Here is a 144,179-nt window from a genome sequence, read left to right on the forward strand (position 1 = left end):
GGGTCTCGGTGGCTTTCTGACTCCTCTCCTCTTAACCTTTGACCCCTGCCATCAGACACTGTTTTTGTTCGCCTCAGGATCCACATCTTGCCAACTGGCTCTGAGCTGAGAGGCTGCAGTGCCAGCCTGTGGGCATTGGCACCTGACCCTTAATGCAATTAGCCGGCAAATGGACCAATGTGGAGTTAAACTAAGCAGAACCTGTCTGTTTGTTCCCAGCAGCCGGAAGCTTAATTTCAGAGACAGGTGTGGGAACAGCTAAGCCACCGCTGTCAGTGGAGCTTTGCAGAAGGCCTTGTTCTTCTTCTTTCTTTCTTTTAAAGCAGACTGCTTACTACAGCCTTCTACTCCCCTTATTATTTTTCTCTTTATTCAGGCAGAAGATAGCAGTAGCCCATTGAGGACATATATTCACATTTTATTTTATTTACGCCGTTTTCCGTTTTAATTTTCTTTGTTTTCTCGAGATAGAGTTATTTATGTAATTATCTTGAGATAACACATTTTGAGAAAATTATCCTGAGATCTCGGGACAACAAAAAGAGATAATTTTCTGCTTGGAACTGACATCCTAAAGAAAACCATATCATTCAAAACCCAAATGTCACAGTTAGTGTTCAGGGTATCTTCAGTCAGTCAGCGTGTGATGCACCGGAGATCGAAATCTCGAGGAACAATATTAGTTGTTAATATTAGTTAATAATAGTAATTCAGTATCTTGGGAAAACAATGCTTTGTTTTCTTGAGATAATGAGATAATTACTCTATGCCCATTACTTTGTTATTTAGAGATAATGAGATAATTTTCGTGTTATCTTGGGAAAACAAAATCTCAAGATAATGACAAAAATAACTCGATATCTCAAGAAAACAAAGTTAAATCAACTCATTATCATGGGTGTAAATAAAATGTATGAATACATGTCCTGAATGGGCGTCCGTACAATAGGGAGACAAAGTATGGAAGACACAGGAGAGAAAGCTCTGGTAGGAACTGATCCCAGGCCAGAAGTGTGCATGTGGTTGGTTTAAATCAGTGGTTTTTAATCATGTGCCGTCGAGACCCGAGAGTCTGCAGGTTTCCATTCCAACCAAACACTACAGCAGCTGGTTTCACTGATTACTACACCTTTAATTGGATAAGAGGAACCATTCAGTGAAATCAGCTGCTGTTGTGTTCGGTTGGAATGAGAACCTGCAGACTTACATACAGGCTTTGATGGCACATGGTTGAAAACCACTGGTCTAAATCACTGCACTATCTATGAGCAAGGCCTTGTACTTGTCTGTCTAATAGAGGAGATTAAGTGACTTATGCTCAAGTGCCTGTACGGTAAATCCAGGCATTTTGGACACCAAGATAAGCCGTAAGCAAAAGCCTCCTTGACGCATATAAGGCATGTAAAGATTTAACATTTTATTTGCTTTCCCAAACATGCCATTGTTTAATAAATGCAGTTTGTAACACTCAAGAGGCCGCAAACATCCACAAGTCACCAGCAAAACATCATGCATCACCTACACAGAGCTTGGAACATGGCAGCCGTACGTCAAACACTACACAGCGGCAGAGGAGCAGGGGGATTTGCTCTCCTCGCTGCTTCAACTTCACGCTTCCCATCTCGGCTTTACGCTGCAGTTTCTGTTTCTCTCTCTCTCTCTCTCTCTCTCTCTCTCTCTCTCTCTCTCTCTCTCTCTCTCTCTCTCCCAAAGGGCCTCGCTCACATGTCCAGCGTATACGCAGCTCAGGGAATTGCTTGTGCGTGATACGCGGTGGTTGTTCGGACACCCACCATTTCATCCCTTATCTCCCACCCTTTCATCCAGCACATGGGGAATAGATGAGGAAATATCAGAACAGCTCTTGTATGAGAAGTCTCTGCAAGAATCCACATGCCTTAAGGCTAGGCCAAAGCTTGGTAGGATCCACCCATCCGCCATGTTGTGCTTCTGTGAGATTGTGTGCTGTGCTCAAATTGTTGCCTTACCTGTTATCTTTTTTTGTTGTGTTTTTTTTTTTTTGGCAGTTGTAAATTATAATATACCGAAAACACAGGTGGAAAGAAATACAAATTTGTGATGAATAAATGCCAAGGAGCTTAAAAGAAAAATAATACCAACGAAATTCAATCAAGCATGACAAGCAAAGACACAGCCAAATTGGTTAAAAGAAAGAAAATTACAACAAAACAAAAAATTATATAATGACAACATGCAAAAAGTGAGGGACATTCAATTCAATTCAATTCAATTCAATTACCAGTTTGCCCAATGCATGCTGTGATCGGCTCCAGCCCCCCATGACCCCGAATAGGAATAAGCGTGTAAAGGAATGAATGAATGAAATATCCCTGATGCATAAAATTAAATCACAGGGGAATAAGAATTGACGAAGGGCTTCTGGTAACAGGAATTAGGCTGCTTGAATGTGTTTTTGTTTTCTTTCTTGTCTGGTGCCCAGTGATGAAATGCAGAAACTATCGAATGTGACTTCTGAACGTTGGAATATTCGAGGCTCCTGTTGTGGGAAGCAGAGCGTCTGGTAGGAACAGAAAAACCTTTTGCTGATGAAAGATAGGAGCCACACTTGTTCTTAAAGGAAGTCAAGGCACTCTCACCGTACCAAAAAAGGCATTTTAACTTTTGCGCATAATGTCCAATCACTATAATAAATACACAGGGCATTGGTGGTACTGGTACAGAGGTTTATTGATGACTAATATAGTAACATACACTGAAAAACATTCCATCTTAACAAGTCATTTAGTCATTTATTTTTCTTAAACCAAGAGAAAAATCTGCCAATGAGGTGAGATAATTCCATTTGTTTCCAATGCAGTTCCACTTTAAGGAATTTTCTAGAAGTGTCAATATCTTGAAACAAATCAGAATAAGACAGATTAATGCACTACTACCAGGAAAATGACACTTGTTTTTACAAAATTCTTAAGTGAAATTATCTCTCGCCATTGGCAGATTTTTTCACTTATTTTAAGAAAATTATGATTTTAGGACTCAATAATAGACTAAATGACTTGTTAAGATGGACATATTTTGCAGAACCCATGGTACAGGGTCGAGAGGAAAGCACAGGACATACAATAGACATATTACACATACATATCGCTTTTTATACTGTAATATATACATTCAGCAGTCAGTCACTATGTAAACTCAGACAGCATGGTACAGTATAGCTGCAGCTATAGAGACAGATGATGAGTGTCCTGCAGTGCTGAGGAACAGTGTGTCATGATATATTGTAGTTCTACTGAATAGGGTGAGGAAATCTAATGCTGGCACTGCGACAATTATCCATCTATACAAGTCATTTAATCTTTTATTGAGTATTAAATTGTACTAAGAAAGAGAAAAACATTGGCCACTGGAGTGAGATAATCTGACTTGTTTTCAGTGCAGATTCACATTATCAACATGAGACGAGTGACAGTATCTTGAAATAAGGCAGATCATGCCACTTTTTAAAGACAACACAGTCATAAAATTTTGTGAAATGAGCGCAAATACGTTAATATACGAATGATATGAAGGTTACGTTCCTCCACCACGAAAGGATTGTGTGACAATCCCGCGCATCGGACACGCCATTTTCACCTGTTCTCCGTGTGAAAAGGTTAGCTAACGGTTTCACATCTTCAGTTAAGGTTAGGTTAAGAAAAACTTCACTCAAAGGAGAAAACGTCTTGGTAGTAGTTGGGATTTGAACCCAGTTGAGTTGAACGTAAAAGTATCCGCCCATCCACCGCACTATTTCAGTGTCAACCTACTGCCTGGTTCTGCTCATGTCTCCTCCATGTAATCCTCTCATGGTGGGAAAACAAATTTCTCTCACTTTTGCTATGATGAAGACATCGTGCTCATTTCACAAAATTTCGAGAGACGAGGCTCATTGAAGAAACTTCACAAAACAAGCTGATTTGCATTGGAACCGAGTGTTATCTCTCTCCTTTGGCAGTCTTGTTTTAGGAAGTATTAGATTTACGACTCAACACAAGATCAAATGACTTGTTGTGATAGCAGTTTTATTGCAGTCTGCCTTCAAGACCGGTTCCAGCTGTTAGACAGCGGCTGGGAGCTGCAGTGTTAATCCTGCCGGTTAATCACAGAGTTTCTGACAGTCTGATACCTCAGGCCATCCGTCTGTTTCAGAGCCACAGCGCTCAGCCTCCTGCGCCTCATGCATATTTGGTTGGTCTTTTATTGGGAGCATTTTAAGGTGTTTTGTCACTTTAAAGTGTTTTGGCACTTCAAAGTAATAATCCATAATGTTTCGCAACTCTCTATCACTAATTGATAGAACACAGTGATTCAACCTGTAGCCAGTTCATTAAAGCTTTTACATCTGCTGTTCTAAACAGCCGGTCTCTGGTAGCTCTTTCCCAGGAAAAATCCTCTGCCACACAGGAAGTGATGCGTTTTATGTTCCCAGTTTGTTTGAAATATATAGAAGAAGAACTGGGTAGTTAGCATGAGCAGTGATAGCCACCATGGCTGAACAGACAGAGAAAAGAGCGCCACCTACAGAAACTCAAACTGCATCAACAGAAAAATCCAAGCTCCACCCACACTGTTTGATTGACAGGTGATCTCTGGGAAGTGCAGTGCAGAAAAAACAGCGATTAGCGCTGAGCAACAAAAAAATAGAAACAAAAACATGAATCTCGCAGATTACGTCTTTGACATTTTACAGACCCAAAGGTCTGCACGTGACTCATAACTTTAACAGTAAACAGTAATCTGCTTTTCTTCCATGACAGCTGTCATTTTGTCAGAGGAGGTGTTGATATTTTCTCCTGGTGGAATGAATCTCTTGTTTCTCTTCAGGCTGTCATGACAGACAGGATCAGGATTCCTGTAATTTTGAGGCATTGGAATGTAAATGTAATGCAGATTAATGATGGAATGTAGATTATGTTGACTATGGACTGTCGCCTGCCGCACTTCTTTCACCATAATAGGCATTTTTGATTGGCTGTAATTGGCTTCTCCCATTGACAGTAACAGTCCATCTACTTCTTTTCAGTGTGTGTGTGTGTGTGCGCCAAAGGAAACACAATTTTTCTATTCTATAATTAGAATCAGGCCTTTTTAGGTAGAACTGCATTTTTTTCCACATACTATAAATATCTCAGGTTTGTATAATTCAAGATATGCCAAACAGTCACTTTACAGGAATATAGCAGAATCTATTTTCCAACTTGTTTCATACATTACATTACATTGTTGCATTAGATAGTGGTTTTCAGCCCACTGGAGTGGAATGCAGGCTGTTTACAGCTTTATAAAAACAACATTAACAAACCAGGAAGGAAGTACATTTTCAGGTCATGGAAGCACTCTGGCTTTGTTATGGAACGTCATGAAAAAGTCATGGAATTTTATATCGGGGTCACTGCAATGGTTTATTGGACACTTTAGTTTGGTTTAGCTGCACAGTGCTAAAATATTGAAGTGATGTGATAAAAATATAAAAACACAGAGAAAAGAAAACACATCTCAGAATGAAGAAATTCCCGCAGTACATAATTATTTTATTTACTGTTTCAGTCCACATTGATCTTCATGACAGTATGGACATTTTGGAAATGACAATGTATCCACTATAAATAGAACACACACACACCTACACTTATGTATTACTAATGCGTTATTAATGTAAGAGATGTGCACAATGTAATAATAATATGATAAAGGGTGAATTTATTTAGTCATCCTCATTCAGTTGTCCTATCAATGATATTGTCCCCCGTTCCACTTCTGTTATATATACAGTATATATGATCAAATGTCCATGTGGTTTGATGTATGTTGGGAAAACTAGAGAATTAATGAACATAAAAGTTCATCTAGGAGAAATGATAGTAATTATGAAAGATGTCTTTGGCAATCCTTGTCTGTATTTGTATTTGTTTAGTGATTCCAGTTGGTTTTTAAAATCAAATTTAAATGATATAACCTTTTATATAGTGGATTATTAGATTATGACAATTTTTCTCTCATGTTTGTTCATCTCATGTTTGTATTTATAGGCCCTATAGACGGTTTGTTTAGCCAAGCTCATATCATCATATTCTGTACATTTACCATGTTTATTTTCACCTGCTATTGTTTTTCCAGGATGTTCATGGAAAGCACTGCAGACACCCCTTCACCAACAGACTGCTGCCCATCGTCACTGATACAATGGTGGATATGGAGCTAGGAACGGGTAACAACTCTTACAAAAAAAATCACGTAAAAAACCACATGTGAATTCACTGCACATGTGCTTTTTGGACACATGTCGGTTTTTTTACCTGTGAACATTTTTACCTGTGAATTGTCTCTTTGCGTGTAAAATTCAGTTTTCACATGTGAAATGTTGTTGAGATACTTGTACTTGAGTATTTCCATTTGGTGCTACTTTATACTTCCACTCCACTACATTTCAGAGGGAAATATTGTACTTTCTACTCCACTACATTTATTTGACAGCTTTAGTTACTTTTCAGATGGAGATTTGACACAATGGATAATATAACAAGCTTTTAAAATACAACACATTGTTAAAGATGAAACCAGTGGTTTCCAACCTTTTTGGCTTTTGACGTCTTACAAAAAGCAGTGTGTAGTCGGGTCACATTTCAGATGTCTATGAGTTGTTAACAGCTCCACCAAATAGTGATTTTTCCCTCTAAACCTCACATGTTTCATTTCAATAAATGTTCAAATGATCCAATATTTCATCAAAAATCAAAGATTAGAGAAAAAGTCCAAAAACTGAAAACAGATTTGTGTATCAGAACTTTGTTTTTTCTTCTTTCCTCTCCCATTAATCATCTCAGGACCCCTCAGATTTATCCGGTGACCCTTTGGAGGGGCCCGACCCCTAGGTTGGGGACCACTGGACTAAACTAGCTAACTGTATGTAAAGTAGTTCAAACTAGCTCCACCTCCAGCAGCTACAACAGTAACATGCTGCTTACACACTGATGCTTCAGTATTAATAATCTAATGATGTCATATATAATAAAATATCAGTCAGAGGGACCAAACCACTACTTTTACTTTAATACTTTAACTACATTTTGTTGCTAATACTTATGTACTTTTACTGAAGTAGGATTTTTCATGCAGGACTTTTACTTGTAATGGAGTATTTTTACATTGCTGTACTGGTACTTATACTTAAGTAAAGGATCAGAGTACTGCTTCCACCACTGGTTATATGTAATGGCAGGTGAAAATGTGAGAAAAACAATTTTCACATGTGAAAAATAAACAAAAGCACCTTTAACCTTTAACCTGTTAACCTATTAAAATGTTCACATCTGAAGTAAAAACTGCCATATGGGATGTCAGAGTACAACATGAGAAAAACTGAATTCACATGTAACTTTTTTGTTAGGGAAAAGCAGATTTGTATGATATTAACATTGTAGTAGGTTATGTAGATAATGAACAAATCTATGCAAAGGATATGTTGGTGGTTTAGTGTTCTTTGCACTGTTGAAGCTTCCATATCCTCTGAGCTGGATGCCTTCATGAATGTTCCTCTCTGTATATGTTCTAGGTGCGGTGAAGGTGACTCCGGCCCACGACCACACTGACTTCCTGCTGTCCCAGAGACACTCGCTTCCACGGCTCACTGTGATCGCGGGAGACGGGACAATGACGCCTCTCTGTGGACAGTGGCTGCAGGTGCATGGACATCACTGTCACTGTCTGATAGGGTTAGACCATAGCAGAGGTGGAAAGTAACTAAGTACATTTACTCCAGTACTGTACTTAAGTACAATTTTTAGGTACTTGTACTTTACTTGAGTATTTCCATTTTCTGCTACTTTATACTTCTACTCCACTACATTTCAGAGGGAAATATTGTACTTTTTACTCCACTACCTTTATTTGATAACTTAAGTTACTAGTTACTTTGCAGATTCAGATTATTAATAGAAAATATAATCAACTAATAAATTGTGATGTATTATTATAGATTACTGTAAGCTACCCAGCAGTATATAAAGTAGTGGAAATCAGCCCCACCTTTTCCAGCTGCTACATTAAAGTGATGCTTACACATTAATGCATCAATAATTATAATTCAGTAATATAATATATACTGTATTATTCTGAAATGGGCCATTCTGCATAATGAGTACTTTTACTTTTGTTGCTTTAAGTACATTTTGATGCTAATACTTTTGTACTTTTACTTAAGTAACATTTTGAATGCAGGACTTTTACTTGTAACAGAGTATTTTTATACTGTGGTATTTCTACTTTTACTTAAGTAAAAGATCTGAGTACTTCTTCCACCACTGGACCATAGACTGTAAAAAAGACTCATATATATTGGCTGAGATTGGGCTTTTATTAAGACTGGTATCGGCCAGTCATCCACCTCTGATATGGTGGAGCTTCCTCCCACGGCTAGTGAATATGTTTGGTTTATTTTTATTTTTTTTTTATATCAGATGTCTGACCAGTGAGATCATTCCAGTGTGATGTGGGAGGATTTTACTAAACAGTATGTAAAACTGGCAATGAAACTCTGCCTTAAGGAGCTGCTGACCCACTTAGCAGAATTTCATTAGTCTTGCTTTCAGTGGAGAGTTTTAGTTTCCCATGATGGTCTAAATGCTGTTTCAGAGGCTTTTTCCGCTGAATACTTCAATTATTACTTAAAGATGACTATCCGCTATCTCCAGCTTCAACTAAAAAATATCAGTATTGGCCTCCCAAAACCCATATCGGTGGTCCCCTAGTCTCTTTTACCCTTTTCACAGTTCTTCCTATGTCTGTGTGTGTGTCCTTCCTCTGTCTGTTTGAAGGGGGTGAAGCGTTTCGAGGCCAGGCAGCGAGTCGTGGACGCCCTGGCCGACAAGAAGCTGTTCAGGGGAAAGAAGGATCACGCCATGGCTCTACCCATCTGCAGGTAAAGGAAGACACAGACAGTCAGTCAAACCAGGCTGACTCTGGCTGTCTCTGTGTGCATTCTTCTCTCTGTTCCTGTTCATAAAGGGTTTTTTTGGTTTTTTTTCTCACTTAAGTTTTTATTGAGTTTTCACAAAGATATAGACAGAGCAGCACATCAGCATCAACACAAAAAATAGTACAATAAAATACACAAAACAAATAAAAATCAAAATAACAATGAATAGTTGTCCGGAAATATTTCAATATTCATACAAATCTATTTTATTTAGGCATTCATTTAGTCGGTGTCATGTCTCATATAAATGTTCCATTTTTCCCAGTTCTTTTTAAATGTAATCTCTTTGACTCTCAAAAGGTATGTCAACTTTTCCATAACAAAAATGTCTTGGACAATTTCCAGCCACTGTTCCTGTTTTTGGAGTGTTTACATTAAGCCAATTTCTGGTCTCTTTTTTACTTGCTGCAAGTAAAACTTTAGTCAAGTAGAGATCTTCTCTCATCACAACATCTTCAGTGTTCCCAATGATACATCACAGGGCAGGTATTTAGAATTTCATATCCCAAAATATTTTTGAACAACCGCATTGACATTTTTCTCAATATAGCCTTATCTTTGTACAGTTCCAGAAAATATGCGAGTGGTCAGCCTCCATGCTCCCACACAGCCTCCAACACTGTTGCCTGCTTTTTATTTTGGGTGTTATGAAAAAGCGAGTGAAATTCTTCCAGCAGAATTCCCTCCATACTAGTGAGTCTGTGGATGTACATTGTGTCTCACACATTTGATACCGTTCTTCCTCTGTTATTTGAATCTTTAACTCTGCTTCCCATTTTGCTTTTATGTAGAGCGTTGTTCCCCCCCAAAGCTTGGTAGAAGGCAGAGATGACCCGAGTCCCCTTCTGTTTGTATGCACCCACAATCACCCCAATCACATTATTTGAAGTTTCATCTGGTTCCCGACCTTATCTCTTTTGTAAAGTAGTCTCTTAACTGCAAGTATCTAAAAAAGTCTTTGTTTTCGACACCATATTTGCCTTTAAATCTTGGAAGCTCATAAAGTCACCATTTTCTGAAAGCGTACACATTATGCCTTTTTATGCCCATTCTTTGAATATTGGGTCATACACCCCTGGTTTAAACTTTGAGTCATACGCAAACCACCTCAGTATGTGAACCCCTCTCTTTAATTTGTATTTTTCTACTATGACGTTCCGTATTTTTAGCGTAAATGCTGCTATTGGATCCGTAACATGTCTCAAAGCCCCTATCAAATATTTGTCTCCCACCAAGATCTGGGTCTGGTAACCCTGGATCTCATAAAGGGTTTTTTTTTTAACGGTCATGTCCGAAGCTGCACTAGGCAACCAGCGTGAAGTAGCATAACTATTTGACAAATTTGATCTTCCAATGGCCAGAATTCCTCTAAGGTGACGTCAGTGAACTGCACACAGCATGCTCATGTTTACCAACCCGGCCGGTGTTGTGCCAAAATTTGTATCCCCTAAAAACTGTACAAATATTAGCACAACACCTGCCTGTGATCGCTTTACACCAAAGAATACCAAAGGGGACGAATGAATGAAATGAAGATGTTAGTTCCCTTCCCAGGCTGTCCGTGGGTCCTTAAAAGAGTGTCTTAAAATGTATTATAATGTTAAATGTTATTTGAGGTCTTATGTATTTCATATAATTCCTTTGTGCTGCATGTCCCCTCTTAGATTAATACAGAACAGGGTTAATAGTATGTGCGATCTGCTTCACTAAACCCAGTTGGACTTCATGTTTCTTTCCTTTTCATTTCCTGGCGTCCTTTTTCTTATTCTGCCCATTTATAGTTTCATAACCTCCATTAGACATGTTAAATCAGAAACAGTCTGCTTTTCCTTGCTTTTAGTTGTTAAAATTGGTCTTAAATTCAATTCTAGGTAGCATTAAAAAGGCAGATAGCCTGCAGGTAGCCTGAAGTAAATCCCTTATTTAGACTAATGAGCATTTCCAGCAGGTAAAAACAGGTTACATCATAGTTCATTTAGAAAGCCCTTAAGGCGTTTCCAGTGATGTGACATGAAATTTAATCACAGGCCATCTTCTTGCTTGTATTTCACTTGCCTTCACCTTCCTGATACCAGACAATAGCAGCTACACAACACCACTGTAAATGTGTCTTTTATGTCTACTTTTTTTCTTTTTCTCTCTTCCCTCCCTCCCTCTCTCCACCTCAGCCGCTCAGGGGATGTCATCGAGCCTCTGTTAAAGAAGCAGTGGTTCGTGCGCTGTGACGAGATGGCCAACAGAGCCATACAGGTAATTGGAGTGGAGGGTTGTGCCGTTTTGCTTTCTAGGTCAGCCATTTGTGCATGGGGGTTTGCAGTTACACCACAAATCCCCTATGAACCACGTCTGAATCCATCATGGAGTGGAGAATTGGCTGTTAGTTAATGTCTAAATATATAACAAGCAAGCTAGAAAAAGAGAGATACCTGAAAAACATTGTTGTGGTGTGGCTGCAGGTCCATTCAGTAATGTTAGTCATAAAAGTGAATAGTCTAAGGTGGATTTGTTTCCAAATGTAGGTTACTGTGACACAGTAAACTGTCTTGTCTTTAGCTCTAGTCTCTACTCCAAAACACTGTATAGAGTATCTTTGGTTGTAGCTTGAGAAGAGTCAGCTAATTAACCTGAACAAACAGCTGGTTTTTGGCTTTGTTAGCTAGCTAACTAGCCAGCAGGCTAATTTACCAAAGCATATACCAGTCACTGCCAACATTAGCTTCTACTAGATACATTCGCTAGTGTACAAATCAGATGTGTTAACACAAAACAGTTTGCTTACTAGATACTATTAATTGGATCCAGAACCTCAATTCCGTGACCATTCTCTGGCTAAGATGTTTTGATGATTGATTTGACTTCTATGGACCTTTTTATAAAAAAAAAATTGCCCCCAGGTCCCTTCCAAAAATCTCAGGATTTTTTGCCAGAGGGCCAAATCCAAGATGGCCGCTGGCGCCATCTTGAAAAATTAACTTTTTCAAACCAGAGCACCTACAATCATGTATGAAGACACTTTTACGTGTAAGTCGACCACGAGGATTCCGATTCTGACATCAGTTTGACGTTATGACATCATTTTGACCCAGAAATGCAAGATGGCCGCCATCCAGTAGTGTGAAAACGTAACTTTTGAACGGGAAGGTAATATATATCGTTAGCTAACTAACAAGCTGACATTATCAAAACACAAAATTGATACGATTTATTAGCGATGAAATGACCCAATACGGCACAGACATTAACCATGTCTATTCAGTACTGTTCGAACAGCCAAGTTGTACATTTTAAAACCACATTCAGCTGTTGCCCAAGAGCTAAAGACCTCCAATATGGCTGCCAGAGGTGTGTGTTGCATCACCTGACAGCCCTCCATATCCTTTGACGTCATTTCCGAACGGCATTTATACAATACTCAACCGTGACTCTTTCTCTCTCAGGCTGTGGAAGATGGACAGTTGGAAATCATCCCTCACTTCTACACCAAAACATGGAAAAACTGGCTGTCCAACATCAGGTAGCCTGTCTTTCACCTGGAAAAAGTTAATGTATTTGATAATTGCCACTGGACAATGGTGCGAGGTGGAACAACACTGGTTTGTGTCGTCAATACTGGTCTGACATCAGGGTGAGGTGACACCACTAGGCTTATGTGATTTGGGAACACAGCCATTGGTTATCACTGCCCTGTTCTCTAGTATAGAGATGAGATAAAAGAGTCCTTGTTTCAACATATGGGTTGTCAACAATGTGCTTTCTGTTTGCTTTCCCTTCACAGTGATTGGTGCATTTCCAGGCAGCTTTGGTGGGGTCATCAGATCCCTGCTTATCGGGTGGAGCTTCTCAATTCTCCTAACAAACAGGAGGTTGGTATATTTCCAGAATGATACTGTCATGTATTGTTATGTTCATACATCCCAAAAATTATTATTATTATTATTATTAAAAGTATTAAGTGTTCCCCCGGAATTTTATTCTTGCATTTACACCAACACAACCACCCCATTGAAAGTCACACTTAAATTAAATTAAATTATTTTATGTTGGTTAGCAGCTCCCACACTTCTCTGTAATGATTTATCTGGTCAGATATCTGATATGAAATAACAATAACAATGAAAACATATTCACTAGCTGTGGTCAAGGACGAACCTCATAGGGAAGGACATTGACTGGCCTATATCCAATATTTAATAAAAATGCTTATATCGACCCTGTATATGGATCTAACCCTGTTCCAGACAGTCTTTACAGTGGTGTGAGCTGCTGTTGTGTATGTCCTCTCTGGTAGGAGCAGTGGGTTTGGGGAAGGAGCGAGGACGAGGCCAGACAGAGAGCTGCTGTCAAATATGGAGTGAAGCCGGAGTCCATCACTTTGACTCAGGGTGACTCACCTCCATCAGGACCCATCACATATCATCTGATCAGAACATTATATTAACCTTTGCATTCACTAACTGCAGCTCATTTATCCACTGATCAACCACATGTTTGCTACTACTACTACTACTACTACTACTACTACTACTACTGACCACTACTACTACTACTACTACTACTACTGCCATTACTACTACTACTACTGCCATTACTACTACTACTAGTGCCACTACTACTACTACTACTACTACTACTACTGCCACTACTACTACTGCTACTACTACTACTACTACTACTACTGCCACTACTACTACTACTACTGCCACTACTACTACTACTACTACTACTGCCATTACTACTACTACTACTGCCACTACTACTACTACTACTACTACTACTACTGCTACTACTACTACTACTACTTCTTCTTATATCATGCAATAATCGTAACACTACTGCTACTAATAATTTTATTTGAAAGGTTTTTACCTACATAGTGCTTTACAGACATTAAGGCAATAAGATAAATGCTCAGGACCTACTGCTACTACTACTACTACTACTACTACTTCCTCCTAAATCATACAATAATAGTAAAGACTACTGCTACTACCAATATAATACTACTAATAATAATAATAATTTTATTTGAAAGGTTTCTACCAACAAAGACAATAAGGCAATAAGATAAAAACAAACAGGCAAATCCAACAGGAAGAAACAGGTTCAAAAACAATTACTTAAAAGCATGTCTATACATTCATATTTTGATCAAAGTAGTGTGTATTAACACTGACATTTATATAGGTATTTTGTTTTTTTGTTGTTGACATGTGCATGCTCCCTGTTTCAGACACTGATGTTCTGGACACTTGGTTCTCCTCTGGGCTCTTTCCATTCGCCATGCTGGGCTGGCCTCAGCAGGTACTGGATTTCCTCCACCGACAATAACTCCTGAGACACCCACCCGTGCACACCCTGTCACCTTGCATTATAATTACACTCTCATTTCCCATAGACCAGCGACCTTCAGCGGTACTACCCCAACTCCATTTTGGAGACAGGGAGTGACCTCATCTTCTTCTGGGTGGCCAGGATGGTGATGCTGGGCACGGAGCTGACGGGCCAGCTGCCCTTTAAACAGGTAATCCATTAACAGCAAACATCTATTCAGAAACGAATAGATGTAAATCGTCCACGTAAAGAGACACTTTATGTTTGGTCTCCTAATGCTTGAGAATGAAGAGTTGGCCTTTAGAGCAATTGATAAAGGCTCAATGGTAAGAGCAAAAAGGAGGGGAGAGAGCGGGCAGCCTTGGCATGTGCCTCATGTTACTGGAAAAAAACTTGAGCTAGATGAATTTGCGCATACGCACACTTGGAGCGAGGTATAGAGCATTTGTATAGATCGTTTTGGAAAATGAAAAATTTCCCCAAACCCAAATTGTTTTAACGTGAAGAGCGCACAGCCTCCACTCCACCCGATTAAATGCTTTCTCTGCATCGAGAGAAATCACTACTTCGGGTTTAGAAAAAGGAAGATGGGGAGAAAATGATACCAAGAAAGAAGCCTTTGTTTGTTTGAGAACATGTATCTGTTCCTTATGAACTCTGTGTAGGTCAAATCATTTCATGGATGAATCGCTCATTCAGCCTGTCCTCTTCTTTTTCTCTCTCTCTCTTTTCTGTTCCGGGTTATGGCTCTCAGGTTCTGCTTCACTCTCTGGTGAGGGATAAACATGGCAGGAAGATGAGCAAATCTCTGGGAAACGTCATCGACCCGTTAGATGTTATATCTGGCATCTCTCTGGAGGTAGGTGGCATGTGGGCTCGGCCCCTGGAGACATATTACTGTTTACGACTTGCTGTTCATTTCATGGAAGGGTCAGGATTGTGACGGTGCCTTAAAGTGCTGTCAGAAATATCGTACTTACGAGCGCTCGCCAGTGGCTCAGCTAAGTGGTAAATACAACTGAGAAAGTGGGAATTTTCTGCCTGTGCTGTTTAGGAGGCAGAGAGCATGGAGGCCTAAAAGTGATGTATTTTATTATTTATTATTTTATTTTATTATTTATAATGTTTTCGGGTTGTCCGTCCATACGTCCATATGTCCGTCCCATTCTCAGGAACGCCTTGAGGGAATTTCTTCAAATTTGGCACAAACGCCCACTTGGACTCAAGGATGAACTGATTAGATTTTGGTGGTCAAAGGTCAAAGGTCAAGGTCACTGCGATCTCACAAAAGACGTTTTTGGCCATAACTCAAGAATTCATACGATAATTATGACAAAATTTCACACAAATGTCTAATAGGATAAAATGATGAAGTGATGACATTTTATATCCAAAAGTTCAAAGGTCAACTTCACTGTGACATCATAATGTTTCGCTTACCACTGTAGCTGAGAAAACGATCTTGGGTCATTCTACAAAAACGGTGGAAGTGCTGTCACTTACTTTTGCAGACACCAAAATCCTTTAAGTTGACCTAATAATCACATTAATTATATATGTTCAATAAATAAAGACTGTCCTTGCGATGATAAAACAAAGTTTATTGGCGGAGGCATACAACCGCGAGGTGGTTATTTCTAGTTATTATATGTTATTGTTTGGAATTTATTGTAAATCAGTAGTAAATAATTGTCCTATTTTTCTAGTTTCACTCTTTAACTTCCATTCCCGCGCTGCAGCACAAAGAAGCTCTGTGGTGCTGGATTTCTAAAATAAAACAACAGCCACCGAAAAACGACTTTTGTTTCAGGCTCCATCTTGCAATTATTTAGGAACTAAAGCACCGGAATACACGACAAGTCACGACTTCCACACTCGGAAGTAGGCGCTTATGATGAACACTCGAAGGCAGTATTTATCCTCTGGGATGTAGGAAGGACACGACTGTCACAGAATTGAAAAGTGTGTTCTGGTTGTGAATAACAGCAGAGAAGAGGCATGCGATGCTGCAGTGAACTTTACAATAAAGCTGACAGTTGCGCTTGTTAAACAGCCCCCGTCTATTCTAATCCGCTCAGCTGGATTCAAACATAATGTCATTTTGTCGTCAAATTCCTCTCATTTTTCTTTCTCCTCCCAGAGGCTTCAAGAGAAAGTGAAGGATGGAAACCTTGACCCCAGAGAAAGGATGGTTGCCATGGAAGCACAGGTCAGCCTGCCGCATTGTTTTTTTTTTTTTCTGGCTGACTGAGCACACTCATTACATCCCCTCTCATCGCTCTCCGCTCTATCTCCTTCCCTACAGAGAAAAGACTTCCCCAAGGGGATCCCTGAGTGTGGCACCGATGCTCTGCGATTCGCCCTTTGCTCTTACAAGATACAGGGTGAGTGACTCTCATCACTGTTCACTTTATCTGACAAAGAAGACCATTTGTCAAAGCCACTCACCTCTTGTCTATTCTCTGTAGCTTTACTCTTGGTAGAAGCCTGGGGGGATAACGCGGGGGATTGTGGGTGCTCTATTGTCAGAGAGTCAAGTGAAATCACTTCATGGTATTTTCAAGAGAAACCTAGCAGTAAACGTCCATTCTTTTGAGAATGTACTAAGATAGCATGAAGCTTTAATGATCCCTGTGGGGAAATTGGGTCGTTGCGGCAGCAGCAAATAATAATAGGATACAGCCGAGAAAATAGAATATAAATAAGAATATTATAGGGGTTACGTAAACGTACACAACTGACGATTTCAACACTAAAACGTAGAAATGTACAAATGGAAAAGACGGAGAAAATTTGGATGTGAAAAATAACAGCGGTAGAACTTATAAGACTTAAGAAATAACGTATTTACCGTTTGAAAATATATTATAATATGCATATATAATATAATATATAAGACTGTGGTTATACTGGGCAGCTCCCAGTGTGAATGTGGTGAACTGTGTGAATGTGAAGCAGGGTGTTGCTGGAAAAGAGGATGGAGCTCAGTTGACTTTACCTGGATAAATAAAGGTTAAAAAAATAGGATATGAAAATATGGCAAGAGCAGTATGTGAATTTACAGCATATATACTACGGATGGGAAGATATGCTCATCTCAAGATACAAGTTGATGCAATGTAATAAATAAAAGTTCAATGACAAATGAATGAATGTAATGTAGAAACATGTAATGTAATGTAAACAACAATTTAAAAATCTCATTACAAAGTGTAAATAATCTAATTTGGATGGAGAGCTTGTGAAATTGTGATGGTCAAGTGTCTCATTAGTGATTACTACAGCAGAATAAAATGGAGCTAATATCGCGATTCATTTTTCTGCCCCACGATACGTATCGTCACATTTTTGTATCGCGATATATTGAATTTCGATATATCGTCCCATCCCTAATATATGTACATAGTAGCCACAGGCCCTACATTTGTATAAAAAATGTCTAGGTCTGTAGACATGCTTTGTAAAAAACTATTCACCATATGTATTTACCTCACTACTTGTTGACTGTCTGTCTGTCTGTCTGTCTGTCTGTCAGGAGAGGACATCAGCCTGTCTGTCTCTCAGGTCCTGAGCTGCAGACACTTCTGTAACAAAATGTGGCAGACAGTGAGATTCACACTGGGAGTGTTGGGAGATGGAGGAACACAACTGGGAACACTGGAGGAGGTAATGGAGACACAGCACAAAGAACCAGTCTGTCTGTCTGTCTGCTGTGCCGCCTCTTATTCTCACTACTGAAGACTTTTTGACAAATAAGCTCAACTTGGACTGGCAGCAGTTCCTGTTTAGTGTGGTATGGCACTTTTCAGATATCAATAAATCATTACCACATTAGTTTTGAGACATTAGCATAATTGCTATAAACAGATGAGACCAGATGAGAATATTGGCAGCCTCTACATTGCATGTTACGTTGTGGGTCACTGCCTTTGTGCAAAACAGGAAGAAGGCGTTGTGCTTCCTGCACGCACCAAGCCCAAACTTTCACTTTCTGGCCATGGCAGATGGTGGAAGGGGGTGAAAGGCTGACAAGAATATCACATCCAACACTGGGGGGGGGAAGGGGGGGGCAGGAAATAGCCAGGCTTATGGGAAATGGAGTGTTGATTTTGAGAAACACTTGTGAGATAGAGGCTACCAATCTACCTACAGCATCTCAATTAGGGGGAGGAGAGGATACTGTCCCACTTTGAGACAGATGAAAATTCACATCTAGTTCTAAGTAATGAATTGAATATATTATATCTGTTGTCTCTCGTCTCTAAACTAAGGACTTACATTTCCTTTTTTTTACAACTTTCAGACCGCTCCTCTGAGCAGCATGGACCGCTGGGTGTGCTCCAGGCTCTACAGCACGGTCCTGCAGTGTGAACAGGGCTTCGAAGCCTGTGAGCTGTACACGGTCACGTCCGCCCTGTATTCCTTCTGGGTGCACAGTCTGTGTGACGTCTATATGGTGAGGAACAGCTCACCGCCTCACTGGGTCTTATAGCTCTGTCCTGTGTTTTTGCCAAACTGAAATCCAGCTTAGTCAATTAGTCACTTCGCTCCTCTATATGCTATATAAGCTATATGCTATTAAACTACATTACTCCTCTACATCTGTATACTATCATTACATCACGGTTTGGTAAAAAAGTATTTACAAATCTGTTATTGGTAACACTTTACAATAAGGGTCACTAAGTTAAGGGTTAGTTAATGCTTAATAAGTATTAACTAACCCTTAATTAACAGTTAACTAATGTGTCTGGTAATCATTTACTAATGGTGTTCATGTTAACTAAGGTATTCATTTATACATTATTTAATAGTCATCTTTATAAACTATTAAATAATGTATAAATTAATACCTTAGTTAACATGAACACCATTAGTAAATTACACATTAGTTAACTGTTAATTAAGGGTTAGTTAATGCTTATTAAGCATTAACTAACCCTTAACTTAGTGACCCTTATTGTGAAGTGTTACCCTGTTATTTCTTGAGCAGTACTTAAATAATAAATAGAAGTTGTATTACTATAAAACATAACTTTAACAATAAATCTTCACATCTTAGCTGCAATTTTTACACAACCCCCACAATCCTTTTCTTGCATGCAAATAATTTAAATGATGTCACACGATAGGAGAACATACTTCTGGGTTTTTCCTCAATTATTTTGGCAACACTTTACAATAAGGGTCACTAAGTTAAGGCTATTATTGAAAAGTCATCTTTATAAACTATTAAATAATGTATAAATTAATACCTTAGTTAACATGAACACCATTAGTTAATTAAGTTAGTGTACCCTTATTGTAAAGTGTTACCGGGTTATGGGTACATTTTGATGTCAACAAAAAACATTGTATAGATAAGAATTAGGATCATCATTTGTTTCCCCTGTATTAGAAGTAAGCTGCTATCGCTCAGTCAAACAGAGAGGGGGAATATTCTGTTAACTGGTTTATTCCTGACAACAGTTAGACTCAATCACAGTGTATCAAAGGTCCATGGAAACAGATTAACCTGAATAAGGCCTTAACCAGAGTACGGGCAGTGTGGCCGTCCCTCTGGCATGGAAATCGCTCGTTTTTCATCGCTGCTCTCTTTCTCTTTCTCTCTCTCTTTCTGCCTGTGTGTGTGTGTGTGTGTGTGTGGCAGGAGAGCGTGAAGCCGGCTCTGGGCCAGCAGGACCGGAGGGCGGCGGGCCAGCTCCACACAGAGCACAGTGGCCGAGCGAGGCAGGTGGCCAGCGGCGGCGTCCTCTATCACTGCGTGTCTGTGTGCCTCGCCCTCCTCTCCCCCTTCATGCCCTTCCTCACCGAGGAGCTGTGGCAGAGGCTGCAGCCATTCAGGCCCGCCGCCACTACCACCGCCACCGCCACCGCCACCGCCGGGGCCAGCCTGTGCCTCCAGCCTTACCCGCGCTCCTCTCAACTGGTATGACAAGCAACTGTGAAGCGTACTGACGTTGGGATAAAATGTTATCCGTCACCGGTCAAAAGTTTGGACCCGCCTGATTGAATGTTCTATGTTTTTCATTCTCTTAAAGCCATTTTGATCTAAAGGCTTCCGCTTAAATGCTTGAAATGACTTTCTTAGACAAATATAAATAGTGAAGTTGATCCTAGGGTTGAATGATTTTGAAAAAATATCTAATTGCGATTATTTTGTCTGATATTGCAATTGCGATATGATTCGCGATATTAGAGGGAATGATCATTTTTACATCATTATTCTCATTTTCATTGAAAAACGTATTAAAATGATTATGGTGTGATTTTTGCGGGGATCTGTACCAAACAAAGATGTTTTCTTAAGTCTGTAGAATATGATGTGTAGGCCAGGACATCTCTGCAGCACCACAATATTTACTTTAAAATGCTATTTTGACACATTTCACCTTTAACAAATATTGCGCCTCCTGCGATTTGAAAATTGCAGGAGGCCATATTGCGATTTCGATAAAATTTCGATTAATTGTTGGTCCTAGTTGATCCTATGTGTGAATTTCTTTCCAAAGTCTTTGCCTTTCCGTCAAGGCAAAGGGCGGCTACTTTAAAGAATCTAAAATATAAGATAGTTCACTGCATAATTCCATTTATGTTATTTCATCGTTTTGATGTCTTTACTATTATTCTAAAATCTGGAAAATAGTAAAAATAAAGAAAAATCTGGTGTACCCAAACTTTTCCCTGGTAGTGTAATAATAATAATAATAATAATAATAATGATAATAATAACTTTATTTGTATAGCACTTTTCTAAAAACAATGTTTACAAAGTGCTTTACATACAATAAAACCCAAAAGCAGTGATGTGAAACTACCACAATGAATGATAGAAAAAAAAAAAAATAATAAAAAAATATATCTATAATAGAAAATAGGAATAAAAGGTCATATATGAGGTAAACAGGTACAACTAAATACACACAAACAAACAGAGATACAATTAAAAACAGATCGAACGTTACATAAAAGTGTGTGCTGAAAAAAAAAAAAGAAAAATAGGAATAAAAAGTAATACAAGCAACTAAAGAAAAAATAGTGTAAGGCAAGGCAAGTTTATTTATATAGCACATTTCAGCAACAAGGCAATTCAAAGTGCTTTACATAAAACATTAAAAGCATCGAGACAAAATGAAAAGGATAAAATTCAAATAAAAGACCAAGAAAAATAAAGTGTAGGTATATTATATGCTGTAGGCTGTTCTGGGAGAAAAATATATATATAATTCAGTTCAATTGACATCAATGTTTGGATGAGATTAGTAGATAAAATACAGGATTTCATTCAGTCAGTTGTATTTTACCATGCTGCTTTGACATATCTCATATTGGGAAAACTACAAACCTCCAAAACAAAGGCAGTGTTTCCCCTCCAGAATGGTGACAATATTAATAATATTAATGAAACCATGAATCCCATCACGATATCACGTTAGAATCAGTCCAGGTTAAGGTCTTCCTATAGACAACCAGTGTAGTATTGATCAATTCTACAATAAATATGTAATGTGTAAACTGCATCATATCCATCATATCAGGACCGGACCAGGTCTGATTTTTTTTATAAAAATCCAATATCAGCCCTATATATTTGTCTAATCCTAATCTATAATTCTGACATTATTTTCTCTTAAATGTGTTACATTACATTGTTTGTTTTGATTTCCCACTCTCCCTGTGTTTTCTTTGACCTGGGTTTTAACCTCTCCATCCTGCCAGGCACACTGGCATTTCCCTGAAGAGGAAAGAGATTTCCCTCTGGTCCAGGAAGTGGTCAGAGTGGCCCGCTCCCTCCGGGCCCAGTGTGGCGTGACCAAAGAAAAGCCTGCCAGTAAGTCATATTACAGTTCAAAACCGCCGAGAACATAACTCACAAATGTCCATATACACGATCTAGATAAATGCTCAAAGAGTGCTTCTTTGGATGTTACACAAGCTCCGTTTCCATCCAGCTGTGAGGCAGATTTTATGCAAACGTATGAAATGTTGCAAAAAATAAAGTGTGAATTAGGTGTACTTGCATTTGATGGTTGAAGAGAATAAATAGACTTGCTGAATATCAAAAACACATCCACCAGAGAAATGGAGTCTTTCAATAATTGATGATGTTAATAAAATAATAAAATAATTGATAATGCTTTCATCTGAAGATGAAAAGAAAGAAATGCACTTGTTGATATTCTAATGTACAAACTAATGGCCATACAACCATGATGGAGACTTCTACATGTTGGAACACATTTCTGGGAGGTCATATTGGACAGATGTTTTCAGACATTTCAGAACGTCCAAAGCCAATTTTGAACTGTTCTACAATGAGACTGAACCATTCGTCATAACTGATTATTCTAAGCCTACATCATTATTTTTTTGAAAAATGTATTTCCAGCATCATTTATTGCAAAATTTCTTTATCAACAAAAAAATGATGAGTTTCGCTTGAAGCAAAATGCATTTCCCTTTTATTTTATAGCCCCATATAGTTGGTGATTGCAGTAACTACACCTCATTTTGAATTTAGTTGAACTACAGTAAAATGTAGTTTTGTCCAAGGATATATTTATTGGTATTTTAATTTCAATCAACAAAACTAGGCCACATAATTCAATAACCATCAACATCAGCTACACAAAGTAGTAGTAGTCAATTATTGTCCACAAATTCTATAAACTATCTCCAGATTTTTGAAAAGATCTCTGACTAATTACATGTAGTAAAACTAATTACATGGAGTGAAACTAGTTTAGTTACATGGAGTGAAACTAATTACATGTAGTGAAACTGACTTAATTACATGTAGTAAAACTAATTACATGGAGTGAAACTGACTTAATTACATGTAGTAAAACTAATTACATGTAGTGAAACTGGCTTAATTACATGTAGTGAAACTGGCTTAATTACATGTAGTGAAACTAATTACATGGAGTGAAACTGGCTTAATTACATGGAGTGAAACTAATTGCATGGAGTGAAACTGGCTTAATTACATGGAGTGAAATTGGCTTAATTACATGGAGTGAAACTGGCTTAATTACATGGAGTGAAATTGGCTTAATTACATGGAGTGAAACTGACTTAATTACATGGAGTGAAATTGGCTTAATTACATGGAGTGAAATTGGCTTAATTACATGTAGTGAATCTAATTACATGTAGTGAAACTGGCTTAATTACATGTAGTGAAATTGGCTTAATTACATGTAGTGAAATTGGCTTAATTACATGGAATGAAACTAATAACATGGAGTGAAACTGGCTTAATTACATGTAGTGAAATTGGCTTAATTACATGGAATGAAACTAATAACATGGAGTGAAACTGGCTTAATTACATGTAGTGAAACTGACTTAATTACATGTAGTGAATCTAATTACATGTAGTGAAACTGGCTTAATTACATGTAGTGAAATTGGCTTAATTACATGGAATGAAACTAATAACATGGAGTGAAACTGGCTTAATTACATGTAGTGAAACTGACTTAATTACATGTAGTGAATCTAATTACATGTAGTGAAACTGGCTTAATTACATGTAGTGAAATTGGCTTAATTACATGGAATGAAACTAATTACATGTAGTGAAACTGACTTAATTACATGTAGTGAATCTAATTACATGTAGTGAAACTGACTTAATTACATGTAGTGAATCTAATTACATGTAGTGAAACTGACTTAATTACATGTAGTGAAACTAATTACATGTAGTGAATCTAATTACATGTAGTGAAACTGACTTAATTACATGTAGTGAATCTAATTACATGTAGTGAAACTGACTTAATTACATGTAGTGAAACTGACTTAATTACATGTAGTGAAACTGACTTAATTACATGTAGTGAAACTGGCTTAATTACATGAAGTGACTTTTGAATAGGTTCAGATGTGGCTTCTCACAGACTGTGATGTCTCTCTTGTTCCTCTGCTCTGTGTCAGTGTGGGCAGTGTGTTCTCCCGGCCAGGCCCAGACCCTCCTTCACTTCGGTCCAGCTGTCGAGACTTTAAGCCGGATCTCCGGCCTCCACATCTACTGTCCTCAGGGAGACGACGGCCTCCTCTCCCTCCCCTCCGCTCCTCCTCCTCCTAAAGGAAGCCTTGTGGGTGTGGTGGACCACTCCTGTCAGCTCCACCTTCATGTTCAGGTAACCATCATCAGCTTCTGTCTTCTGCTGCCTTCAGGTGCTCCTCGTAAGCTCCTTCTTCTTTTTCGGTGGCTGTCGTTTTCCTTCAGAAATCAAGTCACACAGATCTGTTTTGTATAATAATATAATTTATGTTTTAATCAATTTATTAGCCAAAGGTTTACTGTATATTTGTAAATCCAAGAAGACAATTCTTTTTATTATTTAAAGTTTATTGCCATTTTTCAATTTTTAACATACAAAACACTCAGCACTGAACAATACTGAAAAACAATAACTAATATAATAGAAATAAATAATGATGATAATAATAATAGATATGATAAGAGGAAAAATAGAAAAAAAAACTTGAGAAATAAATAATGAAACAAACATTATATATTAAAATCCACACCAAGGGCACTTAGGATAGCATAAGATATTGAAGGTAAACATACAGATATTGAATACAACATTATTTATCCTTAGAGATATAGTTCTGGTATTTTCCCCATTTTAAAAAATAATCTTCCCATCTGTCAGTCTTTCTGTAGAACAGTTCATATGAGGCCACCTTTCCCAGTTCTATGAACCACTCCCACCAAGAGGGAGCTTCTGCTTTTTCCAACCGCTCAATAAAGTCTGTCTGCCCACCATTATGGCAGTTTGGATCAGTTCTGCATTTCCACAGTCTTTCACAGCTAATGGGGTCACCCAGCACATATAACCAGGGGGAGAATTCAAAGTCATTGCTAGTGGTCTCCTTTATACAATTGTGGACTTGTTCCCAAAAGTCCTGAATCTTAGGGCATTGCCAGAGAGCATGGAGTAATGTACCCTCGGAATTCTGACATTTCCAGCAGTCTGCTGTGTTTTTAAGGCCTAATCGATGTAGTCTAGATCAGTGATTCTCAACCTTTTTCATATCAAGGACCCCTAGTTTAGTCCACATTAGGGCCACGGACCCCCTTTGGATGAGATTTTGTCTCTCTGACCCAAATCTGAGAATATTTTTATCATTAGATATGATTCCAATTCCATGACTATCTGTATTGTAGGTAGAGAGATAACAGAGAAACTATGATCAAAACAGTCATTCTTCTACATTCTCTAATTGTGTTCACTTCTGGTAAATGAAATAATGCTGAAGTTTGCTGGGGACCCCCTGGAACCCCCTCAAGGACCCCTGGTGGTCCCCCGGACCCCATGTTGAGAACCACCGGTCTAGATGGTGTCCAATAGCAGCGATTGAGGATTTTAAATTGAATGAGTCTTACTTTTATATCCCTTGACAGCTTTCTTTGATTTTGGCATATCCTGTTCCATTCTAAGTCATTAAACAAAAGGTTTAAATCTTTCTCCCAGATAGTCCTTAAAGCTGTAGTGTAGTAGCCTGGCAAAATATTTTGGAATAGTATTGAGAGGCCTCATGACCCAGTCCAGATATTGTGATGATATCAGAGAGCAGTTTAGATTGCTGAGGAGGTGCTGTTGGAGAGCCCAGCACAGTAGACAGCAAGTGCCTCAGTCGGAAGTACTGCCACATACTGGATCGAGGGAGACCAAACTCCAGGGTTAACTCTTCAAAAGATTTCAGTAAATTGTTTTTGAACAGATCTCCAAGTGTCCCAATCCCTTTACCAAGAATTCTGATATTTCCGACAGCACTTAAAGGCAGCATGACATTCATTGCGCTGTTCACTGCGGTCGGCTGGAATTTTAAAGACTATCCAGATGGTGCCAAACTTGTGGACAACTGTTGCAGCAGCTCTCCTATCATTTTCTATTATTCTTATATTGTATTTATTCTATTATATATTAATCTTTTTTCCCACCGTTCTACTATACTGCCTGACTACACAGAATATTGTAGAATGCAATCCTGTGTAGTTTGCTGTAAATTCACATATCTATTTTCTTCATATTCCCATGTCCTTTACATTGCATACATATATTGCTATATTTATATTTTTTCCATTTCCTTCATACTGCATACATTTCATATGTTTGGTATATTTTCATATCATACATATTCTGCATTAACATTTTCTTTTGGTATTTTCTACACATTCTAACGCTGCAATTCATATTTTTTTTCCTACTTTTCACTCACACATTTCTCCTTAGAGTGGAACAAACATGGACAAACAGATCCTCCAGCTCTCCCAGCGCAAAGACAAGCTGCTTCCCAAGCTGGAGGCGCTCCTCGGGAGAACCAGATCGCCGGACTACCTGGAGAAGGTCCCGCCGCATGTGAGGCGGGAGACGGAGAATAAGGTGAGCGGATACGGTGCGGGGGGGATAGGTAGCGGGGGGGGGGGGTGCTTCATCGACTCTCCACTACCTCCAGTTTGGTTTTCTTTGGTCTGGGCCGGAGTGGAAAATATGACTTAGTAGCATTTTTTTTTGTATTCGGTTCATTCCAGGGAGCCAGGGCTCGTAAACAAAAGTTCGGTGACTCATACGCAGCTTGTTTATTGGACGGAGTTTTGGTAACCTGTCACCCTGCCAGGTTAGAGATTTTGGCAGCGGGGGGGATCGAAACAAATCCAGCTCCAGTCCCAGCTTTTTGTTTTCTTTATTTTGGTTGTTAAATTGGTCTTAAATCCAAGTCCGGGCAGCATTAAAAAAAAAAAAAGATCTTAAAAGTCTTACATTTTCTGAAACCTGACACATTGAATGCTGGAGTTTGGAAGTCGCTCTCATTGTCTGCTATTCAAGATATTATCATTTTCATATCATACATATTCTGCACTACTTCATTCTTTCATACTGTCTGTGCAGATCTCGGCCTTGCAGCAGGAGCTGAAGAACACGGAGGAGCAGCTGATGGTGCTGCAAGAGACTCGGACAACAGCGGAACGACACTAAATGATAACGATATTTCAATGATAATGATAATGATAATGATTGAACGGCAGCTCGCTGGACTGCACGGCATCAGAACTGAAAGTGATGAAAAGTGAGCAAGACAGCATATCTCGACCTCATCCTCATGAACTATTTATACCCAGACGTCTGAATCAAGATCTCTACGCTGCAGAATGACGTCGTGGCATTTTAAGAGCTGTTATCACAAAATGACGTTTGCGTGGTGGAAATCATTCATACTGGTCATTTTTATTTGAAACGAATGTATCATTCCTTCAACTTGACCGCAGGCATTTCCTTGTTGGAGATGTCAAAATTCAGGAAGCTGGAGAAATCCGAGATAAAAATCGAAAATGATCAGTTTTATTCTGAGTGAACAGTATTTTCTTGTAGTATTTACCATCTGAAAGCTGAGTGAACAGTATTTTCTACTAGTATTTACCATCTGAAAGCTGAGTGAACAGTATTTTCTGTAGTATTTACCATCTGAAAGCTGAGTGAACAGTATTTTCTGTAGTATTTACCATCTGAAAGCTGCGTGAACAGTATTTTCTGTAGTATTTACCATCTGAAAGCTGAGTGAACAGTATTTTCTGTAGTATTTACCATCTGAAAGCTGAGCTGAACAGTATTTTCTGTAGTATTTACCATCTGAAAGCTGAGTGAACAGTATTTTCTGTAGTATTTTGCATCTGAAAGCTGAGTGAACAGTATTTTCTAGTAGTGTTTACCATCTGAAAGCTGAGTGAACAGTATTTTCTAGTAGTGTTTACCATCTGAAAGCTGAGTGAACAGTATTTTCTAGTAGTGTTTACCATCTGAAAGCTGAGTGAACAGTATTTTCTAGTAGTGTTTACCATCTGAAAGCTGAGTGAACAGTATTTTCTAGTAGTGTTTACCATCTGAAAGCTGAGTGAACAGTATTTTCTAGTAGTATTTATATCTGAAAGCTGAGTGAACAGTATTTTCTGTAGTATTTTGCATCTGAAAGCTGAGTGAACAGTATTTTCTAGTAGTATTTACCATCTGAAAGCTGAGTGAACAGTATTTTCTGTAGTATTTACCATCTGAAAGCTGAGTGAACAGTATTTTCTGTAGTATTTACCATCTGAAAGCTGAGTGAACAGTATTTTCTAGTAGTATTTACCATCTGAAAGCTGAGTGAACAGTATTTTCTGTAGTATTTACCATCTGAAAGCTGAGTGAACAGTATTTTCTGTAGTATTTACCATCTGAAAGCTGCGTGAACAGTATTTTCTGTAGTATTTACCATCTGAAAGCTGAGTGAACAGTATTTTCTAGTAGTATTTACCATCTGAAAGCTGAGTGAACAGTATTTTCTAGTAGTATTTACCATCTGAAAGCTGAGTGAACAGTATTTTCTAGTAGTATTTACCATCTGAAAGCTGAGTGAACAGTATTTTCTAGTAGTATTTACCATCTGAAAGCTGAGTGAACAGTATTTTCTGTAGTATTTACCATCTGAAAGCTGAGTGAACAGTATTTTCTATTAGTATTTACCATCTGAAAGCTGAGCTGAACAGTATTTTCTACAAGTATTTACCATCTGAAAGCTGAGTGAACAGTATTTTCTACTAGTATTTACATCTGAAAGCTGAGCTGAACAGTATTTTCTACTAGTATTTACATCTGAAAGCTGAGCTGAACAGTATTTTCTACAAGTATTTACCATCTGAAAGCTGAGTGAACAGTATTTTCTGTAGTATTTACCATCTGAAAGCTGAGTGAACAGTATTTTCTAGTAGTATTTACATCTGAAAGCTGAGTGAACAGTATTTTCTAGTAGTATTTACCATCTGAAAGCTGAGTGAACAGTATTTTCTAGTAGTATTTACATCTGAAAGCTGAGTGAACAGTATTTTCTAGTAGTATTTACATCTGAAAGCTGAGTGAACAGTATTTTCTGTAGTATTTACCATCTGAAAGCTGAGTGAACAGTATTTTCTGTAGTATTTACCATCTGAAAGCTGAGTGAACAGTATTTTCTACAAGTATTTACCATCTGAAAGCTGAGTGAACAGTATTTTCTACTAGTATTTACATCTGAAAGCTGAGCTGAACAGTATTTTCTACAAGTATTTACCATCTGAAAGCTGAGTGAACAGTATTTTCTAGTAGTATTTACCATCTGAAAGCTGAGTGAACAGTATTTTCTAGTAGTATTTACCATCTGAAAGCTGAGTGAACAGTATTTTCTAGTAGTATTTACATCTGAAAGCTGAGTGAACAGTATTTTCTAGTAGTATTTACATCTGAAAGCTGAGTGAACAGTATTTTCTAGTAGTATTTACCATCTGAAAGCTGAGTGAACAGTATTTTCCAGCAGGAAGTTCTTATTTACTATCTTTCCCATTGAACTGAATGCAGCATTAACAGCAGCTTTGGCCAGCTGTTGTATTTGGTGTCCATTTCCAGCTGCTGCACATGTTTGAATCCAGATATGTTGCAATCCGTGCATAACAAAAGGAACATAGCAACAATGCAGTCATTATTTTAGAGAATTATTTTATACAATTTTGCATACTTTCTATTAAGATAAGATTCAACTTTATTGATCGTTTATTGGGGAAAATTGGGCTGCTGCAGCAGATAGTAATAGGATATGGCAAAGAAAAATAGAATATAAATATGAATAGAGCAAAAGAGGGTGACATAAACAACACAACTGACAATTTCAACACTAGAAGATTAAGTAGAATATATGAATCAAAGTATGAAAAGGTATGGATTGGAGCATTAAAATAACAATAACAGGAAAAGTATCTAGGGGAGACCGGGGCATGTTATCACACTTTTTACTCATTGGTCAATTTCTCAGCAGTGCCTTACTACTGAGATACAATATGCTGTATATGTTTCTAGATAGACTGAGGTCCTCTAAAAATGTCATTTTTACATTTTGAATAATACTGGAAGCAAAAGTTATTACTGACGAAATACCACTTGACAGCTTACCCCACATCATTCTGATACAATTTCTAAGAGTGTGATATATGAGTGTACATGTAATATAAATTATATACATCTAATTTGATGTTTTAGCAATTGTAGTAATCCTCCTACCCACTGTGGCTGTATGTGAGGCTGGGCCAGCAGTGAGGCCACTTGCTACACAAGCCAAAGGTTTGTGGGTTCAAGTCCCAAAATCATATTTATTCAGAAAAAAAATAATGTTAAGTTTGGATATTATGACAACATGCCCCAACCAGGCATTCCTGACAAAGGTCTCTTCCCTGAGCACATAGCTTCACTAAACCATTCAACTTTATTATCAGGTGACCCTTGCTTTTTATGGAGGACCACAAGTGTCACGGAAATAGTAATAAAGCTTTTCATTAATTAATAACTAATTGTACAATAAAAATAGGCATTAATACATTTTTTTTTTTACAAATGAATGTATTAATCTATGAATAAATAGACTAAATTACAAATTAATTCATTATTTGATATTTTAATGGGCAATAAAAAGAGGAATTATAAAAATAATTCAGAAATAAAATATGAATCCATCAATAAATAGTTCAAATTAAAAAGGATTTACAAAAACAACCATAAAACAGTCAATGAGTACATAATTTAAAAATACATCCAGTTATTTATTTCTCTTTTTAAACTGCATTTTCAAATAGATTTTTAAATTCCATTATTTATTTATGAATTCATTAATGTATTTTTAAATTAATTTCTCTTATTTCTATATTATTATTGTTATATATTGTAGTATAACGCAGTGGTTCTCAACGTGGGGTCCGGGGACCACCAGGGGTCCTTGAGAGCATCCCAGGGGGTCCCCAGCAAATTGATTTCATTTGAATGAAATCAATGAAATGAAATCATGAAATTAATAATAAGAGAAATTATGTACAAATATGTGCATCATACTACAATATATACAACAGTGTAAATAATTATTGCACAGTTGAATTATTGCACAAAATTATAATATAAAACAACAATAATAATAATAATAATAATAATAATAACAATATATGCATACATAACAAATGACAGGAAAAATTAGAATATGATGAAAAACTGAATTTAAAGCTTAAGTGCATCATGTGCACAGCACATTAGCAGGTCTCCAGAATGGGGGAAAATGAATATCTTATCAATATAGTTATTTTTTTATTTATTTTTTTATTACTATCATCAACATCAGATATACAGAATTATCCAAAAGCATAAATGGAGTAACAAAACAGTAACAAAGAATAACAGACATACAAATATACAGTGCCAGGGGTTACAAACAAAGTTTGACACAAACAAATACAAAATGAAAATGGTGCAGTAAAAATTATATTAAGATGTTAAATTTGGAGCACAAATTTAAGGTTTTCACAGCTTTTCTATTGCATGAGGTAGATAATGTTCTAATGTAGGACTCTGCTTCCTTTTTAAAGGTAGAGAAAAAGGGCTTAGTTTTTAACATCTTACATTTATGGAGATAAAACTTGGCCAGCAATATGATGAGATTACACAGAAAAAAATCATTTTCTAATTCTTTCCTTTGAATTATCAATATAGTTTTTTTTATTTATTTGTTTTCAATATAGTTTAGTTCCAGTGTCAAGCCGCTCTGTCGTCAGGGTGAAGCGGTAGGAGAGGGGAGGGACGGCTCGGCTCGGCTCGAGCTTAATGAGCCAATCCGGAAGTGTAGTTTGTGTACAGAGTCAAATGAAAAATGCCGTCATCATACATCATGAGCCTGTGAGAGCCAGTGCCTGGTAGACCCTGCTGGACTGAGGGAAACTGATCCAGGGTCCAGAGTAAAGGACTTCTCGCTGCAAAGTGACACTGTGGATACACAACGCTGCTGCTAAAAAACCATCTATGGCGGAGCCGACACTGTAGCCAGCTAACGGTAGCTAGTGCGGGGTAAAAGCCCAGGGGGAATGGGAGCCAGAGGTGGAGGTACAGCCAACACTGGGACCGCTGAGAACCAGCAGAGAGATGTGTTGTGAATGTGACACTGAAGGAAACACAAGGGTGGCTTTACTAGCTAGCTAGCTAGCCGGCCAGTAACTGTAGCTTGATGCAAGCTTCCTTTCAAGATGCAAGCCGCACCGAGTCCTGCAGAAAGGCATGTAAGAGGTGAGTGAGATTTCTTCCAGCTGCTTCATCCGTGCAGTCAGTCAGTCAGTCAGTCAGTGTGGGTTATGAATGAGAAAACCCTCACTGCAGCTGCTCAGTTAGCTAGCTTAGCTAACGGCACGTCAGCATAGCAGGTTAGCTTGCTATGAAGAGATATTTGATGTTCCTGACGCCCAGAAATCATGAAAGCTAACCTTATAGCAGCACACTGTGAGCGACTTGATGCACCAGCTTGGTGTCCATGTGTCTCGGTATGTTAACTTTGCTAATGTTTGTTTGGCTTTAGCTAGCCTTATAGCAGCTTGCTAGCTAACGGTCGCTTAAGTAGCTTATTAGGTAGCGTGAAGAGTAACAGTCGGGGTTTATCCCAGCGGACTAGACAGCTAGTGTACTGGTGACCTGCTGTTTGTTTCACGTTGTAATTTTGCATCAGTTGAGGTTAAATAGTATTCATTGACTGACAAGCCCCATTTAACCTTGCAATATGATTATTGCCTGAGCCATGAATGGAGCATAAGTTGGCTAAGCCGTGTCAGGAGGCTCCAGTGCTGATGCCACATTCGGTTCCTCTGAGTGATCCTACCAGCCAGTTCCACGTTGTCTGGAGGAGGGAGGAGGGGGTTAAAGAAGAAGAATAGAGTTTCAGCCTCAGTTTCAGCTGGTACGGTTTCTCAGAAGAGCAACAGTTCCCTCCCACTCTGCCCGTCCTCCCTCCTATTTCACAGCCTCCTCTTGTCTCTGAGCTTACTATAGTACTGAAAGGGAGACATGGCAGATCTCTAGGCTGCTCTGAGTTCAGGTACAGTTTTTTTTTCCCCCCACACCTTTGTATACCTCAGCTGTGGATTTCACTTCTTGTCAATGACTTAACCTCTATAGCTGATTCATTTTATTCTTCTGGCTTGGATGTCTCTGCTCACGCCACGCAAATGTCCAGGAGTTCCTTCAAAGCTATCCGACTGTATCTGTCTCTTTTCCTTTTTCCTTTATATCGTTTCTGTTGCTTTTCTACTTTAAGGTAGAAGCTCAATGGAATTTAAAGCCTAACCGTGTGCTGCTGTGCTAAATTGTGCTCGTGCTGTCCCATTCTTGGTCAGGAAGGGTATAGGTGTAGGTACTGGTCATTTGCTTATCAGCACTGTAATTTCACCTGCTATTTCTTTGTGAGGTGACAGTAATGCGGACATAAACGGGTTTGACTGGTTTGTTATAGTCTACAGAAATGTGTTTGCTCTAGCCTGGAGCAGTTGAGCCCAGCCAGAAATCTGGTACTAATCAGATAGTTTGTGCTTAGTAGTCAAACATCCATCCTTACAAGATTATTCTTAGCCTATATTTATCAGCAGTAATTGGTTTAGGCACCTCTTCTGCCCAGGATCTCCTGTGGAGTAGGCAGTGTGACCTTCCTCAGCCTCAGTTACTCCTTTCATCCCCCCTTCAGTCTGCAGCAACACATAATACCTTAGCTGTAGACACTGGTAGTAGCTTTCTTTGCCGACGAGGACAATTCACTGAGAGTTTGTCCTGAACGCATAGTGTTTCCTGCTTGATCAGGGACGACTGCGTGGCCTTGGAACCATCGGAACATTTGCATAGGTAGGCCTATTTGTTTATAGGGAGTTGGACTCTGACTCTTCAGCACAATCTGAGATATTGACTGACACAGAGGTAGAAGGCAAATTCAATGATTCAGCTTTCTGTGTTGATGTACTTAGTGCAGTCCTAGTAGAGACTGTTCATGTTACAAATCCTGATCCCGTACTACAGCTTTGAAAACATGCCTATTTAAAGGGAAATATCACTGAAGTTGAGAATTCCTATCTGATTTTGTTGGGACTAGGAGAGTTCAGTCAATATGTAGGAGCAAGAACGACTCTCCCATAGTCCTGTAGCCTGAACTCTGATCAGAGATGTCATCAAGGAATGCAGATAATAAATTAATAAATGAGGACCTGACTGTGTGAATAGTCCTAGATCTAGATAACCTAGGTCATTTGTTTTAGTAGTGTTAACGCCAGAAAATGTAGGCTGCGTGGTAGGGCTAGACCAATATATTGGTTTTCCAATATATCAGGCCAATATTGGCCTTTAATTAAAAATCAGATCTGGTCCAGCCAGTGCCATCAACCTCTGATATGATGGATATGATGTAGTTTGATGGATTAGGCTACATATTTATTGTAGAATTGAACAATACTACACTGGTTGTCTACAATTTGACATTTTGATTAGATTGCCCACAAGTAGGCTACAATATGTTTATTATGCTGGATTCCAGTTGAAGATTTTGGTGTCTGATGGTTTAAATGCAATTTAGGCTTTTCCACTCTGACAAGAACAAAATTCTAAAGGAAACACTGAATACTTGTGACATGGAAATAGTCAAAATGAAAGATATTGAATATCAGCAGAAAATACTGGCTATGCGAGGCTTCAATCCAAAAATACTAGTGCCAGTATCAGCCTTCAAAAACACATATCAGCCAAAAGCTACTGTCATGAGTTAAGGTTTCAAAATAACCAGATGATTTTTTTTATAGTAGCATTAACACTTACTGGATATTGGCACAAAGTATCTGTCATCAGCTTCTTTCCAAAAATGTTGGTATTGGTATCAGCCTTCAAAAACACATATTGGTCAAAACTTTGCCCGAAACTTCCAGTGATGTGAACTTTGGTGCTGCCATGAGTCACCATTTCCATTGAAGTGTACAGGAAAACATCATTTCTCTTGTTTTTGCCGATAAGGGATAGCAGTGAATCATCTCATGAAGAAATCTGAACAGTTATAGGCTACATTAAGAAAAAAAGGGAACACTGTCAATTACTGGTATTCCCCTCTGCAAGGAAGTCTTCAACATTAGTGAAAGTGAATGAAGTGGTTAAGCGCTTACCAGGAAGTGTCTCTTGATCTTTTGACATCTGTGTTTACGTCAGCTGTTTAGTAATAGGCTGCACATCACATGGAGGAGAGCAGGAAATCCTGTCAGCCCCTCTGGACAGTTCAGATAAAGTGACTGTTCAGGGCAGCGTGTCTCTGGGTCATTCCATCTGAAATTATTCACTTATGTCTCAGAATTGGACAGTTTTCATGAACAAATTCAGTAACCAACCATAAGAATAAATATGGAGTTTGTGCCCTAAATTCCAAGTAGTTTACAAGAATGGACACTTTTGATTGGGACTATATTTTCAGATAGCAGTTTCTTGGTGAAAATAGAAATTTATAGAAATAACACACCAAGAACTGAAACACTTGTGAGTCATAATTAGGGAGTCGACTGTAGCTTCCGTCAAGACCAAATTTAACACAAAAAACACTATTTTCACTCAATTTGTTTTTGTGAATTGTATAATCCAGTCACGTTTTTGTGTCCAGATAACATTGCCTCACCTGGGCTCAAAAATATAGGGTTAGTGTAGTTTGGTATTTTTCATTAGTTTTTATTTCCATTTAGCTTTTAATTTCGGTTTTCAATTTAAAGTTTTAGTTAGGCCTAGTTTTCGGCGTGGGTTTGCTAGTTTTAGTTTAGTATATATTTTTTAAGTTGAAAGTTTAGTATTAGTTTTTATTAAGTTTCAATTTTAGTTTAAACATTTTTGTTAGGCCTACGTGAGGTATTTGTTTGGCAGTGTTTAAGAAGTTCCAAAAAAGCATTGTGAAATACAAAATGCAACAAATTAGAAATAGTTTTAACATTTTTATTTACATTACATTACAGTTTAAGTTTTTTTTGTAAATCTAGTTTTCTAGTATTCTTATTTGAGTTTAAGTTTTTTTTGTAAATCTAGTTTTCTAGTATTCTTATTTGAGTTTTTTTTCAAACATAGTTTTCATTTTAGGTTTTGGTTTAATTCACGATAGTATACTTGCTGCTCACCAAAAATAGATTTTTAATATGTCCTGTATCCATAGTTTTATCAATATCTTGGTGATTATGTGATCTGTGTAATTACCACACTAAAAATCATATTTTTAATTCCTTTATTGCCTAGTAAAGGTTTTTTCCCCCCAAGATGGTGGCCATTTTGGAGGCCATTTGGACCCCTGTAGCTTTAAAACTAAGTAGAATATCATCAGCAAAGCTAATCTTTATTCATTTGAATACACAAGCATTGTGTGAAAACAATATGAGGACAATGTGAGGCCAAAGCCTGTAAAACTGCCAAACCTTGTCTGATTTCAGATGGAATGATTCCTCTACAAAAACCACTTCGCTCCACTTTTGTTTCTGCTTCATTACAAAACGTTAATATGTGCTGCATTTATTTTGCTACTTATTCCTTCTTCATCTTCTTCTTCTTCTTCTCTGTTTTCAGGATGATGGCAGAAGGATAACATCCAAGGAGTCGCATTCCCTCACCCCAAACTGACCCCCATTTTCCTCTTTTTTTTTTTTGTTTTTTAATCTTATCCATACTTCCGCAATCCCCTTGTTAAACTTCTGTGTCCTCCTGTCCCAGCTCATCGTCACGTCTTTCTAGGATTTCATGGAGTGCGTGCATTCCAGTGCAGAATCCCGTAAATTAATTTTACGTGGGTCAGTTTGTCTCCTTGACACCATCATGGCCTAATGACAGGATGAGTCTATTTCCTACTAATTAGAATGTGATCCGTTATCAACTTCCTGCCCAGTGTTTTCATCTGTCCCCCATCTGATTGCGACCCGGGCCTGTAGGAGTTGTATTCTTATTTCATCACTTGTTCCCAACCTGTAGCCTTTTCCTCAACCCCATCCCTCCTTCGGCGTCATTGGGCCATGGTTCGCAAGAAAGGTTCTCTTATACTGTGTGGAGCTTTCCTATTTGTTGCCTGGAATGCTTTGCTTCTACTTTATCTTTGGGGGCGTCCTCCAATCGGCCGTCTCGGAGAAGGCGGAGGAGCCGAGCCGGGGGGGAAGGAGGAGTGGGGCATGGGCAAAGGAAAAGGAGGCCGGGTCAACCTGGCCGGGGAGGTGATCCGACTGGCGGAGGAGGTCGAGCTCCAGCTGGAGACCCAGAAGAAACTACTCAAGCAGATCGAAAGTCACAGGTCGCTGTGGGCTCGGCGGAAGGATGTCGGGAAAAGAGAGACGGAGGGTACAAAAGAAGAGCAGAAGGAAGAGGACGCCAACCGGCCGCCGGAGCCTCCACTTCCCCCAAAAGACAATTTGAATAACGAGGACCAAACTGACGTAAAAAACACACTGAGCCTGATTCCTACAGCAGTTCCAGACTCCAAATTGGAAGAGAAACAGGGCAACGACATACAGGAACAGACCGTTCAGAACGACAAATTGGAGGTTACAGTTGCCAGTCCTCAAGTTGTCATTCCCATTCTAGTTATTGCTTGTGACAGAGTGACGGTAAAAAGGAGCCTCGATAGACTGATACAGTATCGTCCCTCCGCCGAACTCTATCCGATCATAGTTAGCCAAGACTGCGGCCACGCCGAGACGGCCCGCGTGATCGGCTCGTACGGCGATCAGGTGACTCACATCCGACAGCCGGACCTATCTGACATCAGGGTCCGGCCGGAGCACAGGAAGTTCCAGGGCTACTACAAAATCTCCAGACATTACCGCTGGGCTCTCAACCAAGTGTTCAACACCTTCTCCCAGTCCACTGTGGTCATAGTGGAGGATGACCTAGAGGTAAGAACTCTTGACCCTTTGGACTTCCATACTCTCATCCGTAGTAACATTCCCACTTATAAATAACCATGCATTCACACTGCAGTCGGTTCAGTTTCTTCTCTCTGGTTGAAGGTGTGCTATACTCTCGACTCTCGGCCCTCCATGGCATGATTGCCCACTACTGATCTAGACCAGTGGTTCTCAACGTGGGGTCCGGGGACCACCAGGGGTCCTTGAGGTGGTTCCAGGGGGTCCCCAGCAAATTAATGAATTGTTAAACTTCAGCATTATTTCATTTACAAGTTAATACAATTAGAGAATGTAGAAGAATGACTATTTTGATCATAGTTTGACTGTTATCTCTCTACCTACAGTACATACAGTCATGGAATTCTGGACAAAATCATATCTAACAAAAAACATATTCTCAGATTTAGGTCCAAGAGACTAAATCTCATCAAATGGGGGTCCGTGGCCCTAATGTGGACTAAATTAGCGGTCCTTGATATGGAAAAGGTTGAGAATAGACAGTGGTCTGCAGCTACTTTTGAACAGGCAAATCGTGTATTTTTCACTGCTTTGGTATTTCCTTTCTTAACGTTACATAATTTTGATGAGTTGACATAGCTAGCTGGCAAGTGCTAATGAGGCAGCATTATTTGAAAACAAAAGGAAAAAAACCCAATAAAATGACTTCAGAGCTTAGCATCAACCCTAACAATCATGTTCTCCAAACATCATTTTGAGACGTTTATTCCTAAATTGTAGAGTATTGGGAGAACTATTGTTCATCAAAGTAAATTGCATTGGTAGGGAAAAAATGAAGTGTTGAAATCTGATTGGTTGGACTTCTGGTGACTTGTTGATTGTGTTGCTTGCAGTGTGAATGCATGGTAAGGCAATAAGTCTGATCATTTTCTGCACTTACATGAATACCAGCACATTTGTATATGTTGTATTTCATCATATTCCTCTCATTTGTTCAATTGAATGTATATTGATATTTTTTGTCTTTTTTTTTCACTTTTTATACTGCACACATTCACATTCTTGCTGCTATTTTGCACACCCTCTTAATGCTGGAATCCAAAATGTTTTATACTTTCATCCGTACATTTGTAGATTTTCCGTACATTCCCCATTCTACTTCTAATCCATTTTTCTTTGCTGTATCCTATTATCTTCTGCTGCAACTTTCCAGTATCCCCTGAGGGATCATTACAGTTTCATCTCATCTTATGTTAATGTTAAGTGTGCAGTTTGCAGGGACTTGCGTCAAGACTCAGATTGCATAGTGTTTATAGTGATGCACTCCACATGCGCAGAGATGCAGCTTTTAATAAGACGATCATCCACCCCGTCCTTTATTAAAGCATTAAGTGTTCAGGCCAAGCCCAGTAGCACTTTAAGGCATTCTGACTGCTCAGCACTTTCCGTAGACTTAAATGGCCTTTTTATGGGAAAGGTGTAATTATATCTGGCGCAAATTCAAATTTGGGTTAATAATGACTGGAGCCGGTCCCATAATGTTCCACATTTGTCTGCAGTGGACATTATTGAAAACATTTTCCTCTTTCAATTTTGCTTTACAGTCACTACTGAAGCACTAACCCATTTATACTATGTGATTACATTGCAGTCACTACCCAAGTTAAACTTGGGGTGTCCTCTCAAGGCCCAGTGTAGTGTCCATTCAGAGCCATTCTATACCATGCATATCATATTAGTTCTCGTACTTCTGTACACCAAATGTCCTTACAAAGATACACATGATGGGAACCCTATTGGAATTACAAGGATTCTTCTTCTTCTGTCCTAAAAGTATCTTGATCCCAGAAACCGTAAGAGCTACAGCAACCAAACTTAGCAGATGGGTTCAAACAAAATTAGAAACAAAATTCTTTTTCCTCATAATTCCATGGGTCATGCTGAGTCCAATGCGCATGTTAGTGTTTTCCGTCACTTTGAATATTGTCCAAAACACATTTTTAGCTACTACTCCTACAAATTAGAAAACCAACTCTGGAGCCTTCTAATTCAGTCGGTAATGGTAATTCATCGCTGTGAACAAGAGGCTGGCAATCGCGTTCACCGTTTCATATGAATACACGCAAATCTGATCTCTGGTTGTAAACAAGAAGGGAGAAGATACTGCTTCTGGTTCAATATGTGTCTGATTTTCCTGTTTTCCGGGCCAAAATAAATCTTTCAACCAATAGCTAACTTCCTGCAAGCAAGATGGGAGTAACTCTACATTTACTCTGATATTTTACCTTCCTCTTTAATTGTTTTTCAAATATCTCCTAATGTGATAAAAGCGCTGGATAACAATCTATAGTGATGTAAAAGAGTAAGGGGATACAGGAAACGAGCAAAAACTCTCTAACTCGATAATGCTGGAACTGTTTAGGAAAGTAAAACAGAGGGAGTAACTGATAATTGGGACAGAGAATCCACATCAAATACAAAACGGACAGCTGTAATCCCAGATTTGGGTAAAAACTGCTTCAGCAACAGAAATAAGTTGCATGAAATTTAGAATAACTGTTGACTTAAAGCAGCAGTTTTAGGGAGAAACTTTGCCCTTTAAAGCAGCAAGTTTGCAACTGAGAAGGGAACATCTGGGTTAACTTATGTAACTGTTCTCTACTCACATTTTTTGTCACTGACAAATCAGGGACTAGTTTTCCCTGTTTGGTTTGGCCGATCTTTTCAACTTGACAGATTTAAAGGGCACTTAAAGCAGGCAACACTTCTTACTGTCAACAGCCCCGTGGGTCTGACTAAAACTTCAAATCCATGATAGACCCGTGGCCTGTGAGATGAACGAGTGCTGTCAAAGTGATGGCTATGGGGAAAATAGGTCAATAAAGATGCCATCCATTGCTCTACGCTCTGTTCACCACTTTCGGTCACGTGGGTAAAAGTGCGCTGTGGAGCGTTCCCTCAATTGGGAGACGCGTGTTCGATTCCAGTTTTTTGTTTTGGTTTCGTATCTGGAAAACGTGCCGGCAGTTACCCTACGTACACACGGCGACCTTGTTACCATGGCAACCAATGCAGATAGCTTAACGTTACCTGAACACACAAATCCGACATGCTCACTTGCAAATAACAGTGTGGACAGTCGGAACTAAAGATCGGAAACAAAGCCTTAGTCGTGTTTCTGTACGATTTTGAAGTGCCAGCACCTCATTGTGTCTTCTCTTTTCCCTCACACAGGTAGCGCCAGATTTCTTCGAGTATTTCCGAGCTCTCTACCCGATCCTGCGCGACGACCCCACCCTGTGGTGCGTCTCCGCCTGGAACGACAACGGCAGGGACGCCCTGGTGGACCCGGGCAAGGCCGAGCTCCTCTACAGGACAGACTTCTTCCCCGGCCTGGGCTGGATGCTCCTGAAGGACATGTGGGACGAGCTGGAACCCAAGTGGCCCTCGGCGTTCTGGGACGACTGGATGCGTCAGCCGGAGCAGCGCAAGGATCGGTCCTGCATCCGGCCGGAGATCTCGCGGACTATCACCTTCGGCCGCAAAGGCGTCAGTTTAGGTCAATTCTTTGACCAGTACCTGCGCTACATTAAGCTAAACACTGATTTTGTGCCTTTTACCAAACAGGATTTGTCTTATTTGCTAAAGAAGAAGTATGATGAAGACTTTGTTAAAGAGGTTTACAGTGCTCCGCTGGTGAAGATCGAGGACCTACAACAAGGGGGCAGTTTAAGGGGAACGGGTCCATACCGGGTGCAGTATTCCAGCCGGGACAGTTTTAAGGTCTTCGCTCGAAATTTAGGGGTGATGGACGACTTGAAATCGGGGGTTCCTCGTACAGGTTACAGAGGCATCGTCAGTTTCCTGTCCCGGGGCCGAAGGGTGTTCCTGGCCCCGCCGGAGGGCTGGACGCAGTACGACGTCAGCTGGAGCTGAGAGATTGGAATCCAGACTATAATGTGAATGGTGTTGAAGAGGGGAGAGAGCCTTACTCAAGAGGAACACCCTCTCAAACCAAAGAATATAGTTAGACGCAATGGGTTAATGAAGGAACTTGAGCAAAGCAGAAGGGGCTGGACGTCAGTGGAGTTGGGACAGGATGCAGGACAGGATGGGAAAACCTTACGTTTATGAGCGTAGACAACAGGCCTGTTTTCATAAAATTTCTAAAATAGGGTGCTGATTCAGGGTCATACACCTCACAAAGACTTCATTTCAACTTTTTTTTCAAAGGAAAAATCCACCCGAAAACACTTAAACACAGTTAAAAACAGCTATTGGTGATGTACCTTGCATTTTTGGCTCCATTTTGATTGGTGTATTTTTCTTATTCCTGCAAATAATTCGCCAAATGTAGACAACTTGACGTCACGTTGTGATATTGCAACGATTAATCGATTAGTTGTCAACTATTAAATTAATCGCCAACTATTCTGATAATCAATTAATCGGTTTGAGTAATTTTTTAGGAAAAATAAGTCAAAATTCTCTGATTCCAGCTTCTTAAATGTGAATATTTTCTGGTTTCTTTCCTCCTCTATGACAGTAAACTGAATATCTTTGGGTTGTGGACAAAACAAGACATTTGAGGACGTCATCTTGGGCTTTGGGAAACACTGATCCACATTTTTCACCATTTTCTGACATTTTATAGACCAAACAGCTAATCGATTAATCGAGAAAATAATCAACAGATTAATCGACAATGAAAATAATCGTTAGTTGCAGCCCTAGCGATCTTAAAAATGTTTTGGTGTCAGTCCCTCAGAATCAAAGAGCGCGGGCTTCTTTCTAGATCTGCCATTTTGCACCGAGGTTCAACAATCCTACAGAGAGAAATCCATCGTAGAAGAGGCAGAGAGACCAATTTCTCCACTGACAATAGCCTCAATAGACATAGTCATGTTGGGTTTAGAATAAGCAGTGAAAGTCATTTTGGGAAATGTAGGAAATCACTCTCTTAGGTGATAGGTGATCTTTTCATATGCAGGTGGAGGGAAAGTGGATACACCAAAAAAGTAAATTACAGCACTTCACCACAAAATACCTCCTTTGAATATACTGAACATCACACATTGATATCTAACAGCAGAAGCGTCCAAGGGTGGGGTTTTCCTTTAATTATCAGCACTGCTATTCAGAGATAATTTATGAATATGGGCCTTGAAAGCGATGCGACGACAGGGCACAACACAAAACGAAACCACAGAGAAACGGGCCTGCGTTACGGCCGATCTCCTGCTCGAGCTGGTCTTGGAAGGTCTTTTTATTTTTGAAAAATGTTAACGTCTTAAAACTTTTCTGAGTAGCCCAACTTGAATTCCATCAATCTGATGGCTGAAGAGAATCGCTTTTGTTTCATTCCCTAACAGTAGCAGATGCCGAAGGAGAGACGAAGTCCATTTTCTACGGCTGCTCTCTCCTTTCTGGGTGGGTGGAAGAATCTGCATTTCCAGTACACCGCTCACTGCGAGTGAACGAACTTGGTGTCAAAGTAGATAAGAGGAAGTTGTTTTTACTTAAAAGAAATACTATGTATATGAAGGATTAAACAGATTATCAGTAAGGCTATTTTGGGATGTCCTTGAAATGAGTTCTAACAAGTTTGCCATGTTGCAAATGACTTGAGATTCAAACGTCACTGGGTCTGACATTTTGTTGAAGTATCACCATGAAGCCCAACACAGGGCGAGTTGTAATTACAGGACATCCAAACCACGGTTTGTTAAGGTTAGGTTTGTTGAAAAACCAATGATTGTTTTTGTGGTTTTTATTTGTTTCTGCAATGAGAATTCTTACGAGTGGCCAAGAGTTGGATAAATGGTAATCATTGTACTGTATTCAGCTTTGGGAGATTATCCACAAGATTTGACTGACTGATTCCCATGTCTGTATGGTGATGTGTAAAACCACTGCCTGACGTGTTTATAACTTTAATACATTGCAAATAAAATCGACTATTTTGATATTTGTCCACATGTGTAGGGAGTCCCTCTTTTCATCGGTGGCATTTATTCAGCTGTATAATCCTTACACCAGTGGTTCTCAACGTGGGGTCCGGGGACCACCAGGGGTTCTTGAGGGGGGTTCCAGGGGGTCCCCAGCAAATTGATGAATTAAACTTCACCATTATTTAATTTACAAGAAGTTAACACAATTAGAGAATGTAGAAGAATGACTGTTTTGATCATAGTTTCTCTGTTATCTCTCTACCTACAATACAGATAGTCATGGAATTCTGGACAAAATCATATCTGACAATAAAAATATTCTCAGATTTGGGTTCAAGAGATAAAATGTCATCAAATGGGGGTCCGTGGCCCTAATGTGGACTAAAGCAGGGGTCCATGATATGAAAATGGTTGAGAATCACTGCCTTACACTGCATAATGTTCATGGAAAAATATAAACATGGTTGTGCTTATATTAAGCAAAGTGACCCGTGATAGGCAGTTATCTCTCCCTGCTTCCCTTCAGTTGTCATCCTGTCGGATTCCTGCCCTGCTTCCTGTTTCACAAACATGAAGTTGCCTGATTTGAACACCCTCAGTCCAGAGTAGAGGCAATGGAGAAATTAAATGAGGCTCAGCCGAGACATTTACATAGGACCTTGATAAGAGGAAATTGACTTTTCAGATGAGAAATCTACCTGAAGTGAAAACCCTAAATTTGTGTGATGACATGAATTTAAAGTATTTCAGAAGGAAGGTTGTCTGCATGTACTTAGTGAAGCTGGCAGGATATCAGTGTGCAATCCCTTTTCTAGCTGTTTGTTAATATTTATATCCATAGCGAATAAAGAGCAAACAAACTGACATCACAGTCAAATATTTAGTGCATGTCAAACCAAACTGTAGCTGGATCAAGAATGAGAGAGACAATTTCTCAGCCAAAAAACATATATTTTTTAATCCACACAGTACTGAACAGGATTTTGTCATTCCCTACACACATTTCCCTCTTTTCAGTCCTAGGAACAACCTCTGGTAACAAGTAAACTTAGTCAACACATCTATAAAACAAGCTCTCCGTGCTTCATAAGACAACAAAATTAAATATCAAAATTAAATATCCAGTGACAAGTACTGAGATTAGAAACTTAAGATAAATAAAACAAAATAACATCACTTAACAAACGGCAAGGAAAAAGTCAGTTCTCAGAAACATCCTCGCTTCTATCTGCAGAGGGTGCTACACCACAATCCCATGTCCGGTTTTATTCTTTCAAAAAGCAAATGATGTCATAGGATTAGGAAAATATTTGCTGTTTGATGTGTCCAATTTGATATAAAGACTTAAACTGCATCTATCATTAGTGTTAAATTGCAAATACAAAACAAAGCGTCTGCAAAATGCACAGAATCATCCGTCTTGTCTCTATCGTGTCGGTTCGACTGCAGGGAGAGAGACAAAGTGAAGGTTAGTGGTGAGGTATTGGTTCACAGACCATTAAACACTTAAACACACGGGGAAACACTATTTATTTCCCCCCCCAAGTGATACAAGCAATTAGAGTATCTGCAGCTTTCAGACAGGCAAATTTAAGACTTTTCGAGACCTTTTTACTGCTACCTGGAGTTTAATTTAATTTACCAATTTAACGACAACACAAAAAGAAAAGCCAGCCTATTTCTGACTGAACAAATACGCAGAATAAGGACATGAAGTCCACCATGTTTGTCATATTGTATTAACCCTGTTCTGTATTAATCTAAGGGCGGACATGCATGTGTGCAGTGATGTAATGCAACATAAGAAGGTAACACTTTACAATAAGGGTCACCAAGTTAAGGGTTAGTTAATGCTTAATAAGCATTAACTAACCCTTAATTAACAGTTAACTAATGTGTAATTTACTAATGGTGTTCATGTTAACTAAGGTATTAATTTATACATTATTTAATAGTTTATAAAGATGACTATTAAATAATGTATAAATGAATACCTTAGTTAACATGAACACCATTAGTAAATGATTACCAGACACATTAGTTAACTGTTAATTAAGGGTTAGTTAACGTTTATTAAGCATTAACTAACCCGTAACTTAGTGACCCTTATTGTAAAGTGTTACCATAAGAAACTTAACACCAACACTATTGCTGGTATTTGCCTTATTTTCAAACTCTGCCTTCGAATAAATATCACTGAATGTAAAGAATATGTCAATACCAATATCTACTTTTATAGCTGCATCAAAATGAAACTTAAAGATATACCTGCATTGCATGGTGAAAAACTAAGACCTTTGTTTTAATGTATTAAAGCCATTTTAATAAAGACATTTTTAAAGCTGCTCGGATACCCTAAATTCCCACTTTACGACCTTAAGATAATAAGCAGTAGTGAATGAAAGCTCTTACTGTAGGTGGAGATGTCGATCTCGTCGGGCAGCTCGCTGATGTTCACCTCGAAGCGGTCCTGGACGTCGTTGAGGGTGCGGGCGTCGCCCTCGTCCGACACGAAGGTGATGGCCAGGCCCTTGGTGCCGAACCTGCCCGCCCTGGCAACCTGGAGAACACACGGGCCTCGTTTACACCTGGCATTACAAAGCCATCTGTATCTTGCTATGCAGTCTGGGTAATGAACGATCCAATCATGCCCGTGCATTTACACCTGGTACTTACATGCGTTCTGGTTGTCTGTATTCTGTCCACATTCTGTCATCCCTATGGCTGGGCTTTGAGAATTTCCAAATTGCCTAATTCACCGGAATCAATAAGCCACCGCACTAACAATACCTCTGATTGATCATTTATGTTGAAGAGCTGGATGCTTCTCCAGTGTCAATCGCAAACAATGACGTAATTTGTTATTATCTAATCTCCCTCATGTCAGTCAAAAACCACCAGCGAAGTTTGTGAGTCAGTATAACATACAGTGAGTTTGCAAGCACAGCTCCGTGGCAGCCTTCCCTTCCTCAGAACAACAGAAGTTACTGGAGATTGTTTCTTTAGAGTTCCAAAAAACAGTAAAAAAAAAAAAAAAAAAAAAAAAAAGACCATAAAATGACTCCAAACAGCTTGTGCAGCATAAAACAATAGTTCTGAAGCCAAATGAGTGGACTGTGGGTCCAAAAGATTTTCCGCACTTGTTCTGGACCTTGCCAACAGTCACAACAGCAGCAGGCAGACGCTGCCTTCAAATGCTGTCGGAAATATTGGAATTACGGGTAGAGCGCGACTGAACCACCCGATAAAGTGGCAAGTGGCAAGTACAAATAAGAAGATGCCAAGATGTGATACTCTCACTCTTTGCTTAAGTTTTAGGTGTCACGTATAACTTTTAGCCAATAAACTCAAATTACAAACATCAATTACAAAACTGATGCAAATATTTTCCAAAGTAGTTCTCTACCACTTGGCTTCTATAATAGTCATCAAAAAAGGGGTTATTTCTTTTTTTTTTTGTATTTCTCACTAAAAGTACTTGATTATGCGTCGAGTTGTCTTTACGACTTTCGATCTTGGAACGACAAGCTTACAAGGAGCATTTGAAGGCACCGAGACTTCCGCCAGATTGCTGTAGAGTGGCCAGAGCCTTGTGAGCGAGGAAAAATCTAGGCGATAATGCAGTAAATATTGGACTTTTGGACAGACAGTGCGATCGCTTGGCTTCCGAACACTTGGATTGTGCTGCACAAGCTGTTTGGAGTCATTTTAGGGTAATTGTTTGCCGTTTTTTGGAACTCTACAGAAATAGTCTCCGGCAACTTCTAAGGAGAATCGGAAATAGCACCGGAGACGGCAAAATCCTAACGATACTCAGCTCTGTGCCTCACTGTGCTGTTGACACTCCCTCATGTCACTCTGAGCTTTAGTCTCATGGAATGTGTGAACCTGAGGCAGCTTGTCCCTACACACACTCAACCTGGTTATCAGCGATTCAGACCCATAAACCACCGGCGGGTCTATGACCTGGGTATGTCTGACCACAAGGCTGTTTCAATGTTCTAAGCCCGAGCATCTTGTGTTTTTGGGACTGGAAAACCATCGACCCAGCCCGTCATGACCGTGGACCTCCAGTACATCTCCTCTCCGGCCCTCTGGAACTGAATCAGTTTTATAACACCTCTCTGAGCAGTGCATTCTCAATTCTCATTTTAACAAGGTCATTAAAACATCCTTTTTTCACCTTAGTCAGACCTTTTTTAACTCAGAAAGATGCTGAAATACTCACTCACGCTTTTATTACTAGCTGTTTAGACTATTGTAATTCCCTTTTTACTGTTTTACCTAAAAAGTCTATAAGAAAACTACAGCTAGTTCAGAATGCTGTGGCCAGAGTCTTAACCAAAACAAATAAAATGGATCACATGACCCCACTGCTTAAGACACGGCACTGGCTACTTGTATCTTTTAGAATTGATTTTAAAGTTCTTTTACTTGTTTATAAAGCTTTAAATGACCCTGATCCTCCCTACATCAGAGATGTTCTTTCATTTTATGTTCCAGCCAGATCACTAAGGTCCTCCACCACTTTTCCTTATGTGGCCCATAAAAGCACTTCTGTTTTTATGCCCCTAAACTGTGGAACTCACTGCCTCTGGATATTAGAATGGCAAGCTCTCTCTGTATTTTTAAAAGGAAATTAAAGACCTATCTTTTTAATCTGGCTTTTAATTTGGAGTAATGTTATAGCCTTAATTTTTTTGTTCTAATCATTGGTTTTTACTTTATTTTTGAAGCACTTTGGGCTGCATGCTTGTATGAAAGCTGCTATATAAATAAAGTTGAGTTGAGTTGAGTTGAGTGTATTTGATCACCATGGATTTAGGGTTAGGGTTAGGGTTAGGTACTGTTAAGTTTTGATTTGTCACTTCCTGTGTGGAGAAGTTTTCCCACCAGTGGCCATACTGACACCAGAATTTCATTTGGACAAATAGGGTGAATCTACAGTGTCTCAATTAGAGGGGATGGGACACTCTTCTCCGTTGCAGCCCTACTTAAGATGGCTGGAATGTGACATAAAAATGTTACCTAGTACAGCTTTAACATGCACTTTGCTTAACCGTATTAGATATCCAGATACAGATTTCATTTTAATACCAGGTGTAAATGGCCATTGACATAGCAGGGGTTAAATGGATGAGTGTATTTGTGTGTGTGTGTGTGGTGGGGAGGTGTTTCAGGCCTACCCTGTGTAGGTAAGTGTCCGAGTCTTCTGGCATGTCATAGTTAAAGGCGATGTTGACTCTCTCGATGTCCATCCCTCGACCGAACAGGTTGGTGGCCACCAGGATTCGCCTCTGGAAGTCCTTGAACTGCTGGTAGCGAGACAGACTAGAGGAGGCAATGAAGGGGGAGGGCTGGAATTAGTGAACCTCTATAGTCCACCATAGCCTGCTATCTGCTAACAATGCAAGAAAGAAGACTTCAATATGCAAGACGCAACCACTAATAATTTGATTTTGGCAGCAGACGAAGAAGTAGAAGGTATACGGCAAATCATTTCATTCCAAACAATAAAAAACAAATGAAAATATTTTGTTATTCATGTGAAATAGTTGGAACTGCCTGATTAACACATTTGTTTTTCCTTCCTGGTTTGTTAATGCTGTTTTTCTAAAGGGGTAAACAGTCTGGTTTCCACTCTAGTGGGGCCAAAAAACACTATCTAATGGAATGAATGTGTGAAACAAGTAGGAAAATGACCTCTCCAGAGAATATTACCTAACAGTCTAGAATACACCTCTCAACATTCCACAATATTCCATGACCATGCACATTTTAAATTTGTTAAGTGTTGGTCTGGAGTTTCAAAACATTTCTGATTTTCCTGGATGAGCTCAGTTCGGTTACCGTTCTTCCTGAGGCATCCCTCGATGGATGGCGATGGCGGGGAAGTTCTGCTCCACCAACAGCTGAGCCAGAGCTACACAACGCTGTACAGACTTCACAAAGATTACCACCTGGAGAACAGCAGAACGCACTCACTCAGCTGTTGCCATTTCTGTACACAATTTGCGCATCCAAATGAGGAATTAATGGATTCTTAAACCTGATCCGTGTTAACATGCTTACTGTAATAAGTACACAAATGCAAACAGGAAAATGGGAATGCACTAGAGTGTGAAAACACTGGCTTTCTCCAACTAATGCTGCATTCACGTCACATGGGAAGGATAGTAGATATGAGTTTCCTACTAGAAAATATTGTTCACTTCAGCTTTCAGTCGGTAAATACCACAAGAAAATACCATTCACCCCAGCTTTCAGCCAGTAAGTAGTAAAAGTGAGTAGTATAGTATAGTAGAGAGTGGCTAAACTGGACGAGACACACCTACTCCAAATTAACCTTGCCCTATATACTGTATATGTCTCCCAGTATGTGGAGAGGTGGGTGATCTACATGTGAAATGTGCCAATCTGATTGAACCAGGGAAGCACAACTGCACACCTATCCTGAAAAGGCTACTACTTTACAGACTGTCAAACTCAGCCCCAAGGGGGTAGCAAGAGTGGTGGAAACACTGGTGGTGTTTAATTGATGTTGTGTTTTGTTGCAAATAAATTACAGGCAAGAACCAGAAGGGAGATCTCCAGTGTCCTTCTGGTCTAGAATGTTGACCCTTGTTGTCACAGTGGTATTGAAACCCTGGATCATGGAAGAACACGATACCGGAAAGATTGAGATTCTGCTGCTGCAAATTCTGTCCAACCTTGCCTGCCTGCAGGACAGCCAACTCAGCATGTTGCAGCAACAGCATCATACGCTGCATATCATGGTCACACCCAAGCCAAGGACCAGGCTCTCCTCATAAGTTGCCACCCTGGACAATCTACCCTTGGTGGTTCCGCATCTTCCCCACTTTGCCTTACTGATGACCCAGATGCCTTTCTTGCTATCTTTGAGATACTGTAGATGTGGGTGGCCAGAGGACAAATGTGTCTGACTGCTTGCCCTGCTCTCAGGGGAGGTGCAGCTTGCTGGAATCCTCTCAAGACTACCAACAGGTAAAGGCGACAATCCTGGACCGGCTTGGCCTCACACCGGACATCGGACACAACGGCGGTTCCAAGCGTTGAGGATGCCAGCCTTCCCGTCACTCCCTGATGAGTACAAGCAGTGGCTGCAGGCAGAAGTCCTATGACCAGGTGATAAAAACTGCCAACTGGTGCACTCTGACAAAGCACAGACAAACCCAGTTTTGTTTGATTGGGACAGACTGTACAGAGTGAGTTGTGACACTCAAAGAAAAGAGGAAATAGCCCACTTGTTGGTTCCCAAAAGCCATTGGGACATGCTTTTCTCACCATAACCCGATGTCTGGTCTCCTGGCAGGGATAAAACACTGAACCGGTTAATGACCCGCTTCTACTGGCCGGACATTCACACGTGCATAGGTGGTGCGCCACCTGTCGTGAATGTCAGCTAGTCCCCGGCCACCCTAAAAGCCCCATTATGCCTACACTCTTTAGTCAAGGTCCCTTTCAAAAGAATTGGCCAGTAAGCACCACCTCCAGACAGACAGGTTGTGGATCACTTCAATAAAAGACTTAAGGCAATGAGTAATGATTCTGAACAGGTTTGTGCAATGAATAATGGATAAGTTCATGCACAAAGATAGCGGTAATTGGGATAAATGGCTGAACCTTCTTTTATTTGCAGTGGGAATTTTCCTCCCTTTGAGTTGCTGTACAGTTGCACACACAGACGTGCCTTGGACATGATTAAAGAAAGCTGGGAGAGCAGTCATTACATTGTCATTTAGCAGACACTTTTGTCCAAAGTGACTTACAGTAAGTGCATTTTGTCAACAGTAGTCAAACCAACTGTATATCACAGTCTTCATCAGCTAAGGCTAATAGGCATAAGTAGCATTTGTAGAGTTTTTTTTTTAATTTTTTTTACTAAGAGTAGAATGGGAAGAAGATTGTTACATGATAGGTTATTTCAAGTGGGGTCCAGGTGTAACCTGAAGAGGTGAGTCTTCAGTCTCCAGCGAAAGATGATTAATGGTTCAGCCATTCTTTTTTCAGTTCGTTCAACCATTGTGGTGCCAGGGATGACAAGAGCCAGGACTGGGATGAGCGAACAAGCCAGAGTTTGGAACCTGACCAGTGATTGTAGATATGGAGGGGTGGTTCGATGTACTGCCCTGTAGGCGTGCCACTGTAGTACCAGTGTCCTAAATTTGATGTGAGCAGAGATGGGAAACCAGTGAAGTGACTAGAAGAGGAGAATGACGTAAGAGAATTTTGGTTGGTTGAACACCAGATGGGCTGCAGCATTCTGAATGCGCTGTAAAGATCTGATGGCAGAGGCGGGTAGCCCGCCCAGAAGAGCTTTGCAGTAGTCTAGGCGGGTGCCTGGATCAGGAGTTGTGCTGCTAAACAAGAATGAGATTCAGTACATCCTGGACCTGCAAGCAAAAATCCATTCACTGTGTCCAACTGCATAAGAGAATTTGCTCCAGATGCAGGGACGTCAATAGCACCTGTATAACAGAGGCAGCCAGCTCAGACAATTTTCACCAGGAAATAAACCACTTGTATTACTGCCTACTTCCAGCTCCAAATTACTCACCAAGTGGCAAGGGCCATTTGTGGTAAAATGGTAAGGGGGGAATGTGAATTATGAGGTAGTACGTTCAGACAGGGGCAATGCACTGCAGATTTACCACCTCAATCTTCTGAAAGCCTGGAGTGAGGTGGTCCGCGTTTCTCTGGCCACGATGCTAACTGAGAGAGGAGTTGGGACCGGAGGTACCAAAGTCATCCAATCCAGAACCTGTCCATTGTGATGACCATCTTCCCACCGGGCCAGAGAAAGGTTGGTAAGTAGCTTTGTACACTGTATTTGATGTGTTTTTGCCTCTGCCAGGATGCACAAACCTCAAACACCACCACATTGAGACTCCTACCGGGGAGGTGGTACGGACACAATGCTATTGTTTGCCTGAAAAGTGGTGCAGGTGAAATTTGAGGTGATGCTGAAAACAGGAGAAACAGAAGAGTCCCAAAGTGACCTGTGTTGCCCCATTGTCCTTGTACTCAGGTGCAATGGGCAAGTTTGGTGCCTATACCATGCCCAGGGTTGATGAACGGCTGGATCTGTTGGGCACAGGTTGTTGTTTTTTCAACACTGGATTTAACCAAGGCCTACTGGTAGATCCCCTTGTTACCAGAATCCAAGAACAAGACAGCCTCCACTCCGTACAGTTTGTACCAATTTGGGGCACTCGCCACGTTTCAACGACTCACGGACAGGGAGCTGCACCCTCATGGCTCATATGCTGCTGCCTACTTAGACGATATCATCATCTATAGCGACAGCGGGCAGCAGCATATGCAGCATCTGAGGGCCATCATGGAGTTCTTGAGGCGGGCAGCGCTCACAGCCAACCTAAACGATTGGATCAGGGAGGTACAGTATCCAGGGTACCACGTGGGCTGCAGGCAAGTCCGCCCTCAGGTACATAAAATAGTAGCCATTCCGTCTTGCCTTTGACCCAAGTCTGTAAGGTGGTTTCTTTGACTGACCGGCTACTACAGGCGCTTCATCCCCGACTTCTCAAAACTGACCAGCCCACTGACCAACCTCACTTGGAAAAGAGTCTCAGATCCGGTCCAGTGGACAGAGCAATGCCAAGTACCATTTGAAAGAATGAAACAGGCCTTCTGTGGGGCAGCACTCCTGCATTCCCCTAACTTCTCTCTCCCTTTTGTCCCCGAGACCAATCCATCGAAAAATGAGCTGGGGACCGTTTTATCCCAGGAGGTAAAGCTGCAGCCAAAAGCTATCACAGTGGGAGGCTAAGTACCCGTCTCACTGAACCAAGAAAGCACACCTGTACGCCTAAGCCTAAAAAGGATACTAACTTTACAGACTGTCGACTCAGCCCCAAGGGGAGGTAAGGTTGGCTGGGCAAAGTGTGGCTGAAGACCCAGTGGTGCTTAACTTAATGTTGTGTTTTGTTGCTGTTGTAAGTGCAAAATAAACTATGGGCAAGAACCACAAGAAACATCTCAAGTGTCCTTCCTGTCTAGAACAAAGATCCTTGTCAAATCGGGGTTTGGCGATGGGTCCTGATTTCTCAGACTTTCTGAATTCTGACGTCACCAAATAGGAAATACCTGTGGTCAAGTGTAGGGAACAACATATTAATTTAAAACAGAACCAATAAAAAAATAAAAAGTCACATTTGTGATTGGAACTCTTATGTATCAAATGCCATGGCTGGACACAACTACTTGCTAGATTTTTGGTTTGTGGTTAACACTGCAATGTTTGGTTTGCTGTAAAACATGAACTCACATGTATCAGCGTGTGTGTTGATTGTGAAAAAGCTGATCAGCAGCAACCAAAGTCTACAGAGAACTTCAATCATGGCATTTTGACAGCTTCAAATTCAATTCTATGTGTGAACTCTCCCGAGTCGTTGCAACGATTATTCCCCCTGTGACGTGAATGCAGCATAAATCAGAACTCTCCTTCCCAACTCTTCCACAACTTCCTGTCACCCCATGGATATAAAATAGATTTTAAACCAGTACCTGGTTGAACTCTAGCACATCCAAGAGGTCAAAAAGCTTCCTGTTCTTCTCGTTGTCCTTCAGCTTGACGTAATACTGCTGCAGCCCGTGGAGCGTCAGCTTGGTCTCGTCGTCCACAAAGATTTCCATTGGCTGGAGCAGGCAGGAGTTGGAAAGGGTTAAGGGGGAATGAGAAGATGGGAGGAAGGGATAGGGACGTAGGAGAAAGGGAATGTGGAGGTGTGGTTTATGTAAGTAGGTTAGACAGGGTGATATCCAGGAGGAGGAGATGGTTCAGGTATCAGGCAATGAGGTCATTTTTGCAGGGTAAATTAGCAGGGATATACAACAGTTTGAGATTCATGATGTACAGGTTATAGGGAGAAATGTATAAAAAAAAAAAGGAATGGTCCCATGTGGCAGCAGTTGAGGTGAGAGGGCGAAATGAAAGAGGACATAGAAAAGAGTAAGAGAAAGTGCCAGGATACCCGCGGAGGACAGGTAACAGAGGAGGTAGAAAGAGGGAAGGGTTTGGGGGGGTGGGGAGGGTAGTTAGGAGGAAACCCATCCCTCCCAAAAACACAAGTGTCAACATCCCACAACCTCACACATACACACACACACAAACACACCCAACCACCATAAAGACACTAAACAGATTGGGTCTAATGCGGAGGAGATTAACACGACAACGCAATAAATCTACTGCAAAATCTTCTTTCTATTCCTCACAAAATGAGACATCGTGTTCCCTGTGATTACTACGGCTGCTCCGGCTAAGATTAGATCGATACAAGTTCACAGCACACACCCAAACAGACGCATCAATCCTCGCACTGATTTCTGTCTGCCTCTTGAAGGTATGTCTAATTAAAGAATGAGGGAACCGTCTCAATAAAACAAAAACAGCATCAATCTGGAGCTGCTATATTCCAACAACACGTGGAATTATCGGTTGAAAATGCGGAATCATTCTAAGTCTTACAGAGCTTCAACTGATTGTTGTTTACCATAATACTAAAATGCTAACACTATATATAAAATGCACAACTTGAAAGGTAACAGAAACATGGTTCAAAGCACTATGTTGCTGAGACACAATCAACACACTTAATCCACTCACTCATTAGTCCACTCCAATCATTCTCAGTCAAGTCAGTCAGTCAAGTTTTTTTTTGTGAATACTTTAAAAAAATGTTTTGTGTTATTTGTGTGTGTAATATATTATGTGTGTCAATAGTATTGTTCAAACTATCGTAAGGTTATGTGTACATACAGTATGTGTCTTGTGATAAGAGTAATGACAAAATATCTACTAAATTGTGTAATTTCATTTTAGGAGTGTTGGGTGGACTCAAACATTTTTCCTGAGGCATCTACAGTATATAGTTGTTTACAGCAATCAGTCCAACTGAGTCTATTCAGATTGATTTTAATCTCATCATCCGCTGATGTTCTTTTTCTTGATATTCTAGCAACCATGGTAAATTGAATATTTTTTCCAGTACTTGCTCTCTTCATTTTTATTCTTTATGATCTCATCATTTGCCTACACCATTCTTTCAGATATTATAGCTTGCTGCTATCACTTCTTATTTCTTCACACTACATTGATTTCCTGTCTTCTGCTAAGCGCCACTATCTAAAGCTGGGGATACACCACACAACAGATTATGAAAAGACTGGGCATATACACTAACCGACTGGTTTCTGCAGATTTTTTTATGATGACTGACAAACTGGGGATCAGACACTTGACTATGCCAGATGAGGGATCACACACTACTCGACTTGTCACTGCAACTGAACCAAACTGAACGCACCAAACTGTGATATAAATTCACATTATACATTTTTATGGGTCTAGAGCTTGCTGTTGTTGTTGCGCCACCATCTGCATGGAATAAAGGAAGAAACAGAGAGCAAAACAGTCTGTGTATTTTTTGGCCATTCTATTTTCTTTTTAGAAACAGAAAATAAAAAATGAAAAGGCATTGTCCATTTTCCTAGTGAGAAACGGCAGATACAACATTTACAAAGGACTTGTTTTTCCCTTTCTCCTTTGTAAAACAGAAAAATAAAATAACAAAAATTAAATAAGCCCATTTTGGGATTGCAACCTGAATATAGAGCTGTGCGTCTTTCAGCACCATCAAGGCCTGGAAAGCGGAAAGGAGAGAGACAGAAGCAGAGAGGGAGGAAAATAGAATGACCAAAAAATACACAGACCCACAACGCATTTACATAAAGCTGTGGAAGGGCAGACGTGGGCAGTATGGACCGCAGAGGAGCTGCAGGTGAGCAGCACTGTGAATCAAATACCTGTTGCTGCATAATGGAGCCAAAGCTATGAAGTGGGCGCTGAGAACGTTTGTAGGCGATGTTGGCTACGATTATGTTGCAAAACAGACTGCGCATTTACACTGTCCGGTCAGGACTACCAACCGGACATGTAGGCTAATAAATAATAATTAGAAAACCTGACTTTGCGGTCTAAAATCGGCATCTGGCAGCCAAGGTTTTGTGTAATCGATAATTGAGTCTTCCCTGTAGGCTATTTTTTTCCTGTGTGCCTTGGTACCAGAAAGATTGGTAGGCCTATCTATAAATTTATTGTATGAAGAATTAACTAGTTGATTGCTCCTTGGTGTGGGCTAAACACCGTATTGGCTTGTTATGGCATAGCTTCATAGTTTTTCATTGGCTATTGACGGGATCCATTTGCATTTGAGTTGTTGACGAGTACACACTACCCGACTGTGTCCGGATTCCGCTTGTAAAAATCAAACATGTTTGATATAATCGTAGTCGCTTCGGGAGGCAAGAGATTAGAGTCTGTTCCCCTCATACACTTATAGATTTTCTGTGCCAACTGGCCATGCCGACTGCCCCAAAATCTGCAGACTAGCACAGACCAGGACAGACTCGGCCCGATTGTGAATCCTGGCTAAAATCGGGGCAATAGTTGTCTAGTGTATCCCCAGCTTTAGAGAAGCTTCATGTCTGCCATCAGTTGGACACTGTGTGACGCCTGGACTGTAAGATTGCTTCAATTTTCCTTTGCAACCTGGAGCTGGGGTGTCTACTAGGTTATTAGTCTATCTTGAGGCAGTTATTTCAACTCCATTTAAGTAGACACGGCTGACAAAGAGGTTATAGCGCCGTTCTGGCAAGACTGGCGGACTCAGGCAATTTCAGTGCACTGTTCACTTTGCTGGAAAAGTAATTAACTGCAGAAGCCCCATGAGCAGGTCGTGGTGTGGTTCACCCTCAGGGGCTCAGCTCTGTCAGTCTTCCTACAAGCAGCCTAGCCATGGTCATTCTATTTGTGATAATGCTTTATATTTTCTTATTAGCTTTTCTCTCCTTGGAGGGATTTGTACATTACCCAACGTTACAGCTCAAGGAAGACCTTGCCTATTAACTACAGGGCTTATGAGAAACCTGGAGCAGAGATGTGGTTTCCCTGCCAAGATAACAGAGCTTTCCTTCATAACGAAACCTGACAGTTCAGCTATTATGACTAATAGCTTTTGCTCTGCAAAATTACATGATTACCTAGAGGCTACATGTTTTTGTTTGATTATGTTATTTCATAAATGACAATGCAAAGGTTTGATGGTATCAGTGCTAAAGCAGTGAGGGCAAGGTGGTCCTGCTCCTGTGTCCGGTACACTGCAGTTTAAAATAGCTCTTATCTGGATACTTAAATCATGATGTGGACAAACTGTACCCTAAATTTGTTGAGTAAGCAATGCCAAATGATGAACTTTGTGTATCTTCATTTCTAGAGCAGTGGGGACAAGGTTCTAGCAGTGGAGAGCTGAATGTGTCGAGCAGCAGTTCTTTAACTCTTTCAGCCTGGCCTCAAAATGAGGAATTTAGTCAGGGAGCCAGGGAGACGAGCTCATGGTTGCCTTTCGCCATGTGGGCAACCAGAACAGTAAACCTGCAGCCCATTATGACTCCTGACCAAAAGCCAAGAGTGTAGTGATGTTAAATGATGCATCATTTGCATAGCAAATGTGCAATATTGTAATTTGAACTTAAAGCTACAATATGCAACTTTTTGACATTAAAATATCAATGAATTAATAGGATGCATTATACGTTATCAGTCTGTGACTCTGCGTGTTAATGCCTAAATAGGTGTGCCTGAAATTGTCTTTTCAATGATTTTGGGGACATCTTGGGGTAAATACCATTTGCTGTAGGTGTGTCGAATGGACGTGGCCAGTGGTGAGCTGGATGTGGCTATCAAGATGGGCTAGCAACCACAGAGCAGGGAAGCCATAGCAGCAACAACAATGGAGGAAAGCAGTAAGAAAAGAAAGAACTGCAAAGCTAAAAAATAAAAATACTCCATTACAAGTAAAAGTCCTGCATGAAAAATCCTACTTAAGTAAAAGTACATAAGTATTAGCAGCAAAATGTAGTTAAAGTATTAAAGTAAAAGTAGTGGTTTGGTCCCTCTGACTGATATTTGATTATATATGACATCATTAGATTATTAATACTGAAGCATCAGTGTGTAAGCAGCATGTTAGCTAGTTTAGTCCAGTGGTTCCCAACCTAGGGCTCGGGCCCCTCCAAAGGGTCACCAGATAAATCTGAGGGGTCGTGAGATGATTAATGGGAGAGGAAAGAAGAAAAAACAAAGTTCTGATACACAAATCTGTTTTCAGTTTTTGGACTTTTTCTCTAATCTTTGATTTTTGCTGAAATATTGGATCATTTGAACATTTATTGAAATGAAACCATGTGAGGTTTAGAGGGAAAAATCACTATTTGGTGGAGCTGTTAACAACTCATAGACATCTGAAATGTGACCCGACTACACACTGCTTTTTGGAAGACGTCAAAAGCCAAAAAGGTTGGAAACCACTGGTTTCATCTTTAACAATGTGTTGTATTTTAAAAGCTTGTTATATTATCCATTGTGTCAAATCTCCATCTGAAAAGTAACTAAAGCTGTCAAATAAATGTAGTGGAGTAGAAAGTACAATATTTCCCTCCGAAATGTAGTGGAGTGGAAGTATAAAGTAGCATCAAATGGAAATACTCAAGTAAAGTACAAGTATCTCAAAATTGTACTTAAGTACTGTACTTGAGTAAATGTACTTAGTTACTTTCCACCACTGGGAGGGCGGGACTAGGGTTGTACAATACATGTCTTGCCTCAAGGCAAAAAGTTGCATATTGTAGCTTTAAGTCAGGCAGAACAAAGGAACTGCTGGGTTTTTTCAGGCTGAGTGAGTGACCAAGCGTTGGCCATTCACTGCATTAAAGGGCCATGACATGAGAGTGGGTCGACGTTTGCCCACGTTCCCCAATCACTGTCGAGGCCGGTTGGAGTATGGAGAGAAATTGCTTTCTCGCTCGTAACTTGGACTCATGGAGGTCGTGAGGCCACGTCGGCTCCGTGCCCCCCCGCTCCGGCGGGCGTGGCAGAGCAGGGGGAGGAGCGGCGGAGGTGTGCAGGGAGCAACAAGAGGCATTGTGGATGCGAGGAGAGAGGCGTAATTACATCTTGCATGAACTTTCTGCAGACGGGACGGATCTCTTTACTCAGGGTGGCACTGAACATCATGACCTGCTTCTCGTGGGGAGTCATGCGGAAAATCTCCTGGACGTCTCTGCGCATGTCTGAATGAGGTGGAGAGAGCGGTGAGTCAGGTCAGTGCCCGCTCAGTTAACGGCCATACAAAGTGAATTAGTAGACAGAAAGTAAATAAGGAATGACATGGGAAATGAAAAGAAAAAACTCCACCCCTCTCACACTGTTATATATCATCAATTTGTGATGTTCAATGCATTCCAGGAGTTATTACGTTTGGCCAGTAATCCAAGGGAGTAAGGAAAATACTGAAGAAATGCAAGGTACATCACCAATAGTTGTTTTTTAACAGTGTTAAAGGGTTTTCTAGGGTTTTTCTAGGGTGGATAAATATGGGGATATATGGGAGGGCACATTTACTCACCAAGCTGCTCGAGCATCTTGTCACACTCGTCCAGGATGAAATGCTTGATGTGACGCAGGTTGAGAGTCTTGTTGCGAGTCAGCGCCAAGATCCGGCCCGGCGTTCCCACCACCACGTGAGGACACTCCCTCTTCAGCACCTCCTCGTCCTTCTTGATGGAAAGACCTCCGAAGAACACCGCCACCTGGAGGCGAACGGAGGCATACAGTGGGTTATAAGGACTAGCCAAGAAGCAGGGAGGCTAGTTCCCTGGAGGAGGATCATCAGTTCAGTGTTTACCTTGACAGTGGGCATGTACTTGGAAAATCTCTCATACTCCTTGCTGATCTGAAAGGCCAGCTCTCTGGTATGGCACATCACCAGGACAGATACCTACAGCAAGAGAAGGGGGGGTGAGTGGAATGACAGTGGCACACAAATTGAATGGACTCAAGCAATTCTTGCCACCTGTGAATTAATACATGATTTTAAGCAAAGTCTCCTCATAATCAAGTGCTGGGCTGCTTATGAAGACAAGTGTACATCCCACTACTATAATTGGAGAGCGGTTTGTGTGTTTGTGTGTCCCACCATGGAGGAGAGGAGAGGAGAGGAGAGGAGAGGAGGCAAGGATAGGAGAGGAGGAGAGGAGAGGAGAGGAGAGGAGAGGAGACGGGAGATGAGAGGAGAAGAGGAGAGGAGACAAGGAGAGGAGAGGAGAGGAGAGGAGAGGAGGAGACAAGGACAGGAGAGGAGAGGAGAGGGGAGGAGAGGAGGAGACAAGGACAGGAGAGGGGAGATGAGAGGAGAAGAGGAGAGGAGACAAGGAGAGGAGAGGAGAGGAGAGGAGGAGACAAGGACAGGAGAGGAGAGGAGAGGGGAGGAGAGGAGGAGACAAGGACAGGAGAGGAGAGGAGAGGGGAGATGAGAGGAGAAGAGGAGAGGAGACAAGGAGAGGAGAGGAGAGGAGAGGAGAGGGGAGATGAGAGGAGACGAGGAAAGGAGAGGAGAGGAGAGGAGAGGAGAGGAGAGGAGAGGAGAGGGGAGAGGAGAGGAGGAGAGGAGAGGAGAGGAGAAGAGGAGGAGGTTATAAATTCTAGTGTATATGAACTGCTGGGTTTGTAATCCAGTTTTATAGTAAAGTTAGGTTAGGTAGTCCACTTAGTTCTGTTTGTCTTCTTTACCAGCCATTTTGGCAGGGAACCATCCATTGCTCAGAGGTTGCTTTAATTCTAAAAAAAAAATGAGTTTGCTGGTAAAATAGGAAAGGTGTCTGGAGATTTGGATTTGGATCTGTAAGCTAAAGTGTACAGAGTTTCTGGTGATGACAGATGGTGAAAGGCCGATGGAAATTTAGACAATTTTAAATTATATATTATGTTATTGGATAAATAGTAGGGTAATTTTTATTTTCATCTTTGTTGTTTTATAGTGTCATGTGACGTACTGTTCACGTATACTGCAATATAAACAGTCTGCTGGTGATAGTAGCCTATACTGAATCATCACTTGTACAGTATGAGTATGCAGTACAAACTTACATACTGAAGTATGCAGTGTGTAGTAGGTTAGTATCCATTCTGAACACAGGGTAAGAGTGCAAATTTTTCTGAAATAAGTGCTGCTTGATATATTAGATGTATGCTGAATTTAAGAATGGATCCTAATGATTTGGAAAGGTCTTAGGTCACTTGCAACAAAGAAAGCTGCACATGTAATTCTGCATTATCCTGCGTTCCATTTAAATTCCAAAGTGGGAAATTCCCTGCTGGTAGGTTGTAGTTAAACCTCTGCAAGGTCGAGTGGTCCAGCTCAGAAAAAATCAGGGGAGAAACATGGTTGTGCGGCTTTCTTTATCCAATGAAAAATTCTATTCCTCATGCAACAGCTACTGTTATGTCAATCATATTTAGTGATGTTAGCTAGCTAGTTAGGATAGAATGTTAGTACCTGTAAGTGCAACTTAACATTTCAAATGTATATGTTTAACCATTTAGCACACAGGTGTTTTGGTGGATTTAAGGTCATGCAATGCTGATAATCTGGACCAAGGTTCCTACTTGGAATTCCACCTTGAAGGGCTGTTCCATTGCATTTTTCTTAGTAGGAAGTCAGGATTTATAACTTTCCAACGTCTCTGCAAGGAAGCAGTAGCTGTTGGGTGTTGGCAGGGAGGATTACCTGTCCAGTGACGGGCTCCAGCTGCTGCAGGGTAGCCAGGACAAACACTGCCGTCTTCCCCATCCCAGACTTGGCCTGACACAGCACATCCATACCAAGGATCGCCTGAGGGATGCACTCATGCTGAACTGCAAGAAATACATGGAAACATTTTGTTTTAGGAAAAAGAATAATAATAAGAAGAAAACAATGTAGCAATTGATAAGTCTCTGAAATGAGAATTGATAATAGTTTGATAATGGTAACCCTGCTCTGTATTCATCTAAGAGTGGACATGCATGTGGGCCAACTTACTGTGACCAACTGGAAGTGCAGTAATGTTACGCATAAGAAAATAAAACCAACACTACTGCATGATTTTAGATCATTTAGACTTTTTCAGACTTTTTACTTGTGCTTGGAAGTTCTTTAGGTTGGCATTTAAACAGAACTGTATTGGTTTGTCATCTTTAACACTAGAAACATCAAGCGGTAACACATTACAATAAGGGTCACTAAGTTAAGGGTTAGTTAATGCTTAATAAGCATTAACTAACCCTTAATTAACAGTTAACTAATGTGTCTGGTAATCATTTACTGATGGTGTTCATGTTAATTATTTAATAGTCATCTTTATAAACTATTAAATAATATATAAATTAATACCTTAGTTAACATGAAGACCATTAGTAAATTACACTTTAGTTAACTGTTAATTAAGCATTAAATAACCCATATTAAGCATTAGCTAACCCTTATTAAACATTAACTAACCCTTATTGAACATTAGCTAACACTTATTAAGCATTAACTAACCCTTAACTTAGTGACCCTTAATGAAAAGTGTTACCCATCAAGCCATAGTCACTTGATAGCTTTTGAATTTTACAGTTGAAACATCTCCACTTTGAAAATGTCCCTCCATGACTTTCCCCAACACAACATTCTGTCCAAACCAGCATTGTTAGATTTTCAAAATAAGGCAAGGGAACAGTCATTCTGATTATATTTACCATTTACCATTTGTCAGTTTGTTGGCTTTTCTCATGTTAAATGGGCTACTCACCCTCGGACGGATGCTCAAATCCACAGTCCACTATGGCCCTGAGCAGCTCCGGCTTCAAGAGGAAGTCTCTGAACCCAGAGGAGTGGATGGACACGTAGGAGCCCTTCACGCCTTCCTTCCTCATGGACATGGTGTCCGTGCCCCCCGCGTCCCCCATCCCCGTCGCCTCCACCTCGTCCTCCTCATAATCCAACAGCTCATTCTCCACGTCGTTCTCAGTCATCCTGACCAAGCTGCAAAGGTGCCGTCAGTATACTAGTCAGAGGTTGTTGTTTTTTTTTTTTTTTTACATGTGTTTATATTAGGGAAGGGAGAATATATAGGAATTCAATACATCGCAATACAAAAATGTGTCAATATGTATCGTTGGCGAGAAAAATGAAATGCGATATTAGCTACATTTTATTCTGCTGTAGTAATCACAAATGATATGGTTTGTCCATCACAATTTCACAAGCTCTCCATCCAAATGATCTTATTTACACTTTGTAATGACATTTTTAAATTGTTGCTTACACTAGCAAGCCAGTACTATTGCTAGAAAGATTTGTCCGAAAAATAAACATAATTCTGCAGTCATACTTTGCTGTCATTCAACTTTTATTTATTACACTGTATCGTGGTTGTATTGAACTGTGAACCCTAAATCAATGTTTCCCAACATGGGGTACGGGGACCACCAGGGGTCCTTTAGGGGGTTCCAGGGGGTCCCCAGCAAATTGATTAATTGTTAAACACAGTTAACACAATTAGAGAATGTAGAAGAATGTCTATTTTGATCATAGTTTCTCTGTTATCTCTCTACCTACAATACAGATAGTCATGGAATTCTGGACAAAATCATATCTAACAATAAAAATATTCTCAGATATGGGTCTGAGAGACAAAATCTTATCCGCTGCTCTGATGTGAAGTCAATTAGGGGTCCTTGATATGAAAAAGGTTGAGAATCACTGCCTTAAATCACGTATCGAATTGTATTATGAGATAAACAGTTTGTCTAGTTTATATGTGCGAATATACAGCTCTGGAAAAAAGTAAGAGACCACCCCATAGTTTCAGTATTTTTCTATGGCAGCAGTTCCCAGACCTCTCTTAGAGACAGCCAAGCCCTTCCCTGTATTTGTTAAATTCCACTTCCAGCACATCTGATTCAACTTAATGAGGTATTGGTTAGGTATTGGTTGAGCTGCCAAAGCACATCAAAGCTGTAATAAAGAATCAGGGTTAATCCACCAAATATTCATTGCTGAACCCTTCCTAAATGAAGACATTATTTTTATTTATGGGTATAAACTTGTTTAGTCTGTATTATTCAATGTATGAGGTTGTGTATTCTTGGTATTTCAATTCAATTCAATTCAATTCAAACTTTGTTTCAGACTCAGGTCCATATAAAAAAACAGGACATAACATACAATGAATTACATACAAAGGATCAATAAAAGATCATGGTTTAAAATATATATTAATGTCTTACAAAGAGACAACTCCTGCGGCCACAAACATTTCACTTGCACTACACCATCTAAGACTTATTACTAATTTAGGTATTTTGACCTGTTGTAATTTTTGGCAAATAAGTGTTCTGAATATTTTGTTTGAAATGACAATCAAATGTGGTCAGTAGTTCATAAAAGAACATCAAAAGTTACATTTAACACACACATACCCATAAATTGTGAAACTGAAAATTTTGCTGTGGTCCCCTTATTTTTCCTTCTTTTTTTTTTCCAGAGTTGTACATTTAGATGTGGTTCTCAACGTGGGGTCCGGGGACCACCAGGGGGTCCTTGAGATTCCAGCGGGTCCCCAGCAAATTGAAAAACTGTTCAACTTCATTTACAAGAAGTGAACACAATTAGAGAATGTAGAAGAATGACTGTTTTGATCATAGTTTCTCTGTTATCTCTCTACCTACAATACAGATAGTCATAGAATTCTGGACAAAATCATATCTAACAATAAAAACATTCTGAGATTTGAGTCCGAAAGACAAAATATCATCAAATGGGGGTCTGTAACGTTAGCTCTTATGTGGACTAAATTAGGGGTGCTTGATATGAAAAAGGTTGAGAATGACTGGATAGTACGCAGCACTTTAGGGGGGCGGGGCATGTTATTACCCAGCTATGTTCCGTTGCATTTCGTATGGAGAGAATGTCACGCCAAACTCCATTAAAAAATGTGCCAATTTAATCTTGCCTTACTTATTTGGAGACGTACACACTCGGTAGAATAACACTTAAGATATTTTATTAATCATTAGGATCCAGCATTCAATTTGGCATCCACCGTTACACCAAATATATCTTAAGTTAACGAATTCTCCCTACAACGTATCACTATCGGGGCAATGCGTTAGTTAGTTAATGCAAAGGGCGGATTTCTAATGTTAATGGCAGTGTGTGTACTATCAAACGGACGTGACAGAGTCGTACATCAGTGCACCTGCCAAGACCAAAACACTTGACTAGCTAGCTGCCGTTAGCTGGGACGCTAGCAAGCAGCTCGCCAACTCTACTACTGTACTAGTTCACCGCTCACATTTCAACTCTAAAAAACGCTCATAAATAAATTACCGACGGTACTCTACGTGCTTTAAGTTGTAATTTATTTTTCCCCGTAACCTACCTTAATTTTGAGAGATAAATATGAACCACGGTGTCCCTTCAAAAGTGAAGCGCTATCGTATCGCAAGACGTCATAGGCTCGCGACCATAAGGAGTTGAAGGACCCCGAAGTGTGCGACCACGCAGATGCCAGACTGGGCACTAGAGACAAGACGGGTTTGGAAATTTAACTGAAAAGTCGGACTTACTGGCAGCTTAGGTGTTATTTACACGTCGAACAGGTAGGTCAACTTACATTAATTCTGGATGCCGATGTCTTGATGAAGCTGCTAAAGTTTAATGGAATGTTTTGGTCCCGCTGTTAACACGTGCTGAAGTGACATGCACTCACAACTTGTGTAGCCAAAAATGATAAACTGTTTATTTTACCAGACGGTATCAAATTCGGAATATTCGTGGAGAATAAAAAATACAATTCCTGGCTAACAATTTAGTTTTACTTGGGAAATACTACATTCATAAATGTAAATTTATTAAAGCTCCACTCTGACCAGCTTTCAAAATGAGACCTTGGGAAAGCCTTGAAATTGATGGATAAGAAGGTAATGGATATTACCTCAGTACAATTCCTCCCTGTTGTTAGCAGTGGTGGGAGAAGTACTGTGATCTTTTACTTAAGTAAAAGTAGCAATACAACAATGTAAAGATACTCCATTACAAGTAAAAGTCCTGCATTCAAAATCTTACTTAAGTAAAAGTACATAAGTATTGGCAGCAAAATGTACTTAGAGTATCAAAGTAAATGTACTCATTATGCAAACTGTCCCCATTTAGAGAGTTATATTTTTCATAAATTATTGGAATATTAATACTGATTTATTGACATACATGTACATGTAAGCAGCATTTTAAAGTTGTCAACGTGAAGCTAATCTTAACCCAATTTAGCTATACTTTTGGGTAGTCTAATCTATAACAATGCTATTTTATAGTTATTTTACAAAGATGATCAAATGTTTTAAATAAAAAATATTGATCTGAAAAGTAACTAGTAACTATAGCTGAAATAAATGTAATGGAGTAAAAAGTACAATATTTCCCTCTGAAATGTAGTGGAGTATAAAATGGAAATACTCAAGTAAAGTACAAGTACCTCAAAATTGTACCTAAGTACAGTACTTGAGTAAATATACTTAGTTACTTTCCACCACTGGTTGTTAGAGATGCTACGTGCATGTTCTATAATTTATAGTGTTGGAATAATATTATTTTGAAGTTTTATGCTCACGCTATCATGATGATACAATGAACTGTTATATATCTTATTGTTTTGGAATATTGCATCCGGCTTAAATAAAATGCGAAAAAAGAACAACAACTTGTGTACATGGTTTCACAGTGACTGGCTGGTTAAAGTACGTTTCTTTACTTTTCACAGTGATGTCGTGCTTCAGCGGTGATCCCAACTTCTGCCCGGAGTGTGGGAACGTGCTTCCTCTACCGGGGATGCAGGACACCGTCAGCTGCCCCCGCTGCTCCTTCAGCATCCCGGTCCGAGGTACGAACCCTCTGCCATGTCCCTGGGCCTGGCTGGGACTATATACACTTTCAAATCACTGGAAAGGTTTCCGCTAGCCTTGGCTGCTGTGAACAGAGCAGCTGACAACTAAGGAAAGACCATGTGACGGCTTGGAAAGGCGGGAACAGACCGCACTCAGGCCGTCATGGGCTGGCGAGTCATTTCATTAAACCCCAAGCTAGCACCAAGTCTGCATCTGATATCACTGATGCCAACAACACTTTCAAACTCACTGATATCCACTAAATGTATGGGGACAAAGTGGAGCAATGACTGATTACTTCAAATATATTATTATTTGGCCAATGTGATCAATTATTAAACCTAGGGACTGACAAAATAAGATAAGTGAAAGCTAGCTTAGCACTATTTCCATGTGTGCCAGCCGTGAGCGTCTTTGCTAATTTATTTTTAATAAGTTCTAATTTATTTATTTATTTGTCGGTTTATTTAACAGGGACAGTGCACATTAATAAACATTGCTGTAAATGCGCCAGAGTTAGCCAAGAGGCTATTTTTCATCTGTAGTCCCTGGACAGATGTTGCAGAGTCACCCTAAAAACAGAATATAATATATAATATAATATAAGATTGAAATTACAAAGTTATTGAGATCATTTATAAGCATGCAGAACAATAATAAAAAGAAAAGAGAATATTAATGTTAATCACAGACATAAAAAGCATCCACAGTATAAACACATAAATCAGTCTGACACAATAAAAGCAAAACCACAATAAGACATGCATGCATGCTAATCAAATCACAGTGATTTGATTAGAATGAAAAATCTAATCAAACCACCAGTAACATTAATGCTATAACTAATGTTACTGCTGACTTAGCAAGGCCTACTACGCTAACATTACTCCTCAACAAAGGATTAAGCTCAATTACAATGAAGAAGTCCAACAAACAATTTAAACATAAATCAAACAATCTAAAGTTATAAAATGACACAACTTACCTTATCAAGAAACCAGGGAATTTGAAATTAATATTCTACTAGCTATAGCCAAATGTGAATCTTCTACTAGCTAACCAAACATGAATCTTCTACTAGCTAACCAAAAGCTTTGACAAGCAATTTGAATTATAGACAAATGTGAACTGGTAAATCAATCTTCCAATACAACTGCAGTGAAAACTTGTATCAGCAGGAGCATGACCTGGCCTATAAAGGTTACTACCACATGGCAGTAAAACAAGGACCTACTGAAAATCCTACAGTCTCTTAGACACATCAGCACATGGAGAGGCTGGACCTTCTGGCTAGTGTAAAAACTACAAGGTTTGGGCTAAGGCATGGCAAAGTGCTACACCTTGCCAGAGCCAGTTGACACCCATGGGGGGAAAGTATGACAGCCTTATCCTGGGCTAGTTGGGCAAGTTGATTTAGTAGTAGTAGTTATACACCTAGTAGCCATGAACAATTTAAATGGATTTGACTATGAGTAGGGAGGGCAATTCACTGGAAGCCACCTGTTAAGATAAAGAGAGGAAAGAAGCTTCAGGTTTACTCTTATGGTTGGGAAAAGATAACTCCGAAAACATGACATAAATGGCTAGCTATGTCGATAATAAGATAAGATGAAGCTTTGGGGAATTGAGTCAGACAATAGAATATAAATATAAAAACAGAGTAAAACAAGAATATGGAAAATCAGGGTTCAGTAAACATATGCAACTGACAAATTCTGTATGTAACAACTGTTATCAACTGCAACTTAATCCATACATTTCAGTAATCCATACTCCTCCCTATATATCCAATTTATACAGTCTACATAACATGTTGAAAGTGACACCAGCATACATTTATATGATTATATTTATTGCTTGTTGTTTGAGTGCTGTCTTTGTCACTGTTGAATCTGTTGAAGTTTTGCTGCTGCAACCAGTGGTGGAAGAAGTACTCTGATCCTTTATTTAAGTAAAAGTACTAATACAGCAATGTAAAAATACTCCATTACAAGTAAAAGTCCTGCATGAAAAATCCTACTTAAGTAAAAGTACATAAGTATTAGCAGCAAAATGTAGTTAAAGTATTAAAGTAAAAGTAGTGGTTTGGTCCCTCTGACTGATATTTTATTATATATGACATCATTAGATTATTAATACTGAAGCATCAGTGTGTAAGCAGCATGTTACTGTTGTAGCTGCTGGAGGTGGAGCTAGTTTGAACTACTTTATATACAGTTAGCTAGTTTAGTCCAGTGGTTCCAAACCTAGGGGTCGGGCCCCTCCAAAGGGTCACCGGATAAATCTGAGGGGTCGTGAGATGATTAATGGGAGAGGAAAGAAGAAAAAACAAAGTTCTGAAACACAAATCTGTTTTCAGTTTTTGGACTTTTTCTCTAATCTTTGATTGTTGCTGAAATATTGGATCATTTGAACATTTATTGAAATGAAACCATGAGAGGTTTAGAGGGAAAAATCACTATTTGGTGGAGCTGTTAACAACTCATAGACATCTGAAATGTGACCCGACTACACACTGCTTTTTGGAAGACGTCAAAAGCCAAAAAGGTTGGAAACCACTGGTTTCATCTTTAACAATGTGTTGTATTTTAAAAGCTTGTTATATTATCCATTGTGTCAAATCTCCATCTGAAAAGTAACTAAAGCTGTCAAATAAATGTAGTGGAGTAGAAAGTACAATATTTCCCTCTGAAATGTAGTGGAGTGGAAGTATAAAGTAGCATCAAATGGAAATACTCAAGTACTTGAGTAAATGTACTTAGCTACTTTCCACCACTGGCTGCAACTACCTCATTTCCTCATGGATGATACAGTATTTGGTTATAGATTGAAACAACGCACAAATCAGATGTCTAACTGTATGTAATGTGTTGGCCAGAGTTCTCGGGTCAGGAGATCCGGTCTACGGTGGTCTTCAACCCCGCAGAGCAGTCGTCAATAGCGGTGGAGGACGAAGAAGACTCAGAACTGAAGGGACCCGTGGTAAGAATGACTGCTTCCTGTCTGCTGGTTACTGACCTCTGACAGTGTGCTGTATATTAATAAAGCATTTTTTTTTTTCTAGATTGACAGACGCTGCTCTCGCTGCAACAAAGAGGGGATGGTTTACCATACCAGGCAGATGAGATCCGCAGATGAAGGGCAGACTGTCTTCTTCACCTGTATACACTGCAGGTAATGAAAGTGAACATACTGTATGGTGTGTAAAATGAGTTGATGCACCGCCTACAATCCCCTCACAGTACACAGAACAGTCTGAAACACCATCTGTAACTTCATAATAATAATATTTTGTGTGTGTGTTATTTCCTGCAGGTATCAAGAGAAAGAGGACTCCTGAGAAGACGGAGCATATGTTTCCATCCCCCCCCCCCCCCCCCCCGGCATTGTCATTCCTCTACCTGCGTCTGTTTTCCCATTTGTCAATATTCAGCTCAGATGGATGGATTCTTGCACACCGTAATATAAATGAAAGGCTGAATGGAAGAGAACGCCCTTCATCGCTCTTGTTTTGTATGAGGCTGTGCAGTGCAAAGCCTCTCAGTGACTTTTGCTGAGTTAGCTGTATGCATAATGTTGAATGAAGTGTGTTTACTTAATGTGTGACATTTGTCTAAAGGGTTTTAGACCAGTGATTCTCAACCTTTTTCATATCAAGGACCCCTAGTTTAGTCCACATTAGAGCCACAGACCCCCATTTGATGAGATTTTGTCTCTCAGACCCAAATCTGAGAATATTTTTATTGTTAGATTTGATTTTGTCCAGAATCCCATGACTATTTGTATTGTAGGTAGAGAGATAACAGTGAAACTATGATCAAAACAGTCATTCTTATACATTGTCTAATTGTGTTCATTTCTTGTAAATGAAATAATGGTGAAGTTTAACAATTCATCAGTTTCCTGGAAAGCCCTCAAGGACCCCTAGTGGTCCCCGGACCCCACGTTGAGAACCACTGTTTTAGACAATGCTCTGTTGTATGTGTCTGCTTACCCAGCTTTCCAGGCTGACATAAATACAAAGTATGCATCATAAAAGAAAAAAGCAGAAAATACTGCTTTACAGAATACATAACAGATTTTTGTTCTATTGTTGGTTGTTTGCTTTATGATGACTTGACTCATCACTTTTCATTGTGTAAATAAAGATTCTTGTTCTCAGAATGTATTTTGTATGTATTTTTAAGTATTAGCATTGCCACAATGGCATCCATTTTAATAGATCAAACATTTATAAAGTACAGTAATTATTTTTTCATAATTGTATCATGTGGTCAATACATAAAATATGACATATGATTTATATAATTATGAAGTTTAAGAACACAAAAGCGATTCCTGTATTTTTTTTCTCCAACCTTCATTGAAAAAAACGTTCAAACAAACAGTGCAGACATGTGCTCAGCATAGTAGTATACAAAGAAACAAGAATATGAATTTAAATAAATAAAAGTAATAATAATAATTATTTACCCAAGAAAAAAAAAACAGAGTTGGGACAAATAAACTTCATCAATATAAAATTATGATAAAAAACAAAAAAAAACATGTTATTCCTCTTTAAAGAGTTCACTGTACAGTTTGACAGTTTTATTACTTTTTTTAGTGTTTATTCATATAGTATATAGTGTTATTCATTAAATTCACATAAAAATCTAGTGAAATTGGGGGTAACTTTTGTTATTTTGCATTTATGGATGTGAAATTTACCATATAGAATCAATAAGTTTACAATGAATTCAATGTTATATACAGTATATCCTGTTCAAAATGTGTAATGACATTTTTACACTCAATTTTAATATTATGATTAGTTTTACACAACATATAGCCTAATCTTCTATTCGAGTCCAATAAGTAATTGAATGTATACAATGGTAAAATAAATGTGTTAAGGATTCTGGTTCATCAGTAATTCCTGTATTTTGAACAAGAGGAAGACTCAGTTTGAGGTCACGTGACGTGGAAACATGGCGTCCTGGTGAAAACTTGCCGGACGACGAGGATGCTGACGCATATGAATATTTAGCTATATAAAGCAGGAATTCGGCGATATCTGACATCCCATTTCTATGGTAAACTGTCTCTTTTTTCATTTTTGCTTATAAGCTAATTTAAACCCTGTTGCCATGTCCTCCTTACCGTGCTTTGTGTTGTGACTGTGGCTGATGTTGCCCCGGTGCGTACCGTTCTCTAGGTTTGGCCAAACTTCGTTCAAAAACCTGTCACTGTAATGTAACTGTAATTGGTGGCAATGTTACATAGACCATAAATTGTGACTCAAGGCCATTTCTGAATCATAACGAGCCACTCTTAAATTCGGCACACATATAATCCACCAGTCAGCATTTATTTCAATAAAAATTCAACGTTTACACTTCGTTCACACTGTTCGCTCCTGGTCTCCGCGGTGTATTATGGTGGAAGAAGATTCTGTAAATAATGGCGAATCAGTTCTAAAAGTTTAAATTATATTCTAATAAGTGCTTTTGGTCGGTTATATGTATGCCGAATTGAAATGTGCATCCCAGCGAATCGTAAAACGTCCTGAGTAATATGTTTTGAGGTATGAACATTTGCCAATAACCAAAGCGACATTAAATTGTACGATCTTTTGATGGATTTTGGTGTGACGTTCTCCTGCATCCAAAAAAAGACAACGGCACGTATCGGGACAGTTAGGATCTACGTCTTTCTTCAAAGAAACTGTCGGCCATTAGGATATACAGTCTTTGATTACATTTCTTTCTTTTTCTAGAAAATGAAGCTGCGCGTCCAGTTGCAATGCAAGAACCTACACGAATACCTGAAAGAGTTGAGTCCGGAGATTTTGGACAGATTGTACAACCATCCAGCCACATGCTTGGCTGTCTACAGGTGGGTAATATTTAGTTAGGTGCGTTATGTTTCTATACGAATAAATATATGACTCAAGAAGATCATGATGTGCAGTTTCATCCTGAGTCTCATCCTTTACAGGGAGCTCCCTTCCCTGGCCAAGAATTATGTGATGCGAATGCTGTTCCTAGATCAGCCTCTCCCCCAGGCAGCAGTGGCTCTGTGGGTGAAAAAAGACAGTCAGAAGTGAGTCACCTATCTTGTCATGCCCTCAGTACCTTTTTAGCCTACGGACTATTTGTTACACTTGTCAGATACTTTGAATACATGCTCCTAAAATTCCCAGGCTTGACACTGATAATCACTTTTCATCAGAGTCTTAATTTTGTGGCTCTGGCTTCCAAATGGCAGGGATCATGATGAGTGTGTGTCGGTGTTGTCGGGCCTGCGCCTGTGGCACGGCCAGCAGCTGCAGGGTGGACTGCAGGGATACATTTTAAACCCCGTGTTCAAAGACAACCTGAGGATAGCGCTGCTGGGCGGGTAAGTCAGTTCCCCCCGTTAACAGGGTCCGTGTTTCTCCGCTGGTTTTTCTGGCACGCACAGAGGTTTAGCTGGGACCTTCCAATTGGGAATTTCCGACTTTCCGACACCGAATGAGATGCAGATGCAGGTAATGGCAACCAGAACGAGGAAATGGGCTGATCCTGTTTACGACTGGCCAGCCAGTAGAGGAGGTTAGGGGCGGTGTGTGCTATGCTATCCCAGCGAGCTTTTCTATTGGTTGGCCAGTTGTTTTGGTTGCCATACTACACAAGAAGCTACTGTATCCTCTAGAGCAGTGATTCTCAACCTTTTTCATATCAAGGACCCCTAATTTAGTCCACATTAGAGCCACAGTAGGACCCCCATTTGATGAGATTTTGTCTCTCAGACCCAAATCTGAGAATACTTTATTGCTAGATACGTTTCTGTTCACAATTCCATGACTATCTGTATTGTAGGTAGAGAGATAACAGTGAAACTATGATCAAAACAGTCATTCTTCTACATTCTCTAACTGTGTTAACTTCTTGTAAATTAAATAATGCCGAAGTTTAACAATAGATCAGTTTGCTGGGGACCCCCTGGAACCCCCCTCAAGGACCCCTGGTGGTCCCCGGAACCCCACGTTGAGAACCACTGCTCTAGAGTAACACTAAATGATGAGGTAAATCTCGGACTTTTGGACTCGCAGTGCAGTCGTTTGAATGCAAAACCCTTTTGAACTGAACTGTTCCTTTTAAGTAGGGCTCCCAATTTGCATACCAAAACTCTTTTCTTTTCTGAGTGTTTCTATCGAACGTCCCCGCTGCTCTGTACATGCACAGGGGCAAAGCGTGGGCGGACGAGGGCAGCTCCCTCGGCCCGGACCGCCACGCACGGGACATCGATAGCCTGGACCGCTACGCCATGGAGCGCTGGGAGGTCATCCTGCAGTTCATGGTGGGCTCGCCCAGTGCTGCCGTCAGCCAGGACCTGGCTCAGCTGCTCATACAGGCAGGCCTCATGAGAAGGTAACACACTCACACGGCTGTGTTAAAGTAGCAATCTGCGAGATATGTGTTCTTTTTTTCTTTTTTTATCACTTTATTTTTGGAGTTTTTGTCGTGGTAAGTAAGGATCACCTCAAGTCCATATCAGTCCCAGTCCATCTAGTCCTCAAAGTAAGTTAAAATGACTATTGTCTTATGACATTTATCTAACAAGTTCACATACAAACCCATTTTTGAAAAAAAAAAAATTAAATGTGATAATACTGGTAAACCACATACATAAAGTTAAGGGAGGAGAGAAAAAGTCATATCCATATTCATATGTAATAACCATTTCGACCAATACTTACAAAATGTATCGATACAAAGTCTTAGAGAAAAGGTCAGTTTCTCCATATCATACATTTCCTTTACTATCGCTATCCACTCTCCTTTTGTTGGTGGATCCTTGTCTAGCCATTTCTTAGTTATTGCTTTTTTGCTAGCTACAAGTAATACTTTAAGAAGGTACTTGTCCTGAACGTTAAATTCGGTTGGTATATTACCTAAATATGTAGTCAAGTCAAGTATCAAAACCCAGCATTGATTTTATTTCTGTTAACTAACTCTAGCCAATAGGATTGGATTGCTGGACAATTCCAAAATATGTGACAGTGATCAGCCATTGAGTTGTTACATCGTCTCCAGCAATGTCCAGATTCTGGTCTACCATTCTGTAAATATTTTCTTCTTGGAGTGAGATATGTGGTTTATTGTTCGATTTAGTCTGCATCTTTGGTGCTCAGCGCTCATTGCTGTGGTGTTTCTGCACTGCTCGTCCCTGTCAATCAAACAGTGTGGGGGCGGAGCTTGGATTTTCTGTTGATGCAGTTTGTGTTTCTCTTTTATTTGTCTGTTCAGCCATGGTGGCTATCGCTGCTCATGCTAACTACCCAGTTCTTCTTCTGACAAACTGGAAAAGCATCACTTCATGTGCGCTAGATTTTTTTTTTTTTCCCAGGAAAGAGCTACCAGACACCGGGTGTTTAGAACAGACAATGGCAAAGCTTTCATGAGCTGGATATAGGAGGAATCACTATTGTGTTATAGCAGACTAGCAAAACGGACATGTATTCATATGCAAAATGTTGCAGATGATCACTTGAACCTCCCTAACATCTTGTCCTCCCCTCCTCAGCGAGCCAGGCGAGGCGCCCTGCATCACCTCAGCCGGGTTCCAGTTCCTCCTGCTGGACACGGCCTCTCAGCTTTGGTATTTCACCCTGCAGTACCTCAACACCGCACAGGTACCTCTACTGAATACTACTGAGTAGATTTGCATAGATTTAGAATAGAATACACCAGTGGTTCTCAACCGTGTGGCATCATCTGAGAGGCTGCAGCTCCCAATATAACAAACACTACAGCAGCTCATTTCACTGATTAGCACACCTTCAACCAGACAGGAGGAACCTACCAGTGAAATAAGCTGTTGGAGTGTTAGGTTGGAATGAAACGCTGCAGACTCTTGGGTCACAAACATGGTTTAAGACAAATGGAATAGAGTGGTTCTCAACGTGGGGTCCGGGGACCACCAGGGGGTCCCTAGCAAATTGATGAATCGTTAAACTTCATTATTTTGTCATTTTAGAATGACTATTTTGATCTTAGTTTCACTGTTATCTCTCTACCTACAGTACAGATAGTCATGGAATTCTGGACAAAATCATATCTGACAATAAAAAAATATTCTGAGAGACAAAATCTGATCAAATGGGGGTCCGTGGCTCTAATGTGGACTAAAATAGGGGTCCTTGATATGAAAAAGGTTGAGAACCACTGGAATAGACTATCTCTGGGATTTCTGCTTTGTACCAGGCACTGGTTAATAGCCTGCAAGAGCCTGATCAATGGCCTGTTTGGAGGAAAGAATGTGTATCGCCTGGAGTGATATGAATACAAAATAAACAAGGACAAAGTGGACCTAATTAATACTCCACTGCTATCAAGTTGTGACACGGAGCTATTAATTGCCCTCGCTGCAAAATGGTTATGCAGGAGCAGGTAAATTAATCTCAACACTTTTTTTGCTCTGTCAGCTCTGAGTAACCTATAATTTTCGGCTAAAAGTTGAAAATTAAACAGGTCTAATATCGCAAAACGTTCTCTCCAGCTGACCCAATCAGACTTCCACTCTGTTCTTCTGTTGAGACTCTTTAAATGTAATTGCTAATCATTCTGTCACGCTCCACTTCCAACAAAAGGGAGAACATGAATGGAGAGAGGGGGGAAAAAATCAGAACAGCTCTGAAATATTGAGAAACATCTAAGCCCCTGTTCCAAATTGGAGAGAAATGAGGGAGGAGGTGACAATCAAAGGCAAACTTGACAGGAAATGTATTTATAGAAGTTACTAAATAATGCAAGAAATTATTGCGCGAGATCAGTAACATTAAGTCTTTCAAATGAGAATCATTTTGCTAGCTTTTGTCCTAGTACAAATGTTTTTGTTTTGGGGTTTTTTTTCAAGAAAAGTAAGAGAAGGTATTAAAATCAAAGGCAAACTTAACTGGAAATGTATTTATAGAAGTTATTAAATCATCACATCAGAAGTTTTCTTTGATTAGGGCAGTCGTTCTATATGGAATGATAATGACTCAAAGATCCCTCTGATGTGTTAAAGTCTCAACTGGCAAATAAGAATAAATTAGCCAGTATGTTTTTTGTTTTTTTTGTTTTTTTCCACAATATTTTTATTTAAATTTCCAACACCATGAAATGCAGCCTTTTACATTCATATAATATAAAATACAACATAAAATTGCTGCATTAACACAAAACAAAAAAACAAAAAGAATGCTCCTCCTGTTTTAACAAATGGTAATCTAACCAAAATGGAGCATATTAATTGCAACAGATACAAAATATAACAAGTATTTATAAGAAAAATAATTTGAAAAAAAATTCTACAAGCTCAGAAACTGCATTGTCCACAAAAATTTGTCATTCACTCGATCATCTGTTAAATCTAAGTCCTTAACATAATTAATGAAGGGCATCCATATATTCTCAAATATACACTGTTTAAGCTTTAATATGTAAATTATCCTTTCTAATGGAAGGCTTGATAACATCTGTCTTATCCATTGATTAGTGCTTGGTCTGTGAACCGTTTTCCATAACAGTGCAATACATTTTTTGGCGTTAAGCAAGCAGAGATCTATAAACGTTCGTTCATTTTTACAATAATTATTTTTCTCTGGATATAAACCCAACAGAAAAAGCTTGGGGTCAGCCAGAACAAAAAAGTTGTTCTAATGCTGTTTGAATCATTTCATGCATTAAAGTGTTTTTTCCAGGACTTTGAGAACAATTTCTGGTACTATATAGCAGTGATTCTCAACCTTTTTGATATCATGGACCCCTAATTTAGTCCACATTAGAGCCACGGACCCCCATTTGATGCTCTCAGACCCAAATCTGAGAATATTTTTATTGTTAGATATGATTTTGTGCAGAATTCCATGACTATCTGTATTGTAGGTAGAGAGATAACAGAGAAACTACTTGTTGTAAATGAAATAACGGTGAAGTTTAACTGTTTTTCAATTTGCTGGGGAGCCCCTGGAATCTCAAGGACCCCTGGTGGTCCCCGGACCCCACGTTGAGAACCACCGCTCTATAGAACCCTTTCCTAAGAGCGCGGCACAAATATGTTTTCACGTTGGACTCCCCTTTCTCTCGCAGACACGAGGGATGGATCTAGTGGAGATCCTGTCGTTCTTGTTCCAGCTCAGCTTCTCCACTCTCGGCAGGGTGAGTCGGTCATATTTTGATCCTCAAATGTCATAATGCGGCATTGGACTTCTGAAACGAATGCTCGGTTTTTAATTTTCTTCGTTATTATTATTGACCACGCGTTGCCCGTGTGCCTCCAGGATTACTCGGTGGAGGGCATGAGCGAGTCGTTACTCACCTTCCTGCAGCACCTGCGGGAGTTCGGCCTGGTCTTCCAGAGGAAGGTGAGGCGCCGAGGAGGAGAGAAAAGAATCACTGATAACACTTCCAACGGTTTCCTCCCCCATTTCCTTATCTCCCCCTTTTAAGATAAGAAGGAACCATAATGATCCTCGTTGCAGCAGCGACATAAGCAATAAGAGACAGCGAAGAAAAATGGGATAGAAATAAGAGTAAAGTATCAAGTCTGGATTGCAGCATTAAGAGGGGGAGCAGTAGCAGAACTAACTGAGGTGAAGAAAAACAACCATATCATATGAGAATATACTAGAAAAATGAAATGTGTGCAATGTATGAATGAAAAATATGAGTATGAGAAAACCTGTGTAGGAGATCAGTTCTATCAATGTGGTTGCAATTGCTACTGGTTGCCAGTAGAGGTTGATACAGGTCATAATGAATGTCCCTTTAAGTAGAAGGTAGGAATGACAAGTATGAGGATATCAGTGGTGGAAGAAATACTGAGATCTTTTACTTAAGTAAAAGTAGCAATACAACAATGTAAAGATACTCCATTACAAGTAAAAGTCCTGCATTCAAAATCTTACTTAAGTAAAAGTACATAAGTATTGGCAGCAAAATGTACTTAGAGTATCAAAGTGAACGTACTCATTATGCAAACTGTCCCCATTTAGAGAGTTATATTTTTCATAAATTATTGGAAAATTAATACTGATTTATTGACATACTTGTACATGTAAGCAGCATTTTAAAGTTGTCAATGTGAAGCTAATCTTAACAATTTAGCTATACTTTTGGGTAGTCTAATCTATAACAATGCTATTTTATAGTTATTTTATAAAGATGATCAAATGTTTTAAATATAAAATATTGATCTGAAAAGTAAATAGTAACTATAGCTGTGAAATAAATGTAATGTAAAAAGTACAATATTTCCCTCTAAAATGTAGTGGAGTATAAGTACAAAGTAGCATAAAATGGAAATACTCAAGTACAATTTTGAGGTACTTGTACTTTACTTAAGTACAGTACTTGAGTAAATGTACTTAGTTACTTTCCACCACTGGAGGATATGAATGAAAAGTATGAGGAATGGAGTACATCATCATTATGAGAGTGTCCAAAATAACAGCAGTAGAACTTGCAGAGACACAAAAGACTGAATGCAGATTATGTACTGTATGAAAATATACTAAAAATATAAAATGCATGTTGTAGGAAATCGGTGGAATCATTTTAAACGAATCGATACATCGGCTTTAAAAAGCATTCATCGCCCTTGGACTTTTTCATATCTCATTGTTTTAGAACATGGAATCACAGTGGATTTAATGAAGCTTTTTGCCACTGATCAACAGAAAAATACTCTATAATGTCAAAGTGAAAACAAAATCTAAATGAATGACAAATATAAAACGGAATGTAATAGATTCCAAAGGCATTCACCCCTCAGTATAAAATAGAGGCACCTTTGGCAGCAGTTACAGCCTTGAGTCTACAGTATTTGGATGAGTGTCTATCAGCTTTGCACATCTGGACGCTGCAATTTTTTGCCCATTCTTCTTTGCAAAATTGCTCAAGCTCTGCTGTCAAGCTGGATGTGGGCCGTGACCTGCCACAGATTAAACTGGATCGAGGTTCAGTCGCTCCAGGACATCGACCTTTTTGTTTTTAAGCCATTCTCTACTTTGGGCCTGGGGTTCATCGTCCTGCCAGAATCTCGAATCTTCTCCCGAGTCGCAGTTCTCTTACAGATTTTCCTCCAGGATTTCCTTGTACTTTTCAATACCCTCTATCTTCACAAGCCTACAGCCTGGCTTGGCCCCCGCTGCAGAGAAGCAACCCCACAAGCATGATGCTGCCGCCACCATGCTTCACGGTAGGGATGGTGTGTTGCGTGGTGATAGGCTGGCGCCAAACCTAGCGCTTAGTGGTGAGGCCAGAAAGCTCAATTTTGGTCTCATCAGAGCATAGAACCTGCCTTCACGTGGTCTCAGAGTCTCCCACGTGCCTTCTGGCAAAGTCTAGAGATTTCACGCGTTTTCTTTGACAACGGCTTTCTTTTTGCCACAGGTGAGGCGCCCAGTATGCACAGTTTCTCTCATCTGAGCCATGGAACACTGTAACTGGACATAGGCCTCTTGGTGGCCAATGCCCTTCTCGCCCAGACAGTCAGTTTTTGAGAACGGTCTGTTGTAGCCAGATGTACAGCAATCTCTGAACCCATTGTTTATCGGTCTGACGACGATTAGACTCTGGGGGCAACAGCCAATATTTCGGGGTTTCCGGTGTAGGCAGCGGACATCCGGGCCAAGACTTCCTCTTCCGTGCGCCGGTTATTGGTTACAGTCCGATTAGCAACTTGAGACGCGAGTGGAGCGAATGGAGTTGGAGTTGAGAGACGACATCTCATATGCAGATATCTGTTTATAGAGATTAGCCGAAATGTCGTCTGGACCTAAAAAACTTGTGAAACAATCCGTTCGTAGACGTCGTCTCTCAACTCCAACTCCATTCTCGCGTCTCAAGTGTCTCACAGAAGAGGAAGTCTTGGTCCGGATGTCCGCTGGCTACACCGGAAACCCCCAAATATTGGCCATCGCCCCCAGAGTCTAATCGTCGTCAGACCGATAGACGATGGGTTCCGAGATTGGAACTTTGTACAGTTGTCCCATATTCTTCCCATTTCTTCATAATGGAGTTTACTGTGCTCCAAAGGATATTCAGCACCTTGGAAATGTTCTCATTATATCCTTCCCCTGATTGGTGCTTCTCATTAACCTTATCTCAGATTTGCTTGGAATGTTCCTTCATCTTCATGATGTAATTTTTGTTAAGAAATGCACTGGCCAACTGTGGGACCCCCCAGATAGAGGTGTATTTCACCTCAAATCATTTGAAACACCTTAATTGCACACAGGTGATCAATTTGTAGAAATTTGTTTTCACTTTGATATTTTTCTGTTGATAGGTGGTAAAAACGCCTAATTAAATCCACTGTGATTCCATGTTGTAAAACAATAAAATATGAAAAAGTCTAAGGAGGGTGAATACTTTTCATAGCCACTGTATATACAGTACGCAATATTGTAATTCTTCCCTCTTTTCTCATCAGAGGAAGTCAAGGCGGTACTATCCCACCAGACTGGCCATCACTCTGGCTGCAGGGGTCACTACCGACTCTTCCTCTTCCTCCTCCTCCTCCTCTAACATGGGTGCCACCCCTGGGACCGGAGACACGGGGTTTATTGTGGTAGAAACCAACTATCGCATCTATGCCTACACAAGTACGTCTCAATACAGGTTAAAGGTTCTACGTGTAGCATTTTAACATCGATAAACCATGTCTACATCAATGCTGAGAGATGAAATAAACAAGACCATTGCTGTGAAGGTTAGCAGCCTCTACACTGCAATTTTATGTTGTGAGCCACCGGGTCGGATTTGGCGGGAAATCTGCTTTATGGCACAAAACAGGAAGAGGGCGCTGTTCTTCAGCCCAAACAGAGCTAAAGCTAAAGTTTCTGCCAATGACAGATGTTGGGAGGAGTGAAAGGCCGATTGAAAATCACTTCCAACATGTTTATCCACTTCAGTAAAGCCAAAAACGCAAGGGGTTTATGGGAAATGTGGTCTTAATTTTGAGAAATACCAGCTACTACTGTTGTGAGATAGAGGCTTCCAATTATCTCCATGGCCTCATTTGTTTACAGTAATTATACCAAGGCATCGCAAATAATTTGACAATGTTTAAAAATGATACACATAGCACCTTTAAAACGAAGCACATTTTCAGGTTGTAGCGGCATGAAAAGCTTACTTACTTTTCTTGACTTGAACGCATTTGTGTCTCACTCCCAGACTCCGAACTTCAGATCGCTCTCGTGGCTCTCTTCAGTGAAATGTTGTACCGGTTCCCCAATGTGGTGGTGGCTCACGTGACGAGGGAGTCCGTGCAACAGGCCATCGCCAACGGCATCACCGCACAACAGGTACCCAGCTACTTTACACACAGCCAGTTGCACCAGCTGAACGTAAGCTCTATCGTAAGTTAGGGTGTAAAGTCTACACTAACTGTTACGTTGAAACTAGTTAGTTTGACGCTAAAGCTGTGTCTTTGTTTAGTTGCACCATGAGACTTAAGGTACATCTTAACTAGTAGAGCGTAAACCGACCACTAACCAAAACATTGTCGCAGACAGTGACGTTTTCCCCTGCCGCACCGTTAATATAGAACCTCCCTGATAGAACCTCCTTGTGCCGCACCTAGAGCTAAAATCAATGACTATCATCTAACCATGGCTACACGATAGCAACAGAAAGATTAGAAACCTTGGAAATTTGCAAATGTCTACAAAAACATCAACAAATAGGTACGTTATCGAGTATAAAGTAGGCTATAAGGATTCATAGTTTGCCTCCTATACCCTATACCAGTCATCTGCCCCCCCCCCCCCCCTATTTGCCTCAGCCCGCCCAAGGTTTCTTCCAAGTTTTCCTACCAAGGTTTTTCGTGGGAGTTTTTCCTTGTGTGCATTTAGGGTCTAAGGCTGGGGTGCCGGGTATGTTAGGCTATGTAGAATAGGTAGTTTGTTTTATCTTGCTAAATCCGCTCTTGCCTACCTGTGTTTTTCTGTTTGCTATGTTTGTCTTACATAACTTTGTTCACCATTGCTTGTGTTTCGTTAGACCTAGCTAGACACACTCTGTAAAGTCCTCTGAGACATGCTTGTGACAAAGGGCTATATAAATAAACTTGACTTGACTTGAATCTAGCCTAGATAGTAGCCTACAACTAGGCTAGAATTAATACAGACAACAAGTGACATCAAGTGGTTTAACCGTTATTTTCAAGGGAGCAAAAGTTAGGCATTTCCCCCTCATTAACCATTATTGATGGCTAAAGAAAGTTGTAGATTTGTTATTCGTCAGTTCAGTGATCTAAACTCATGTCCTAGATATAAGTCAGTGGTTCCTCCTGTCCCCCTGCAGTGTTGTCACTCTCCATACTACCTGAATGTCTGGAGCATCTCTCCTTAGCAAGTGAAGTGAATTGAAGTGGAGCAATATACACATCAGGAATGTAGCTTGTTACATCATCTGGGAGACTGAAATGTTCGAATTATTGAAATATGCATGTCAGACACGTGGAAACTTTATGAAATCGCTGCATAAAGTACGTATTCTGCATAGATGAATATAAATAATCACCCCAAGTGTCTATAATACTCTATAATACTGGCTAACACCCAAGTCTGAACGCACCACCGGGGAAGCCTATAAAATGAAGCCTAATTTAGGCTCCGATGCTGTGTGCGTTATCTCTGCTCGGGGAAAACGAAAGCACGAGTATAAATCAAAATCATCATACTGTTCAAAAGGATGTGATCCGTCACGGAGGACGCGTTGCCGACATAAACCACCCTGGATGTGTCCCTCCTGCTCCTCTAGCAAGTTAAAAATGTCTGTCAAATTGATGTGCCGTGCCAATGGTTATTTTACGGAGGACTTTACACCTAGTAGGAGGTAGGTGTAAGTTTTAAATTGAAACTTAAGTCTACGTTGTAACTATTTCAGTTGGGTAAAACTTTAGTAATGCGTAAACTCGGGCTTAGTGAGACTTTACGTTCAAACTAGCCTACGTTTGAACTTAAGCTCAGCTGGTGCAACTGGCTGCAGCAAACCATGCTCTGTCCACATAAGACCTTCAGTAGAAATTAGGGATGGGACGATATATCGCAGTGCAAAAATGTGACAATGCATATCATGGGGCAGAAAAATGAATTGTGATATTAGCTGCGTTTTATTCAGCTGTAGTAGACACAATTTCACAAGCTCTCCGTCCAAATTATATTATTTGCTCTTTGTAATGACATTTTTAAATTGTTGTTTACATTCCAGCGAGCCAGTGACAGCTAGAAAGACTCGTCGCTCAGAAATAAACATAATTCTGCACAGTCATACTTTGTTGTCATTAAACTTTTATTTATCACACGGTATCGTGGCTGTATCGAATCGCGAAGCCCATATCGCGTATCAAATCATATTATGACATAAGCATATCATCCCATCCCTAGTAGAAAGGTAGGCCACAGAACAACAGTTGATTCCAAGCCATATACGGCAGCATGACCTTTACACCTTGCTCTGACGTGTTTTATCCATATCCAAATAAACTATCCAGATACAGCTCACATATTAATAGCAGGTATAAACGGGTTCTATGACTGCTCTTTGTAGATGTGAGTTTCCATTGGAAACTTTGTCTCCTCCACCTTATTATGCACAATCTCCATCGTAACTTCCATGTCTCTTTTGCTTTTTTTTTTCATAGATCATCCACTTCCTAAGGACCAGAGCACACCCTGTCATGCTCAAGCAGGTACATTAAACCCACCCGTCCTTTTCACACTGTTAATTCCAGTAATAATGACTGACTGACCTGTGACGGGCCCACCACGGCGCTCAGCCTGTCTTCACCTTCTATTTCCGTCCTTCAGACCCCGGTACTGCCTCCAACCATAACGGATCAGATCAGACTGTGGGAGCTGGAGAGAGATCGACTACAGTTCACAGAGGGTGAGCGTGCACGTGTGTTTGTACGCGAGTGCACGGGGAGTGGATGTCGGTCTCGCAATCATAACCGACTATGGATTTTCGATTCTTTTGCTCTTTATTTTCGGCTTCAGTAACATGGATCAAACATCTTTTTATTCACAATATAAAACGTCATTGCTTCAGGCCAAATTAACACAGTTGTTTTTAGTTTTGAGACAAAGCTTGGAGGAATTTAGAATCAATTTGCTGAAAGGAAACCTAATCGAAAGCTGAACTGCTCTCCGGTGGAGCCCCAGCTCTCTGGAGAGCTGCTAAGCTGATTGATTTCTCAGGGCTTCTTCATTTGTCCTGCCTGAAGGTTATGACTGACAGAGGCTGGCCTCAGTCTGTTGATAGCGCTCAGTCAATACAGCTGAGTTGTAACCCTCGCTCTCCGATGTGTTGTAAACTGTAACAGAGCGAATGAGTATTGACTCGGTGCTGGCCTTTAACCTCATTTCTCATCTGTTTGTGTGTTCATTCTGCTGTTGTTCCTGTCAATGTCTCCATCAGGAGTGCTCTACAACCAGTTCCTCTCCCAGGCTGACTTTGAGGTGCTGCGAGACAGAGCTCAGGTTGGATTTTGTTTCCTATCTCCAGGAGTCAGTTCAATTACAAATAATAATTTATTACAATTAATAATATAATCCTATAATTCATTATATTTTCTAATATGAAAAAAAGTAAAAGTATAATTCTCCACCATTTCATAATGCACAAATGTCACATTGTCTTTCTGTCCCAGTAAGTTCAGCTGCTACTGATACTACTGCTGCTGGAGTTCATACATTTCTACTTACAGGAATACACCATGTTTTACCATATTTTTCCTCCATCCATGTGTACTTTGTTGGCTCCTGTGCTCCATGCTCACACTTTAGCATACACTATGTTGAGTGATAGTAGGCTCCATGCTCACACTTTAGCATACACTATGTGGAGTGATAGTAGGCTCCATGCTCACGCTTTAGCATACACTATGTGGAGTGATAGTAGGCTCCATGCTAACGCTTTAGCATACACTATGTGGAGTGATAGAGGCTCCATGCTAACGCTTTAGCATACACTATGTGGAGTGATAGAGGCTCCATGCTAACGCTTTAGCATACACTATGTTGAGCGATAGTAGGCTCCATGCTAACACTATAGCATACACTATGTTGAGCGATAGTAGGCTCCATGCTAACACTATAGCATACACTATGTTGAGCGATAGTAGGCTCCATGCTAACACTTTAGCATGCACTATGTTGAGTGATAGTAGGCTGTGTTAGCATGGAGCATCGGAGCCAGCGATCTACTGGGGACACATGTATGATTTTGGTGTCCTAGTATTGAAGTTATTTATTTCATGTTTTCCTTTGATGTATCCTATTACTTTTTTGCTGCTGCAACGGTCCAATTCCCCCACAGGGATCATTCAAGTTTCATATAACCTAAACCACGTTCTTTGTCTCAAACAAAATGTTCCAGCAAATTAACCTGTTGCAGTTACACCAATACAGACCTACGGAAGGGGAATGGGGCCAAATGTGAAAAATGTATTCGAGTTCTGTCAGAATTCTAACTTTAACCTCAGAACTCAGATTTTTCACGTGGCCCTAATCCTCTTCCGTACAGATCTGCAGCACCTGTTAGATGCATATGACCTTTTTTAATGTATTCACTCTGGGAACTGCTGATATTGTGTGTTGCTCCATCAGCAGGCTGTTGAATGTTGTCTCTGTGCAGGGCCTGGGCTGCCTGGTGTGGCAGAACGTTGCTCACAGGGTGATGGTGGTGACGCCGCAGGGACACAGCGAGGTCAAGAGGTTCTGGAAACGACAGAAGTCTCACACATAACTGGAGGAAGAGGAAAAAGGATCAACGATTTCACACTGGAGGACAATTATTCCTGTAGCGACGATTTGCAAATGTTTTCTGAATCTCGGGATCTCCTGCTGCTGAGATTGTTCAGTGTGTGTGCAGCAAGACAAAAAACTTTGGCTGTGAAGAGGAGATTGTAGAATTGTTTTGTATATTGACTTTCCATGTGTTTTGGATTAAATGGTCATATTGAAAAAATGAGCACCTTACCTCATTTTTACCCCGTCTGTTTTAATGTGATTTAGGCAGATAAGCCCATAATTAATTAATGACTTATTTGCATAAAGCAAGGAATACATATGGATTTGGATAATAATAATAATATTGTTAACTCAGCAGTCAGCAGGGATTTATTTATTTATTTACTAGTTTATTTGTCAGGGACAATGCAAAACAAACATTGTAACAGTTTACAATAACATGATACAGATGTTTTGCATATGGGATTTCTAGCCAAGGCTAATTTGCGACCCTTGTCCCTGGTTAGGCTTTTCTACTTAAAAATGGTCATAACATCATTACCAAAAGTACATTAGTTAATTGAGTACATAATAAATAGTGACATTCTCATATGTGTGACATGATCATACAAAAAGCACATTACAATAATTTTACATGTATTGTGTAAGTGTGTGTGCACGTGTGTATGTTCCCTAATTCATCCCACTGGTCATGGGATTTCTGGAATATCATGGAATTTTTGCGAGGTGTATTCCAGACAGAGAAAGTCTCAGTCTTGTCTCACTGGAGTGGAAACCAGACTGAAAAACAACATTAAGCCAGGAAGAAAGAACAAGCACTCATTTTTTCATCATAGCCACAGTGGGAACCCTGTGTCAGACAAGAAGGAACCAGGAAAATTAGATTTTTTTTTTAAAAAATGTGGAATGATACAATTTGGCATCATACAAATATCAAATTATATCCATTTAGGACAAAGCACTATATCACAGAATCTTAAAGGAATAGTTCACCCAAAAATAAAGAACCGGTCCCCTCTGACTTCAGTTGTTTTGGAGAAGGCTGCTATGGAGTTGTGCTGGCAGCCTCCCTGTGTGTTATATGGACAAACTTCACCTGTGTTTCAACTGGCATGAGGGGGAGGAGATGATGACAGAATTTTCAGTTTTGGGTGAACTATTCCTTTAAAGGGACAACTGACATAAATGGTGAATAAATAAGGATTCAGAATTTAAAAAATATAATAAACAATGGTTTGGAAATAAAAACAAGTTAAGATAACCAAATGCATTCTTGTTATACTACTCATTTATCACATGTCAGCAGATAAAAAATAAAGTAGTAGAGTACAAGGTGTCAGTGGTGAGTTATCCAGCCTCACTCAGCAGGGACTGAGGAAGAAGCAGTGCGGCTAGCTGGCTAGCTAGCGTTAGCAAAGATGACGTCCGGGTCCAAAGAACGACGTGACACTTTAACGTTTACAACACCAGTATTTACCGCGTGCGCTTTCAACGGCGCATACGCGAATACTGCATTGCCTTATCGAGTTCACGCTTAAAGCGAACTCGACTCGGAACCGAGCCGAACGAAAACGACCGGGGGTGGGGGCCGCGAATGGAGCGGGGGAGTTCGCGTGAAAGTCCAACCGGCGCCGGGGGCCCCGAGCCGGGCGAGCTGCGGGAGGAGACCCCGGGGGAGGACGCGCAGGACGGGGAGAGCGGCGCCGCGATGTTGAGAGGAAGAGGAGGGGACGAAAAGACAGCGGACAAGATGAAAGGAGAGCGCGAGGATGATGGAGATGCGGGGAAGCAGAAAAAGGCTGGGGGTGAGGAGGAGGAAGGGGGCAAATACGAAGAGGAGCTGGACCCAAGAATTCAGGTATGATGGAAACATAAACATGCTTATTAAACTGGCCACTTAAGATAGGTCACATTGTTTATATAGATAATCTATGCAGCATATTATAAGTTGGTGCATGTGGTTTCTTACATGCATCATTTAGTTTCCAGTTACAGTACATTCCCTAGCCCAAGCTCAACATTATAACAAATATGAGTTTGCACAAATCTGTTCCTTTCAATTGCACTTAGGATTTTGCAGGCTCAAGCCCACATTTGGGTTACAAATCTCCCATCACTATTAAAAGCTTTCATGCCTCCTATTTCCATTACCTTTCCAGAGGATAATCTTTTCGCATTCTACTCTAACATATGTCTTTTCCCTCTCTGTTATCAGGAGGAGCTGGAGCACCTCAACCAGGCCAGTGACGAGATCAACAAGCTGGAACTGCAACTGGATGTGAGAGAGCTCTTTGTCTCGGACCACCAGAACGCTCGTGTCAGACGTCGCCCGGCACCGGCTGTTCACGCGTAGTTCCATTATCGTTGAATACGTCCGAATGTAGTGTTCAGATGTTTCTGTTGTGTCTTTTGCTCCCCCGCAGGACGCCAGGTCGAGCTACAGGAGGATTCTCACCGATTCTGCGAGGAAGCTCAATGCTCAAGGCTCCCAGCTAGGTACCTGCATTGAGAAAGCAAGGCCCTACTATGAAGCCCGTAGACTTGCCAAAGAGGTGTGTGTGTGTGTGTGTGTGTGTGTGTGTGTGTGGCAGTGTATGTGCATAGATTAGGACACAATAGATATGTCGGGACACCAATATTATATGCTGAAATCTTTTTTATGGGTTTAAGATCAGTATGACATGATATCCACAAGGGCTGGGCGATAATTCAATATTATCGTTTATCGTCTGTCAATGGAATCATATCGTGATGATATGAAGATATTTTGATATCGTGACACACATTTCTGCTGTCTAAAGTGATGATGACAAGCACATTTTACTTAAAAACTCATAAAATGAGGTATGGTAGGAATATTATTTGAATATTTGTGTTTTGTTTGACATCACACCTAACATCACCATTCGGTTCAATGAGATGAACTTTGATTATTTAACGTGATTTTGCATACATGAACCATATCGTGATATATATTGATATCGAGAAAAATCCTTATGATTATCATGATATTGATTTCAACCATATCGCCCAGCCCTACATGATATCCACAGATCTATATGCCGCTTGTAGATGATCATTAAATCCATGAAGACAAGTAATTGGCTAGTAATTTTGATGGTGGGGCCAGGTGTCCTGGCTTCCAATCCAGCCCAGGAGTTTAAATAAACCTATTTTGATCTTGACAGATACAAAGACATTAATTGTCAAATGGAAAAAGAAAGTCATTAGAGCCTTTTGTCATCATAGTCCATATTTTCCATTAATTTGGAATTAGGTGTACTATGCTATATCAAACTTTAAAATCCTGTATTCATCAAGGCGTAACATAACCACAGAATGGTATGTCCCGCCTACCTCTATGTCTTGTAATAGCATTCTTTAAGCTTATGAAAACAACATATCTATCTTGTCATAACACTTCTATGATCCTCACATTTGCATAATGTATACATATGCTTGTACTGGCTAAATGCAAATTTTAAATGATGGTAATGCATATGTAAGCAACCAGTAAGCGATCGCGCAGGCTGAATGATGTGGCTCTAATGAATCATAATTGATTACGTAAAACCTTTAACCCTTGAAGAAATGGGGCAGGAGTGGCAGTCATGTTTAATCAACATTGTGAAGGGTAATTTCAAACTGTAATTGAACTAATGAAAATCGTGTGGATAAAGAGCAGGGGTCTAATTGAAAACAATTAAGCAAATAATGGATTATAAATCTGAACTGGTTAGCACTGTCATTTGTAGAGTTATAAAAATGCAGATTACAAAATTATAACGTCTAGTCAGTGTAAATTCAGAGGAGTTCATATCATTGTATATGTAGAAAACAACAGTCTTTGCTGTTGTTTATCATGCGACCCACAAAGCAGACGCCACAACATATCTGACAGCCGTTGAGCGAGGCTGTCATGTTAAGATTCCAAATCATAAAAATGATCATGACGTTGAAGCTGAAGCAGTCATCAATCTTTTAGCAGCGACCTTAAACTTTGCGTATCCTTCTACGCCCAGCCGGGCCCTCCTGCTGCTTCCTCATGCAGAGATGTTGGCCAGATCCTCCCATGTGATCTGAGTCACCTTGACTTTAACAGCCTCTTCCCAAACTAACCTAGACACATCTCCCCCCAGGCTTTGACATAACTCGCTGTGCTGCATGACTGGAATACAGTCAACCTTTCTTTACATGTCAAATGTTTCTATTTGTGGCATTCGGTTCTGTCTACTTTTTACCATGTGATCAGTACTAGACCTTTCCTGGTGGTGTCTTCTGGAATTGCATATAGACCTTTTGCAGAAACGTTCTAAGGGCGTTTTCACACCTATAGGTCGTTTGCTCTGGTCCGAATCAGTTGATGAGTTTGTAAACTCAGAGCATTTTCCCCTTGGTTCGGTTTCTTTTCACACGGAGAAAAATCCAAGCGAACCAAAATGCATAGCTACAAACCACGTGAGAACGTTCACTCCGCTTATTGGTCAGATGTGTCTGGGGCGGGAGCAAGAAAGTAAATACAGGAAGAAGGTCCTGTGTTCTGGACTAGTGCACATCGCTATGCAACATGGAGCAACAGCAGAGTTGGCATTTGCTCATAACTGTTGTAATTATCTGGGCAATATACCAGGCAAAACTGTACCAGCAGAATGCGGAATGCACTTCGAGGAAACGTCTTGAAAATGCTATACCTGCTATACCTGCTATACCTGCTATACCTGCTATACCTGCTATACCTGGCTATAGGAACCATTTAGCTCAAACTTGCGGAGTAAATTGAGTACACCTGGTAGTTGGGTCGGATCGAGGTCGGATCACGTTCCAACCACAAACGAACCGCTCCAGAGTTTGTTTGAGACCAGACCGAGACCACCTCCCCTAAAGGCTCTCGGTGCAGTTGTTTTGGTCCGCACCCGAGTGCGATTACTGTGTTCACACCTGCCCACACGAATCGCACCAAGGGGGAAAACGAACCAGAGTCCGATTTAACTGGACTAAAAGTGCAGGTGTGAAAACGCCCTAAGACACCATACCCAACCACTGGAAGACCACTGACAAATTAGTGGATGGTGGTAGTGATAGGTTCACCTACATGAACTTATGAAAAACTATGATTCAATGTAGGCAATTTTATGATACCCATTTCACACTGTTTAAAGGATAAGTTAAGCGATTTTGTATCTGTATATCTCTTACATACCTGTAGTACTTGGGCCCACAGAGAATATTGACCCTCGAGTCAGCTGTCAGTTGAAACGGCGAGCTCCATTGCTCGGGCTCTTGCTGCTAACAATGAGTCCAAATGTGGAGCCTACAAATGGCTTTTTTGGAGATATTTTGGACAAACCCTGTTTGGACTCATTAGCTGCATTTACATGGAGCCGTGTATTCCACTAATAATCAGAATAGTAGCCCAATCAGAATAAAAATGCCTCATGTAACCAACTCAATACGAATAAACCGCCTCTTTCCGAATGAAATTTAATTCCGTTTGAGAGGGATGGTATAACCCTTTCATAATACATTTGATAAAATTTCGTCATGTAAGCGCTCATTCTGATCACTTTCTGTGGTTGGAATATCTATACTCTTTCTGACCATAGTTGGCCATTTGACGCAAATGACATCAGTGACGTTTACTTTTTTCTGGGAGAATTTGAAACAAAATGTCTGTTGCTGACATTTTTGGAGTTGTATGTTCTGATAAAACTGTTGCTTCATCAGAAACAACAGCTGTAAAGCAATAATGGTGCCAAGAAGCCTGACGCAGATCCATCTTTTAAAAACGTAAGCCCGTGCTAGAATGCTGGATTCGTTATTTTGCACGTCAGAAACTTTTATTCTGATTACATACGTTGGAGCATGTAAACGCACACCATGCAGTCATTTTATTTAGCACTCATGCAAACACTTGCAGCGGAATCTTCAATCAGAATGATTTCATTTAGATTGAAAACATATGGCTCATGTAATCGCAGCTAGTGTTAGCAGCAAGAGGCCTAGCAACAGAGCTCGCCGTTTCAACCGACAGCTGACTCAGGAGCCAATATTCTCTGTGGGTCCAAGTACTACAGATATGTAAGAGACAATTTATATATAGTAGGTCCAAAATCGCCAAGCTTATCCTTTAAAATAAGAATGTGTTATGTGTATTAGCTATTTTAGTCAAAGTTTAGGAAAGTAACGGCTAGGTAGTGCTAGGTAAATCAACAGCTGTTTGAACAAATCTGTGCCACTAAGCCAGTGGTTCTCAACGTGGGTTCCGGGGACCACCAGGGGTCCTTGAGGGGGTTCCAGGGGGTCCCCAGCAAATCGCTAAATTGTTAAACTTCACAGTTATCTCTCTACCTACAATACAGGTAGTCATGGAATTCTGGACAAAATCATATCTAACAATAAAAATATTCTCAGATTTGGATCCGAGAGACAAAATCTCATCAAATGGGGGTCCATGGCTCTAATGTGTACTAAATTAGAGGTCTGTGATATGAAAAAGGTTGAGAATCACTGCAATAACCAACAAAAGCAATAGATGGTGTTATGTATGCTAGCAGTGGGTCCGCTTGTGGCCCGGGTGGGTGTGGTTTTCATTCCATTTAAAATCAGCACATGCTGGGCGCGATGGATAAAACAGTGAATTGAGAAATGTTATTCAGACTTTAACAAAACCATAACTGGTCTGCATGCTGGCAGTCATTTCATATCACTGCTTGAAGGTAGATAGACTACTTGACCTGCGATGGAATTGTGGTGGTTCTGATTGGAGGGACGTCTGCGAGTCAAATAGGCCAGCTACAACCAGGCTTTTGCTCCGTCGTCCGTTGTCGTTTGTTTACTCAGCTGCCAGGTGTGCCGACAATGTTGCGTTTGTTGCCGGCTGACAGATTGCGCTCCATTTATAAGCGGTTTCCTCGGCCCTTGCTGCTACCGCCACTCCCTAACGGAGCAGACCCAATCATTCAGACGTTGCTTACTGTGAAGTTGAGTAAGATTTCTTGTATCTTACTTGGATAGGAAGCCTTATATTTGGAAAGCTATACTTGCGATTGATTGAGGCTATCTGTAGTGGTCTTCTTTTTATGCCTCCATGCCGGTAACAGCCGTGGCCGGAGGCATTATGTTTTCGGGTTGTCCATATATCCGTACGTACGTCCCATTGTCGTGAACGCGATATCTCAGGAACGCCTTGAGGGAATTTCTTCAGATTTGGCACAAACGTCCACTTGGACTCAAGGATGAACTGATTAGATTTTGGTGGTCAAAGGTCAAGGTCACTGTGACCTCACAAAAGACGTTTTTAACTCAAGAATTCATACGCTAATTATGACAAAATTTCACACAAATATCTAATAGGATAAAATTATTATGAAGTGATGACATTTTATATCCAAAAGTTCAAAGGTCAACTTCACTGTGACATCATAATGTTTTGCTTACCACTGTAGCTGAGAAAACGATCTTGGGTCATTCTACAAAAACAGTGGAAGTGTTGTCACTTACTTTTACAGACACCAAAATCCTTTAAGTTGACCTAATAATCACATTAATTATATATGTTCAATAAATAAAGACTGTCCTTGCAATGATAAAACAAAGTTTATTGGCAGAGGCATACAACCTACTCACACTATACACACTACATGCAACATGTAACGCTATGGCACATGCAGTATGTTTAGTATGGTAGTAAACCATTCCGAACGCGGCCCAGGTGCAAATACAAAAGCTTTCAGAACTTAGTGAGGGATGAAGTGTAGAAATGTGTAGAAAAGTGTAGAATGAATGTTATATCCATCAGTGTTAGTAGAGTAGCAAAACGGACATTGTCAAAATGTCATGGATTATTACTTTAATTCAGATCAAATAACGTACAAATTTACCTATTCTAAAAATTCATGAAGGTAGTTGTTTTTTTGTTTTGTTTTTTAGTCTTAACAAGTCAAGAGAAATGACAGACAAATGTACATGAAGGTTGAATGTTTCTTTAGATACAGTACATTTGGCTGTGAAGGTGAGAAGCATTTACTGGTTTGCTTGTGACTTTCTGTTTTGGTTGTTGGTTGGTTGTTTCTGTCGGCAGCCTGCTGCCGGAAGGACCAACTCCACCCAGCTGGCAGCCCTTAAATGATTGTACCCTCTTTATTGATGCCATGGATTACCTACCTAGCTGTTATTGGCTGTTCCTCCAGGCCCAACAGGAGACCCAGAAGGCAGCTCTGAGGTACGAGAGGGCCGTGTCCATGCATACTGCTGCCAGAGAGATGGTGTACGTGGCGGAGCAGGGCCTTCTGGCTGATAGGAACACCCTGGACCCAACCTGGCAAGAGATGCTCAACCACGCCACTTCCAAGGTACAAACCCAGGCTTCTCACTGGTCCTGGAATTTGTAGAGGTGTATTCCAGACAGGGAAAGTCAAGGAATTTTACCAACAGGTCACTGTACATAAATATAGCAGAATGTATTTTCACACATTTATTGCATTATATGGTCGTTTTCAGCCTAACTGGAGTGGAAACCAGACTGTTAACCCAGGGCTGTAGTCAATACCACCTTAGTCGAATCTGAGTCAATTCTAAGACCAGGTCGAGTCAAGTTCAAGTCAAAACCAGGTCCGAAGGGGGTTGAGACGTGAGCTCTTCCTCAAGTTGGGTTCTTGTGCATTCTTGTATCCTCCATGACACATTTGACATAATATCTGATATAACGGCTGACGTACCATTCCAAAACAAAACATCACAATGATGGAGGGCGGATAAGAAGTTAACTTGCCAACCGAGGATGCCTCGGATGGTGACTTGACCGATAAGAATGAATGCTCCCACGATTCATTGTGAGAACAACACATCACATCCAAACAGTGGGTCCACACCACTACCATGCTGGCGACACCTCCGACCGGACCAGACCATTTAAACGGCGTCATAGCTGAATTTGAAAGGCGACAGACGGCGTGTTGGCGGAGATGGACCACATAATGACTAATAAATACAAAAACACTGCAGCGTAAGCCTAATGCTAATCTCCAATGAAATCTTAAAATACATAAATGATGTAGGCGTAACTACTTAATGCCAGAGGAAAATACATGCAGTAGACTATTATTATACTATTCAGACCTCTAAATGCCAGCAGAAGTGGTCCAATTCATTTCAAAGACACGCTCCTCCCTCACCTCTTGTCATCATGTCTCGCCGATTTGTGGCCTGGCTGTATGAAAAGGAGCGCACCCAGTGCTGCAGTCTGTAGTACAGAGCCAGTTGAAACAGCTGGGGAAATGAACAGCTGTGCGTCTTAATTGATTGCACACAACGTCAAGCACACAGGTCATCTCAAACTGTAAGGATGCTTCCCTGTGCTTGACTTGGCATTCTTGGATTTGATATTTGGCCCAAGTCAAAACCGACCCAGAGCAAATCGAGTCCTATTCAAGACCAAGACCAAAAATAGGCAATAAACGGGACATCCTAGTAGATGAGTGGGCTAAGGCGTGTCCTGGGTTCTAATCTGTCTGTCTGGGACCTTTGTCACACGTCATCCCCGCCTCTCTCTCCTAATTTTTCAATCTCTACTGTCAACTATCCAAAATCAAGGCAAAATGGCCAAAAAAAAAACATTTGCATATCTTTTCAGATGTAAAAATAATGGATGAACAGAGATGTAGATCTATCGGCAGGAGCTCTGTACTAGACCCTTCAACATCAAACTACTCAATGCATAGAAATGGATTAATCAATGTAGTTTAGAAGTTTGAGGACCATTACACACAAGTGTAATCCCTTTTGTCTGTAGTGCTGGGGAGAAAATAAACCAAAGTGGACCAGGTAGAGAAAAAAATATCTTTGAAAATGATTAGATAGGCGTGAAAAAGTTGAGTCAACATCCAATAGTGGCCAAGACAGAGGCTATTTTCATATTGTACATATTCTGCAGTCTAAATTCTTCTGCCATTAATTTACACACCTTCATAATGCTGTAATCCAGTGGTTCTCAAAGTGGGGTCCGGGGACCACCAGGGGTCCTTGAGGGGGTTCCAGGGGGTCCCCAGCTAATTAATCAATTGTTAAACTTCACTATTATTTAATTTACAAGAAGTTAACACAATTATAGAATGTAGAAGAATGACTATTTTGATTATAGTTTCACTGTTATCTCTCTACCTTCAATACTGATAGTCAAAATCATCAAATCTAACAATAAAATGATCTCAGATTTGGGTCCGAGAGACAAAATCTCATCAAATGGGGGTCCATGGCCCTAATGTGGACTAAATTAGCGGTCCTTAATATGAAAAAGGTTGAGAATCACTGCTGTAATCCATACGTTTTCCTCTTTCAGTCACACCTTCTACTTGAAGGGGCCTTAAAGGACAATTCCAGCATGATTGGAGTTTTCACTCATTCCCTTACTGTTTTACATCACTGTAAATCATTTTTCAGCACTTTGAATACTTTAAATACTCTTTTATCACATTATGAGATTTTTGCTTGTTCGCCCTCGTCTTAGAGGTAAATCTTAATATTTTAAAATAAACGCTGTCTATATATTACGACATATATATTTACTCCAAGTAAAGAAAAGGGCACCAATTTTAAGCCATAATTGTGTAAAATCTAGCTTTATTTTCCGTTTAATTTTATGGGCTATTGCTAGTGGAAGCACCTTGCTTTGTCTTTTGGCTCGACTGGGTTGTGATTGACAGAAGGCGGGTCGTAATGTAACCGCAGAGAATGTTAGCTATTGCTTGAAACTTTTATTTTGGAGAGGAAAACGCTGAAATCGGATAAGCAGAAAGTGGAAAGTGTCTCGTCTCAGCTCTTGCAGTGTTCCTGAATACGCTCACTGACATGAAACGGTGAAAGGAACTTTGTTCAAAATGTAAAAGCTTAGAGCCTGATATTGGCATTCTGATGCAACTTTGCAAAACGCAATTGGCAGCCTTTTTTCACAGTGATGGATTACCTTTACTGACTGAATTCGAAGTCTCAGGAGTTGTTTTCTGTGCCGTTTTGGAACTGAATGGGAGTGAATGAGCCCAAAAGGTTTGGCACAACCGATTTCAAAATATATTTAATTGTGAACAATGAATATTAAATGGATGGAAAATCTAAAAAATGAGCCAAACTCAAATCACACTGGAATGTCCCTTAAACAATATTAGGATTGGTATGACATTGATTAACAACCCTGTCAACCCCCCCACAGATATATTATGGTTGTCATTAAATAGTGGTCATTAAAGTTTCATTTTATCTTATCCTAAAATGGTTCCATTGCAAGTACAAATCCATGGAGTCTTATCAGCATTTGGTACGGAGTCCAAGAGCACTCAGACCACCGGGGACCGCTGCTCTCTGTCACTAATCAATGATGATTAATGTGCACTTACTCTTAGATCAAGGTTGAATGTACTCATTCACACGCTAATTTCCCCTCCAAAGCACCCATTATACATCCCTGCTGTGTACTGTAATTGAGCACTCCAGTAGAGTTATTTCAGAGTATTCATAACATTACAAAGTGAAGATGTTCACAATGGCTTGTAGAGATTCTCAACTCAATCACTCGCCAGGACAAGCACATCCTCGAATTAATATTCAGTGTTCCTTTGTTGCCAGAGGGAAACTTGTGTGAAGCATGTGTGAAGGAGAATCAGGTATTCCGCTCTGTCTGTATTCAACTTTAAAGGTCATTGTGCTGCTGCGATTTTAATGATTGATGGGAATGGGTAAAGGTGCCTGCAGAGTTCAGCTGGAGCTGCTGCTGTGGTTCAGTCTGTTCTGTAGTCAGGCTTCCCGCTGGTCATGGAATTCCTGGAATATTATGGAATTTTGAGAGTGTGTTCAAGTCAGGGAAAGTCAGGGAATTTGATACATTTTCTGGAGAAGTCAGGGAATATCAGGGAAGTGGATTACTTTCCAGTAGGGCTGAACAATTAATCAAAATTTTATCGAAATCGCAATATGGCCTACTGCAATTTTCAAATTGCAGGAGGTGCAATATTTGTTAAAGGCGAAATGTGTCAAAATACCATTTTAAAGTAAATATTGTGGTGCTGCAGAGATGTCCTGGCCTACACATCATATTCTACAGACTTAAGAAAACATCTTTGTTTGGTACAGATCCCTGCAAAAATCACACCATAATCATTTTAATACGTTTTTCAATGAAAATGAGAATAATGATGTAAAAATTACCATTCCCTCTAATATCGCAAATCATATCGCAATTGCAATATCAGGCAAAATAATCGCAATTAGATGTTTTTTCAAAATTGTTCAACCCTACCTTCCAGGAATATAGCAGAATATATGTCCCATCTTGTTTCACACATTCATTGCAATAGATGGCTTGCAGCCCAACTGGACTAGAAAGCAGACTGAAGAACAACTTTAACAAACCGGGAAGGTCATGGAAGCACTTATGTAAAGTCATGGAAAAGTCAATTTTACATCAAGGCCACGGTAGAAACCTTGGGCATTGCTAGAGTCCAGGCTCAGTCCAGACACCATCTTGAAGCCTGTTAAAAATGATTGGGGGAATTATCTATACCAGACATTCTCAACCTTTTTCATGTGAAGGACCCCAAATTTAGTCCACATTAGGGCCACGGACCCCCATTTGATGAGGTTTTGTCTCTCAGACCCAAATCTGAGAATATTTTTTATTGTCAGATATGATTTTGTCCAGAATTCCATGACTATCTGTATTGTAGGTAGAGAGATAACAGAGAAACTATGATCGAAACAGTCATTCTTCTACATTCTCTAATTGTATTAACTTCTTGTAAATGCTGGGGACCCCCTGGAACCCCCCTCAAGGACCCCTGGTGGTCCCCGGACCCCACGTTTGAGAACCACTGATCTCTGACAGTGTGTAAATCTTGGGGGAGCTCACTGTCTTATAGTAGACTACAAGGTTGACAAGACTGACATGGTCTCTAAAGACCCGTTAATGTGAATCCCATGCACAGTGTATTTGCTACACGTATCTGTGTCCTTCATATTCCTATATCCTTCTCATTGTTATATATTGCTTGTTTATTTTTAGAAAAGCAACCTTAGCAAGCCGGGAAGGACGAACATTTTTAGGTCGTGGAAGCGCGCCCACTGATTTGTGGGCATAAGGACCGCGGTGCGAACCCTGTCTAGTCTGGGAGACAGGTAATGTCTGACGAGGGTGACTTTGCAAATATGTCCGCGCGGATTCATGTTTTCTGTGCCGGCTAGGTGAACGAGGCGGAGGAGGAGCGCCTCCGGAGCGAGCGGGAGCACCAGCGCGTCACCCAGCTGTGCCAGGACGCCGAGGCTCGCGTCCAGACCCTCCAGAAAGCCCTCAAGAAGGTCATCCTCAAGTCCAAACCCTACTTTGAGCTCAAGGCGCAGTTCAACCACATTCTGGAGGTGTGTAACCAGGCACATGGGAGGGAATTCATGTGCTCTTTGTTGTTTTTTTTAAAAGTATATATATTGATTTCCAGAGGGTCAGACAATTAAGGATGAACAAGCATGATAAAAATATGTACCCTCTGTTCCAACTTACCCTCAACTCCGAACACATTCTCCACACACACAAGAGAACCAAAAAATAGTCAAATAATCAAAAATGAAATAAATGTAAATAAATAATAGAAAACAGAGATAAAACACCAAGACAGAAGGTTTATATAATTATGTATAACAAGGGTAATCAGGTGTAATGATGGGATAATGGCATATTATACACTAAGACCTACATGGAAACGTACCTGGAGATCTCAATCCATGCTAGTCTGTAGAGACCACTCCGAAGGGCCTGGGCCCCGTCCTCTCCAATATAGTCCAGAAAGGGGTCCCAAATATGAAAACACTTCAATGGTTTGTCCTTGAGCCAGAAGCTTATAGCTTCTAAAGGGATAAGTTCCATAACACTCCGAATCCATTGCGAAACCGTGGGGACAGAGTCTGAAATCCACTGAAGAAGAACACAATTCATGTGCTCTTAATGCGATATAGTGCTTCTTTTTCTGCAGCTAGGAACAGGGAAATTATGTATTTTTCACCCCTTTGGTATTGTCTTTCATAACATTACATTGTTTTGATGAGTTAACATAACTAGCATGAAGTAATCAGGCAGCAGTAATTGAATATAAACAGAAATAACTCAATAAAATGACTTCAGAGCTTACCATCGAGCCCAACAACACATGCAACCGTTCTCCAAACATCATTTTTGAAATTCCTGTTGTCTTCCAAATAAAAGTTGTAGAGAACTGGGAATCTTTGAATGGCTATCATCAACTTCATTTCCACTTGCCAGGCTGAACTTTCCACTTGCCAGGCTGAACTTTTGTTCATGAAACAAAATCACATCAGTAAGGAAACACTGAAATCTTATTGTTTCCCTGGTTAGTCAGCTCTGTAGGACATTAATGGAATTCTGGTGACTTGTTGGTCCTGTTGCTCACAGTCTGAATGCACGGTTACAAACAGTTAGCCAAATTAGAAATGTTCTCTAACAGCCAGGGGTGGAGAGAGTGCCAAAATACCCCTAATCAAGTAGGAGTACTCTCACTGCTGAAATTTTACTGATATAGAAATAAAATTCCTGGTGTAAAAATCTACTTAACAGAGTTCAATATGTGATGTTGCTAGTTATTAGATGCGATATCACATTACCAAGGTTATTATCGTTAACGAAAACTAACGAAATAACGAAAACTCTGTGTGAAAAAACATTTTCGTTAACTGAAATAAAAAAAAAAAGACGCTTTACAAAAAAACGATAACTAAGATAACTAACTACTAACCCTGAAACTGTATTGTGTGTTTACAAAACAAACTAAAATAAACGAAAATTATAGAGAAAATGTGTTTAGTTTTCGTCTTTGTCAATTTATTTCATACATAAGCTTAGTATTTTGAATTTTTGAATCTCGCCCCTGACAAATACCCCATATTACAGAAAAAGACTAAAACTAACACTGAAACTAATAAAAACTAAACTAAAACTAAGCATTTTCAAAAAATGAAAACTAAACTAAACTAGCAAACCCGTCAAAACGAAATAAAATTAAAAACTAATGAAAAATGCAAAACTATAATAACCTTGCACATTACTGCATTGAGTGTTATAAAAATAAGATTCTGAAATATATGACATTATTCAGTTTGTAATTAAAAAACTGAAAATGGCCAATCACATTACTCAATAATGTTGTTACATTGCTGTTTCTTTTGGCACTAGCTGTCCAACTAGCTAGCTAGTCAAACTAGCTAGGCTAACACAAACTACCGCTACTGTAGCTGGATGGATGTTACTATCATGGATAAATTTGATCATTTAACGTTACAGTTAGTTAACTTAATGTTTATTCCACATGATTTAGCAGGTTTGATGATGCAGTTTACCACTGGCCAGTTACTGATGCAATGCTAATGCAGAGGCTACAAAATTTGTACTGTGTAATGGATGTGATTTAAAATGAAGCAAAGCACAATACTTCAGTCAAAACATACTGAAGTAAAAGTGAAATTACAGACTTTACACAACTACACAAAAAAGCTAATCAATTACAGTAACATTAGTAACTGTAATTTGTTACTTCCATCCTTGCTAACAGCCTGTAACTATGTGTTTGCAGGAACATAAGGCTAAGGTGGTACAGCTGGAGGAGCGGGTGGTGAAAGTAAAAACGCGCTATTCTGTCGCTCTGCGCAACCTGGAGCAGATCAGCGAGCAGATCCACGCCCAGAGGGGGCGCGTCCGAGCCAAAAGGGGGCGCCCCGCAGCCTGCGGGGGGCGAAGCTCCCCCGTCGGGGCCGAGGCCGAGGTCAGAGCTGCCGTCGGGATTCACGTCGGTAGCTGCGGAGGGGTTGGCGGCATAGAGAGCGACTGGGCAGACGGGGAGAAGACCAGGCAGTGGGTGGAGAGGCACCGGGAGTCCGGCTGGGGCCAGAGGGAAAGGCTGGAGGCGGAGCAGGCCGGATCGGACTGCATGTCCGTCATCAGCCTGCAGACCATCGCCTCCGACCTGGAGAAGTGCGACTCTGTGGAGCACCTCGGGGAACTCAGCGACGCCGGGAGCCTGGTGGGGGAGGACTGGGACAGGGACAGGGACAGGGACAGGGACAGGAACGCGAGGCCACTGCAGAGGCCGGTAGGCAGGGAGGCGGCGACCGACGGCCCGCCGCGGGACAGAGCCAACCAAGAGAAGGGAGCGGCCGGTAAAGAGAGGCAGGAGAGCTTCGTCAAGCAGCACCACAGGAGCGTTAGCCTATGAGAGTCCCGGGAAGAAGGAAGCCGACGAGTGATGATGATGATGGAGGATCACAGTGGCCGTATGATGAGGGATCAGAGAGGAAATTAGAGGGGAGCGAAGACGGGCCGAGACTCGAGAGACGGTAGACAAGCTGCCGGGAATCTGAAATGAGCGTTGACACTGATTGACACAGCATCATGGTGACAGTGCAGTTAGGAATAGCAGGGAGGGTTGGCAGGTACACCAGGCGCACATTAATGAATCCCTGCGTGACAGCAATAAAGAGAGAGAGGAGTCCTAGCGAATGCACTGACCTCCCCTGGGACTAGGAGTTCTCATGCTCTGATCCTGTCTGTTGCTCTGCGGGGTGAAATATCAATGACAGTGCATGAAACGAACAGCAGGCTGCAAAAGTCTAATCACTGTAAAGTAGAAACAGGCAAAACTTATAAATAGCGCAAAATGTGCTTGTTTTTATTCATGCTTCTTGTTTTACTTGCACCATTTTAGATCGTGCTTCTCCGTGTGGACATACCACTGATGTTTCTTTGCCCTAAGGATGGACAAACAAGCTTATTCTTTAATGCAGGCAATATCACGCACTACAGAATAATCCATTCATTCAATAATGCGCACCCAAACACAAAAGTAAATGAGTAAAAAACAAACTAAAACACCAAGTTTAAGCAAATAAAAACAAGAGGGACTATTGTTCATGCATCACCTCTGTTCAAACCTTTGAAATGGAATTTTTAATCGTTTTAGAGGGTACAGGCTTCATCTGCTATCATCATAAGAGGTCTGTTTAAGCGCTGTGGCCAAAATAGCACTTTTCCGTTGACTCATAAAGTGACTGCAGCATCATCTGTGTCGTCTTATTAATATTCCAATGCGAGATATGCACTGATGAGATCGTGAACAAAACGTTTTTTTTTCTGTAATACAGTCATTGCTGTGTTGTGCTCTAGACATATACTAAAGGTCAGCACTAGTTGTCAAAAAAATGCCTTCACTGACAGTGGTTGTCGTTTGACCTTAAATATCCACAAAACTTCTCATTTGACCTTTTAGGATCTGGTTTTGTCAGGAAGAAATTGCTTCAATAGTCTACTTAGATGAAGATGTAACTCTAACCTACCTAGGCCAAAGCTTAACAGAAGATCTTTGCACACACATAATACATGGACAGTTTGCATGGAAAATCAGTTTACTGTTACACAAGCTGTTGTACAGATGGCCATTACCCCATTCACGCTTATAGAAATAGCCAAATAGATGATAATATAGTAATTTTATTTTTTTCTATGCTCATTTTTTCAAGTGCCTTTGGGTCCTAAATCAGATTCTCTCAGCCAAAATATATCCTACTATCAAAAGATCCAAGAGGTTGATGTCAAATATCTGAAATTCCATTGAAATTGAATGTACTTAAAACCTTTTATTGTTCATTAACAGTCAGTACTTCAGATGGAAACAGCTAAAAGTATGTACTTATTTTTTTAAACATTGAAGTTAGGGTTGGACCAATATGGGTTTTTCAAGGCCAATGCCAATGTCAATGCCAGTGCTTTTGTATTGAAGCCGCCAATAGCTGATATTATATTGTGCCAGTATTCAGTATCTTTAAAGGTCCCATATTTAACTTTTTCATTCAATTGAACAGTTCCCTGTCATCTTTAAAAACCGTTTATGAAGTGTCTAGCAAAAAAGGGAGAAGTGGCCTTTCACACAGAAATGCCCACTGAGAGGGAGAGAGATGAATAGCGACAAAAAAAATAGGAGGAGGATACGCAGCTTTGGTTTCCAGTCGACCAAATTAAACTTCCACTCCCCCTCCCTCCCCCCTCTTGTCATTCATTGGTCGCCCGTTGTGGTTTGACAAGTGATCCGTCTTTTTCCACCCCTTGCTCTGCGACAGAAATACACCCACCGTGTCGCAGCAGTAGCCGGACGTTCTTTTTGTATGTAAGAGACAAATTATATTAAGGTCTAAAATGGCCAAACTCATCCTTTAAGGCAGGGTGTTGCTGTAGATGAAGTTACTACAGTTGGTAACACTTTACAATAAGGGTCACTAAGTTAAGGGTTAGTTAATGCTAATGCTAATGCTAATTTATACATTATTTAATAGTCATCTTTATAAACTATTAAATAATGTATAAATTAATACCTTAGTTAACATGAACATCATTAGTAAATGATTACCAGACACATTAGTTAACTGTTAATTAAGGGTTAGTTAATGCTTAATAAGCATTAACTAACCCTTAATTAACAGTTCATAAACATTTTTTTTTTTTTTACTAACCTTATTAAGCATTAACTAACCCTTAACTTAGTGACCCTTATTGTAAAGTGTTACCCTATAGTTCTGGAATAATCAGGATAACCACATCGTTAATATACAGCTACACTCATAGTAGCCTGTTAGCCAAAATGTTTCGTTAGCATTGCCCGAACTTAATAAATTCCACAACTATTGCGCCAAAAACTGCTCTGCTAGCTCAATCCGGTTATAATTAAAATATTCGCCAGCAAATATATTTTTTTGTCAACATAGCCACAGTTGCAAGCACACATTGTGATATGAACACTGGGCGTGCGAGCATCACTTAATATACAGGTGAGAGACAGCATGGGGCAAACCTAATAAATTCAAAACCTGTTATGCAATAAAGCGCTTTCCTAGCTCAATCTAGATGTAACTAAAATATTTGCCACTTTGTTTTTTTTGTTGTTTTTTTTGTCAGATTAGTGACGGCAGTGGGTTGGGGTTACTGATGGCAAACTGGCAAACTGATATTTTGGTCTAACCCTGCTTCTGGTAATGTGAAATGTAATTGCTTTACACTAAATTACTTTGTTTTGCGATTAACACATTTTGTTGTGACTCAAGGAGAAGCAACTGGAAGGTTCTTTTTACTAATTTCACCGTTTTTTCTCATTTCACTCCACACGTTTACATCAGACACAGGCAGTGGAATCTGAAATGGACTAAAAATTCTAATCAAAACGGTATTGTATATACTTTGTTTTGTAAAGCTGTGCCATTTGAATTAATTTCAAACTTAGAAAGTGGGTTTGCGTAACCTGTACTTGTTTGCACTTGACTTCTGTGTTGTATTTTAATCACATAGGTCTGAACCCTGTTTTACCATTGGCCAACTTTCCTGTAGTACATACTGTACGTCATTTGTTCATGTAAGAGATGAATGTAAATTTTCAAGAGTAGTAGGCTAGATGTACGCTACTGCTAAGCATCAGATATGTAATTTATTTAACATGCAAATGTTATTTTATGGAACTTCATTTATTAAAATTTTATTTAACATGCTTTCATAAGTGTTAATCGGGGGGGGGGTGATGGAGACAAACTATGCCTAGAGTATGCTGTAGATCACATTCAGAACACTTTCTATATGTTTCAACAGTGGATTATATGTTACCAGGTAATGATGGCTTTTCACAGTGTCAAGCCCTCTACGAATGCCTTATCCTCTGTCATTATTCTATGTGCACATATTCATTTCCTATTTATTCATGGTGTACAGAATTGAAATGATGCACATATGAAGTGCCCCTATGGTTGCTTCTGCTGCCCTATATATAATGCATATCAATGAGTCAAGTCGCATAGAGATGGATTTCATAAGTGAACAATACATCCTTGTTTCAGGTTCAGATAGGAGGGCTGTGACAGGATCCACAGACACTCACTTATACATAACAGAATGAAGGGCTTTCAGGTGACCCAACACATAGGGTGACCACATTTTCAAACCCCCAAACCGGGACCATTAAGTGTCCCGCACGTTCATGCATGCGCACATGTATGCTCTTATGCACGCACCATAGGCGTTTTCATCAGGATGGGGGACTGTTATTTCAGCGCTTAGCACACCTAGTGACTGCACCTTTCAACACCATGGACAGAGCCTCAGCAAACCAAAAATGATGTTTTGTCTCCAAAAATCCACCAAAACATAGTTTATGTGATGCATTGTTTATGTTTTTTGAATGGGTTAGGTAACAATGAGCGGGACAGAACATGATAAACGTCTATGTAAGCACTGAAAACAAGTATAATACTATAATTATTATTTAAATTGTGGTGAAAACCGGGACAATTTGGTAGTGAATGTTGAAAACCGGGACATTTTAGTGTTTTACAGATATTTGTCGGGATTCGGGACCTAACTGTAACACCCATTTTGAAACCGGGACAATCCCGGACAAACCGGGACATCTGGTCACCGTACCAACACCCTGTGGCAGCCATGTTGGAGGTCCTCGTCTCATGGCAACAATAGTGGAGAGTAGCTGAACACGTTTTCTACACTTGGCAATCTCAACAGAATTGAATAGATATGGTTCATTTCTGTTTCTGTTTTGGTTCATTTCTGTGCCGTTTTTGATGGGGAACTGATCATTTCACTACTGATATATCTGACCAATTTTTTGTGTTTAGATAATGTCAACTTGTTAGCTAGCTAACCATAGTATCTGGTGAGCTAACCGTCACTGTCTTCTTGTTAACACATCTGATTTGCGTATTAGCTAACATTACGTAGCTAGTAGCAAGAGTTATTGGTTAGTAGTTACATGTGAACATTAACATCAGTTGGTTTTCTAAATTAGCTTGCTGGCTAGTTAACGGAATTGTATCCAATTTCGGCCACTCGGTCACTCGCGTAATTTCCGGTGTTTACCGGCATTTTTATACGGAGTTCCCAACCGAAAGCTAAGTGACGGAAATTCATACACATTTCAGAAGCTAGGTATCAAATTTCCTAAATATCTATACACATTTAAGCATATAAAACACTAAGTTACGCCCTTAGTCACGAACAAGAAGCGGGAAGCCTTAAATCCCACTTTGGGCGACAGTTACTTCATGTAGAGAATCAGTATTGGCTGATAAATGGAAAAATAAGAGCTTTGAGTACATAGCCTGCACTTCTTACAAGTATCTGTAACATTGTGAAGGTACAGGAAGGGTTAATAAAGGGTTAATATCAAGTATATGAATAAAAAGTAAGTGTCCGGAATTGGATACAAGTTTTGAATCTCAAAAATAGGTGCACTATCATCCATTTGCAGGGACTGGAAGAAAATCAATTACAAGTTAAGGTAAAAGCGATATTAAACTTTAAAAAAGACAGATGGAGGATTGTTTATTTATGAGAAACTTCAGCATACAGTACAGGATGAAATATATTGGTATATGATTGTGATTTCTTGGTCATATGCTGTCCGGAATTGGATACCCTGATGCTAGCTAGCTAACAAAGCCAAACACCAGCTGTTTGTTCAGGTTAATTAGCTGACTCTTCTCAAGCTCCTACTCTTCATGTTTTGGAGTAGAGACTAGGGCTAAAGACAAGACAGTTTACGGTGTCACAGTAACCTACATTGAGAGAAAAAATCTACCTTATCACACTATTCACTTTAACTTAAAACATTACTGGTGTTCAGGTGTTCTCTCTTTCTAGCCTGGCTGTTATATATTTAGACATTAACTAGCCAATTCTCCTATCCAGCTGTGGCTGTTAGGAGATTGATGTTGCAACTGCAAAACCTCTATATTGGTGTGTTTTACGCATAGCGGGGAGGTTAATGGTCAGGAAATGGAGGGGTAACAGACAATTATCTTCTACTTCTGGGCTTCAATTATTCAGCAGTGATATAAATACACCACAGACTGGCCACAGAGGGGGAGAGAGATGAAGAGCGGAGGAGTGAAAGGGGACGGAAAATGTGATAATTGATTGTGATAGTGAAAAGGGATCGAGTGGGGGCAAGCGGAGACGAGAGAAATTGGCCGCGGACTGTAATTTTAGGGCCGTAGTGAGTGAAGGTGACACATGATGGAGGAGGGAGCAATCACACAGGGACGGATGGGGAAATGGGGAAGGAGGCCGATGACAGCTCCGAAGACGGAGAGCAGCCGGAATGCCCTTTGTCAAGCGCGGGCTCCTTATCCATTTCCCACTTGAGCAAGGTGGGGAAAAGGAACGTTTATACGCGCGATAATGAAGCCGATCCATTTATAATCCATTTATAATCGCAGCATGAAAACGCCAAACGCCGCCGACTCGACGGTGAGGCACTGCTGGGGGAAGAGAGGCGGGCAGCAGTGAGAGCGGTGGCGGTGGCTGCTCGGTGTGTTCCTGTAACCTTGAAAGAGATAGTGGAAAGGTGTTGTGTGTCAGTGTGTGTGTGCATTAAGAGTTTGAACGATCTTTGAAGGCCGATACTGACAACGATATTTTTTCGATTGAAGCTGCTGATAACATATATTTTCTCCTGATATTTGTCTTTCTTCCATCTTTCTTTCTTTTTCTCCGCTAAAAGTGGCTGCAGCTCAGAAATCATAAGTCCTACAGCAACCATATTTGGCCAATAATTTCTGAGCCATTTGTTGTAGAGAGAAAATTCGGTAACACTTTACAATAAGGGTCACTAAGTTAAGGGTTAGTTAACGCTTAATAAGCATTAACTAACCCTTAATTAACAGTTAACTAATGTGTCTGGTAATCATTTACTAATGGTGTTCATGTTAACTAAGGTATTAATTTATACATTATTTAATAGTTTATACATTATTCAATAGTCATCTTTATAAACTATTAAATAATGTATAAATTAATACCTTAGTTAACATGAAGACCATTAGTAAATTACACATTCGTTAACTGTTAATTAAGGGTTATTTAATGCTTATTAAGCATTAACTAACCCTTAACTTAGTGACCCTTATGGTAAAGTGTAACCGAAAATTCTTGTGTCCCGAGATTCTTTTGAAGGTGCAGAGTCCAACCCATACATCACTTCCAATGTCCGCCATATTGGATTTTCCACCATTTCTACTTTTTTTTTGCAACTCATCTGATTCTTGGGTCCATCCTCTATAAAACTCTCATAAAGGTACTTGATAGGCCAAATGGTTTGGCTTTTATCAACCCATGAACTTTTAACGAAACACAGCCTAACACAAAACTGGCCATAACTCATTGACCATTCAACTGATCAAACCAAAATTGTAAAAACATGTTGAGGAGTGTTGCTTGGGTATGCCCACAAATGCATTTTGAGTTCTACCACTAGTGGGCGCTACAAATGCAAAAAGTTAATATCTCATAATTGACCGCAGATTTTTAGGAAAATTTGTTGCATACTCTAGGATGATGTCCAAGTCAATTTATGAGATTTGGTCATGATTGATGAAAGTGGGCGTGGCTTATTGCATAATAACCAAATCTCCATAGATATTAAAATCAAAACTTCAAAAATTTGTAAAAAGTCAGCCGTATGTCCTAGAGAGTTCAAATTTTCAGGACATGTTGGCTGAAGTGAGATAAATCTTTCGTACACTGGTATCTACCCCCAATTCTGAGGTCACCCCCCTCTGTTTATAGCAAAAACTCACTGTAATCCCACAGTGTTGTCTTCCTAAACCGTAAATTACATTAAAAAAAAAACATGATTTTTGAAATCATCATACCTTAATTAGTAAACAGACAAAAAATTGTAATGATATCTTGAAAACTGAGCGTACGGTAGATGGAAATGTGCAGCTGCAAATAGTTTGATAAATTGGCAATGTGATATGTTCAAGATAATTTGATCAGTCTTCATCAAACTAAAGACAAATGATGTCTGGACTGTCAAGATGATGTCTGTAAAGCCATGTGTAAATTGACTAATGGATGGAACTAATACAGTTATAATATTCTTTCTGAGGCTTTCAATATAGGTTGGACTATCACAAAATGTCCTTTTGTTTTGTTCCCCACTCTAACACCATAAAGTGGAAGTTGGTGGAGTGGTTAAGCAGGTATTCCCCGACCTACTGCAAAGTCATGAATAGCCAAGGAACAACAAACAGGTAATATTGTCAGGATGATGTGCAGGATATTACATTTTGAAGTTTCATTAAAGAGTAAATCAACACTAAATCACATCTCTAAATTCTCTATGGGTTGAAACTGTAAAGCATGTACAGAAGCTAGTTAATCTGATTTCAGTCCCTGTAACTTTTGTGCTCTTCTTCTCTGGTGTTCATACCAGTTAAGAACACTTGAAGAAATAGCTGAACATGAGTCCAGACTTCATTTTGTTATGCTAGTCTTTCCAAGCATGAGGAACTGCTGGCTATCAGATGTCAATATCTGTCTCCTTATACCCATAATCCCTTGCGTTTTGTTGTTTCCTGTAGTTTGTCTGGATGAAGTTCTCACTTCTAACAAACCGAACCGCAGTTAACTTGGTCCTAAGTTCCCAAGGTCCTATGTTCCCCAGTACAATATTCTGTTAACACACATTAACCCTCCTATTGTGTTCAGGTCAAATTTGACCCATTTCAAGTTAAAATATTTCATAAATATTATCCAGTTTTTTTATTGGAACAAGGCTTCAAAACAGCTATATAAACACAACAAAACCAATGGTTATCATTTTATTTGATTTTGAAGGTCTCTAACCCTAAACATCTACACACAACCCACCTAACCCTAACCCTAGAACTGGGGAACATAGGAATGACTCCATTTGCTGCCACCAGAGTTCGAATGGCATTGTTCTCACCTGGCCGAAACGAACTGAACTAAAGTAGTAAATGTTCTAGAGTTCAAATAAACCACTTAGAACATGCTTGGTGTCAACATGCCCTAAAACTCTCCATTGAAAGCCATACAGTTGAAATTGTTAAGGCAGGGTGAGGCGGGTTTCATTACAGGTTTTACAGACTGCGAGGAACCTCCATCCAGGGTTCCTACACATTTTCAATTAAATAATTCCATACTTTTTTCCAGACCTTGATTTGTTTTGAAGATTTTGTCTGGTGTACAATATGATTTATGCAGATAGACATCTTGCCCCTGCTAACTAGGTCATATCACTGTATAGATGAAGATTGTTCTTCACAGCGACAAATATCAGAATATGTGAGATGATTGGCAGGGTTCCTACACGGTTTCCATTTTAAAATTCCATATTTTTCCCAGACCCTATGTTCTTGACCGGATTTGATTTTGGTGGGTATTTGATATAATGCATGCTGACAGCGGCTGGGTAATAAGAGCGTCCCTCTATCTGAACATTATTCTTCACATCATCAAAAACTGTGGACTCAAAGTGGCTCTACAACAACATAAAAGCTAGAATTATGTGTGTATCGGACCTGAACCGCAACATTTTCCACACTTTTCCAGACATTTTTTTCAAATTCCCAAACTATTCAAGACCTGGAAATGATCAAATTCATTTTTAATACTTTTCCAGACTTTCCAGACCTGCGTAGGAACCCTGTCCATCATAACGTTTGTCTGGCCGATATCCAGTGTTTAATAAAAGGCCCGTATCGGCCCGATATGTCGGCAAAACGACCTACCAGTCCGACCCAAGTGCCCATGCGCCCGTTCCCACCTTTAGTATGAACGAGGCAATTCATCCATATCTGTTAGTGTGAACGTGGTAGGCAGGATTACACATCCTATCCTCCCACACATGATAAAACAGGAGATGTGCAGAAGACGGAGGCTGTGATGATGTGAGTTGTCTGGAGACGTGAGCTCACACAGTCCCACTGATTTTGATACCTATAGCACAGTTAGGGTTAGACTGATATATGGGGCTGATAGTGGCCTTTTATTTAAAGTGTGTCGTCCACCTCTGATATGATGGATATATAATGCAGTTTCATTTATTGTATAATTGATGATTACTACACTGGTTGTCTATGGCAGTGGTCCTCAACGTGGGGTCCGGGGACCACCAGGGGTCCTTGAGGGGGTTCCAGGGGGTCCCTAGCAAGTTGATGAATTCTTAAACTTCAGCATTATTTCATTTACAAGAATTTAACACAGTCAGAGAATGTAGAAGAATGATTGTGTTGATCATAGTTTCTGTTATCTCTCTACCTACAATACAGATAGTCATGGAATTCTGGACAAAATTATATCTGACAATAAAAACATTCTCAGATTTGGGTCCGAGAGACTGAATCTCATCAAATGGTGGTCTGTGGCCCTAATGTGGACTAAATTAGGGGTCCTTGATATGAAAAAGGTTGCGAATCACTGATCTATGGGAATCCCTTAACGTGAATTGATTGATTGATATTGATATTGATATTGATTGATATTGATATCGTCATGCTGGGTTTCAGTGGAGAGTTTTCGTGTCTTGTGGTTCCAAATCCTGTTTCAGAGGCTTTTCAACCCTGACAAGAATACAATTCTGCGGAAAACACTGAATACTTTCTTTTATGAATACTGTCTTTCTTTTGGCATCATATTTAAAGATAATGAATATTGGCGTGAAATATGAGCTATTGACAACTACTGGTCCAACCTAATCCCACTAACATGATATAACCAGGCAATTGAATGGGACTTCACACAATGCCATAATGCAACACAGAAAATAGATATAGCATTTGAGGCTGAATTAGACTGAATGTCTGATAAAAAATGAATATCCATTTTTCACCTGTGTGACTCATCCCTCTCTGTCTCTGCCAGCCCGGACTCCTCTCCAGAGCTTTTCTCTCTACAAAACTGCAGGAATAACAAATGATAAACCACATCATCCCGGCAATGACATGTCTGGGGTGGCTCACTGCTGATATTACCGTCACAGTGGAGCTGCGGCAGCCTAGCTATGGCAGCAGGATGACTGTATTATAGCCATGCAGAGACTCCATACATCACTGTGGCAGAGGGAGCTGACTGGTCAGCTGCTGGGGGTCTGCACTATTTATCTAGCATGGGATCGCGCCATCTGTCTTTCCGTCAACCAATCAGCGCTGTAATTTCCCCCCGCTCTGCCCGACCCTTCCCCCGTGCAGCGGGCCGTACTGCAGAGAGAGAGGGAGAGAGAGAGAGAGAGAGAGAGAGAGACACTTATGCTGCGTTCATGCGCATGGGAAAAAACGTCTGACTGATGTATCGGTTAAAAGCAATGACTTGTTTGAAGCCATCAAAGCCAACCACGCACCATCAAACCACAAATCTAGCAAGTAGTTGTATCTTGTCGTGGCATTTTAATATATCTTCCCTTCACTTCATTACAGGTATAGAGGCTCATCACAAATCTGGCAACTGTGGCTGGTGCTAGCCCCAAAGGGACGCTGGATGGCCGCGCCATTACTAGAGTCCCAATAGGGTGCCATGCCATTGTTCCGACGGCACCATTATTCCGAAACCCCAATAGTCCGAAAACTCCATGCCTGGCTCCATCCACAACCGTGTCTTCTGACAGCCTTGACCGTAAGCTTGCTCTAACCCTAACCTCAGTGAGCCCATGCCTCAACCCAACCACCTCCAGGATAACGGGCTGTCGGACAAATGGGCTTTCGGTCCAATATGGGACATTTTTCAGACTATTGGGGTTTCGGAATAATGGATCGTCGGAACAATGGGCAGTCCCTCCCCCAAGGGTGGCTCTACAAAACACAGCTATCAGGAACTTCATTTAGCATCGCCTTTGAAACACCTGCTCCTTGGTGGCTCAAACTTACATTTAGTGTCCTTGGCCCTAGTATCATGGGTTATCATGGGCACCATAAAAGTTCCGATAAAGTCTTCCGTTTTCACACATCGCAGCTTTTGGGAGCCGGGAGCTAATGCTATCACGCTGATGACCCCGACCTTTCAGAGTAAAGGTTCCTCGGGCAATATACCAAAACTTGTGAGAGAGAAGGGGTGCACACAATACTTAAGAAGGGTTAAGAAGTGACTTCTGGATGACAGAAAAGTTTATACTTTGTCTAAAACATTCTGTTTAACCTCACAGGTTTTGGTATGTTGCTGAGGAACCTTTACTCTGAAGGCACCAGCCCAGCCCCATCATGGAGGTCCTCTAGGTGTATATGCCAAGGAGTATATGCTTGCCTATAGACCGCGTAAATCGAATGACGTCAGCCTTGCCTAAATGTGGCTCATGGATCCATAGTGATTTATCCGAAGGAAAAATGAATGGGGTTTCACATAATCGTCTCTGTCACAGTCTATGTTTAATGCAGGATTTTCAAAGTCAGTCCGTTTTTACCTACGTATATTTATGTCTCTAATGGCACTGGGTCCATTGATTTCTGTAATTTCTGTTTTCTAGTCTAAGTAGTATTTTTGCTAGCAACAAGCTAAACACTTCATCGCAAAAGTAGACTGTGACAGAGACGATGTGAAACCCCATTCATTTTCCCCATGGAGAAATCGCGATGGAACCGGAATTCCATATTTGGGCTTGTGGGCTTACGAGGTCTATACGCAGCTTTACATTGGCAGATTTTTGAATGGAGTCACGGCGTAACATTCTCCATACGTGAGAGAACAGGCTTGTTTATTCTTTATTATTTACTCACATAAATTGATCTCATATCTGTATAGAATAATCATGTTTTGATTAGCAATGAGCAAAGCTCTTGTGCTGTTTCTCACAAAAATTGTCATGATTTGATGTCAATGTATTTATATTTCTGGTAACGCTAAACAAAGACAAACACATCAAATAAGCAAGACAGTTTCATTCCACTAATTTCTTTATTGTTTCAAGTCCGTACATCAGAGTTCATGCTTTCATCCAGTCAGTGAGTTACATCTTGCACATTTGTACAACTGTCTAAAATTACAATATTAATGAATAATAATGATTATATTTATATTGTAATAATTGTGATTATTAGAGAATAATTAACAATATTCACCACTGATATCACATTTTGCCATACTACACGTGCGAAATGGGAGCTGCTGCTTAACACAACCTTACACATTACACTGTTTTGCCTAAATCAATGAGCCTTTTGCAGAAATAAAAAAGATATTAGTCTGAATGTGAGAAACTCTCATTGATTCCCTGGTGGTGGGGGCTAGCACTGAGTATTTATGATTTCAGTGATTCCTAGCAGTGTAAACACTGAACTTTGTCTGCAAGCTAGGCTAACGTTGGCTACGTTAGCCTATCTGGAATGTGAATCTAATCCCTGCCCTAAATAAAAGCGCTTCTCAAGTCCGCACACAGCAGGCTTGCACTACACCTTGCTTTTTTAAACACGTGCAAAAGGTGTCATGTCATCTGAACCAAGCAGCCAAAACCTTGGTTCCTCTAATGTCCACTAGGGGCTGGCTCCAAAAACACTCCAAACTGCCCAACTCCATGCAAGTCAATGGGACCACAACCCAACTTGTTCCTAAAAATATAAAGTCAATACATTTTTTCCAGAAGAGGTTATGGTCTAAGTAGCTAATTTCACTTCTTTTTATGTGTCTCCTTATGGCGATTTTCAAAATAATTGTGTCATTAACAGGATATAACGGATATAACACGGGGTTGTTTCAGGTTGTGTTTGCGTAGTGATTGACAGGTCGCCTATCCAATGATGCTTCACTGATTATGGGCCAATAGCTATCTTGGCTCCACCCTTTGCCTCACTTTGGCTGCCGGATCCAAAAAATGCCAACATTGCAGCGACTGTAAACACACAATCTCCAGGCTTCAGAACGGCCCTTCAGAAGCCAATTGGTGACATCACACTGACGTCATGTCCATCTGTTTTTGCGATCTGTAATCTGATCTATCTATGATCTGAAGGCAACGGAAGTACTGCTACTGACACGCCCACTTTATCGTCATAAGTTGTGAAGTCTGAACTCTGAATTTTTTGACTTTCCCACAGCTGAAGATGACGTGCACTCTTCTCGTGAACGGGTAAGCACGACACCTCTTGAAGGCACCATCACACCCAATGTGTCTCATGTGATATGGGAAGGAGCGCAAGGATGGGATTACATCTCTTTGTAGCATATTTTACTTGTTGGAACACCCACATTCAAAATATTTTTTTTATTTATGAATTTAAAATCAGCCATAAACGAAGTGCAGCAGACATTATTCACTTTTTGTATGTCTTTTAGTAGACTTGGTTGTTGCACTGTGAAAATAATTTTGATCTATATTGCCTTGGACTGCTTCTGTTGACATACTTCCGCAATTTTTGACGCCAAGTGGGAGAAATTGGAACCCGCAAGTCCTATTTATCCTACTTGTAATTACCGTAATTACCTGTAGGAGGTTGACGTTAACGTTTTTTCCCAGGCCAAGTAAATCCGATATGACTTGAACGCGACAAAAGCCCACTTTACCTTGCTGGTGACATCAGGAAGTGAGAGAAAATATGGTCTATACGAATTTATTTAGTAACATTTACCACCTGAACGCTAAGGTGAAAGACACTTCCTAGTAGTAAGCTCGTATCTACGGTCCTTCCCATAGGACGTGAATGCAGCATAAGGCTGCATCTCCCAGTGACGTCATCAGAGAGTGAGGGAGTGTTGTGTTGGGAACGAGAGGAAAGAGGTGAGGGACGGAGGGAGCTACACCGTGTTAACGTCGCTGGTGTGTGTGTGTGCGTGTGTGTGCGTGTGTGTGTGCCGCGCCGTGCTTTTCGAAACAACACTACACCCGGTAATGTGCTGACAGGATTTAATTTGGCCCACGGAATAGGCGTGTTATAATCTCAGCTGAACGCTTTCCGGACTAATTGTCTGCATAAAGCACTTTTCCACACACTGCCGACATTGGCGGTTAATTTCCTTCCCTACGAGTGGTTAGTCGATGGGAACGAGGCAATAGAGCGGGCGTCTAGTATGTGTGAGTATGACTCCTAGGTAGCAATACAGTATGAAATTACTATATAATATGTTAACTGAAACCTCAGTTGAATTGAAGTTTGATTTTTGTATGCTTTAACAGTAGCTTCAATTGAGCGAGATGTCAGTGATATTTTGTAACCGTATGGACTTCTGAAGCACTGTAACTGAACAGCTTTGAGCGTTATTAATTCACAGTTGATTTCACAGTTACTTTGTATTTTGTATTGCTACACTATCCCTTTGCTATCGATGGGGTAGTGTCAGCCTGCCATGTTTTATAGTTTTCGAACGCATTTAGGAGGGGTTTTAATTCATCTCGCCTGTCCGTAACGCCACACTGCTCGTAGCTAGGTAGCCTGCCTTATAGCTATTGCTCGTGGGCATATTCGCGCGCTTGCACGTGCGCTCATCATCCGCGCACGCCGACCCGTCTCTTCGACGCGCTGTCACGCACGCGACCGCGCACAGCGGGGCGGACTGTACCTCCGTGTGTCATCCCGAGACTAAAACCTCAACAGTACAGTAAGTGTGGACGTTTCTCTTGCTCTCTTCGCAGTGCTGCAGTGTGATCCATTTGTCTTCCACTGTCTTCTGTCATCAGTCCACTAAACACCGGGCTATAAGTCACTGCACCTAATAGCACGGATGCCAACAACACTTCCAAACCCACTTATATATTCATCCACTGCATTTCTGGGGACAAGGTGGAGCAGCGACTGACAAGATATTTATGTGATAAGCTATTAGATGTAGGCAGTGATGTAGTGGTAAATTAAAAGGTGGGCAAACAACCACTAATATGTGGTATATAACAAAAATCTGTTTTACTTTTAGATATTTTTTCCTTTCACCTCATATAACTTATCAGTTTGATACTATTGCCTTCAATATACTTTGAATTGACGCCACAAAGGTTTATGCTGGGCTAAAAATGTGTTAAACTTCTGCAAATAAGAAGGTGGGTAATTGGGTTTCAGTGGGTAACTGGGTTTAGGTGGGTTTACCCTCCACTGCATCCGAATCTATCAGCTTAGAGGGACCATTGCTCTTGAATCCCCTGATGTGACTTGTTTTTTTAGGTATAGCAGCCAGATGGATTTCTGGCTTTTTTTTTGCTTTATCTTTGCTGTCCATTATAATAATCCCAAATCTAGATTCACTCAGGCCAAGGTATGCCAAGAGCACTTTACTATACCTAAATGCCAACCGTGTCCGTCACCCTGATGGAAGGAAATTCGTCTTCGTTTTCACTGTCTGTCCAGCTTTCAGGATGCTGGTAGCCTAGAGTAGCCTGTCTTGGGTGGTATTATTATGCTGTGTTCCAGAGATGTTGCAAAGTTGGAAATTCGGACTTCCTATTAGGGCAAAATGCGATGGAGCGACCCTTCAAGTCGGATCCTGAAAATACACTGAAATTTGATTTTCAGCATTGCATGACCTTAAATCCATCAAAACGTTTGTGTGGTAAATTAGTTAATCGTATACATTTTGAAATGTAAAGTTGCACTTACAGTTGCTAACATTCTATGCTAGTTAACGTTGCGAAATATAACATTAGCTGTTGCATGGGGAAGTGTATTTTATATTGGATAAAGAAAATCTCGCCATTTTCTGAGCTGGAAATGGGAATTCGGAATTTCTGACTTTCTAACTTTAAGTGGATCGCAGCATTAGTTCGATTCCTATATTTATTCTTCTAGCAGACATACTGGCGATATCATCTCTAAAGTCACAAACTGAAGCTGTTTTCCATGTGAACTTTGCAGTGGCAGGTTTCAGCTTTGTGTCGCTGTCCATGGTGCTGAGCCATATCACTAATGACAGCTGTTATTGAAACACAGTGGCACAGCACAGCCTGTTGCCTACCAATAAGCCTTGTGTGTGTGTGTGTGTGTGTGTGTGTGTGTGTATGTGGCAGCAGTGGCACATTTTCAGTTTGCATATATTTGCTTCTTATTTCCATTCCCTGTGTAGGCATTTAGCTGACACTCTCACCCAGAGAGACTTACAATGAGAGAGCAGGTAGGGGTTTCAGTGTCTTGCTCAAGGAGACACGGCTCTTGCTGGGATCAGACCTGAGACTTTCCAGTGACAGGACTCTCTCTTTACCTGCTAGGCTGCCCTGCTGCTGCCACAGAAATCCAATTGCCTTGTACCACTGAGCCACAATACTAACAATTTCCCGTCACTAAAGAGCAGATTACCTCAGGATTGTATTGATGGACGGAGTCTGTGTTGGGATTTATTGACACGTGGGCCTGAACTCAGCTAGCTATCTGATTTTTTCTTTCTGTCTGTTTTATTGTCATTCACTGCTGTGATACAGAGGTGTCACAGTGTCTCAGTGAGAGTTCAGCACTGTGTCCTCACTGCCAGAAGGTTGCGGGTTCGATTCCCGGTGCTTTGCGTGTGGGGTTTCCATGTTGTTTTCCCATTAGGCCATGACAAAAATGACACCAAATGCCAATAAATACAAATTATTTATTGGCATTTGGTGTCTTTTCCCGTTTTTGTCATGGCTTAATAGGCCGGGTTATGACAGATCCCTAACTGCCAGATAATGTAACAGGATCCCCGCTGGTCATGGGATTCCCTTAATACCATGGAATGCAGAGTGGTGTATTCCAGACAGGGACAGTCAGGGAATTTGATAAATTCTCAGGGGAAGTCAGGGAAATTTACAAACGGGTGACTTTCAGGAATATAGCAGAACTTGTTTCACACATTTGTTGCACTAGATCAGTGGTTCTCATGTGGGGTCCGGGGACCACCAGGGGTCCTTGAGGGAGTTCCAGGGGGTCCCCAGCAAACTGATGAATTGTTAAACTTCACTATTATTTCATTTACAAAAACTTAACACAATTAGATAATTTAGAAGAATGATTATTTTGGTCATAGTTTCACTGTTATCTATCTACCTACAATACATCAAGTCATGGAATCCTGGACAAAATCGTATCTAATGATACAAATATTCTCAGATTTGGGTTTAAGAGACAAAATCTCATCAAATGGGGGTCCGTGGCCCGAATGTGGACTAAATTAGGGGTCCTTGATATGAAAAAGGTTGAGAAACACTGCACTAGATGTTGGTTTTCAGCCAGCGTTGCCAACTCTCTTCTAGGAAAGTAGCTATTGGCTGCTCAAAAAGTCACTAGAAGTTGCGAGATGACATGACATACACAAATTAGCATCTAACTGGATGGAGGGGGCTACACTGTGTATGCATGGGAAGCGCTGTGATCAGACCTCTTTGGATTAGACAAGCAAGTATAGCGCAAATGTATGTGTATCGGCATCAGCCGTACTGATTTACTACCAAACGCTTTGGGAGTCAGCACATTAAAATTTTTCCCAGTGGTCTGAAAAAGGAGCTAGATTGTTCGCCCCTTTAGAAAACCATTAAGAAAGAAAGGAGGAAAGAAGGAAGAAAGAACATTTTTAGGTCATGGAAACGGTGCAACTTAGTTATGGAAAATCATGGAAAATGGATCAGAATGTAATTAAATGTCCTAAATGGGTTGAAAATTTAATAAAACCTGCTAATATAATTAATTGCCAACATTTCCAGACAGTATAACAATTTTAGAAAATGCTACAACCCCTCCTAATGTAATGAATTCTGATTAATATAAAATGTATTACAGTATCAGTCTGAAGTTGTAATTAGATCTGTCTGTTATTATATTACCAGTTGCTCCAGCAGCACCCCTGATCAGGAGGCTGTGTTTCACTTATTGTACAGTGAAGAGCACAGTTAAAATGACTGCAGCAGAGAATGAAGGAGGCTTGCAGGGTTTGTGAGGAAACATGCCCCAGAGGTAAAGAGAGACAAGTCAGACGCATGTAATATTCATGAGCTTACCAACAAGAAGCTTGATTTTTAGATGTATCATCGTAACAAAATAATAGATCAATGAGAAGAATGCAAAATTGATGGAAAATAAATTTGAGGGAACACAGAATAAAGTACCCCAGTGCATCAGCTTTTCTAAGCAAGTGTGCTCTGACACTTTTTCTGTCGGATGTGCATTGCTTTCATGTGGTATGATAGGCTTTTCCATAGCAGAGGGCCTTGATAACAGAAAATTGTCCTTGAGTTGTTCTGTTTCGGTGAGTGTGATTATTTGGAGAACAGGTTATTATAGCTGGCTGGTGGGAGATTCAATTTAGATTTAAAGGCAAACTGACAGATCTGTTGAATATCAACAGTGATGATAATAAGCATCTGGAGACCTTGGAGCAATAGTGAAAAGTTGGTGAGAAAACATCAGAAAACATGGAAAATCAAGCGGGGTTTTCCTGCAGGGAAAAGAGGAGTTTAGATTTCTGTCTGTAGGTGGTAGCCGACACATAGAATATTTGATTTACTAATTAATTATTCATTATTAATTATTTTTGCCTCCAGCAAACATGACAACTTCAATGCAAAATGGTATAAACACAATAACAGTTCCATGTAAGAAGGAGAAAAGCCGTAAAGACTGAGCCAAAGCTCAGATTGAATCAGTGTCTTATGTGGTAAAAGGATTTCCTAAAGAGCTCAGTGGAGCATTGAGGCGGGACAGGGCCATTACAGTGCACATTGTTACAGTAGAGGGATGTATCAGAGCAAGGCTTCTCAACCTTTTCAGATTGAAACCCCTAAAAATAAAGCGAGGTGTTCTCTAGCCTGTTGGAGGTGTAAACGGGCCAAATGAACTTTACCACCGAATATTGACGTCTGTTCCCATTTTCTGGCTATTTTACTTGATTAATTAAGGATGCTATGTATAGCATTTTAACATCAAGAAATCATTACCACATTATTTTTGAGACATTATTATAATTACCACAAAGACACAATCATCACTGATAAAATTTATTTTATATTCTGTGCCACCAAGTCGAATTTGGAGGGAAATCTGCTGGATTGCTTTACAACACCAAGGAAGATTGCTTTACGGCACAAATCAGGAACCATTTTGACTTTGCAAGTAATCCACAACTTAATTCCAGTCCCACTTGTCTGAATGTATAGTCTAATCCTGACGTTAGCTTACCTGGTCTGATTGCATATTGGCTGTTACCAAGGGCTGTTACCAGCTCTTATCTTCTGGCTCTCCACAACAAACAACAGTGGGGAGGGGAAGGGCAGACAAGTAGCAATGGGGTTAATGGGAAATGTGGTCTTAATTTTGAGGAACACAAAATGCTACATGTAGAACCTTTTCAAATTTGACAAAAACTAAAGGCAGGAAATATCCATTATTTCAAAAGAAAAGGGGTTTTGTCACAAAATCACCTGGTAACTCCCTGGGGTGTCCTGACACCCACGTTAAGAATCACTGCATCAGAATATAAAACATTATATGTTTTTTTACTCTGCTAATGACTCCAATATTTTAGAATTTTTATTTGAGATTACTTAAGGCACGTTTTATTTCTACTAAATCATTAATACACCCAGGAATATAACAAAGGGCACATAAATCAAAGATAACAAAAACATTGAGATGTAGTATGACCTCTGCTTTAAGGGACAGTTTATGAACAATAGTAACTTTGCTTATTTTAGTACACATTGAGGAAATATGATTATAAAATCAGGTAATATATTATTGTCAAAAGCAATAAGTAAAAAGCATGCCTGCATTTATATATTCACTATCAAAAACGTAATGGACCAAGAAGTAAACCCTAAGGCATGCCATTACACAAATTTAAATAGTCTTTGGCAATATCATCTCAGCAAAAATGTTGCATCTGATCGCATCAATAACTTTTTTGTTTCTAGTTTGTTACTCTCTGTCTTGTAATTGCCAGTCTGATGCTCTTCCAGGCAGGTTCCCTTTCACTCATCTATCCTTTTTTTCAACATGCAATGACAGGTTTCTTACTGCTGCATGTCCTGTCTTAGATTCATACACAGCAGGGTTAGTGGCACAATATACATCCTTTCTGCTTTACTAAACACGACTTCATGTCCCTTAACAATTAATTTCCTGGTGTCATTTTTTCTTATTCTGCCTATTTGCAGTTTCAGAACTTTCATTAGTTATGTTCAGTCAGAAATAGGCTGGGTTTAACAGCTTTGTTTCTTAATTTTGGTTTTTAAATAGCATTAAAAAGGTCTTAAGAGTCTTAAATTAGCTTATCTGAAAATGCAGATAACCTTTTGTCATATTTTGCTACTGTGTGTGTGTGTGTGTGTGTGTGTGTGTGTGTATGCGCGCGTGCCCCACGTGTGCAGGTGTAGGAAGCCTGTGGGTGCAATGGAGCTAATTGACATTTCCGCAGGGAAGCAAGGTAGCTATCTTTCAGTGACAGCGCCCCCTGCAGCGGAAGCTGTGGTGTTAAAACAATGTTGTAATTAGAAGGTAAATGAAGAATGGGACGGTTTCCAGCATTGTGTGTTTGCTGATAGAGGTGCTTTATATTTACACGTCTATAAGGGAACACAGGCAAAGATTAATACAGCTTTAGAAACACTGCAGTATTGATTTGCCATTGTAAACTCATGGCAAATAGAATTAATGAATGGAACTGGTCTGATATGTATATGTACAGTATAGTCTGTCTGCAGTACTTCTAAAAGGTGCGGTAGAGCAAGGCACTAACACTTCCAGGGTTAGAGGTTCCGTTCCCTAGAGCAAGGCACTAACACTGTCAGGGTTAGGGGTTCCATTCCCTAGAGCAAGGCACTAACACTGCCAAAGTTAGGGGTTCTATTCACTAGAACATGGCACTAACACTGCCAGGGTTAGGGGTTCCATTCCCTAGAGCAAAGCACTAACACTGCCAGGGTTAGGGGTTCCATTCCCTAGAGCAAAGCACTAACACTGCCAGGGTTAGGGGTTCCATTCCCTAGAGCAAAGCACTAACACAACCAGGGTTAGAGGTTCCATTCCCTAGAGCAACGCTCTAACACTGCCAGGGTTAGGGGTTCCATTCCCTAGAGCAAGGCACTAACACTTCCAGGGTTAGAGGTTCCATTCTTGAGAAAAAGTCACTAACACTGCCAGGGTTAGAGGTTCCATTCCCTAGAGTAAGGCACTAACACTGTCAGGGTTAGAGGTTCCATTCCCTAGAGCAAGGCACTAACACTGCCAAAGTTAGGGGTTCCATTCCCTAGAGCAAGGCACTAACACTGCCAGGGTTAGGGGTTCCATTCCCTAGAGCAAGGCACTAACACTGCCAGGGTTAGGGGTTCCATTCCCTAGAGCAAGGCACTAACACTGCCAAAGTTAGGGGTTCCATTCCCTAGAGCAAGGCACTAACACTGTCAGGGTTAGGGGTTCCATTCCCTAGAGCAAGGCACTAACACTGTCAGGGTTAGGGGTTCCATTCCCTAGAGCAAGGCACTAACACTGCCAGGGTTAGGGGTTCCATTCCCTAGAGCAAGGCACTAACACTGCCAGGGTTAGGGGTTCCATTCCCTAGAGCAAGGCACTAACACTGCCAGGGTTAGTGGTTCTATTCCCTAGAGCAAGGCAATAACTTTGCCAGGGTTAGGGGTTCCATTCCCTAGAGCAAGGCACTAACACTGCCAGAGTTAGAGGTTCCATTCCCTAGAGCAGGCACTAACACTGCCAGGGTTAGGGGTTCCATTCCTTAGAGCAAGGCACTAACACTACCAGGGTTAGAAGTTCCATTCCCTAGAGCAAGACACTGACACTGCCAGGGTTAGGGGTTCCATTCCCTAGAGCAACGCACTAACACTACCAGGGTTAGGGGTTCCATTCCCAAGAGCAAGGCACTAACACCAAAGTTTGGGGTTCTATTCACTAGAACAAAGCACTAACACTGCCAGGTTCAGGGGTTCCATTCTCTAGAGCAAGGCACTAACACTGCCAGGTTCAGGGGTTCCATTCTCTAGAGCAAGGCACTAACACTGCCAGGGTTAGGGGTTCCATTCCCTAGAGCAAGGCACTAACACTGCCAGGGTTAGGGGTTCCATTCTCTAGAGCAAGGCACTAACACTGCCAGGTTCAGGGGTTCCATTCTCTAGAGCAAGGCACTAACACTGCCAGGGTTAGGGGTTCCATTCCCTAGAGCAAGGCACTAACACTGCCAGGTTCAGGGGTTCCATTCTCTAGAGCAAGGCACTAACACTGCCAGGGTTAGGGGTTCCATTCCCTAGAGCAAGGCACTAACACTGCCAGGTTTAGGGGTTCCATTCACTAGAACAAAGCACTAACACTGCCAGGGTTAGGGGTTCCATTCCCTAGGGCAAGGCACTAACACTGTCCCTCAAAGCCAAGAAGAAGGAAAATTGTAGCAGTGAGCCAATCAAATCAAAGTAAAACAATGGCTCTGTATCAAACAGGTTTCTGATTGGCTGCCTGTTACGCTGCTCTACACAAAGCAGTAGCATCTAAATATCTGTTTCTCTGCTGTCTGGACGGTTAACTAGCCTAATTTTAGCTAATACTTAATGTTATTCCCATGTGGCAACACACAGCAGGTGTGAAGCCACCATGAAGAAAAAACTGAAGGGGAAGGCAAAAAAGATACATTTTAGTATACATCAGTGAACAAGATTTAAGTTAAAGCTCTAACTCTTTATTCAATGTTTCACACAATACCCGATTCTGTACATGAAAACGGGGAGGGTGACATATTTCTATGACTTATTTCTTGGCAGTCAAATGTATTTGGTTTACCAGCCCTTGGCAGGTGAAGCGAAAAGTTAATTTTGGACACTGCTCGGCATACAGTCATGCTGGGACACTGCCCAAACCTGATTCCAATACGTCGTGTGAGTGGGATAAGCCGTTCATCCGGCTGCAGAGGTCCGTCTGAGAGACCGGAGCTATCTATGGACTCCTGCAGGACCGGAGCCGCGGTTGCAGCGCGGTGCGAGCAGAGAGACAGTCGGCTGGTATTATCGGCACTATTATGTGAGCTGTCTGCCAGCTGAAGGATGTGGCGATACAGGTCATTAGCAGCCAGCAGCCAGACACACATAGATCCTGATGGACACTTTAATAAAGTCAACTCTCACCTTCACCACTCCTCCTCGCTCATCTCCTCTATCAACACAGACCCGGAGACGCGTCACCCTCCTCCTCCTCTCTCACTCACTCTCTCTCTCTCTCTCTCTCTCTCTCTCTATGCTGACTTTGATTGACAATTGAAAGTGGCTTTGCTGCTTCTCGCTGTAGCGGGCAGGTAAACGGACGTCCAGGCTGACACTCCAGAGCCAAGAGTACAAGCCGAGGACATGCTGGGGGACAAGCTACACAATAGACAGAGATAGTACCCAGTACAACCAGTACAACCCCCCACCCCCCACCCCCAGGCAGGAGGGAGTTCAACTACCACTGCTGCTGGTTATACTGGTCACACTGGTCATACATTACTAGTTGGAGCCAGGTCACTTGACTCTGTCTCTGCTCTTGTTTCTCCTTCCCTGTCTATTATTTCTCTCTTTCATTTAATCAAACACACACACACACACACACACACACACACACACACACACACACACTGTCTCCCTGTGGTGTTTCTTTGTCCTTATTTCTATTTTTCCTTCTCCGTTCGCACCACTGTGTCCTCCTCATTTTAAATGGTGCCACTCCACATCGGAGAGCAGAAAAACGATTTTTTTTTTTTATTCACGTTTGATCTATTTTTACTGTTCATAGAAAGCTACCTATTTGAGACGCAGAGAACCGGCTGTAAGGAATTTACAATGTAAATCCTTCGTTTTTATTTGGAGCTGCTTTTTCGCTGTGCAAATAATTTTTTTGGAGAATTGGCTTCCAGAAGGGGGGAAGCCTTTTTAGTTCAGATTAAAAGGTCTAAGGAGATAAGCGCTGGAAAAATATGAAATCTAACAGTAGCGACAAAGAACGGCTCTTGTGGGAGAATTGATTGGATTCCATTGACAGGTTTAATTATACGTGATGGGACTATTTCTGGCCCCGGCAGATTAGACCGAATCCCGACTTTATCGCAGAGCCATCTCCCTCAGAGAGGAACGAGGGCCGCAGCGTTTTCTCATCCCTCTTCGGCTATGAGCCTTTGAGGCCTGCAGGTATTTCAGTGATAAACTTTGGCCCCGTCCCCCCCCCGGCCTCTGTCCTTCCTCTCATCGTCACTCCTCCATCAACGGGGGCCGGCGTCAGCCCGCTATCGGATTGGTCAGTTTCCCGCTCACTCCAGTGGGCAGCCGCTGGATTTGTCGGGCCGCCGAAGGAAAGATGCATGTTCACACGGGCTACAGACCTCCTGGTGGCGGTAATAGCCATTCTCTTTGACTTATGGTCTCACAGTAGCAGAGGAGAGTGCTGACTTATTGTAGATTGCGGCTTTGCTGCTTTGTTTATTGTCAGGCTTTCAACAAGGCATAGGTCTTAGCCATCTTAACCCTGGGCTAAAGACAATACCATAACAATAAGGTCATAGTTTAAGTGCACACTAACATGTAATGACTATGTTCAGATAAAAATGTAGCTTTATTTATACGTGGTTATTGTGCATTCATGTGCTGTCCGGATTATTGGATATACGACTTTCCCAAGGGGAAGAACTTCTCAAACGTCCCATCAAGTCGGGCACTGAAGGCGGGGAAAACGGGATTCTAGGTCAGTGGTTCTCAACGCGGGGTCCGGGGGCCACCAGGGGTCCTTGAGGGGGCTCCAGGGGGTCCCCAGCAAATTGATGAATTGTTAAACTCATTTACAAGAAGAACTATTTCATTTACAAGAAGTTAACACAATTAGAGAATGTAGAAGAATGACTGTTTTGATCATAGCTTCACTGTTATCTCTCTACCTATGATACAGATAGTCATGGAATTCTGGACAAAATCATATCTAACAATACAAATATTCTCATTTGTGTCCAGGAGACAAAATCTCATCAAATGGGGGTCCGTGGCCCTAATGTGGACTAAATTAAGGGTCCTTGATATGAAAAAGGAATCACTGTTCTAGGTGATGGTAACAAATTGGTTGTGATCTCCTAGCCAACATGACTGACAACAACATGGCTCTGTCTGTTCCTAGATAGCCGCTTACTTAAAACTTGATAAACCACCATATGCATCTCCTTTCCTCCTCATTCTCAAGTATTGATAGCAACTGTGTAGATGTTTTTTAAAGGAAATGTGCAGCCAGACATAAATCAGATGCTCCGTCAACTTCATGCTTGTTTTTATCTCCCAACCAACAAGCTCATGAACATGCGAGTTGGGCGTCTGACTTCACAACTCGCTTGCTGTGCATTTCTACATGATGTGCCGTTGTGAGTAGAAAGACTGGGTAAAATGTATGATTTCAGTTGGTGATCAGCTGAAAAATCGATAGAAAATCGGTAATGGAAATGGTCCCAAACAACCTGATTGGTGCGTCCCTATGGCTTAGTGTGTTCGAAAGAGGCCTTGTGAAGTATAAGTCGACAGATGGCTGAAGGGAAAAGCGGGGAAGTTTAGTGACAGAATTACAGAGGAAAGATTATGCATGACTGTTGTAGTTTGGTAAGTGAATAACTGCCAAGGGCCGTAGGACCGGGCTGGTTTCCAATTAGCCCAGTGACACCCTTTCTCTTCAGTTGCCAATCATTTCCTGAGTGTGTGTGTGTGTGTGCATCTCTGTTTCTGTTCCCCCTTACCTCTCGTGGGGGCTCTCTCATGAAGAAGCGTGTGTTTCCGCGAACGCCTTTCCCAAGCGTGTGTGTGTGTTCCCGTGTGTGTGTTGGTGCCCCGTCCCGGGCTGTAATGAAGGTGGAGAGCACGTTAAGCTCAGATCAGACAGTGGGAGCTGCTGTAAATGGTCCTTCATCTACAGGGAGCTGCTGTTGACATGCAGCCAGGACTGGAGCTCTCCAACAGTCCCAACACATGGTCAGCCTCATTCCACTCCCAGTACAGCAACTCCGCTGCTGCCTCGTGCTGGAGAGTAGCTGCTTTTTATTTCCAAACACCATGTGAAGTGAATATATCTGGAAGGTGGATTTTATTAACCTTTATTTGTATGGGGGAAAGTTGGTAGAGCTCCATCCTCCTTCCCAGCAGCACCCTGCTTCACATTCATACAGCTGTACGCATTCATACTGGGAGCTGACCAGTACAGCTTCTTCTTCTACCGGTGGCCTCCTGTACACCTGTTAATGTGGATTGTTAGATTTGTTTTAGAATTGTCCACCTTTGTCATAACGCACAAATCTCACATTGTCTTTCTGTCTCAGTGAGCTCTGCTGCTGATACTACTGCTGAAGACCTTTTAAAGCTTGAATCCAGCATTTTTGCACATTTTGCTTTTATACATTTCTACTAAATATGCCACAGTGTTGGAATTAATGGTCGAGTCTGTTCCCCCCATTTGCTCTATTCTTATTCATACCCCATTCTTCTTTGATGCATCCTATTACTATTTGCTGCTGCGATGACCCAATTCCCCCATATGCTTCGATAAAATTTCATCTAATCTAATCTCCTCTAATCTTGGAATGGGAGTCCAGTGCCTGGCTGTCAGCGGGCTTTGTTTGCACAGTGACCGGCCAAGCCTGGCACTTCTAATTTCCATAGCCCTACAATGGGCCTGATTGCCTCGCAGAAGTGTTTGGAGTGAATCGTAAATGGGCTGTTTATGTCTTTGTGCGGTGGGAGGCTCTCGGCAGCGCTCTTTCACCGAACGCGTGTTTTTTCGCCTCATTTTTTTTTTTACCTTGTCACAGCACTCCCGCTCTGTGGGGAGGAACGATATAATTCATAACGTTTGTAAAGCACCAGGACGAGTCTCCCCGGGTCCGCACCTTGCCCACGGTATCTGTAATGCCCGGGAGCAGTTTTGAGCCATTTCCACATCCAGTACTTCAAAAAAAAATCCCGGCCCACATCCCCCCGGAGCTCCACATAGTGTAAACACCATATAAGCCTTTCAAGCCCTCTTAAGGAGGGCTTCTCTGTTCAGATAGCACACGATGAGCCGTTTCTTCCCCGCCGCTGGAAAAAACCGCTGCCTCTGCCCAGCGAGGATCAAGGCGGTGGCCGACGACACCCATGGAGTGTTTGTTGCTCTCCGAGGGTGCTTATCACCAGTCCTCGTTATGTGGGTTGAAACAGAGCTGGCTTTACCCTGACCCAGCCCGGTCTGGCATGTGGAGTCGGTGACGGCTTTAAAGTGCTGAGCCCTGCCTCGGGCCAGCGCTCGGCAAGCCGCGCCAAGAGAGCGGTCCGTAAAGGAACAGTTCCCCCCCCCCCCCCCCCAGAATGAAAATTCAGTCGAAGCTTCATTCAGGTTCACGTGACGACCAGACGCACGGCAAGTCACACCGGTTGCACACCACACGCGATTTCACGATAAGAGCCAGTATGATGGGATAGGCGGTGACGTGAACCAGGCCCCAGGGTTCCTACACAGGTCTGGAAAGTCTGGAGAAGTATTAAAAATGAATTTGATCATTTTTTCCAGGTCTTGAATAGTTTGGGAATTTGAAAAAAAATGTCTGGAAAAGTGTAGAAAATGTTGCGGTTCAGGTCCGATACACACATAATTCTAGCTTTTATGTTGTTGTAGAGCCACTTTGAGTCCACAGTTTTTGTTGATGTGAAGAATAACGTTCAGATAGAGGGACGCTCTTATTACCCAGCCGCTGTCAGCATGCATTATATCAAATACCCACCAAAATCAAATCCGGTCAAGAACATAGGGTCTGGGAAAAATATGGGATTTTAAAATGGAAACCGTGTAGGAACCCTGCCAATCATCTCACATATTCTGATATTTGTCGCTGTGAAGAACGATCTTCATCTATACAGTGATATGACCTAGTTAGCAGGGGCAAGATGTCTATCTGAGTAAATCATATTGAACACCAGACAAAATCTTCCAAACAAATCAAGGTCTGGAAAAAGTATGGAATTTTTTTAATTGAAAATATGTAGGAACCCTGAGGCCCACGTTATGACGAAAAAAAGTTGAAAAATTGTATTCAAATGAGCATGATGGTCATGGCACGAAAACCAAGCACATTCAAAAATTTCCTCGTCATTAAATTTCTGTTCCTATAGTTCCACTTTGTATTTGAATGGAAGATGTAAAAGAGAATTATTACGGCTGTGTTAGGATTTTCTGAATTATATGACCCATCTCCGTCAGCTTGTAAAAATCTTGACAAAGTAACAAAGTAACAAAGTAACCAAATGAGTGTGCTTCAGTCCCTGAAGTAACCTAAAATATTTCAGCTGCTAACTTGAGCTCTGGTTGGCTGAACAAGGCACATTAGCTTCCTAGTCTACCTATCCCATCACATCCAAATAGCTGTGGCCACTTAGCTAGGCTAGCTTGCTAGAGTGAAGCATCATTTCAACATTACGTTTTCCAGGCATAAGATAATGGGACATTTCTACTTTTCCATCCCAGCGTTCTCTCAAACAATTGAAGTGAATGAGCTCCAACAACAGTTCAGTTCACTTCAAGTTTATTGTCACATACATTTAAAAAGTACAGCGTACATTCAAATGCAATGAAATGCATCTCAGCCCTTAAAAACTATATATAAATAAGAATAAATAAAAAACAAAAACAATAAATAAGAGATCCCACAAATAATAGTTCAGTAATCTAACCGCCTGGGGGTAAAAACTGTCTTTGAGGCGGCTGGTCCGAGCTCTGATGCTCTGTAGGCATTTTCCTGAGGGAAGGAATGAGAACAGACCATGTGCTGGGTGTCCTCCATAATACTTAGGGCCTTCCGATACAGCGGGAGGTGTAAATGTCCTGAATCTGTGGCAGTGGTGTTTCCTATGATTTCTGAAGCCGTTTTTACCGTCCTCCTCAGTTGTTTTGTGGTCTTGTTCAGTCAGGTTGCCAAACCACACCAGTATGCCTCCAGTAAGGACGCTCTCTGTGCTAGACCGGTAGAAATTTACAAGGGTCTTTGTGGACTTTCCATATTTTTTCAAGGCATCGCAGAAAGTATAGTCTCTGCTGTGCCTTCTTAACGACACAACTGGTGTTTCGAGACCAGGAGAGGGAGTCTGAGATCTGAATGCCTAAGAATCTGAAGTTATTCACAATTTCAACAGGGACATCATTGATGTAAACTGGTAGCTGCAAAATCAACAATTATCTCTTTTGTTTTCTCAACATTTAGGGAGAGGTTGCTGTCTTGACACCATATGGATAGGTCCCTCACCTCTTTCCTATAGGCGTCCTCATTGTTGTTGTATTGTTGTATTTGGCAACGCAGTCATACGTGAACAGACTGCAGAGTAAGGGACTAAGGCAACAACCCTGCGGTGCTCCTGTGTTGAGAACTATGGTAGAAGAGTAGCTGGTATCTACTCTCACTGTCTGAGGTCTGCCTGTATTACAGAAAGACCTGAATCTGAATTACAAAAGACCAAGGTCCCTGAGCTTTAACACTAATTTTAAAAAAGTGCAATGGTATTAAATGCAGAGCTGTAGTCAGTAAACAACATTCTGACATAGGCGTTTTTACCTTCAAGATGTTTCACACAGTATGCACAGCCGGTGATACAGCATCTTCCACAGATATTTGACCGATAAGCAAACTGTAGCGGATCCAATGTTGGCCGGGATACATACAATGACCATCAACTTTCTCTACAGAGCTCATTCAGTATAATCCAAGTGTTTTGTAGCCAAACGATTGCACTGTGAGTCCAAACAGCCGAGATTTGCCTCATTTTGTAGCATCCGCATCCTCATTGACGTTTCCTTTTTGAAAGCATGAACGCACCATCCCCAGCCTTGTCTGTTGGCTGGCCAGTTAGAAACAGGATGAGCCCATTTGCTTATTACCATTTACTTATTTAGTTTCCACGCTAAGAAGTTACCATTTCCTCTACCTGAGGTCCAGGCCAAACAGAACAGAAAGAGATCCTTCAAATTCATGTAAAAGCACCGAAATTGGTATAAATGTGCAGTCTGATGCTGTGAATATTTTTAGAATTGGATGATTTTTCTTTCTCCCATTACCAGCAAATGGGCTTTCCTAACCATCTAAAGCTGTAGACTGAAAAAAATATGTCTACACCAATGTTTTGATGACCGAGGAATACAATAGTGCTAAAGAAAACATGATACACTCTTTCAGATTGTCATGTAATGGCCAATTCATTTACGCTGTGTCAAGAAATGCATTGAATATCTAATTTTAAGAGAACGGAGAACATTGCCATTTCCCCATAATCATGCCTAATTGTCATAGGTAGTAAAATGGCAATGTTCTTTCTTCTTTTTTTAAAATTGCAGTTTCTCTCCACTGTCACTTACTGGAATGTGTTTGTCCCATTCCTCCCTCTCTCTCTCTCTCTCTCTCTCTCTCTCCTCCTCACTTCTTCTCTTACTGTAATACAGTCTTGACAGTATTTCAGGCATGTAGGCCAGAGGCAGTGGAAAAAACAAGGCGAGTGCCGGCAGCTGTTTGATAGGTTTGTTCATGCTATTTATCAGTGAGGGTGATTAATCGGCATCAGAATAGGTTTTCATCCCACTGGCTGTATCCGCGCTCTATTTTCTCCTCCAGTCCACATAAAGCACAGCGCGTCCTTCCCCTCTCGTTTCCCATTACCTCCTCCTTGTTTTGAGTCCTTTTTCATCCTCCTCTCTCTCTCTCTCTCTCTCTCTCTCTCTCTTTTGCTGTTTCTCTATCTGTCTCGCTATCTCTCTGCCGTTCTCTGATGTGTACTAGAGTTTATCCCAGCAGGCCTCAGTGTGAGATCCCCGTTCTCCTGCAGCCAGTCATAATCAACTAGGCTCCCCCCCCCCCCCCCCCCTGCAATCTGCAGTACACTCCTCTTTTCTCCGCGATGTGACTAGCACTCATTTATTTTCCGTCCCGCTCTCAATGTTATTACTCTATCTCTATTACTCTCTCTCCATCTCTTTGGCAGTCTCTCCCTCTCTCTCTCCCTCCCTTTCGCGCGCGCTCATTTGCATAACATTGTTGCAGGAGATGTCTTTCATCTTTTCAATATCAGATCGGAAGGGGGGAAAATTACATTACCTTTCCTGTCGTATTACAAAGAGCTGTATCTCAAGAGTTCAGCAGATCAGGAGCGCCGAGCCTTCAAATGGCAGAGTCAGGGGATTTGGAAACCATTCAAAAAAAAAAAATGGAAGTGAATGGTAGAAAGTCAAGGGTCAAGATAACCTATTTAGTCACAGTTATGAGCTGTAATGCAAATTTGTATGAGTGGGAGCATGGCTTTTGGGCAGGGATGTAGTAGAGGGTAAAGCCATCTAGACTTGAGTTTATCCACCGTTTTATTTGTGTAATAGAGTTTATCACCTTTATAGGGTGACATAAATCCTCATGAGGTAAATTCAGAGTATAGATCATGGTAAGTAGCGTCAAAGTGATGCAAGGCAAATGAGGATTTGCGTCTTTTTTTGTTAGATATCATCAAAGTGTTACACACTTTCCCCTCAACCTGCCTCGTCTACTTCCACTTCAGTTAGTCATTTCCTACGTTTCCCAGAATGCCTTTCAACATCCCCTAGAGCAGTGATTCTCAACCTTTTTCATATCAAGAACCCCTAAGTTAGTCCACGTTAGGGCCACGACCCCCATTTGACGAGATTTTGTCTCCCAAATCTGAGAATATTTTTTATTGTTAGATATGATTTTGTCCAGAATTCCATGACTATCTGTATTGTAGGTAGAGAGATAACAGAGAAACTATGACCAATATAGCCATACTTCTACATTCTCTAATTGTGTTAACTTCTTGTAAATGAAATAATGGTGAAGTTTAACAATTCATCAATTTGCTGGGGACCCCCTGGAACCTCCTCAAGGACCCCTCGCTGGTCCCCGGACCCCACGTTGAGAACCACTGAAGTGGCGTGAACTTACTTTACATTGTCTCACCTGTTAGCAAACTAACCCCACCAGTTTGCGAACACTGGGTCATGTTCAGATTTTTGAAAGTTTGCCCCGTATACAGTGAAGAAGAATGAGTCGCTCTTTAGTTTGTCTGCAACTCTCTCTCTCTCTCTCTCTCTATCTCTCTCTCCAGCCCCAAATGATTTACTAAACATCTAATACATCTTATTTTAGTGATCCGCGCCTGGAGAAAATACACTTGACGCTTGAAACTATCGCTGCAAGTCTGCGAGTCTCAAGTCCAGCTCGTCATATGCCCGGCTCTGGCAGCTTTCAGCCCTGGTGAGGCTTCTGTCGGCGTCTCTGCCTCCTTCTACGACGGGTTTCTTCCCCTCGTATGATGTTGAAAATGGCGGCTCTAGAAAGAAGCCCCCCCGGGGCTCTTTGATTCTGAGGGACCGACACCAAAAAAACCCATGTTTACCCTTGATGTTTTAGCTGCAACTTTTTCCCGCTATCAAACGCTGGAAGTATTTCAACGTGGCGTCAAGTTGTCTTACGTTTTGCCAGTGATCCACAGGAAGAAGAAGAAGTGTTTTACAGTTGATTTTTTTTGCTTTAAGGGGAATTTATGGGCATTTTGCTTCTACTGTTGTTTGTCTTACGATGCTCACCAACTTTAGGTCATAGGTTACCCTCCTTTATATTTACCACGACATCATGAGGAGGAGGGGCTTGTTGAATTTTGGTCTTATCAAAGAGTGTGAGCGTGTGGGCGGACAGCGGGAGCCGAATCCGTGTGAACAGATTATCGCCTGAGCTAATGTGCGGAGTCGTATTGGATTCACGTTGCGGCCGTTCCCCCCCCCCCCCCCCCCACCATCCCCCTCATGTCTGGTCACGTCCGGGAGAGCCGCTCCTTCCCTCCCAACTCAGACATCCCCGGCGATTTTGGCAGAATGAGAATTGACATCTCGGATTTTTCCCTCAGAATCCGGAGATTTATCTGCAGTGAAAAAGGACGGGAGCTGTTTTCCACGGGGGGCTCCAGATAAAAGCCGTGTTGATGGGGGGGCGGGGGTGGGGTGGGGTGGGGGGGCTGCCTGGCTCTGAATATTTAAACCTGCTGTCCAGGACTCTGTATGCACAGCATCCTTCCATGTTGCAGCCCACTGGGAGGGAATCAATCAACGCCCAGGGAACTCCATTCACAAGTTGACTAGTATATTCTAGTTATCATAGTTATTGAAGCTGTCTTTAGTCCAAATTAATATGTTTAATATTATTATTGTAGTAGTAGTAGTAGTAGTAGTAGTAGTAGTAGTAGTAGTAGTGGTAGTAGTAGTAGTATCTTGTTTTAGTGTTCCATGGTCTAATTCCTGTTTCAGAAGTTTTTTCCTCCCTGACAAGAATAAAATTCTAGAGGAAACACTTTGGGAATTGGATTACTTGGAATTTATGGGAGTTCTTTGGCAGGAAAATGGTCAATTTTAAAGATATTGAATATCAGCTACCAGCTACTTCAATCCAAAAATATCTTTATGTTTATCAAAAATCCATATTGGTAGGGCTGAAAGATATTGACAAAAATTTTTTATTATTTGACCAAGTGTTGCAATTGCGATTTAAACTGTGATTCATATCGTAACAAGTTTTTCTTGTCAGATCATCTCATCATCATCATTTTTTTTTACTTTAATATTGTTTAAAGAAAAGTGATTTTGTTTAAAAAAAAAAAATAGATGTCAGTGTGCACGATTTATTGAGTTTGACTATGATTAAGGTTTTCACCAATATTGTACTTGATTCATGGACCAAAGATTACCTGCAGCACTAAAATACCTTGTTCACAATTCCAGTTTGGACGCCCATCTCTTTCTTAAGCAATTAATTGCAGCGTCTGCAAATTGGAAATTGCAGAAGTGCAATTTCTATTTTTTTTTCTATTAATTGTTCAGCTCTACATATTGGTCAAACCCTAGTAGTGGCAACCATGTTCTCAGGTTTGTGGTTAGCCCTAATGCCACTAACTGGGTTCATTACCCTGAATGTGTTACAGTCCAGTTTTTGTTACTTGTTACCTGTATATGGGTGTTTGTGTATGTGTGCATGTGAGCATACATGCATTTATATTCCATATCTGTATATAAAGGGTATGACCAAAAAAGAAGGAAACAAAAATAAACACTGAATCTGTTGTGATATGTCATTTTGGCTGAACATGGCATATAGCGTCTTGGAATGGACAGCCACCAATAATCTTGGCTACCTTAGTCACTGTATATCCATAGTCAGTGGTGACTATGGATTCCCCGGGTACGGCTGTTTACAAAACTCTTATCGGGGTATTGGTGTTAAAATGTGAAAATGTTCTACTAGAGTGACATATCACATTAATAGGGTTTTTGCCAACTATCAGCTGCCAAAAAAAGCTTTGAGACGCTTGCTCTCTGTATTCTATAAGAGGGATTCAGAAAGGACTTCTAGAGTTAAGTACTGTAAAATCCCCTTCTGTTGAGCTTGTGACGGTCTCTGCTTACTGAAATGGCCTGTTTACAGCCTAAATAGAAATTTTGAGCCATTTAATCCAGAGTTGTCCACCCGTTTTTTTCCCCGCACATCAAGCCAATACCCGCGCATCATGGCTCGACCATAGCTGCCCCTTACAGCACCTGTCACATATTGTCTTGCCAGCAAAACCCAGTGGGTCCCAAGCCATCGTGAACCAAGAGTATTCACATTCACTCATCAATCAATACAAAAATGTTAAAAAGACATGAAGAAATAGCCAAACTAAAGGAGTAAATGCTGTGAACGCACCTTTACTCTGTCAAAGGTACTGCTTGTTCATAGTTGTTATTGCTGAAGAAATTATAGGAGGATGGTATCTAGGTTTTCATTCCAAGCAAACACTACAGCAGCTCATTTCTCTGATTAGTTTCTCCCTGTCTGGTTGAAGATGTGTTATCGTTATAGTTGTCATTGTCCTTCTGTAAATATATTTTTTAAGATGCTATACAGGTTTTATATGTTAATGACATGCAAGAAAACAAAATTCTTCTTTCTGGTCACATGACATATGGAACCTGCATGGAACTTCTAAAAGAATCTGGGCACAAATGGGTAAATCAGTGATGCCTAACTACTGTCATGGCCATTATTCCTAGGAATAATGTTCACTGACTTTATCACAGCAGCTCCCACCAAACATGGCCAGACTCATTAGTGATTCCATTGTTGTCCGGTAGAGATGGTAGTCATGAAACAAAAGTCATGAAAAAAAGGAAAAACTCTTTTTGCACCCGCCTGCATGTCATTTATTTATTTATTTAGGTGTGTGTGGGTACAATCTGTGTGTGTGTGTGTGTGTGTGTGTGTGCGTGTGCAGCGATGTGGTAGGAAATAATGAGGGTAAACTATGACCTCCAGTCAGTGATAGTCATAAGGCAAACAACCACTAATATGAACAAAATTCCATTTTCAGAATTAATTTATGCTTTTTCCCCTTCAGTGACCCTATCCTGATATAACTTACATCAGTTTGATACTACTTACTCACAGTCCATGAATTTAATGCTGCGTTGCCCTCAAAGTCTAAAGTGGGAAATTCCCTGCTGGTAGGTTGTAGTTAAACGTCTGAGCGTCCAGCTTGGGAAAACCAGGCCAGAAACATGGACAGCTAGTGTTATGTCAGAACATTAGCAACATAGAACATTAGCAACTGTAAGTGCAACTTGACATTTCAAATTTATATGTTTAACCATTTACAACACAGCTGTGTCAGGTTAGGTAATGCCATGATACAACGTTAGCAATGTATTATGTGGATTATAAGCGTGTTAAAAATAATGCCGTGTAGAGTTTTCAGTGTATGCCGCCATGTTGATCCGATGTCAGATAACTGCATATCAGAAACCTCAGGCTTGACAAATCTGGTCTGAGTTTCCTACCTGGAAGTATGCGTTGAAGGGCCGTTCCATTGCATTTGTCCTAATAGGAAGTCAGAAATTTCTGACTTCCTGACATGTCTGCAACGCAGCATAAGTCAAAAAGATTTATGTCAAGATTTATGTCAGCCTAAAGACATGGTTAATATAAAACGGTGGGTAACTGAGATTTGGTGGGTTTTTACCCTCCACTACATCCCTGTGTGTGTGTGTGTGTGTGTTCGAGGACGTCCTCTGATGTTCAGCTCGGTGTGTCACTGATACATTAAACATTGTGATGAAGAAGAGACAAAAACAAGGAGCGAGGAAGTGGTGCCTGGTGTTTTTTCAGCTTGTCAGCAGAGGGAGACGACGCTGTGACAGTAACCAGAGGAGACAAACCGTCGTCGGGGGTTAAATGTGGAGAAGCATCCGCACACGGGAGGAGAGTGTGTGTGTGAACGGTTGCCAGGCAACAGAATTAGCCAGCATCCAGCTTCCCTTACAGTCAGAGGAGGAGACTGCCTTCTGCTGTGTGTCACCTGTCACAGTGTATGTGTGTGTGTGTGTGTGTTGTTGTTGTACTTCTATCCTTGTGAGAGCCAGTTTGTTGTTAGACCTTCATAGTGAGGACATTTTGGCTGCTGGGTATTTTGTTTTATTTCTCCTTATTATTATTATTATCAATAACCTAGAAATTTGATCTTACTATTCAAGCATTGGAGGAAACAATGGCCATTTGGTATAATTTGCTCATTCCTGCTATTTCCAGAAAAATGTACTGATTGTGGAAAAGGGAACCCATATGAATTAAAAAGACAAACTTCACTTCAAGTATGATTATTTGGGTTTTTTCGCTATCCCACCACTAGTAGATTACAGGTTTAAGTTTATAAGCTTGTACAATTGTAATCTAAGCAACATGTGCAGGAAATATTGCAATATTCTCGAAATATTGCCATATTCGGGGATATTTATATATTATAATAGGTAACATTTTACAATAAGGGTCACTAAGTTAACAGTTAACTAATGTGCCTGGTAATCATTTACTAATGGTGTTCATGTTAACTAAGGTATTAATTTATACATTATTTAATAGTCATCTTTATAAACTATTAAATAATGTATAAATTAATACCTTAGTTAACATGAGCACCATTAGTAAATTACGCATTAGTTAACTGTTAATTAATTATTAAGCAATAACTAACCCTTAACTTAGTGACCCTTATTGTAAAGTGTTATCTTATAATATTGGGCCTATATTCGATAATATCGAGTAGTGGCCCAAGCCTAGTTGGTAAGTGTATTGCTATGTCTGTTAACCTCTAATATTTAGTTGCATCATCTTTAAATCACTCCACATGGATATTAGCATGGTAGTGTGTCAGCCTTGCCAAAAAAAACCCCACATATGATTCAGTACAGAATTGCATGACTTTAAGATTAGGATGAAGTTTAAGAATTATGCGGTAGAGTTGTACGCTGCAGGTCGAAATAAACCAGTCGAAAGTGTGAAACCAGTGGCTAGCACAATTTTGATAAATGTGGTTTATAAAAATTAAAATTAGAACTTGTTCATAATAGCAGCAATATTAGGCTGTTATTCATTCGCTTCATTTCCCTTGAGTCCCAGGACCTCCAAAAACAACAATGTATCAATGGGTCCTTAAAAAGTCTGAAAATGTCTTGAATGATCTAAATTGAAGACTGCAACATGTCTTCTGCTGCCCTACAAACTTTAACGGTAGGCAACGTTATTATCTTGTGGTATTTAAGTAACGTTAGTGGAATTAGGTAACTTAACCGTGCTACATTGTTTCAGTTGAACTCACGCTGAACTCATCTAATATGACCAAAAACCAAACACTGATACATGTGTGTGTGAGTGTTTACACATACATGTTTACATACCCAAATACATTTGTACATAATTTACACACATATATACAACACAATTTGAATGTTACTCTTTAAGTTTGTATTTTAAAATGGAAGTGAGGCATAGGTTACTGTTATGATAAAGATGGATTCAGTTCCCTCTATAGCTGCAACCACACTGTGGTCTGCCATGCAAATGTACAGTTTTATATAAAATATCGAGGGTTGAATGTGTTAAGTCTAGTCCAGACAGACGAGACGTTATCCACCGAGAAGTCAGTCCTTTGTTGTTGTGACATCACGCTGATAGAACTGGTAACACTCTCCAGAACTTTAAAGAAATGTGAGTTTGACTGTCATTTCCCATTTGAACTTCTGACGTCAACTGAGAACCCGAGAACAAGGCAACACCTGTAAAATATCTGGTGAACTTTCAAATCCAGAACGCAATTCTTCGGATTTACGAGTTACCCGCAGCTGATCGAGGCTCTGAGAAATTCTGCAGTGAAGATGTTGTTGAGGACATGGGCTGCTAGCCACTTCCCCAATACTCCAACTGCCTCACCAACATCAGCGTCTATCCTGGGGCTCAGTCAAGCTCCAGTTCCACCTCTGTCTTGGGGGGGGACAGACGGTGAACAACAATGATGTTGAGGACATGGATTGGAAGACACTTCCCCCGTACTCCATCATCGCACCAGTGAACCCAGTCTTCCTCATATCGCCGTTCACTGGAGGAAAGTCCAGCTCCAGCTGTGTCCTGAAGGAACAGAAGGCCTCAGAAAAGAGCAAACGGGAGGAACAGCCAGAGGTACGCCTGCCTGCAAAGAGGAGAAAGGCCATGCGTTCCAGCCACGGGTCAGCCTCAACCCCCTGCCTTTAGGACTCTGTCAGAAAAAGGAAGAGCTGGAGGATGAGTCACTTCCACCAAAGAAAAGGAAGAGAACTGACTAAACAGTCCATCAACAATCGGACTGATTTAGGAGAACAGAAAACATCTCTTTACAACACCTGAGGATGTTTTTTCTGTTCTTAAATAAAAGTATGTTAAATAAAGTATACCGCATTTATTGTAGTCATTACATTATATAAATGTAGAGTCACTAATGAAATGGAGGAACCTCCTGTCTCTTCAGATAAGGTTTTCATAGTGAATAATCATGCTGTAGACTTACTGCATGTGATACCGTTTTTGTTCAAAGCAGTTCTATACTGGGGAACATTCATAACATACATCATATATCACACTCTCATCAACTCATGGTGTATCTTTAACTCACATACATGGGTTTGTGTGAGTAAATGCTTGCAGTGACCACTGTCTGGTTAAATATTGATTATACGGTATATCAGCATATGCAAATTTATATGTATTCTACTATTTTAAGAAAATGATGCCTATTTAATGCAGACTATTAGCTGTAGTCAACAGTAGCTGATAAGCAGAACACAGCCCAGGGGAAACCGGTAATAGATGTTCCACCTCAGGATGGTATGCTTTATATAATTAAGGAATCTATAAATTATTCATGATGGACTCACCATATTACAGGACTTATTCTTCAATATGTGCAAGATGTTATGGATAATTGTGAACTGTGATGTGGTGAGCATTTATAATTAAAACAGAAAGCAAAGATAAAGGTTAAGAATGCCAGTACTGGTCATAATAAGATTATCATGTCAGCTTGTGCAGCTTGTGCATCTAAAAAGACAAATATCAGGATGGATTCATATAGCCTAAATATAGAGTGAAACAAAAAAATGTTGAAACTTGGATTTGCATACAGTAACTTGAAAACACGTCTTCTGCTGCCCTACAAACTTTTGCTTTTGCATTGAATTGAACAGAATTCAACGCGCCGGGCCAGAACAGGATCTGTGCTTGTGTTACTTTACTGCATTCCCAGTTGGTAGATAGATAGATTTATTTGACAATCTTAAAATACACATAATACTGCTTCACCTGAAGACAGTCATCACATACACTTACAAACTGTCGAGGATTAAATTACACAATGAAGGCTTATTTCCATTGTGATCCTCTAAGGGGCAAGATGCCAAGCCCG

General features: G+C 40.6%; 6 protein-coding genes across 7 annotated transcripts; 5 read left to right on the forward strand and 1 right to left on the reverse strand.

Moving 5' to 3' along the window:
- Nucleotides 1-6,138: 6,138 nt before the first annotated feature.
- Nucleotides 6,139-27,675, forward strand: vars2 (valyl-tRNA synthetase 2, mitochondrial; the record flags this gene model as incomplete). Its single annotated transcript, XM_071533882.1, has 19 exons — nt 6,139-6,229; nt 7,574-7,701; nt 8,835-8,938; nt 11,164-11,245; nt 12,433-12,509; nt 12,771-12,858; nt 13,284-13,377; nt 14,226-14,296; nt 14,391-14,516; nt 15,081-15,185; nt 16,467-16,535; nt 16,632-16,710; nt 17,862-17,992; nt 18,630-18,782; nt 19,977-20,255; nt 22,046-22,157; nt 24,272-24,477; nt 26,584-26,733; nt 27,241-27,675. Coding segments are annotated over 19 exons (2,232 nt in total), but the record flags the coding sequence as incomplete, so codon positions are not given.
- Nucleotides 27,676-32,108: 4,433 nt separating this feature from the next.
- On the forward strand, nt 32,109-44,003 carry mgat1b (alpha-1,3-mannosyl-glycoprotein 2-beta-N-acetylglucosaminyltransferase b). Of its 2 annotated transcripts, none has more exons than XM_071533885.1 (3): nt 32,109-32,448; nt 36,769-38,081; nt 41,286-44,003. In XM_071533885.1, exons 2-3 carry the CDS (start codon nt 37,209-37,211, stop codon nt 41,985-41,987), a joined length of 1,575 nt encoding a protein of 524 aa, XP_071389986.1. In that variant the 5' UTR covers nt 32,109-32,448; nt 36,769-37,208; the 3' UTR covers nt 41,988-44,003. The 2 variants fall into 2 exon arrangements, with proteins under 2 accessions (XP_071389986.1, XP_071389985.1); XM_071533884.1 differs by lacking the exon at nt 32,109-32,448 and adding an exon at nt 33,208-33,247.
- A 938-nt stretch (nt 44,004-44,941) lies between these two features.
- ddx39b (DEAD (Asp-Glu-Ala-Asp) box polypeptide 39B) lies at nt 44,942-66,416 on the reverse strand. Its single transcript, XM_071533883.1, has 11 exons — nt 66,350-66,416; nt 63,716-63,948; nt 62,671-62,798; nt 60,790-60,882; nt 60,511-60,694; nt 60,057-60,175; nt 54,551-54,682; nt 49,853-49,962; nt 49,189-49,333; nt 46,415-46,562; nt 44,942-45,445 (listed from the first exon to the last, which is right to left on the reverse strand). The coding sequence occupies exons 2-11, from the start codon at nt 63,936-63,938 to the stop codon at nt 45,429-45,431; spliced, it is 1,299 nt and encodes a 432-aa protein (XP_071389984.1). The 5' UTR covers nt 63,939-63,948; nt 66,350-66,416; the 3' UTR covers nt 44,942-45,428.
- Nucleotides 66,417-66,475: 59 nt separating this feature from the next.
- polr1h (RNA polymerase I subunit H) lies at nt 66,476-71,218 on the forward strand. Its single transcript, XM_071533889.1, has 5 exons — nt 66,476-66,569; nt 67,727-67,846; nt 70,729-70,832; nt 70,915-71,024; nt 71,166-71,218. The coding sequence occupies exons 2-5, from the start codon at nt 67,729-67,731 to the stop codon at nt 71,188-71,190; spliced, it is 357 nt and encodes a 118-aa protein (XP_071389990.1). The 5' UTR covers nt 66,476-66,569; nt 67,727-67,728; the 3' UTR covers nt 71,191-71,218.
- A 1,591-nt stretch (nt 71,219-72,809) lies between these two features.
- Nucleotides 72,810-87,844, forward strand: gtf2h4 (general transcription factor IIH, polypeptide 4). Its single transcript, XM_071533887.1, has 14 exons — nt 72,810-72,925; nt 73,609-73,727; nt 73,830-73,934; nt 74,100-74,231; nt 75,059-75,244; nt 76,401-76,509; nt 78,950-79,018; nt 79,141-79,224; nt 82,296-82,467; nt 83,042-83,172; nt 85,515-85,562; nt 85,681-85,759; nt 86,291-86,352; nt 87,509-87,844. The coding sequence occupies exons 1-14, from the start codon at nt 72,923-72,925 to the stop codon at nt 87,617-87,619; spliced, it is 1,410 nt and encodes a 469-aa protein (XP_071389988.1). The 5' UTR covers nt 72,810-72,922; the 3' UTR covers nt 87,620-87,844.
- A 1,374-nt stretch (nt 87,845-89,218) lies between these two features.
- Nucleotides 89,219-103,883, forward strand: sh3bp5lb (SH3-binding domain protein 5-like, b). The gene is made up of 6 exons (XM_071533890.1): nt 89,219-89,482; nt 89,840-89,902; nt 90,048-90,176; nt 95,814-95,975; nt 100,852-101,025; nt 103,245-103,883. The coding sequence occupies exons 1-6, from the start codon at nt 89,219-89,221 to the stop codon at nt 103,881-103,883; spliced, it is 1,431 nt and encodes a 476-aa protein (XP_071389991.1).
- Nucleotides 103,884-144,179: the final 40,296 nt, after the last annotated feature.

Source organism: Centroberyx affinis, unplaced genomic scaffold (genome assembly GCF_046629955.1).
Source record: "Centroberyx affinis isolate AG114_WGS23_722 - 3 ecotype Tasmania unplaced genomic scaffold, CSIRO-AGI_Caff_v1 ptg002451l_1, whole genome shotgun sequence".
Lineage (NCBI taxonomy): Eukaryota > Metazoa > Chordata > Actinopteri > Beryciformes > Berycidae > Centroberyx > Centroberyx affinis.

Coding starts and splice junctions, on each gene's coding strand:
- mgat1b (XM_071533885.1), top strand. CDS start 37,209: ATGGTTCGCAAGAAAGGTTCTCTTATACTGTGTGGAGCTTTCCTATTT. Junction 38,082..41,285: donor TAGTGGAGGATGACCTAGAG/GTAAGAACTCTT, acceptor TCCCTCACACAG/GTAGCGCCAGATTTCTTCGA.
- ddx39b (XM_071533883.1), bottom strand. CDS start 63,938: ATGACTGAGAACGACGTGGAGAATGAGCTGTTGGATTATGAGGAGGAC. Junction 60,695..60,789: donor AGTACATGCCCACTGTCAAG/GTAAACACTGAA, acceptor GTTCGCCTCCAG/GTGGCGGTGTTCTTCGGAGG. Junction 49,334..49,852: donor GGGATGCCTCAGGAAGAACG/GTAACCGAACTG, acceptor TGCCTCCTCTAG/TCTGTCTCGCTACCAGCAGT.
- polr1h (XM_071533889.1), top strand. CDS start 67,729: ATGTCGTGCTTCAGCGGTGATCCCAACTTCTGCCCGGAGTGTGGGAAC. Junction 67,847..70,728: donor CTTCAGCATCCCGGTCCGAG/GTACGAACCCTC, acceptor TGTGTTGGCCAG/AGTTCTCGGGTCAGGAGATC. Junction 71,025..71,165: donor TTCACCTGTATACACTGCAG/GTAATGAAAGTG, acceptor TATTTCCTGCAG/GTATCAAGAGAAAGAGGACT.
- gtf2h4 (XM_071533887.1), top strand. Junction 79,019..79,140: donor GCTTCTCCACTCTCGGCAGG/GTGAGTCGGTCA, acceptor GTGTGCCTCCAG/GATTACTCGGTGGAGGGCAT. Junction 85,760..86,290: donor TCGACTACAGTTCACAGAGG/GTGAGCGTGCAC, acceptor TGTCTCCATCAG/GAGTGCTCTACAACCAGTTC.
- sh3bp5lb (XM_071533890.1), top strand. CDS start 89,219: ATGGAGCGGGGGAGTTCGCGTGAAAGTCCAACCGGCGCCGGGGGCCCC. Junction 89,903..90,047: donor AGCTGGAACTGCAACTGGAT/GTGAGAGAGCTC, acceptor GCTCCCCCGCAG/GACGCCAGGTCGAGCTACAG. Junction 90,177..95,813: donor CCCGTAGACTTGCCAAAGAG/GTGTGTGTGTGT, acceptor CTGTTCCTCCAG/GCCCAACAGGAGACCCAGAA.